General features: G+C 41.7%; 1 protein-coding gene across 1 annotated transcript; it reads left to right on the forward strand.

Moving 5' to 3' along the window:
* The first annotated feature begins 4558 nt into the window (after window positions 1–4558).
* UMAD1 (UBAP1-MVB12-associated (UMA) domain containing 1) lies at window positions 4559–83155 on the forward strand. The gene is made up of 3 exons (XM_054385133.1): window positions 4559–4640; window positions 63348–63433; window positions 82898–83155. Exons 1-3 carry the CDS (start codon window positions 4559–4561, stop codon window positions 83153–83155), a joined length of 426 nt encoding a protein of 141 aa, XP_054241108.1.
* Window positions 83156–107350: the final 24195 nt, after the last annotated feature.

Consider the following 107350-nt stretch of genomic DNA (forward strand, 5'->3'; position numbering starts at 1 on the left):
TTAATAATAAATTGCCTTTCTCGTCCTGTCACTTGTAAACATGCAGGGGAAAACTGAAAAGTAAAGCTAAATATGCTGGGATCTTCATTGTATAGAAAATGTCTATTGGATTTAGCATACTGGTTTGGCTCAAAGGTCATCCATACTTCTTGTCAAAGGAGACTGACATAATGCACGAGGAATAAATTAACCCCTTTGTGCAGCTCTGTAACTCATCTTTGTCCAATCCTACCTATGCTCTCCGAGCCTCAGGAAAGGCAAACTGTTTTTTGCAGCCTCACAGAACTGCTGTAGTTCACAGTTGATTACTTGCTAATGACTGAAGTGCTGCCAAAAGCCTTATTTTTAACTATCAGTGACCAAGAGTGGAGAAAGAAAAAATTGTGTTCACTTTTTGGTGAGAAGGAAACATGAGGAAAAGGGAATTGCTATCCCTACCAAGGGAGATTTTTATCTTTAGGCAGTGAATTCAATTTCAGGTCTCCTATAGAAATAAAATCAATCCCATCTGGAAGGGAAAAGTGTTGTGCTATATGAGAGAAATTCCTGCAGGAACGTGGTGCTGTGTCTGAATGGAGGGTGTATTTTCAGTGATTTTTGTGCTGACAGCTTTTGGGAAAAAAAACCCCACAACTAAGTTTTGTTTTTTCTGGGGTTTTTTTTTTTTTCCTTTCTCCAGTCTGTTAACCATGCATCAAGGTCCACAAACTTCAAATGTAATTTTTATTGTGAAATAAAGCTTGTGTGGAAACTGGGTGTTCTCATCTTTCATTTACTGAGACCTCATCTTATCTGCAAGTAGTAAAACTATAGCCTGATTCTGCAAGTGCTTAAACTGTGTTCTTATCTTCAAGAGCACGAGTGTTTCTATTCAGCTCTGTGTTTCTTTGTTGGACAGGGGCTTTGTTCTGTTTTTAACATGTAACTCAAGAAATTTAGGGGTTGCATTTCCTGTTACTGGAGAGATTTATGATTACTTTTGAAGTAACACACTTGATAAAATTCTTCAGAGAGGAAATATCACAAATATGCCAGCATTGCCTGTCTGCAGCTTTTTTTTTACTTGGCTGTATTGCATAAAGCTCTGCTTTTTTTTCCTGTGCTCCTCTTCTGTTTTCTTAGTCATTCTTTGTTATTTAATGAAAAGTTAATATTCTGTTCAGCAAAGGTACAGAAATACTGCAAGTAGTGGTTGGTGAGCTCCATCCCCAACATGAGCTATGTGGACCTGAGATCTACAAGCAGAAGTTTTGTTTCTAAGTGGTGAATACCCAGAGGAGGAAACAGCCTTACTAAACACCTTAGTCTTTTCAATATGTGGATTTCTTACCACTTCCCCAACGTTCCCAGTCACAAAACACAACATATGTTGTTTTCTTACTGCTGGAGCAGTGATTTTAACTGCATAAGAACTTTCAGGTCTGAGCTTAGGGGCTATTTTTGTTAGTTTGGTTTTTTTTTTTTTTGTTTTTTTTTGTTTTTTTTGTTTTGTTTGCTTTAAGCGAAGGATGTGTGGTTTTGTTTTGTTTTGTTTTCTGTTTGAGAAATACTGGCGGTAGAATTAAGTTAATGCTACTTCAGAAACTGAAAGCTACAAAGTAAAAATAAAAATTAACATACATGAATAAGATAATAATGTGGGTTTTAGAAAAAAATTGGGATACCAGGCTGCCTTCTGTCAATTAAAGGAAAAAAAATCTAGTGCTTGTAATATTAATTTGGCTATTGATTCTTAATTTCCTCTGAATAGAAATGTCTGCAGTGAAGTTTAGGTGTGTTAAATATGCAGGATTTAAATGCGTGGTTCCCTATATGACTCTACTGTGCCATGTATATACTGATTAAGATGCTTTGTGCAAGAAAGAAAGGCAGTGGAACACTATGTGATAGAGCTGAAAATTGCACAGTCGTGCTGATCTCAAAAGAGTAAAAAAGTGTAACTGGAGCAACTGCAGCTCTGGCACCTGAAGTGGTTGAGTGGAACCTGAGCCTTTACCAAAGCTATCTGTAAGATTTGACACATCAAGTTGATTTTGCTTCTTGTTGTTGCACACTTAGGATGAAGGTAAAATTGCATTTTAAACTGTTCCACAACTGCCTCTCCTTCATACATCATTGGAGCAGAAACCTGACTCTTGAGCATTACAGCACAGGTTTTTACCACTTGAGCTATGGGACTGACAACTCTAATTGGTAGCAGGAGAAGACTTATTCCCTGAGGGCTGAAAAAGGAATATGCTGCTGGCGCCATGTGTTGAGCCTGGGTGTGGGGGAAGGTAAGGAAGAAATGAGATAATTAGGAGTTTCTACTGTGTAATCTCCACGGAACTGGAAATACCAGTATTTCACATGGTAAAGTAGGAAGGCAAGCAAAAAAGGAATAAAGTGCAGACAAGTAACTTTTCTTTTTTTAATTACTGCATACCTGACATTGGATGACTAGGCCTCTTCTTGTGTGCATTAGTGTAGTTTCTTTGGTTGCTAGAAATTGAACTGTGTCACCATAAGCAAGCAGTAGCTGGGCAGCCTGCTGGATACTCAGTCTTTAAGTCTCAGGTGTCAGACCAGGGTTTGAATCTTTGCTGCCTTTGCCATGTTCTATTTATATTCTGTTCCTGAAAGCCAGTGCTTACACTTCACATGGGACTGTCTGTGATCTGGAGTAGAGAAGGGTTTGCAATCACTTGTAAGAGCAGAGTGTGAGGCACTTAATATCTGGTGAATAGTCAGTGCTGATTATGCAGTTAGTTGCTACAGGTCCCTGACTAGAGCAAAAAAAGTCTTGGTTATGGTGCCATGAATACTTGGATGAGAAGTAAGGAATTTTGGCAAATAACGAATCCAGGATTGTTATCTTTCTTTTTTTATATATATATATATTTTTTTTTTTTAATCCAAACACTGCATGACAAGACTCTTCTCTCTTTCCCACTTTCTAAAGCTTCTTTGTTAAATTTGGTGTGAAATAATGTCATTGAAACTTGAGACTGTCCCACCTCTTCTCTTTAGACTGGACTCCTTTCCTCTGATGGCTATTAGATGTTGCTATTGTTTTGTCAGTCCCTTCTTTAAATGTTGGTGTCTGCAAAGTAAATCAGGATTCTGCTCCTCAAACTCTACATTATTTCACTTTCCCCAGTTTTATATTGATACTTTAGCAGAGAAGATCATTGCATACCTTTCTTTAAACCATCCTCTCTGCATTTGGCACACAGCCTGTTTAGGGCACAGGCTGCTCCATAAACTGGTGGTGTATGGTGGTCCAAGTTCAGCCCTCAAGGGCTGAAGGTGATGGCACCTTCAAAGGGTGACTGCTGCTAGGGTGCCTCCTTCCCTTTCTTACAATCCCAGTGCTAGGTTTGGAGCTGCTGTGGTGGGAAGAGGCTGAGGAGACTCTCAGTTACTGCATTCAGTGGTGTCATTAGATAGAAAACAGAAAGTAGGTGGTGGTAGGTTGGTAGTCCTCTCTCAGTGAGCTGAACCTGTGGAGATGTGCTCTGTATAGCTCTGTTGGCCATTCTTCACAAGAGTGGCACTTCCTTACAAAGCTTTTACTGAAATAAGAGAAACGTCCTTGAGTCTTAAAGTTCAGAATAATTAGAGAATTTGCTTCAAAGAATGTTTCATGGTGCATCCATGTTTATGGGATGGTTTGTGGGACTCAGTTTTGTAAAAGCTGGCCCAACTGCCTGTGTTCTGGTTTAATGCTCATGGGATTTTTAATATGAATTTGTCCCTTTAAAGCTATTCAGAATTGCTTCTGTGTAATCTGCCAGTCTTGAGATAGAACAGATACTGAGCATAGACTTTTGCAGCTGATGATTTTATCCCACTGGTTTCCTTGTTTTGTACTAGCTGTGGTAAATTGGTGAGTTCTTAGCTGCTTTGGAAAATTCTTTTGATTAATTATTGTTAGGAAAAAATGGCAGCGTAGGATTTTGTTGCAGTTTTTTTTAAGGGAATCAGTGGTAACTGTTACTGAAATACCCAAGTATGCTAAGATTGTTGGGTGGGTGCATTGGTCTTTTCAGTTGATGCACAGACACTGAAGACTAAAAATATCTAATGAAATTTGCTTCATTGAAGTATTCCTGTATTACAAACCTGCATTTTCTACAGGATCATATTTTAGACTTCAAGATTTAGATGCTTTACAACTAACTCTGATGAGAAAGTTTGTCTAGCAACAATTTGAAGAAGCAGAAAAGTATGGAAATATGCTGGGTAAATGCTGAAGGGAGTTTCCTTTTTCACTTCTATTTAGAAGGGTTGAAGTTTGTTGTTTTGTTTTTTTTTTAATGGTTCCATTCATAACTTTTATAGAAGAGGCTTTTATACTTCACTCTCTTTTGGCCTGTTGAGGTGTTACTGCTTCATCAATAAGGTGATCTATCTGCAATCAAATGCTTGGTGTTTCAAACCTAGTAGTAAAGAGTAAAATGCAATGTTATGCTTGTGGCTTTAGCATGGTATGAAATTCTTATGTTAAATGTAATATTTTAACATGTCTTGTCTTTATTTTAGGTAATAACTTAGAAGAAGTAGAAAAAAAGAGGCTATGTTCAGCTTCTTCCGAAAAAGTCAAGAGTCAAAGAAGGTTACAGTGCCAGAGAGAGAAGCAGATGGATTTGTTATTGTGGGTAAGTGGTGCCTCTGTATAAAATTATTATCATATTTGAAATGGAAACATTTCTTTGAGGTGCTTAGACCAAATGAAAGTTAAGAGAAGCCGTGATAAAAATGGTTCAGAATTCTTACTTTTCCTGAAGGATATTCCTGCTCTCATCATTTGGACTAAATAGCCTAAATTTTATTTATGTAGGCATGAACATTCAAGAGCATTGAAAAACATAGATTTCTTGTTTTCCTCTCATGTTCTGAGCAAGGAGAACTTTCCTCCTTACAAAACAAGAAAGCTTAAAGATGAGGCTTCTGGCTTTATGATTAGACTTGTGAGAAGAGAATACCTTACTGTAGTTGTTGCAGGACTGGGAGTTGTTTCAGATTCCTTCCTTTTAGTGTTACCCTCAAAGTCGTTTTTATATTAGAAGCTGAGAATCATCTGTGTATTTCTAGTTATGCTTTGGTTTATGAAAATTAAGGAATTTAGGATGTTCAAAGTTTTTTTGTAACTCAGAAACTAATCCAAAGTTTACTCACCTGTGAACTGGTTAAATTTGCATCTATAACCAAGCTCTTTCACAGTCTTGTCGGATGGCTCAAGTGCGCAGAAGATAAAAATTCATTGCTGTCATGCAGTGATTGATCCTTTCCTTTTTCCTCTTCTGAAAATTTGTGTTTTCCTCCTTGTAAATCTGTCATCATTGATACCAGTTTCTGCTGCTGTGATTTTTTTTGACTCGGTTTTAGCAGGAATCTTACAGTGTTTGTCCATTTAAGTTTTACTTCTTGAGCAGTTTCAAGTCACAAAAGCCTCTAGATTATCTAATAATATGAGACTACTGACACTCTTTCTGAGAGGAATGTATATTCTTTGTAGTACTTCTCCATTAAAACAAATCTGGTTTCACATCTGTGACTCTGTGGTGATGTTTAATGGTTGTCTTCCACTAGACTTTGTTCATCTGCGCTGGTTTTAATGGCTACTTCAAATCCCTTCAGCTCTTGCATCATGAAAGGGTCAGAGGAGACACACTGTCATCCTAAAAGAGGCTGGAGACCAGTTAGAGTTTCCAATTCTGTAAGTGGCAGAGAGTTCTGCACCCAAACGTTGCTTGTATCCCACAATTGCCATTCCTGGGTTTGGATTCAATTTGACTTTATTCTCTTTTCTTGAAGTGCTGCCAGGGACTATTTAAACTTGCTTCATAAAAATTCATATTAAATTAACCTGTTAAATACAAACTTAACAACTATCAGGTTTACTTGAATCTTCTTTATTTATATTTATTATTAGTTTTTGCTCAGACAAGTTAATTTAGCAAACTGTAATGAACTGGACTGTAATTGAATCTTCACTGACTTCTACTGGGCAAAAGAATTGCCATCAACTTTGCCTGTGGAGCTTATCAGCTGTCTTGCTAGAGGGATGTAGTTGCAGAATTGTAGGCAGGATGTAGTTGCAGAATTGTAGGTCAGGATGTAGTTGCAGAATTGTAGGTCAGAATTGTAGTTTGCGGAATTGTAGGCCAGCGCTTAAGGGCATACTTATCTAGAGGTTTTTTCTCAAGGAATGGAGGCAGTCCAACAAAGCCCACAACCCCCAAAACTTAGCTATTCTGCTAGTTGCCTTTTTATTACCCAGATGGGGGGGTTCTGAAGCTTTTTTAAAGGTAGGTGTAAAATATTCTGGCATACCAGCACTAAATGACTTCAACAAATCTCTGTAGGATTATAGGACCATTAGTGTGAATACTGCTGTGGGCAATGAACACTCTCGAAGGGAGTGAGAATTTAATTTCTTATGTTTTAATTTGGTTCTTAAGCCCAGTCTTTCATTCAGAGCATGAAAGAACAAAAAAGCCTATTTCACTGATAATCTGTGGATGTGGGCAGAAGTAATTTCCTTCTATTTCCTGGAGAAAGAAGAGGAAAAATACATCCTCAGGGGATGCTTGTTCTTGATGTCCACTGTTGTGGTCAGGAGAACTCGTCTGTCACAAATCCTTTGAAAGATTGATTACACCATGCACCACTGATAAGGGCAGCCAGGATTCTTACTGGAAGTCTGAGTGAGACTTATGGAGAAAGAATCAACTGCCATGTCCATTAAAGTATGAAAGAAGTCTATTCGGGAATGTAGTGAGAGTACGAAGCCTCACAATTAAATGTAGATAAGGATGTGAGATTTTCCTAACATCAAAATTATTTAACTGGTGTTTTAAAGTCCAGTCTGTTTCATAGGTTTAAGAGCTGTTGGTCTTTGTTTTGTTTTCTCTCAGGGATCTTTCTACGTCATAAACTGGAATGGAGTAAATGGCTTGGAACAGCAGCTTAGTTGCTGATGCTGATAAATCTGATATGTAAATTTCTTCCTTGACCTTAGGATAGCTTCCTGTTTTGTTTTAGATATTAATAAACATGGATTTTTCCATGCTGACCAATGGCTCTTATTGCAAAGCACTGTTTGCTGCCTCAGGTGCAGATCTCTAACAGGTAATAGCGGCCTGTTACTGCCTTCTAGAAAGTGCTTCATGGTCGCCTGAAAGTTGGTTTGTGAGATTCAGCAACTTTACTGCAGAGTTTGTCAAAGTTTCAAGAGTAAGTACCCATGAAAAATGGACAGGCATGGGATTCTCATAAAAGTAGAGTCTGTCACAGATGCAGAGAAACTGTGGCTGTGGTGAGAAGGATTGGCAGTAGTTTTATGTAGATACTATAGAATCTTAGAATGGCTTGAGTTGGAAAGGACCTTAAACATCATCTAGATCCAACCCTTCTGCCACGGGCAGGGACACTTCCCACTCAGGTTGCTCAAAGCCTCATCCAGCCTGGTTTTAAACACTTCCAGGGATTAGGCCTCCACAACTTCTCTGGGCAACACATTTTGTTCTCTTACCACCCTCACGGTAAAGAACTTCTTCCTAATGTTCAAACTAAATCCAGCCTGCTCTAGTTGAAAACCATTGCTCCTCATCCTATCACCACATGCCCCTAATAAATAGTCCCTCCAGCTTTCCTGTAGGCCCTCTTCAGGTACTGAAAGTACCTCAGGTACTCTTGCTCTTGCCCCTTTTCCCTACTGTGCTTTCCTAGATCCTTGGAAGCCATCTAGAACTAGTAAGCAAATTTTGTTATGCTTCTCACTATTGGAGCAAGCCTGATTTTTGCCTGTTGTTTCCTCTCAAGAGAATAGAAATAGTCACATATATGAGAAATTAAGTGCTTTGAAATCTCTTCCCAATAAGAAGAACTTGTGGCATTTAAGTCAGTCTTGGATCTGTGAAGTTAACCAACATGTACCTTCTGTTTCAGTGCTGATGTCTGAAGGAGCTATACAGTGCCAATGTGGTCAGGGTTGCACCAGCATTTAAAACCACAGAAAAGGAGCTGTTTTTCGTCCTGTGATGTGGAATGCAGCATAGGGCTAATATTTATTTCTTAATCAGAAAGTAGAAGAGAACTGGTGTTAGGTGAAAGGTGGAAAGTTCAGGAATTTTTTGGTGATAAGCAAGGTGTGGTAGAACATCTCTACTACATGCTGTGACAAAGCCAGGAACATAGCAGGATGCAAAAAGAGTATGCAATGAGTTTGTTGAGTTGTGGTGAATGACAGTAGAATTTTGGTGGTCAAGTGTGACTTACTGTTATAATCTTTGCAAGACATCCAAACTTTGCTGTCTCCCAAATGAGGGACCTGAACCACCTTCTGACATATTCAGTATTTATATAACTGGGTTAATTCACTATTATAATTCCTTCATGCAGAATCGTTCTCACCTGTAGGCAGGAGCATCCTCACTCAGATGTGGGACTGTGGAGAATATGATTTACAGCCAGCTGGATGTTTCCCTTTGGTAACTGCAGCAGCATTGCAAAAGGGCATCCTTAAATCAGAAAGTCTTCTGTACTGAAGATGTGGAAAAGTAAATTAATCAACATAGGTCAGTCTTTAGTTGTGGATATCTTGACTCTTCCTGCAGACCAATTTTGTCCATATTGTGCCCCTCCAACTCCCCATTTCTGTTTTTCCATGAATTTGTTCTGCATGCAGATTTATGGGGCACTTTTTGTTGTGGAAGGAAGAACTGGATACATTGCATACTACAATGAGATATGATTATTTCCATACTAATCTTAGTAATAGAGATCTCTACATAGCTATTAAAGAGTTTCTTAGATGTTTGCTTCTGAGAGGAATGTGCATTTTTGAAATCTTCAGGAGTGAGTCTGTTATGAAAAGGAAATTTAATACAGTAATCCTCCCAAATTAAAGGATTCTTCTGTACTAGTTTATTACTGCAACTCAAATAGTTCTTTAGTTCCCCCTTTGTGCACACACCTCAAAGATGAAAGCATCAAGAGCTTTGTAAAATCTTAGTGTTCTTGCTGCTGTTTGCTTTCAAGGAGTCAGTAGTAATGTGTAGTAGATTCCTGTGAATCTCCACACTGTTTTGTCATTAATTTTTAAAGAGCTTTTAGTGGTGCTAGTACGGAAGGCTGGGCTACTGCAGTGTTTTAAAATATACTATTACCTTAAAGAAATGCAGAAGGCTTTGTGCCAGTTGGAAGCAGGCAGTGTCTCAATGTCCTTTACCTTTTTGCATCAATGGCTTTATATTACCTGTTTTTTTTTATATGACACTAAGTGCCTGTGTAGCTATTTCTAGCCTTGCAGTTTCTGAAATAATCAAGCTATTATTTCATTGTGTTGTTTCAGGCTAAAAGCATTTCATGCAAGCTGAGATTTGCAGAACTCTTTTAATATTTTTATTTAAAGATTAGTTTATACATGTCAGCCTGTAAGTGAATACTTGTGATGCAAACCCAGAAGTTATTGTATTAAGTGTTTTGTTTTTAGAGGTGCTGCTTTATGGATTTTGTACTCATTTGGGCGTTGAATTTTAGAGAGTTGACTGAAAAAGGAGGAGGAATTCAGAAGAAACAGTCCTCTCTTGTTCCTGTTCTTTAGTTGCATACGGAGGTAATGGCTACCCTTCATTCAGTAATGAAGTCAAACTAATCCTCTTGGGTACTAATTTTGCACAAAAACAAACTGTGTTTTTCAGTAGTACCACTAGATGGGGATTTTTCTTGTGTTCAAGAGTTGTAGGGCTTTTCTCTTTCTCTTTCAAGCACACACACACAGAGGGTAGTAGTAATTATCAATACACTATTTTATTAGACTGTAGGTTTTCACCAGATTTATATAAAGCTTTTTAAAGCCTAATATCAAATCTAGAATGGCATTCCAACCTAATAAAAATAATGAAGCTTGAAATGTTGACAGCATGTATCTAGATGTTGGCTTGTAATTCCTTCCAAACAGATCTGTTGAGGCCCATGTGGGACCTAAATAACACAAAGAAGTAAATTTGCATATTTTACAGCAGGGGGAAAAACAGAATGCAAAAACATGAATAATTAGGAGCACAAGCTTCATGCTATATTAATACTGTTGAAAAGCATGTGTTGATTGTATTCTGAAAGCCAGTAGTGATTTGGTTGAGTGAACTCAGTCAGCATCTCTTATGCAGATTAAAGGAACTGGGTTACAGAACAACTGAAATTCATTGTTTTCCTGTATAAGGAGGTATATTTCTTAAAGGAATTTTTTTTTTTTGCTTGGATTCTGTATTGCACAGGGAATCTTTCTTTTTCATGCCTCATCAAAGCATGCTTTTGTTGACAAAGGACTGCGCAATCCTTCATTTTACTTGTACACCTCTAGATTTTAAAAACAGTTACTTCATGGCCACAAATCAGATGTTAGTATTTTCAGCACTTCAGTTTACATGACCTACTTTTCTTTTTGTAACATTTCTTTTTGTTTTTTGCTTTCTAAGATGTGAGCCCCTGAAACATATTCATGATGCTTCCAAACTCTAAATTTGCTGATTTTCAAATTGACAGAAATGCCCTTCTTTGGATGTTAGCAGATGAATAATATGAAACATTGTGTTGGCTTCTGTTGATTGCAATCTAAGGATATGTAACATACTTTTTAGGAAAAAAAACCAAACAACAACAAACAACTTTAAAATGGTAAATAGTATTAAAAGTTGTTTATTGATTACTTTGTCTTGCCCTCTTAACTCACAGCTTTCTCAAAAATTACCTGGTTTTGAACACTGTCTCAAGGGAGGAAAAGAAAGAGAGGATGGAGGCTTCTTATTTAACTTGTACAGCAGTTTTAATTCTGGAGAGACAGAAGAATTATGTGCTGCTGTATTAGAGGGCTTTATTTTAGGGCTGTAGGACAGACAAAATTACACACAACCAAACATTTTTTAATCTGTCTGTTAAGCACATCTTCCTAATTTGCATCACCAAAGAAGGAAAATGGTAAAATATCCCAGCCTTTTTAGAAGTTGATGTAATTGTAAGAGGTTAAAGAGGCATCTGGCAAAAGGTTGTTTTGAGGTCACACATGCATCTGACAGTTTGCTGCCAGCCCTCTAAGAAAATACTGGTTGGAGCTGTGTTCCTGTTTTTCATATTAACTGTCTTCTAACTTGACGTAGAGTAATCACTTTCTACATGTCCAGGTCTCCAAACTGCTGAGAGCTTCAGTCCTACTGATTGTAACTCTTGCAAATAATGGTGGGAATAGAATATGTTGAAGTAAGAAAATCCTTTTTTCTTTTTCACCCCCATATAAATTTATTCTTGGACATTAGTATTCTGCGATGATGTATTTACATAGTTGACATAGTATTCTTTAACCTTTGCTTATAGTGGGGTGTTTGCTTTTGACACCTGGATTCTGACAATTCCACTAGTCAACAGCCTTAGTCTGTTCGTCTATAGCATTCTTAAAGCAATTTGCAATTGGAGTATAAGAAACAAAAGTACTGATTGCTTATTTTGAAACAGAATAAAAACAGCAAAATGGAGTATAAAAGTAGGGATTTTTCAGGTGCTGGTTGTAAATTTTATTTCCCAGAATTTATTTCCCAGGTTGTTAAATGCCTTTTAGAATTAAAAGCTTCTTTGCTTTGTAATGCAAAGAAAATAGTCCTAGATGTGACAATATATTTTTGGCCCAAGTCTGAGTTTCCTATGTAAGGTGAACCTTACACCTAGGGCTAGCTGAAAAAGAGGAGGTCAAAAATGTGTTGCAGGAGTGCAAGTTGCTTACTCTGGCAAGTGATAAATTCAGATTGAAGTCCCTCTCACAGCAATTTACAGCATGGTTTGGGCAAAGACAGCCCTGGTCATTAGCCCATGCAATCACTGCCTGTCTGGCTGGAGTCGTTCAGACTTCCATAGATGTTAATCAATGTTGATTTTCTGTGAAGGAAATGTTACAGTGAGCTGATTTTACACACACACCTCTCTCTCTGGCAAATAAATGTTTTTCTATATCTTTCCAGTGGAAGAAGAAAAATTACTTTGCCAAAGAGGCATTGTCTTGTTTATTTTAAATTAGTGTAAAGGAACTCCAGAAGCTTATGTTGTGTTTCAGAAGTGTTTCAAGTCATGTCATAGTGACATATATGTAAGGCTTTTCTTTATAAAATGAAAGATGGCTTGTCACCTTGTGCATGAAGGTGGTTTTTTTTTCCTTTAGCTGCTCTTTCTTGATCTACTAGGTTAAGTACCTTTCAGTAAGGGCCAAAGAAATTAAAGGATGTAGGCGATTAATCCAGTCAGTTGTTTTGCACTTTGGTGCTATCTCATCTACTTCTGCCATAACACATCTTTAGTGGCTGCCAAAAATGTAATGTGCTTTCTGATCTCTGCTCACACAGCTAAATGATCTTCAGCTCTTTCCTGCCGCTTTTCTCCCACAAATAAGGGCTGTGTGGAGTCAGTTCTGAAATTGTTCTCTCTTCCTTCAAACAAAAATAAGCTCACAGAACTGACCACAGCTTGCTGGGGAAATTATACAGTAATCAGTTTTTGGTGACCATGATCACTTGACTGATTTTATACCTTTTGATAAATTATTCTTGTGCCATTTCTTTTGTTAAATTATTCTTGTGCGATTTTCTGCTTTATGGGGATGTCCTTCTTTGTCATAGTGAAAAATAAAGAGGAATGCAGTGACCCCTTAGAAATAGTGAGTTGTTTTGTTTGTGCAGTTTGTCTCTTTAGCAGTTAGCACACACTTTGCTCTTACTGCAGTTAACTGTGTACATCACAGGATGTAATCACATTCTTAATTCTCTATATTGAATCCTCTGTGAATGCTTATTTGCTGCAAAAACTCTATATGGGGCAGGAATTATAATGGACAGAAAATCATTCAAAAGCATAAGTGAGTTTAACTCAGGAATATTGATACAGTGTGAGTGTTTCTCTGTCTTTTCCCTTCCCAGCAGCTGAGATAAATGTGGGACTTCAAATACACTCAGCAGATGTTTACAGTCTCTTCATCCCTCTCTTGTTTTTGTCAGGGTGCCTGAGTGAAGTTAGGGGAATATGGATTAGGTGAATGTGGATTTTATGTTTTATCTACCAGAATACAAGTAGAAACTGTGGAGAGAGCTTTCACAATTGGTAGTTTGAAGTTGTGAGTGGTGAGGTTCATTTCTTTTGGAGATTGTGTTTGGGGTTTTGGTTTTTCTTTATTCCCCCTCTTTTAACTACCTTCAGATTAATGATGAGGTCTTAGAGCATGTGACTGCCATTGAACATGTACAATATACTCTTTTTTTCAGCTCAAATGCACATGTTTCCTTAAAATGATCTAAAGTCCCAGACCTCCCCTGAAACTAAGGAAAAAAGATGATTTTTGCCTTTAGACCATATAATTCTAATACCTCTTTCCACTGAGATCTGTCTACTCCAGCAATATTCTGCAGTTGGTCAGTTGTCAGGAGTTTAAGCTCCTAGCTTTCCTATTCCAGGGTGAATACTTGAGAGGAACAACTTAAAAGCCACAAGATTAATTTCTAGCCTTTCAGTTTGCTTGAAACTTCAGCTTGTTGAGAGGGAGGGAATGGGACTTTATGGCTATTTCTTTGCCATTTTATTTTTTTCAGTGGGAACTTGTCTCTGTAATTTTTCCTGAATGATTTCATTCTTAGGTCTTGCAGGAGGGGTAGGCTATGACTAAGGAAGATTTGATTTACAAAAGCATTAGCAAAGCTGCTATAGATGAAAGCAGCCAATATTATCTTTAAAACATGGATATTAAACACACATACCAATGTATCCTTTATTAGGAGAGAGAATTAGAGGGGAGTTTTTATTTTGCTAGAACTGTTTTACTAACCCACAAGTTATGTCAACACTGTTATAAAGAGATGCACAAAGAACTTTCCTTAGATGTAAACAAAATTTAATATACTGACTTCAGGTGAATATAAACTTCATTTGAATATACCAACTCTTAGGAGAATTTACTCCTGTTTTACCACTGAGTGAACCAGAGGTGAGATCTGGGAAAGACCTAGTAGTAGTTTCCAACTTGTTCATTGATTTGTTTAAAAAGTAGGAAAGAAGTAGAAATAAGTATCTCTGAAGTTTGGGTTACAAAATGTGATCTGAGCAAAGTTTCCTAAAATGACCCACTGGCAAAAGCTTGCAGACAGGCAGGAGGCTTCAACTCTTGGTATGCTCTAGGCTGAAGTATCTGAATCAAGGTGGTGTACATCAAGCACATCTGTCTGCTTGATTCAAAACCAAAAGCTGAAGTTAGTGCAAGTTCTTCTTGAAATATGTTTGGTGTGTAATGTGCTTGTTCAAGCATTCATCCAAGAAGCAGGAGACCTCTAACCTATTTCCACCTGGGCTTTGCACGTTTAGATGTGCATCTTCTAGCACTGAAGTCTAAAATAGTCCAACTGGGAGGACCTCCACTGTTTTTATTGGCTGCACAGTGGTTCTACTTCAATAATGCAAGCTGTAGGAGCTTCTCTGATACCACATTAATCATTGAACTTCAGTGACCTGGGAGTAAGGAGACTGGAATGCTGGTCTCTGCTCCCTAGCCCATATGTGTTGTGGGGTTGTGCTTTTTGTCCTTAAACTGAAATGACTAAAGGTTGAAAATCCTCAAAACACAAACCTCCAAAAGACAGTGTGAAGAGACAACAGTTTATTGCCAGCGCTTGGGCATTAGGTTGACTCTTTCTGATTTGTTTCACCCTTCTGTTCCAGGCTACCTTTCCTTTTTTGGATCAACCAGGTTTAGTTCCAAAGGAAGGGGAGAAAGCTGCCCCAAGCAAATTAAGTGTAGCTGACCTGGGGGGCTCCCTGTGGGAGGCAAGAGCTTGAATACCTTCAGGCTGCAGGGACCAGATCTCAGGTCCATTGCTTCTTGAGTGAGCCAGTCAGAGATTGAGGGGAAAAAACAGCAGCATCTCTTGTTTTAATTTCCAGGGAAAAGGTGCCTGTTATGCCTGGAACATGCTGTGGGGGATGCAGGAGTTAAAGCTGCTTCCCCATCAAATCCTGGACGCTTGGGTTTATGTGCAGAAGCGACAGCTAATGAATTTAGATCCTGAATGCATTTTGTGGCTTCTGAGACAGCTGCTTTTTTAATTATTGTTTCAAGGGTGCTTTTCCAGGCAGCATTCCCCTTCTGATCTTGTATATGGAGAGCTACCCCTACTGTGGGAAGAAGACGAGTCGTGGTTTTTTACAGTCTGCTTTTCAAGTAGCATTAAAAAACAAACAAATTATATACTTTCAAGCCTTTCCTCTTAGACTAAATTAACATTTTGGGAATATTAAGAAAGTATTAAAAGAAAGAAGTGGGAGAACTGTAAGAAAAATAAATTGAGGATCATACTTTTGGGTGCTCTACAACTTGTCACAGCCACAAATGCATTCATTATCCTTGAAAGTTGATGAAAAAAAGGCTCCACGTTGTTGCTGGGAGCAGCTGTTGAGTGGAAGAGGGTGCATTTTGTTTGTGCCCCCAGCCCTCCTGGGGGGCAGGGGCTGACTGTGCCAGCTGGTAAAAGAATGACATCTTCTCCTCTTAAAAAATAATAGTAAAACCTAACCAGCACATTCTGACTCCAGGTGTGATCATAAGAAGTTACTGAGAACTTCAGATTAGGAAATGTACTAGAAATTTTAGTTGCCTACATATTGCCTTTGTTTTAAACCCAAAGCACACAGTGCTGCTGTACAAGTTAGTTTAAAGTTGATTAGGGCCCTAGATGTGGTGCTTAGGGCCATAGATGTGGTGTTTAGGGCTGTAGATGTGGTGCTAAGGGCCACATTTTGCACCAGACTTGTTAGAGTTTGGTAATGCTTGGACTCGATGATCTTAAAGGTCTTTTCCAGCTGAAACAATTCTGTGATTCTGTAATGCAATAGTGTTGGTCTACTCTTTATGCTTATGCTCCTGAGCTAATTTATATTGAGTGTTTGGGGCTTTTTTGCAGTCTTCTGTTTTTAAACAAAAGGGGAAGCATTTTTATTTTATTTTGGCTTTTTAAGACATCCTACCCCAATTCCTTGTGCTGTCTTGTACTGGTTAAGCAATAGAGGCTTATACCTGCTTTGTGTCAGCAAGTCTCTTTCAATTGCACATCACACACCAACCTTTAGCTACTCTTTTCTAACCTCTCTTCTCTATGTTTATTTTCTAACCTCTATTGGATGACTCAGATGTAAAGCTAAGGATGTCTGTGTTGCTCTTTTGTGTTCTTATTTTAGAAGGTGTGATATGTGTAGGTGATTTTTCTCTACTACTTCCCTTCTTTTTTTTTTCTGCCCTCTCTCTTGGGTTCAGAGAAATTTCTGAATCCTTTGGATTTATATTTCTTGACGTCTTCAGCACATTCCTGGCAGTATAAGCCATCTGTTTGCTTACATTCTGGAGCTAAAGTCAATGAACTTCTTGTGCAGAGAATGAATTATGAAGTTAAGACATTTCTGGTGAGAACATGTCTAGGCACTTTTGATCTTGACTCTGGAGATCAGGCTTAATGCGGGGTGCAAATGAACACACTCTCAGAGGCATTAAAACTTCTATTTGCATTCTACTAGTGATGAATTCCCTTGTGTATACCCTCTGTTACCTTTGCCAACTGTAGAGCAACCAATAGTTAATTTTTTGTCTGTGTGACTTAAGTAGCATAAGTGCTCTGATGTGTTACCTGGAGCATTAAGGACCAGTCTCTTGATGAAGTGTTCCAGGATTCCCCTGTATCCTGCCCCTTTTGAGAGGACTGAACCATGTGCCATGCTAGGTGCTGCAAGCAGAAGGTGATAGCTGGTATAATGGGAGGATATTGTTTGACTTTTGCTTTTTTGCTACTGTTAAACCACCCAGAAAAACAGAACTGGTGTTGAAATGAAAAAAGCAGATGGTTTTTCAGAGGCTGGGATATCTGAGTGTATTCTTTAAGATAACGACATAGATAAAAGCTGTATAAAGTGCCTCTATCCGAAAGTCAGAACATGATCTAACATGCTTCTTGTCCTTCTTGCTATATTCCAAAACAGCAGCTTCTAACTGGAAACTCATATTCTCAATTGTAAGTTGAATGATGTATTGGAAATGGAGTTGTGAAGTACAGTGTGCAGGTAATCAGGGTAAGAAATGTGCCCACCACTGCTTTAGAAACACAATGAAATGCTAACCAAGCAGAGGCAGAAATATCCTGAAGTGCATTTACTCTTGCTTGTTGTGAAAATTCTATCTACTTTTAGATTTTCCTGGATTTTCCTGATGTATTTATTAACAAAAGACAGAAGACTCCTGGCTTGTGCACTTGATGAACAAAAAGATATCTAAAGAGCTTTCTATATTCTTAGAGTTCCCACATTCTAGTGGAGCGCTAATGCAAAATAATTTTCCTTCTTGAATGGAAACATCTTATCTATACATATTGTTATTATACACCCTGAAGTGATGGACTTCGTGATGGACTCTTTCTAGGAGATATGGTGAGGAAGCTCAGGAATAGTTTGCAGATTCCCTTGAAACTTTAAAGATGTGGGGGTTTTGGGGTTGTGTCAGTGGCCTTCCTACTTTCCCAAGATAGAATTCTGTACAATTGTTATTTTTTTTGGTTAAAACTGAGGTTCTCTTGCCAGTGAACATCATTCATGCTGTAGTCATGATGGAAGTATCTGGATGTTTTACATATTAATGTAAACTTGGTAGATAGTCAAATAAATACAGTATGAAAAGACAGCACTGTGGATCAGGAGGGCTTTGTTCTATTTAGTTTATTGTAAACTGGGTATGTGGTTACCTTTTTCCACCCCCCTTAAGTTCTATTTTCCCTTGCTTACACAGTGTGATGGAAATACTAGGCTATGGAATTACTCCTTGTGGAACACTACTACAACTTTACCTCATGTGCACCACCTGCTTCTGAATGTGCTCCTAGCCAGCTACATGTCTGTGCTTTTCTATTGCCAGTGAATTATTTTCTGGACAGTGAATTGAAGGAATAGCCTCAATTAAAATAAGAGTGTGCACTGGAGATAAATTTGATAGAGTATTCAAAGCTAAATATGGAGTGAATCAAGTCAAGCAGAGCTCCACAGTTCTTGGCTTTTTGCTGTGAGATCTTCTGGTTAGATCCTTCACACAGTGAAATAACAGGTAGGCAGAGTAGCAAAGGGTTGAGAAAATACTGATTATCTGGTCCAGCCTCATAACACCAGTTCATTCTTGAGGGCTGGTATTGTTCTTCAGTGGGAGTGATAGTCAGGTGTGTTAGTGTCTTCCATGATCATGCCCTCTTCACAAAGGCAAGTTTCAGGACGTTAAGCATTGTGTATGATGGAACTACTGCAACTCAATCCTCTGTTAATGCCTTGGACCATGAGAGGAAATGGGAGAGGGAACAAATATGTCTTTAATTTACCTTTGCACTAACTGATTTCAGGTGGCCTGTCGAGTAGGTTCATTTGTCCATGTAAATTAGAGTGCCCTTTTGACCCCAAAGCTAACAAATTTTAAAACGGATAGATAGAAAGAAAAAAGCAGAACTTCCCAAAGACATGATACAAACTATTAACTATCCCAGTTCAGAACTCAGCTTCTGTTGTTCATAAGAGTTATACCTTACACAAAGAAATAGCTTTTGGCCAGTTTCCAGACACTTGGGGAAAACTTTAGGTTATAATTATGCTTTACAGCTTCTTTTATTTAAAAAACAAAACAACTTCATATTGCCCACAATTTATCTGTGTCTGAAGGTTTTCATTAAAATAAACACTGTACCAATGTGAAAATTATAATTCTTAAGATAATGAACCTAATCTTTAGGTGTTTATATTTCATAGAGATACATGATTATCTATACAAATTATTGGTTTCAAGATTTGACCACAGTAAAGTTTTCTTTCCCTCTGCAAACTGAAAGCAATTTTAGCCTCCCAAGAAGTGTGTTTACCTGTTATTTATTCCATTGGATATAAGTTGAAAGTTGATGACATCTATTTTGTATGCAGCTGTCTGTGCGTTTTCAATATAGGAGGAAATACAATCAGTTCAGCATGACTGGATTACTATAAATAGTTCTAGAAAATACCTTCATTTCCTTTCCACATTTATTTTTGTCATATGCCTTACTGACTCTTTACAAGATCTGTATGATGTAATCAATGTTGAGTTTTAGATTTCTGTTCTGAAAATTCAAAGCTATGACACAGAGTGGTGCCTGTATTGGAGAAAAAAAATAGCAATAAAGTAGACCTCATCTCATCCAAAACTTTCAGGCATGTTTTGCTCATTGTTTTTAGGGTGGTAAAGAATTTCATTATTGTAGGTAACAGTGGTGAAAGCAGGAGTGCAAGATACTCTTCTGCTAAAAGCATGGAACTAACTACTATGTTGCTGTGTGAGGAAAAAATACAGATTTCAGTCCTTTTTCCTTCTTCTAGCAGAATCTCATTAGATAAAAATTGTTTTGCAGTTTTTCTAACTTAATTTACGGATCAAAAAGTTTCAGTTTTAAATAGTATAGTGATGCTTTTAAAATGTATCATCACCTGCTAAACTACTGTGACTTGCCTGCTTCTTGCTAGGCTAGAGTATGGAAATCATGCATTTTGTGGTTTGGGTCAGAGGGGACCTGAAAGATCATCGAGTTCCAAGGCCCTTGCCATGGACAGTGACACCTCCTGCTAGACCAGCTTGCTCAAGGTTCCATCCAGCCTGCCTTTGAACTCTTCAATGCTTCATGCTTCCACAACTTCTCTGGGCAACCTGTTCCAGTGCTTCACCACCCTCATGGGGAAGAATTTCTTTCTAATGTCTAATCTCAGTTGAGCTGCTTCCAGTTTGAAGCTATTGCCCTCATCCTGTCACTTCATGCTTTGTCAAAAGTCTCTTTCCAGCTCTCTCGGAGGCTCCCTTAGAATCCTATTCAGCCTGGACAACCCTAACCCTCTCATCCTGTCTTCACAGCAGAGGAGTTCCAGCCCTCTGATATCTTTGTGGCCCTCCTCTGGTCTTGCTCTAAGATTTCCATTCCTTCCTGTGTTGGGGTGCTCCAGGTGAGGTCCTGTGACTGTGTAGTAGAGGGGGAGAATCCACTCCCTCAACCTGCTGCCCATGATGCTTTGGACAGGGCTGGCTTTCTAGGCTTCGAGTACACATTGCTGGCCCATGCTGAGTTTCTCATCACCCAGCATCCCCAAGTCCTTCTCCTTGGCACTGCTCTCTATCCATTTCTACCCAGCCTGTATTTGTGCTTGGGATTGCTTCAACTTAGGTGCAGGACCTTGCACTTCGCTTTGACCTTCATGAGGTTGGCATTGGCCTACCTCTTTAGGCTGTCAAGCTTTAGATCTTCAGGCTGAGATGCTGTTATTTTTGCTTTCAGAACTGAGTGGTTCAGCAATGTGTTGTTTTATTGGTCTAACAGCATGGTTTATATGTACAAGGCTTGATAGATTAGCTTGACATTTACAAAAACTCAAGTAGCTGCAGCTTTGTTCCACAAACACAACTGAAATGTTGTGATACTGGATTGATACTAATTCTTTTGGTTTGCTTTTTAAATGTATTCTATTTTTATCCTTTGTTTGGAATTATTTCATTTAGCTGCTTAAACTCTGGTGGGTTTTACTGCAAGCTTTAGCTTGTTGGGTTTTGTTTGTTTGTTTTTTTTTTTTTTAACTAAAATGTAGCCAAGTCTGCGCTTGACTTACCTTACTGAGAAAGTAACTTTCAGGAGACTTGGAAGAAGGTCATATGTTTGAGTTGATAAAAACATTAGCACTGATTGTTCCCAGGGACTTGTTTCTCACTGTTCTACATGGCAAGTAAATTTTCCATTAATTGTGCCCATGCCAGGGGAAGATGACAAGCCATCTAGTCATACAAAAGCTGGATGTTAAGGGGTGTGCCTTCCTGTTATGAAACTTGCTGCAATCCCCAAATTCAAAGGAGATGAGAATGTGTGCAAGACATGAAGAGCAGTGGAACAAGGGAGTGTGCAATGAAATAAATGTGCTGGAATGTAGATTGATCAGGCTTCCTGTGCAGAAATAAAACTGTGAACTTCAGCTGTTCCTCAAGGCATCATAGTTTCACAGAATCATAGAATGGGTTAAGTTGGAAAGGATGTTGAAGATCATCTAGTTCCAGCCCCCCTGCCACTAGCCCAGCTTGCTTGAGCCCTCATCCAGCCTGACCCTGAACACTTCCAGGGAGGGGGCATCCATGACCTCCCTGTGCAGCCTGTTCCAGTGTCTCACCATCCTCACTGTAAAGAATTTCTTCTTAATATGAAGTCTAAATCTCCCCTCCTCAAGCTTCAATCCGTTTTCTCATGTCCTGTTGCTACAAGCCCACCATATTAGGTGAGTTCAAAGCCTATTACTGGTGAGCTTGTTAGAGCAGAAACAACTGTAGGCAACCTGAGAGCAGTCTTATGCCAGAAGCTGACTTTAAGAGTACAATAAGCCAATGATGTTCCATACATGCATCTTTCCATGAAAGAAAGTTGCTTGCTTCTGCAAATCTCTATGCTGACTGGATGCCTGGATGACTCCATATTTCAATTTGAGGCCTTGAAAAGGGAGGAAAGGCATAGAGACAAGAGAAACATTTAAAAAAAAAGCAGGGCTGGGGGGGGGGGAATGGCATGAATTTTTAGAAATCTCATGAACTGAGAGCAGATTGCCCCTGCTTTGTTCCTGGCAACACAAGCTGCCACCTGGAACTGTGATGAGTGTTTGCCAGTTCTATAGACACATATATGGTCTCCAGAGCAAGTGTTAATCATTTTTGTCTGGAAAATGATTGGCTTAAAAGAGTATTGAGATGACGTGGTTCTTTAGGTTCAACAGATCAATAGAACTTAACTCCTCCCCCTTATTTTATGACTAGTGGCTGCTACAGGATTTATACTGTAACTTCACAGTATCGGTTCAGTGTAACTGGGAGGCTATATTTGAACTAAAGGTCAGAAGTCTCACGATCTTTTGGGCATGTTCAAGGAAAGGAAATCTTATTAAATGCCTTTTTTGGGCATCAGTCTTGTTCCAAACCTGTTAGTTTAATAAATTCACTGAAATCTCTTGTTAAGTGGTATCATTTTCCCAGAAGTGATTATTTTCAGCCAAGCATTTTAACTGAAATTAGGAGCCTTTCCTTAAAGTTTTAGTATTTACCTCAAACAATGTTAACAGTTTTACATATGTTATGGTAAACTTTATTCTTTCTGCTATATGTCCAATCTTTAGAAATTTCAAGCAGAGTTGTGCTCTTTGAAGGTTATTTTTGGATTGTGTTGCATCTTACCATTGACCAAGTGATCAGAGGCAGATAATTTGATTTTTAGCACATACCATTTCTTTTCCTAAGCATTAACAGAGAGAGTGGAGAACAACATTTACATGTAGATTATACTTCATTTTAGATCTCTGTTTTTAATGACATATCCAACACATTATTCAGGCACACTATTGTGTCTTCCACAGCAGTCTATCTCTATGTATTTTCCTCTTCTTCATATTTGCTTACCTGAAATCTGCTGTTTTTATAGTAAAAATCTCAACATTTCTAGCCCACCACTGTTCTTCTAGAAACATGGGTTTTCTGGAATAGAATGGAAATAAACATCTGGGGACATTTAGACTGTGCCAATAAAATGAATTATTGACTTCTCAAGGATATGGTTAGCACTTAAAAAACAAAGTCACAGAATCACAGAATGCCAGGTTGAAAGGGACCCCACAGATAATCTGGTCCAACCTTTCCAGGTAATAATGTAGTTGAAATGAGATGGTCCAGCAGGTTTTATATCTGCATATGCTGGATATGAGAGAAGTAGAAAGAACTGGGCTTCTCCTGCTGGTGTGATTCTGATACCAGGGTACAACTGTGCTCTGACTTGTCTATGGTCTTCAAAATACACTCTCATTGGGGATACCTAGGAATATTTAGCCACAGATGCTGTCATGTTCTTTAAAGATTTACTTTTAACATGGTTAATATTTAGGACTACAGCTATTTCTATTTTCTCTTGATCTAAAAGTGTTTTGTATTAGTTGCTAACAAATAAATAAATAAATTCGTTGGAGGGAGGACAGTGCTTTCTCCACCCATTGTGTTTAACAGAACACAGCAAAATTAGCCAGCTTGGCAGGGCTTGATGTGGAAGTCTTATGAGAAGTTTTCCATTCACTGGAAGGTCCTGTAGATGTCAACTATAAAGGTAACATAGCTCAAGCTGTATACAACATATCATAAATAGTTCTCAGGTATATTTACATTTGATTTTACCATAGGATATCTGGACAGCTGCTGATTTTAGAGAGCCACTAACACTGCAGATGTGGAATATTTTGAAAAACTCTGGTTTGGGTTTGGGTTTTTTGGGGGGTCTTTGTTTGCTCAGGAGATTTGTTCTTTGACAAATAGCACAGGTTGGACTGGGTGATCTCAGAGGTCTCTTCCAGTCAGATACATTCTGTAATTCTGTGAACGGTCCAACAGTTAATCTGTAATAGTCAGTCTGTGTTTAGCATGCTAAAGATCTTGTCTGATGCTTTACTGCTTGCTTGCTATTAAGGGCTGCATTCATCAGCTTGGAAGATTTGGGGGAACGCAGGCTCTTGCCATTTGTTCCCTCTTAGACTTTTATCTTGATCAGTGAGTTTTATGTTTTGGCTTTTTTATTGTAATTTTATATGGTTAACCACCTTAGTTTTCCACTACCTCCTGTGATAAGCATGTTCAGCTAGCAAAGAATCTCATCCTTGATGTTTTATTTCACTTTTGTGCTCAGCTGAATAACATACTAAAAATAAACTAACTTTTGCTGAGATCTCTTGTTGACATTTGTGTTGAGTGAGTCATTGTAGTGTGTTGCTATATGATTAAGATCTATTTTGGCTTTTAATCATACATCCATGTGGTGTACTCTTGAAAACAAGTAATTGATTGTGGAAAAATCTGATTTTTGCCTTACCAATTAATTGAAGTCTAAATCTCTGTATAATATTAGACTCAATAGTTGTCTGTTTTCTGAATGCATTAGGACTCAGCTACAGTGCTTTTTTTTGGCAGTAAGTGCTCAAAACTTACATCAGCAATATCTTGGATAGTTTCAGTCACCCAATACAGGAATGTTTATTGAAATGTACTGATTGAGGACACTCCTGGTGCTTTGTGAGACGAGGACATGCAGAACCTAGACTTCAGCTCATTAATTTCAAGCCAAGAAAATGAGGAACCTGTAGGGTTTTTTTAGGTAAGATTTTTATGCCTGCCATGTTAAACTTTCTGCAAAAGGATTGTAGAAAAAGAGATTGGCTGATACAGAGCATATGCAAAGAAACTCAGATTCCATGTATCACAACTGATATAAATTTATATATAGCATTTACTGTCATCCATGGCATTTGCCACCTTGCACATTGTCAGCATAAACTGGCAGATAGTTTTTGTTAGTCCATGGTTCCATGCTTTTTTTTCTCAAGCCTGTGTGTGTATCCCCTGAAAAGTGGCAGCCACATACATTCCATGTACCAACACTGCTGGAGTGCCTGGTTCAGAGAACTGATCAACTGATCATCAGGTACACATTGAGAGTCTCGCCTGAGGGTGTTGATACTGGGATAGGGATGCAGGTGGAGAGAGAGGAGATTTCAGCACAGCTGATTTCAGCTACAGCTTGCACTTAAGTGATTGTGAAACCAGCCCTTGAGGTAAACCTGTAGAGCATACATGTACTTGCTACATTTTTGTACATAAGCATGCAAAGAGGAGAGTCTAGAGCTTCTTATAAAATTGTTATTACAGTTGTCTGGATTTTTATAGTAAGTGTTGCTCTTTTTTTTTTCCCCCACAAGTATGAATCAGAAAACGTGTGGGCAGTGCACGGGAGGCTTGTTTTTAGTAGAAGTTCTTTTTCTGAAAACTGGTCATTTCTAAAACTCAAGACAGGAAAAAGTAATTGGAAGTGTATCTCAGAATGAAGTGAACAATCTATTCAACATAAATGAAAAATCCATTTAAGTTAGGGTATCATGGTTGTATTGATTCCTCTAAGATAGTTATTCAGTAGTTAGCACTCTGAATGCTTGCTGCTGTTGCAGAATGTCCTTGTTTTTGCATTACTCAGCTAGATTCATAGATTCATAGAATGGTTTGGAAGGGATTTTAAAGATCACCTAGTTTAAACCCCTGCCCCCTATCAGGGGCAGGTACACCATCTTTCTAAGGCTTCATCTAACCTGGCCTTGAACACCTCCAGGGAGGGGGCATCCATGACCTCCCTGGGCAACTTCTTCCAGTGTCTCACCACCCTCACTGTAAAGAATTTCTTCCTAAACTCCAGTCTAAATCTCCTCTCCATCAGTTGGATCCATCAGGTTTAACTCAGTGAGGAGGTAGAGACCATGATACCTCTGTATACACATTTGCAGGGGGTTTAAGTCTGTTAGAGGCTTGGTCAGTATTTTCTGTAGGTACAAAATTATATCCTGGCACAGTTTAAAGCAAATCTGAATCTTGGTTTCTTAGTAAGGAACATATTTTAAGCAGCTGCAAAATTCTTGGTATGAAAAGAATTTGTTTTTTCCATAAAAAATCATGTCAGCTGAAAAGTCCAGAGCTGTTGTGGAGACTTCAAGCCTGGAAGTGTTGAAAGGCAGTTTGGATGGACCCCTGTGGAAGCTAATCTAGTAGAAGGCATCCCTGCCCATAGCAGCAGGTTGGAACTAGGTGATCTTTAAGGTGCCTTCCAACACAAACCATTCTTATGATTATTTTATGATTCAGTTTGCCAGTTTATGTATGACTAAGTAATGGTGGGGGTTGTGAGTATCTTTTCTTAGTTTTTTTCTTCTTCTTTTATTCTTGCAGTAGACTATCACCGAATGGGGTAAAGTACTTTTAGAATTAATCAGTACCTTCAGAACTCTTTCTTTCCTAAACTGGTTTACTGTCAAGATTTCCAGAGGTTGCACTTAATAGTTTATAACCAGAATGCACTGCTTCATAGAAAGCCTTGCAAAATTGGGGAGCTCTTTGTAGGAAAGCACTAGTAAAATACCTGCTTCCTTACCCTATGCATCAGTGCTGTGCAGCATATTTCAAGGTAGCTGTAGTGCAGATGTAAGCTTTGTGTGTGTATGTGGAGGGTCCTCCTCCTCTCAGCTATAGAACAGTTGCTGCTCTCTTGTAGTAGTGGAGTTATTTAATTATCATTTTAATTTCCTGCTTATAAAACTCAGTGCATGGAATCAGCTTTGTGCATGTCTCTTCAGAACAGCTTTTGATCACATATTCGTATTTTGTAGTTTTGCTTTAAATCACAGAAATGAAGCAGGTAGCTGAATGTCAGTAAGGATATATGTAGTCCTACATATACCATATGCACAGTATTATATCTCTGTTTGCAGTGACAATAGAGATGTTTTAAAGAATAAAACAATCAGTATTTTAGGACTTTTTAAACAGAAAAAGATTGTCTGATTTGTCTAATTTCTTGATTGCAACTTCCTGTTAAATGACAGCTTGCTTCAAAATCCTTTTTTTACCAGAAAATTCTCTTAAACACACAGCAAAAATACTTTATTCCTTGCAACTGAAAAAAGTAGATTTAATTTTTGGTTTTCAATATCTAATTGACACATACAGAATGTACAGTTTTAACTGACTTTGTTCTAGTCTTAGATATTAATTTCCAGCACTCACAAAGCTCTGAGCACAGACATGGGACTAGGTGCATAGCAGAGAGAAGTTTTCTTCTGTTGTCACTGCTCACTAACAAAAGAAACCATGCAGATACAGACACCACAATTTTCATCTTGATCAGACATGCTTTAATAGACTGGTTTAATCAAGAATGAAATCTCACTTTGACAAACACATGTACACTACAAATCTGTAACCAGATTGGCTTTTAAACCAGTGTGCAAATAGCAACTGAAGAAAACTAGAGAATGAAAGAAAAATCACCTCCACTTTGCAGTATAAACAGTGTTCTCAGAGACCATTGCTCAAGTCATCAATCTTCATATTTACCAAACTTTCATGGAATAGAAGTAGATGTCCAGCTGATAAAGAGTTTGTTTTTTATAGCTTCATTTATGACCCTATCACTGTCCACAGACCTCAGAATGTTATAAATGACTCCCAGAAGTAGATCAACTAAATTCTAGTTTAGTGCAACAGTGCTGGGTGTAGCGGGGGAGTGATTACACTGTGCCTGAACATTCCTGCTGGCTAGTCATTAGAGGAAGGGACATTGGATCATTTTCTGAGCATCTAGCCCTTGCTGAAGCAAAACACTTTTGTGTATGTGTGAAGATTTTATTGTGTTAGTACAGGGACTGTAGCTTTGAAAGAAACAGTCCATTAGAGGGAAAAACCAGGTAATAAACTGGCTTAATTTCTCCTTTGGACATGGATATATTTAAGGCCAAAGGAAGACATTTTTCACTTGAGGGACGGAATAAAAAATGCTGTCCATGGCTTTTGGAACATGGCAGCTGCAGTTACTGATTCTCTTTTTCATCCCATGCCTTTAGTCTTTAGAATAAAAGCTCTATTTCTGCTCTGATATAAACAAAAACATTTGCAGAGCAACAATTCCTGTTGGGTAATAACTTTGTCTTGTCTAGTAGCCAACTTTATGATGCGGTGTTAAGAGTCCCTGTCCTCAAGAATTTGTCATCTGAAAGGTAGATAAGAGTTGCACAAATCAAGGAAAAACTGTGGAGGTTTTTTATCCCTTTTAAAAATGAAGTTAGGGTGGTTGTGGCTAAATGGCAACCTGGTGTACATGATCTAGGGAGCAGAATTTTGGGAGTTGTCTGGAAAACTTAAAAGTTTTGTTGTGTAATTTTTCCCACACATGGTTGATGGCATCTGGGAGTTCATCAGAGAACACAGATGATGTCTTCAGGAGTACACAGGAAAAGAAAAATAGCAGCAGTACAAGTGGTGAAGGCTTGTTCTGAGTAAGGAGCTGATGTGGAAGTGAGGTGAAGCCAGAAAAAATGCTCAGGATGATTTTGGCATCAGCAGTACGTGGGGAATTGAATTATCTGGCACAAATTTTCATCAAATTTTCATGCTTGAGCTAAAATGATGCTCATGACATGCATAAGGACAACCTGTAGAGACTGATGGAGACCACAGAGTTTTGTGCATTACAGAGAGATTTTTACTGGCAGAGTTACTTTATTAATGGATGCAGTGAGTTGCCAGCTGTCACTGATTTAAAACACATTTTGTCAACCTGACTGTCATCTCTGCAGAAAATTTTGAGACCTGTCTGGTGTGTGGGTTTTGGATATCATACCCCACACTAACCTATGCTTGAGCTTTCACAGAATCACAGAATAGTAGGGTTTGGAAGGGACCTCTGGATATCATCAAGTCCAACCCCCCTGCCACAGCAAGATCACCTAAAGCAGATCACATAGGAACATGTCCAGCTGGGCTTTGAAAGTCTCCAGAGAAGGAGACTCCACTACCTCTCTGGGCAGCCTGTTGCAGTGCTCTGCCTCCCTCAAAGGAAGTTCGTTCCTCCTTGTGTTTAGATAGAACTTCCTATGTTCAAGTTTATGCCCATTGTCTCTTGCCCTGTTTGAATGAAACCTGTGAATGTTTTTTCTAATCAGGCATTTTATTGAGGCCATTGCTACCTTTTAAAGTAGGGGAAACTCAATTAGTTACACTAATTGTTGTAAGTTTTTCTCCAAGTCATAGTCAAAGTATTTTCCAGGGTGAACAGGCCTAGTGCTTTGTTTTGAAAAGAGATGAAGAACCATCAGAATTGTCTGTTCTGCTGGCTGTTCTGTAGGGTTGGTGACCAGCAGCTGTGGGGCTGGGAACTGCTTGAGCTGCTCCAACTGGTGTCAGATATCCCTGCTGTGATTACGTGTGAAGCTGTATTTGAGGGTTTGGCCAGATGGTGTCAGTTATGGAACCGAGAACCAAACTCAGGAAATGCAGAAGTTAAGGCTTGATTGCACAGTGTTGACTGTTTGTCCACACACATCATCTTAACGGCTCTCATTAATGACAGCAGGCTATTTGAAAAGAGAAATGTTGGAGATGTGACTGTGCTTTGCTTTCCGTGCTTCAAAATGATCTTTGCCTTCTGCTATGGATTCTTTGCTTTAGTACCTTTGAACTTAAAAAATGCAGAAATTTAATTGAATTTGCCTTGTGCTTCAAAAGCAGATTAGGCTTTGAATTTTTCGTTCAGATTTTTCTCTCCCTAAATCACAGTAGATGAGGATATAATTACAAGTTCTATTGAAAGCTTCTGTATTTCTCCACTTCTTCTCAAAGGAAATGCTGCACAGTTTAACTCTGAGGTAACCTGAGCTCAGTCACTGGTAGAGAGTTTGTCTTTCAGAATTAGTGTTTGATTCATTTAAGTTTTCTTTTACATACTTTGTATGTTTGGTTGGTAAAATGCCTTTAGGCAGGACAGCTTTTCTAGGCAGAGTTAATATCTCTCCTGTGAACTATGAGTGTTGGTAGGCAAACAAGACTAGCGTTACGGAGGCACCAGCCCTTCTTTAGCTGTGAAAATGAAAGCTGCTGCTGCTGCTCCTCAGCCAGATAGCATCTGAGACAGTCACTCAAAATGTAGGTGAATTAAATCATCCTGGGAAGAAAAGAGAGTTGGTGCTTTTGAAAGAGGAGGAAGAGCAGGCAGGGTGGGAATAAAGGGGATAGGCACCCAGATTTTTGTGTGAGGGGAGGGTTAGTAGGGGTTGGGGGTGTAGAATTGCTGTAAAACAAAGATCTTTCTTGAGGCCACGATTTTTAATGTCCATTAGAGCAAATACTACTTACAAACTATGTGCAAACCTGTAGTTAAATCCTTACAGTCATTCTGCACTCATATTCCATTTTCAAAGCTTAATTGCTTCTGCTTGTAGGCTTAAATGACTTCTGCAACCCAAAGCCTAATATTTTTGTTTAACTGATCTAGCAACATATCTTACCTTTACTTATAGTCTTTTTTCCTACCTGAGTTCTTAGACCTTTCCAACTACAAACCACTGCTACAGCTATTTTTTAAAGTCACTTGTTATTTGTCAGTACTCTGACAGAGATTTATTTTATCTAGTAGTCATCTAAGACCATGTTTGGGAATATTGAGAAGTCATTTTGGACATTTCCCTCTTCCTAAACCACCATTTTACCTTTAACATATTCCACTCTTTGGATTCTCCAGCAGGTTGGGATTGTTTTTCAATGAGATAAGTAGACATAAGTGCTTTTATCCCAAAGATAGGTCCATTGTATGGTTACTGGGCCCAAAGCAAAGCATGCACTTAAAGTGACAAGACGAGCTTATTTAAAGTGCCATCCCAGTTTAACTTTTCTAGCATTCCTAGTAACTGCAGCACTTGGATTTGTGCCTCATTTCCAAGCCAATTACTCGCATACGTTTAAAAAGCAATCAGATCTGGTCTGTTAGGTCAAGATAATATGAGCATAAATGCACATTCTTACAAATAAGCTGCTCTAAAATATAAAGTAGAGAAGCAAATGTAGTGTGAAATGCTATGTAAAACGCAGGCATGGCATAATTAGGGAAGGACGTAGCAATGCTGTTTGTTAGGACTTGGATGGCAACAGTCAATTAATTTCTCACAACAGGAAACAGCAAAGCATTTAACAAAGAACCATCATTGCTCTCTGCAGCAGGAAGACTATACAAAGAATCACAAAACTGAGACAATTAATAGGTCATAAATCATGAATTAAAAAACCAGAAGGGACTGACTTCGTATTGCTTTGGAAAGAAATCTCTCCCTGTACATTTTAATCACTGATAGATGTATTTTTTTTAATAGTATATGAGTGATGCTCATTTCCATAAAGCAAGCACAGCCGGGTTTGTACGTTGTGCTAAATAACGTGTACAATGTAACTGTAGACTTGATAACCTAGGCATAGCCATCATTATTCAGAATAACTGTAAGAAACTCAGATTATCAGTTCAAAGTTACTTAGTAAGGATATGATTAATGTTTTTTTTCCTTCCTTTTCCTCAGTACCAGAATAATGGAAGTGATCTAAGTTGGATAAACAGAGAGGCAAAGCAGCATTGTGTTAGATGCAGAGAGAAGGCAGTTATAAACAAATCAAGAGCTCAAGCTATTGTAATAAAGTCAAATCTTATGGTAGAACATCTAACTCAGAAAGGCTCAGTGCCCATGTAACTCCCATTTAGCTGCCTTCATTGAATTCCTTGTATGGCATCATGAGGGTATCTGTGAGTAGCTTATTTTCAGTAGCCAGTAGAACCTTGCTCCTCCTGTGGTAGTAGGCTTGATCTTGACTCACCAAAGTGAATTACTTCTCACAGAACCAGGATCAAACCCCATGGGAGGATACAAGGATATTTTAAGGGTAACACAATTAAGGGAAGAAATAACATTATCTGGAAGTGTTATCTGGAATTTCTCTCTTGCTTTTCCAAACATCACATGCCAAGGCCTGTTGGGAAAGGTACAATTTTCTGTTTTGTTCCCCAGAACATGGGGGCATCTGCTTAGCAATTTTTTGAATTGGGATTATGTTGGGAGAGGCTGATGCCAAAAAGATACTCAGTAGGTTTTTAATAACTGTGCTAAGATGAGTAGTGATACCTTGGGTTTTGGTGGTGCTGTTTTTTACTCTTGTTTGCTTAGTATTTTGAAAGCATACATAACTTGGTATTAATTCTGTAGTTATGTGGGGGAAAAACCCCATCCTTCCCTCCAATCTTTCTCCACCCAACAACAACAACAAAATACAAAAAATCTGACCTCATTTAAAACAGAGAGATGAAGGCTAATGTAAATTGATTCCAGAAACAGTGGATGAAGAGGGAACAGGGAGAGGAAGGAAAACAACTTAGCTCTGTGTCTCAGACTCCTTTACCCACAGAGGAATGCTGCCAACAGGAATATGGACTAGCTGGAAATTAAGTAAAGTAATCCTTCTCAGAGCACAACAAAAGTCAAATAATGTCTGAGTTGCTGGGGAGGGAGGGGTGGTTGAAGGTTTTTATATCTGCTTCTGGGCCAGTGCAGCAACACAGAATTCGTTGGTCACCACAAGCTAGTCCGACAGTCATACACAGAGTCTAATGAGCTTGGTCTAGTGGTGCTGCAGTCAGATATGTGCATACAAATGTTGTCCAACAGTTAATGTTTAACTTTGCTGGTTTGCTTCATTTGCAATTGGGTATTTTTTGTTCTTCTTCTGCACTGTTTTAAGACTTTTCTCCATGGTAGAAGTACTTCAAGTGTAACATGGAGGAGCAGTAGCAACATGTTGGAACAGAAGTTGCCCCAAACCCCTTGGTAATAATAGGTGGTTGAAAATGTACCGAAGTCTTGAGGACTTATGGAGTCTAATGCAAATGAAGCTTAGGGTATAGACAAAGTGACATTTTGTACTAAATCCCAGGCTGCTATTTAAAAAAGTAATTTGGATTCTACTGGACATGCATAAAGTGTTTTTCTTTTAAATTCCCCTATTTTATTTTCAGCAGAGCTCTAATGGCTTGTTGTTGATGTCGTTTTGTGGGGTTTTTTTCTCTGTGGGGATACTCCCCTGCCATTGCAACTTTAAAATGCCAGCAGCTTCTGCTGCAAGGAATTTAAAGGAAACATTTTACTTAGCAATGATTTCAAAGCAAAAGGAAGAGTTTGCAAATAGCCCTGGAGGAAGATACTCACTGAAAATGTTTAATAAAAATTGGCTGCCTTGAAGTGCCAAGGACATGATGCTTTTTGATTGCTATATTTGCTATATTAAAACTTCATGCAACAAACAGTGTTGCTTTATGTGTGATAAGTGGTGAAACTTCAGAACTCAGTGAATTGCTGATTCTTAGCTGGTCTGCAATAAATGTCCCTCAGTGTTCACACCCGCCCTGTTCTGAGGCACAGCCTAGCACTAGCTTCAAGTGTCATACTTGCAACCTCTTTCTGTTTTAAAAAAAAGAGGAGAAATGATTTATGAATAATGGGAGAATAATCTCATGGGGCTGTGCCCAAGAGGCTTCCACTTAAGGTGCAGATAGGACTGATGAGTTCATTTAGCATATCTCTGCCACTGAGAGGGGCTGACTGCTCCCCTGCACCTGAGTCAGTCTAGCCATTTGTCTGATTTCTTGGGTGATTTGATTTGTTTCACTAAGCTGGTGAAAAACAAGTCACCCACACATGCACACACACATGCTTTGAGGTTTCCTGCCTGCTTAATAAACTGAACTGTCTTGCTGAAGCATCAGAATAACTGTGGAGACAGTCTGAAGGACTAGCTCCTGTAGCTGTTTTAAAACTACAGGCTAGGAGTGACTGCATAGTGCCTAACTTATAAGATGAACAATCATCTTACTTCAGGTAAATATCTAAGATCATCTTGAAGTACCATTCACATGTTTGGATTTGCATTAAAAATGCAAAGATGTTCTGATACTGTTGAACAGCTGTTTGAGCAAAGATGGGAAGCAGGAAGGAGAGCACAGAAATGAAGTGGCCTAACTGGGAGATAAAAAGGCATAGAAGAGCTTAATTAAGAACAAAAGGAGACAGAAGGGGTGGCTTTTTTGTTCTGCTAACAATAAACTGCAAAGACAAATATTGCCATCAAGATAAGCTGATCAAAGCTGTGTCTGATAGTCCAAAGGAACATGCTCTTCCCAAATGGTGATTCCCATTTGCTTTAAATTTTCCATGAAGCCAGGCAGCAATATTATCCATTTTGCTGCTGTTATATTAATATATCCATATTAAAAAAAATCCCTTTTAAATCTAGTAGGTTCATGCTTGCATTGCTTCATTAGACTGAAGAGACTTAAAACATGATCACTTAAAAAGTGTTTCATTAGTTAAATGGGAGCTTGCAAGCACTACTTTGCTGATTCTGTGTACTAGTTACTTCACTTCTCTACTCTCTAAAATGTGTGTGATAAAATCAGTCCTCACCTGTTTTCTGAACCACTGCAGATTTAGTGAGAAGAATGAACAAAAGTGTGCAGAAGCCACTTGGCCACCAATCTAATGCTGGAGGAAGGAGGGCACTCAGCAAACTGGGTGATGAGTGTCTCTGAAATTTGAAAGTGGTAACTTGTCCAGGATGGCAACTTGCATAACATAGACTGAAGTCTTCACCCACAAGCTGTATGACAAAGGCATTGTGCTTTTGCTTTCCTCTACTGCCCTATATAGCAGCGAGTTCACCCTCTTAGTCTTGTCTTCCAGCTCTTTATCTTGCCACTACATAGTGCCTATTTCTAGACTTACCTTTTCAGACCAATCTTGTTTCAGTAAATGCTGTGAAGTAAAAACCTCAAGTCTACCACCTTACTGTTATCAATAAAAAAATATAAGCCAGAAAACATGTCTTGCTTTTTTACACAGCCCTTGTTCTAAGTTACTTCCCATGTCCTGAATGTTGCAGTCCCTGGTAGATCGATAGTGAGGAAATAAATTCTGTGTAATATGGAAAATGTTGCATTTCAGTAAAAAGAAACTGGGGATGCTTTGCCATATAAATCCTTGGTACTACTGTGGTAGTACTGAAGCTAATCTGTTGCCACTTGAAAATTTTCTTTCTTTCAGTTGTTCACACTGAAGACGACTTTTTTTTTTTTTTAAGGTGTGGGGATTTTGTTTTGGTTTGGTTTTTTTAGTGAAAAACATCTTGTAGCTTTTGAATCTGGTGCTGTTACATTCTTTCAAATGTCAATGACGGCTCTCCAGTTTCAGGTTAATGGAAGTGCAGATGATTGAGAACAAAGGGTTCATGTGATTTAAATGGGTTTAATCCTGGATTATTTCAGTCAGAACTCAACTTCAAAATACAGTAACACTAAGTGAGAGGGCAAGCTTGAATTTTTGCTGCTTTTCATAGTAAATTACAATGTATCTGGCTTGTTTAAAATGTATAATCAAGATTGGCTTCCTAACAAAGGTTGTGATAGATTTACAGATTCATAGAATGGTTTAGGTTGGAAGGGAACTTGAAGATATCTAGTTCCAACCCTCATGCCATGGGCAGGGACACCTTCCACCTGACCAGCTTGCTCAAGGCCTCATCCAACATCACCTTGAACAACATCAGGGTGGGGTCATCCTCAACCTTCCTGGGCAACCTGTTCCAGTGTCTGACCACCCTCAATGTAAAGAATTTCTTCTTAATACCCAGCCTAAATCTGTCCTCCTCAAGCTTCAATCCATTCCCTCTCATCCTGTCACAACAAGCCATTGTAAAAAGACCCTCCCCAGCTTTCCTGTAGGTCCCCTTCAGGTACTGGAAGGTTGCTCTAAGATGTCCCAAGAGCCTTTTTTGTCAAGGTAGAACAGCCCTAACTCTTGCAGCCTGTCCCCATAGGGATCGCGTAGTATCCAGCTGATTCCATTGCTCCCAGGGTATTTTATCAAAGTGGGAATTAAATCCAAACACTGCTTCTTGGCCTTGAAATACTGATGGGTCTGCTTATTTCTGATTCTGATATTATTTTTGATCTTGAGGTTGTGCCTTGCTCTTTGCCACAAAATCCATGTCAATCTTACATGGTTGGGATTTCAGGAAAGGTACATTTTAGCCTTGTGACACCCAGTCCAAACCTCCAGGCCTGCTAAATGACAAGCACAATGACTGCTGTGGATGCCTAGTGCATTTTGGTGCTTGTGAACGTGGATTGATTGTGACTACTTTTTATTTTACACAGTGTCTAGTGTCTAAGTGTCTAACTCAAGCTTCCTTTTGAAGTAGCTATGTATGAAGAACTATGTATGAAGAATATATATTTGAAAATGTTGATTCAATCAAGTTTTGAGGTCTTACTTACATTTTTTACCCTAGTTTACATGTTCCTTACCAGCTTTTTTTGAGTGCTGTCCTGCTTTTAGCTGGGTGGAGTTAATTTTCTTCCTTAGTAGCTGGTACAGTGCTGTGCTTTGGACTGAGTATGAGAATCATGTTGATAACACACTGATGTTTTGAGTTGCTGCTAAGTAGTGCTTATGCTAAGTCAAGGACTTTTCAACTCATGCCCTGCCAGCTAGAAGGGTGGAGGGGGCACAACCATGACAGCTGACCCAAACTGACCAAGGAACAATGGGTTCAAACTAGAACATAGAAAATTTCACCTCAACATGAGGAGAAATTTCTTTACAGTGAGGGTGATGGAGCACTGGAACAGGCTCCCCACGGTGGTTGTGGAGTCTCCTTCTCCGGAGACTTTCAAAACCCACCTGGATGTGTTCCTGTGCAGACTACCCTAAGTGATCCTGCTCTGGCAGGAAGATTGGACCTGATGATGTCTTGAGGTCCCTTCCAACCTCTGATATACTGTGATACTGTGATACCATATGACCTCATGACCATATATAAACCATCATATGACCAGTATATAAACTGGGGGCAAAGGTGGCCAGGGGTCCACTGCTCAGAAACTGGCTGGGCTTCGGTGAGCAATTGCATTCTGCATCACTTCTTTTGTATATTCTAATTCTACTGTTATTTTTGTTATTATCCCTTCCTTTTTTGTCCTATTAAACTGTCTTTATCTCAAGCCATCAGTTTTACTTTGTCCCCAATTCTCTCCCCATCCCACTGCAGGGGCAGTGAGCAAGCAGCTGCTTGGTGCTTAGTTGCTGGCTGGGGTTAAACCACACCAAGCCCTTAAGGAATGTCACCTGATTTATCTTACTAACATTGCTATAGTAGCAGGTCTTCCATCTGACTGAATTGGAAAGTATTAGCAAAAGTAACAGCTCCAAAATGAGTTTCAGAATGCTCTGTTATGGTTAAAACAACTTTCTTTAATTTGCATCCTGAAGCTGATTCTTCGTTTCTTTTAATTCAAAACTTCCAGACTTGATAATGTTCTTGGTGAAACATTTCTTAGATTATTTAAGATTCAGTTTCTCATTCTCCCCACCTAGAAATATTCAGTTGCCATGAGAAAGTGGTGATGTGATGATATGCACAGATAATGGACAGCAAATGGGGTTTTCATTAAAAACCTGTAATGGTTTTCTTCCCTGAGGAATTCAAGTGAGACATTGGGTGTATTGACTTGGATTCAGCAGGTACCATAACAGATTGAAGTCTTTCCTTGCCACTTTGTGTGGCCTCCAGATAGCCTGCATCTTCCTGTTTTCTAAAGTGACAGAGTCGAGTATGAAAAGTAGGGCAGGATTCTTGCTTTGGGTGCACGTGAATACTTGAGTAAAAACCAAATGTAGATTCTTGAGTAAAAGGGTGTAGATACTTGAGTAAAAATCAAACACAGATTCAAACTGTTACCTTTTGCTCCCAGAAATATAAATTTTCAGTATATGCTATCTTCCCAAAGGGAACTAAGGAGTAATTGTCTAAAATGAAACTAGTAGTTTTGCTTCAGGGAGTTCAAAAGTGTTGCTGAATTGAACTGCCTCAAAGATATTTTAAAAACAAACAACCAACAAAATGCAGCCTGGAAATGGCACAAGAACTTTATGACAGGAGCTGCAAGAAGACTGTTATAAATCCTTATTTTTCTTAAGGTCAGAACTTATCTATAGAAAACAAAGCCAAACAAACAAACAAACAAACAAGCAAAAAGCCAAGCAAATCACTTCTGTACTAAGAAATACAAGAGTTTCAAAGCAGCATTTCCACTGAAACTGGGAATTACAATTTGCAGATAAATATTGACCATTCTTTTGTCTTTCACGGTGTCTTTTTTTATTGTTGTTTACAGAACTGGCTAGAATTAACTTTAAAACCAATTCACAATTCTGTTCATTTTCATGTGGAGTCTGTTGACCTAGGATGCCAAATCCACCAGCAAGTTCTTGAAGTACTGATATTTTTTAAAAGAAATACTCAAAAGATACTCAGTGCTTTTAGTTTCTTGTCTTACTACTTTCAGACTGCCTTAAAAAAGGCAACAAATATGTAAAATTTGCATTTAATAATGCTAATGAAGTGATACATGTAGCCTAAACCCAGTCCTCATTAACTGGCAATGTAAAATCACACCTTTTCCATCTTCTAAACATAGAATGAAGAGGTAGACTAAGTTTGGAGGATTTCCTGATTTTGGATGTTGAAAATTGTAATATTCTTAATCCTTGTGTAATTTTTTGTCTGTACTTAACCTGGCATTTCTAATCTAGCTCAGTAGGGAAAAAGGCAAGAAAGAAATGAAATCACAGCATCAGAGAATGTTAGGGGTTAGAAGGGACCTCCAACCCCCCTGCCAAGGCAGGATCACCTAGGGCAGGCCACGCAGGAATGAAACTATAGACAGTATTTTAAAGAAAAATCCTTAATACAGCTCAGCTTTTCTCCTTTTTTCCTTATTATTATTATTATTTATTTTTTAGTTACTGGGAAATGAATAAATTTAAACACCTTGAAGGAGCTTGTTCTCATTTATGCACCAGTCAAAAATAGCTTAGGGAAAACTCCTGAATATTTTCATTTGAATAAAATGGGAAGTGGTTTCAGCTATGTTCAGTTTATTTCTGACATCAAATGAATTTCGTGTAGCCGAATCACTAAAAATGAAAACACAAATCTGTCTAACCCCTCATTATTTTTAAAGTATGAAAGTTAACTTACACATACTAGCCTGACCACCAAGAGAGTGTTACTAGAATAGTGTAGCAAACCTATGTAATTGTTTTGGGTCTGATATGTTCATGAAATCAGTTTCAGCAAAGGAAAACAAATTCTTTTTCAGCATTTTTGTGGGTACATTTTGGGTGTCTTTATGAGTTTTATTATTCTGCAGACATATTTTGGTGTGGTTACCTAAGGAAAAAAAGAGAAACAAATACAAAAGTTGTGCAGTACAACTGCACGTTGTACTAAACATGACTTGTATCCAAATGACATATTATGGCCTTCACTATAATGAGATTGTTTTATGTCTATGTTGGAGAGAAATTGATTTTCTCAGAGAGCAAGGGCTCAGGACTTGATTGTTTTTTTGTCTTGATGAAGGAAGTGACAATTTTTTTAGAATTGTGTTAACATATATCAATAATAAAACTAACAATTATTTTTCATGAGTTATCCTGTCACAGACTATGAAATTTAAGAGTCTAGCTGCACTAGTGATCAGCTGAGTAGCAGCATCTGGATTTGCTGTGCTTTAAGCGTTGCAGTTCCTTTTTCATGCACCTACAAGCTTGCTGTAGAAGGTCATTAAAATATCTACAGGAACCCATGTGGTGTGTGCATGCTTGGGGGAGGGGTTGGGTTTGGGTTTGTGTTTTGGTGTTCTTTTTTTTTTTGTTGTTCATAGAGGAATACTAATGCAGAAATCAAAAGCTTGGAGTAAAAAGAAAACACTTGTTTCCAGAAGAGTGAAGACTTTTTTGGTTTGTTTTTTTTTCTTAAAGTCTTTGAAAATTTGGAAGTAGTGTGGTTTGTTTTTATTGTGAAAACTCTCAGGAAGAACAATTCTGAGTCGGTGCCATTCTTCCCAGCTGAATGGTGCTTGGTTTGTGAAACGGAGCAGCTGCAGTAGTTTGAGCTTGGCTCACAAAACCATTTGCTTTTTAATCAAGAACTTCAGATTCTGGGGTGGTTGTTCATGATGGAGATGGCCAGCCATGCCCTGTGAGACAGCTGTAGTATAATTGAGACAGACTGTGTGAAGCAAATGGAAATGCTGGATGGATGTCTTAAAAGCAGAATATTCACTAAACTGTAAGTGAAGGTTTTAAAAGCATGAGAAGCCTTTGTACAGCCAAGAATTTACTACACAATGAAACATTTTGTGTAGTGATGTTCTTACACAGATTGCATAAAACAGGCTTTGAGTCTTCAGCATTAGCATTCAAGTTCTACAGTGATATAATCCAGGTTTTGGTGAAGTGTCTGTGTAAATGCATAATGAGGAATGCCACTGGTCCAGAAACAAGGTCTCTTCCTTAAATTGTCTGGGGTGTATTGTTTGAATGGACAGTATATGCATCACACAGTCATACATGAACTTCTTCTAAGGAATAAAGATGCTTGTGTTTTATCAGATGGAACAGAAGGCACCGAGAGGAGTCATTCATCTTTGGCAGCAGTTAGACATTGAGGCAAACTTTTTAAAGCAGATAAGTTTGGGGAAATAAGTGCCTGGTCTTGTAAAACCTCAGACTAACAGTTTGCTTTGGAAGGGATTTTTCAAGGCAGCAGTTTGATTAAACCAAACCCATCATTTCACATCACAGATCAGTAAGTGCTGCCCATATATTACAAGAAGAAAGGGAAATGTTGAATTTTAATATTTTCTATTAATTTTATAGTCCCAGTTAATAACTATTTTGAACTTGGAGGAGGTAGTTGTGTGTTTTGTGCTGACTTATGCATTCTTCATATATGTGACGAGTTTGTTATGGATTAATTGTACAGATCAGAATGTTTTCCTCTCTCCACACAGGCTGTCTCATTCTCTTGCTTCCTTTTGCATAAAGTTTAGGTTAACTTGTCAAAAAAAAAACACTATTCCCAAGTAATATGAAGATAACAGTCCTTGGGGCATAAAATGATGTTGTTCCTAGATGTCCTCCTTTGTTTTCAAACACTTTGTCCCATTTTATGTTTCCAGAGTGTGCAGTCTCAAACCTCTGATGCTAACTAATTGGGGGGGCTAGAAAGACAATGTAAGAGGGTTAATCCGTTACACTGGTATTAATGAGTCAGCTGGATCCCTGCCATTCTCTGCTTTCTGGTTCACTTAGCACCAATTAGCACAAATGACACTTAGTTTTGTGGGGAGCAAGCTAGGGTAGTGGTAGGTAATGCAGGCATGAGATGAGAACAGCCTGGTCTCACGTTAATACAGGTAAATAAAGCCATGCCATGTGGGTTGAGATAAGAAAATAATCCTGTTTTCCTGCTGGACCCCTGGGAACGCTGACAGTGTTGGTAGGGCTGGGATATTTTAAGCTGACACGTGACAGATCAAAAGGTGGTCAGGTTGTTTTCTGAACTCCATTCTCTGATGTGCTGCTCGGGACTCAAGCTTTGGATATACTCACCTGACAACCACACATTAAAAGTAAGGTGGTGAAAGAAAGTCATTATATGTGTGTCTGTGCCACTGAGAGCCCCTTTCTGAAATCTGAGAGCTCTTGTGATGAAGTTTTGGAAGGGTTTCATTTGGTATTAATGCAGCAGTAATGCTTCTGTGGTCTGTCCTGAGCTTTTGGGTTGAGATTATAGACAGTAATGGAGACACTCATTCTGAGATGAATTTTCATTAGTTTTGATTGTAACCATAGCTGTAAATTGATCATAGAAGCAGTTGTGGAGAAGGAAATCATGCTTCAGAACACACTTCTCATCCAGTTACTTTTTGCATTCTTTTAAAATTAATTTAGAAACAAATTCAAACTCAGAATCCATCTCTTACACCTTCATTCAACATATATACTGATGTCCAGGAGAAACTTTGTGCTTCTGATTTTGGTCTTCCCATTACTAAAGCAGCAAGCCCTATTCTCACCTTATTCCTTCACTGCAGGCATCATTTCACCTGATGCCTAAAAGGAAAGGCATGCAGGGTGTCTGTAATATGGGGAAGACATCAGGTAAGCAGAGTGGGGTTGGAGTGTTTCTGTGCCAGAGCATTTCCTTCCTCCCCAGATCTCGTTGGTTGCTGGGATGCTCACATCCCATAGCTGAAACTCTTCTTGCTGTACCAGAGCTTTTCTTCTGATCATAGAATCATAGGAGGCTTGGGGTTGGAACTGACATTTAAAGGTTATCTTGTCCAACACCCCTGCAGTGAGCAGGGACATCTTTAATTGTATCACGTTGTTCAAAGCCTGCCTTGTCCAATCTGACCTTGATTATTTCCAGGGATGGGGCATCTACCACCTCTCTGGGCAACCTGTTCCAATATTTTACCACCTTCATCATAAAAAATGCCTTCTTTCTGTCTAATCTAAGTCTCCCCTTTTTTAGTTCAATACCATTACCCCTGGTCTTCTCGCAAAGGGCCTTGCTAAAAGGATTGTCCCCATCTTTTTTATAGGCCCCCTTTAAGTACTGAAAGGCCACAATAAGGTCTCCTCAGAGCCTTCTTTTCTCCAGGCTGAACAACTCCGAATCTCTCAGCCTGTCTTCACAGGAGTTCCAGCCCCCTGATCATTTCTATGGCCTTTTCTGGACCTGCTGCAACAGGTCCATGTTCTTCTTGTGTGGAGGCTCCAGAGATAGACACAGTACTCCGGGTGAAGTCCCACCTTTTCCCAGTAAATTAGCCCCTACATCTTAACAAAGTCCTAACAGGCACGGTCTTCTGACCTCCAAGTTGGTTAGATACTTTGAGAGTGGTTGTTTTTGATGCCTTATTATTCCTTTTCTTATTAATCCCACATTCCTAATTAATCCCTTTGGGGCAGGACAGGAAAACAAAGACTTTTTTTCTGACCACAAAAGCTTTAAAGGTAAGTAGAGTGGGATATCTCAAAGGCAAAATCCTGTATGCCCTTTTCTCCCATGTCTGATCTTGGATCTGTCTTTGGAGAACATATCTTATGAGGAGCAGCTGAGGGAGATGAGATTCTTCAGTCTGGAGAAGAGAAGGCTGTGGGGAGACCTCACTGCTCTGTAAAAGAGCCTGGAAGGAGGGTTGAGCCAGATGGGTGTTGGCCCTTTCTCCCCAGCATGAGGTGATAGAATGAGAGGAAATGGCCTGAAATCGTGCCAGGAGAGATTTAGGTTGGATGCTAGGAAAAATTTCCTTCCTGCAAGAGTGCACAGGTATTGGAACAGGCTGTCCAGGGAGGTGGTGGAGTCACCATCCCTGGAGGTGTTCAAAAACTGTGTAAACATTGCACTTTGGGACATGGTTTAGTGGTCATGGTAGTTTGATGGTTGGACTTGATCTCTTGCTGAGGTCTTTTCCAGCCTTAATGATTCTATTCTAGACTCTGATCTTTCTCATTTAAGAGTTGTTTGGCCAGCAGAGGTTTTGTGAGTCAGGCTAATCCAAGTTTATCAGCTTGCTGCCACCTAAAAAGCAAAGGTGCTATTTTCTCCACTTCGGTGAACCTTACTTTGCTCCAGCTCTGGTGTTAGCTGGACTTGGTCAGTTAGCTCAGTTCCCAGAAAAGGGTGAGTTAGTAAGTGGAAAGTCTGATGTTTGTCAGAGTCAGTGCCAGGGCAGGACCTTTGAGTGAGTGGAACAGGTAATCCCCTCCTTCGTGGTGGTGAGCAATTAGATCAGCTCGTGTGGTCTCACACAACGTCACCTTTATCCAGGCAACAATGAAAGGTGACTGATCATGTTGCATGCAGGAGTTGCTCTGCTGAGAAAATCCCTCCATCTTAGGCTCTCCCATGAAGGAGAACCAGCTCCTTCAACCCTCTTCAGACTCTGTGTTCCTGCCATTTAGTTTTTCTGCAGTTTTGTGGACTTCCTTCTGGATTAGTGTTGTGCTCTTCTAGCAAGGTGAAGATTGTTTTGAAGGGCTTGAGTGATGAAGGCAGGTAGTTTGAGGGAAGACAGAAATGGAGGTTATGAATGGAGGTGCATTCTTGGACATCAGTGAGCTGCTGTGTTGCCTCTTAATGTCTCATCACTCAGTACTATTCAGATACCTGATAAGGAGCCAGGTCTGCTTGCTGAGGTTAGAGCAAATTCAGCCATCTGAAACAGTTCTTCTGGATCAGAGAGCTGAGTGGACATCCTGAGGAGCCGGATAAGCCTCAGAGGGCAGAAGGGGAATGGGAGGAGCAGACAGCTTAAAACAGAGAGGAGAGGCTGATTGGCACATTTTGGCAGCATTGAGTTGTTCTGAGGGCTACTATAGACAGTGTCCATCCTGCTGCCATGCTTGTGTAAACCTCAAGGCACCAAGTCTGTCATACTCTTCTCAATGTTGAGGTTGGAAGAGACCTTTGAGATCATCGAGTCCAACTGCTTTTCTAGAGTTTGCAGTCCCACCACTACTGCTAAGCTACTACTGCTAAACCATGTCCCCCAGCACCACATCCATGCGTCTTTTAAATAACCTCCTGGAACAGTGACTCCACCACCTCCCTGAGCAGCCTGTTCCAATGCCTGAGAACCCTTTCTGTGAAGGAATTTTTTCTGTATCCGACCTGGACCTCCCTAAGCACAACTTGAGGCCCACCACTTGCTGAATGTGAGAAGAGACCGACACCCACCTTGTTCCATCCTCCTTTTCAGGGAGCTGTAGAGGGTGATGAGGTCTCCCCTCAGCCTCCTCTTCTGAAGACCAGCCCCAGTTCCCTCAGTCATTCCTCATAAGACTTGTGTTCAAGGCAATTCACCAGCTTAGTTGCTCTTCTTTGAACATGCTTCAGCACCTCAATGTCCTTCTTGTAGGGAGGGGCCCAAAACTGAACCCGGTATTTGATACAAAATCAGTTGCCTTCCAGACAGAGGTCATATCTTTGGGGGGCAAAAAACCAACTTGTGTTCATGGTGCTGGAGTTTTTCACCTTCTGTTTTTGTCTGCACCTGCATAATGACTGTGGGCAGATCGTGGTGTGAGGATTTCAGGTACTCCAGAGCACATGTTCAAGAAGGGTGCACGTGAAGCAGTAACTGCATCATGGAAACTGGATTCTCTCTTGTTCTGTGAAGATCATTAATCTGCTGCAGCCTCTGCCTATCAGATACAGGAGTCCAGGTCATTGTGACCTAGAATTTTCTGCTGCCAATTTTCAACCACTTGAATAGGTATCTGGTAACACAGCCCTTTGTGCTTGGGATGTGTTGGTTCCTTAGCTCGTTTTATAGGGAGACAGTGGGCTGACATTGTTGGTCTGTGCTCTTCTCCAAGTACTGAGTACAAAATGGAGGTGGGAAGCAGGATGGCTAGAAATGGGAAAAATAGCAAAAAAAAACCCAGTATGACTGCTCTGGGTCTCATCTGTGATTGGGATCAAGGCATTAGTTCTGTTTGGTTTCCATTGGAGAAGACTAATTGCCAACTTTTCCACCCTCTGAACCACAGAGGGCTGGCTTTATTTATTTTCAGCAGCCTCCAGGAAATGAGGCTTTTAGATTTCTAACTGCAGCTAGAAGGCTTGATCAGGTTGGGTTTTTTTTCACTAGGTGTATGGATGTGGTTACTAAATTTGCTGTGGTTTTCCAAAGGGTTGATCTTGAGAGCAAGTCTCTTCTCACTAATTACCTGATGCCCCAGCGTGTCTTTGGCTGAAACCTACCAGGTTGAATGGAGACCTTTGGTTGAAACCTGCCAGGTTGAATTGAGACCTTCCATCATGAGCAAAGACCTTACACAGGCAGCAGCCTTTAGTTAGCTCTGGTAAAAGAGAAATCCTAAGAGCTGTGTAGAAATGTGTCTATTTCCACAAGTCTCTGTAGCATGGTGAGACATTGGAACAGGTGGCACGGGGAGGTTGTGGAAGCCCGTTCCTGGAGGTGCTCAAGGCCAGATTAGACAAGGCCTTAAGCAATCTGGTCTAGTGGAGGGTATCCCTGCCAATGGCAGAAGGGTTGGAACTAGCTGATCTTCAAGGTCCTTTCCAACCCAAACCATTCTATGGATCTTTGAATCTCTAGTTTCCCACAGCCCACTGATGCTAACAAAGAGAATAATTTCCTAATATGAGGAGTGTTTGAGTGTTTTGGTGTGTTGAAGAATTTCACCATGGGTTTCATCTGTGAGTGCCAGCACACCTTTAAAACTTTCCGTGTTGATTTGTGTCGTGTCTAGAGCAAAGGCTGCATTTAGATCAGCAAGGCTGCCTTCTGTTTTTCTCGTGGTGAAAAGCAAGCCTGGTGCTGTAGGGTGTTTGCACAGACAGCTGAGCCACTTACCTGTTTGAAGAATGGCTCATCCTGTTTCCTGCTCCTGGAAGCAGGATTACTTTCCATCACCCGTGTGCCAGCTCTGCCAGCTCATTTATGTCTCCGATCTAGCTCACTAACCTGGCAGCAACCTAAGCAGCAAGCAAGGCAATATGCATTTACCTTTTTTAACCAGCTCAGTGGGCTCAGGTGGCTTGCAAGAGCTCAGGAGACTTTGGGAACCACCACAAAAAAAACAAGAGAAGCACAGAGGCCGGAGGGAGAGGCAGGACCACTCCTTTTGGCAGCACTGAGCTGTTAGCCTGACTCAGCCTTGTTGTGAAAACTTACCCTTGGGTAATAATGTTCACACTGCAGGTTGACTGACAGTTCTTCAAATAGTAGCCAGAAGGGAGTTACCAGCTGTGTGCAACTTTTGTAGGGTGACCTTGTCTGTTTGTGGTGTGTTGTGTTTTGAAATAGATACTCTATTCTGATCATGTTATTGCATGAAAGTGTTCTGCAGAATAATGAGGTGTGCAGGGCAGACCAGTCTGGGAACTTGACATTGAGCAAGTGGGTAAGGAACCGTGTTTTTTTTTCCTGATAAATTTTCCTAGTGATGTCCTGCTTAAATCTTATTACACTGCATCATAACTGAATGCATCCTCAGCAGATTTGCAGCTGATAGGTGTGAAGGACAGGATGCCATCCAGAGGGACCTGGACAGGTTGCCAGAAGTGGGTTGAGGGGAATCTGATGAGGTTCAATAAGGAAAAGCCTAAGGAAAGGCACCTAGGCTGGGGCAGTCCTAGATATCAATACAGGCTGGGGGATGATGAAATTGAGAGCAGCCTTGCAGAAAAGGACTTTGGGGTGCTGGTGGGTGAGAAGCTGGGCATGAGCCAACAGTGTGTGCCTGCAGCCCAGAAGGCCAATGGCATCCTGGGCTGCATCAAAAGAGGTGTGGCCAGAGATGGAGAGAGGGGATCCTGCCACTCTGCTCTGGTGAGACCCTGTATAAAGGAGTCAGGTGAACAAAAGAAAATTATATCTGGGGAGTTGCAGCTGCAACATGATAGTAGAAACCATGTGGTGATGTGCCTGGTACCATCTTGAATATGCACTATATTGGTACCACCTTGAATACTGTGTCCAGTTCTGGTGTCCTCAACATAAGGAAGACACAGAGCTGTTGGAGTGAGTCCAGAGGGGGGCCAAAAACATGATCCAAGGGCTGGAGCACCTCTGCTATGAGAACAGGCTGAGGGAGCTGGGGTTGTTCAGCCTGGAGAGGAGACCGCTTCAGGGGGACCTTAGAGCTGCCTGCCAATACCTGAAGGGATCCTACAGGAAGGCTGTAGAAGGACTTTTAATACAGTTGTCCAGAGACAGGACAAGGGGGAATGGTTTGAAGCTGAGGGAGAATAAGGTTAGACTGGAGCTTAGGAAGAAGTTCTTTAGTGGTGAGACCCTGGAAAAGGTTGCCCAAGGAGGCTGTAGCTGTCTCCTCCCTGGGGGTGTTCAAGGCCAGGTTGAATGAGGCCTCGAGCAACCAAGTTTGGTTGAGAGGTGTCTCTGCCCCATGGCAGGGGTGTTGGAGTAGATGATCTGTGAGGTCCCTTCCAACCTAAGCCATTCTAAGATGTTACATGAGTAGAGGCACTCCTGTATCATTCAGTCCTATAAAGAGGGGAAAGATGGCTACAGCAGGTTAAGGTAAAGGTGGTAAACCAAGCACTCCCAAAAATACTTTTCTGAATGAATAGAAGCTCAATACAAAACTTGTGGAGACAGAGTCTGAAACTGGGAGGGGGGCAACATTGCAGAGCTTTTCTGCTAACAGAGTCAGAAATGCTACAGAGCCCAAGGTGCATGAGATGGTGTTGAGGGAGTGGATTTGAGAGGCTACAAAGGAACTTGTGACAATTCCAAACTATTAATACCATGCTTTCCTATCAGCCCATTCTTCATCTTCCTCCACTGACACTCATCTCTAATAGGTTTCGTTCAACAGCTTACATCTGTAGTGTACTTCAAGTACCATGGAGCTGTGCTCAGCACTGGTGAGGCCACACCTTGAGTCTTGGGTTCAGTTCTGGGCCCCTCACTCGAGGAAGGACATTGAGGGACTGGAGAGGATCCAGAGAAGGTCAATGAAGCTGATGAAGGGTCTGGAGAAGAGGACTGGTGAGGAGCAGTTGTGGGATGTGGGGTGGTTTAGTCTGGAGAAGAGGAGGCTGAGGGGAGACCTCATTGCTCTCTAAAACTCCCTGTAAGGAGGTTGGAACAAGGTGGGTGTTGGTCTCTTTAGTAACAAGAACGAGAGGAAATGGCCTCAAGTTGCACCAGGGGAGGTTTAGGTTGGATCTTAGAAGAAACTTCTTCACTGAAAGGGTTCTCAGCCACTGGAACAGGCTCCTTAGAGAGGTGGTTGAATCCCCATCCGTGGAGGTGTTTGAATGAGGCAGAGATGTGTAAAAATCATAGAATCATTTCAGTTGGAAAAGACCTCCAAGATCATCCAGTACAACCATCATCAACCCAGCACCACCATGGCCATTAAACCATGTCCTCAAGTGCTATGGCCACACCTTTATTGAACACCTCCAGGGACGAGGACTCCACCACCTACCCACCATTGGAAGGGCAGCCTCTTCCAATGCCTGACCATTCTTCCAGCAAAGAATTTTTTCCTAATCTCCAACCCAAACCTCCCCTGGCACAATTTCAGACCATTTCCTCTCTTCAATCACCTGAAACGAGAGAGAAGAGACCAACCCCCACCTCACTCCAATCTGCTTTCAGGGAGCTGTCCCCTGAACCTCCTTTTCTCCAGGCTAAACAACCCCAATTCCCTCAGCTGCTCCTCAGTTGCTCCTCACCAGTCCTGTTTTTCAGACCCTTCAGCAGCTTTTCTGCCCTTCTCTGGACACACTCGAGCACCTCAATGCCCTTTTTGGATATTGAGGAGCCCAAAACTGAACCAAATATTCAAGGTGCAGCCTTGAATTGTGCTTTATTTAATGAAGTATTGATGGGTTTGTTCTTTTTGCATGGAGGCAAAGCAAACCATGAACTGCAGTTGTGCATTATGAAAGATTCATGGAAAACAAAGTTATTTTAAAATCCCCTCCTTTCACCACCACCTCCCCTTTCCCACCATATCTGCCCCTTTTCCACCCCAACCATCCCATTTTTCCCCCTTTTTCCTTTCAAATCCCAGAGCACCTGGGCTCTATTGGAGTCTCCTCCCACCCCAGGTGTGGCCACTTTGCCCTCCACACCCACTGCCCTTTTTATTCCATCCAGGAAAGACAGAAGCCCCAAGCTGAGCCTATTTGGGCTGAGGAGTCCTCCTCTCATCCCTGGTGAGTACTCATGGTGCACATTGGGTGATGGTGGACTAAAGGCTGGGGGGCCTGGTGGCCCCCTGGCTAGTTAGGATTAGGGTCAATGACTATTCCAAAATCATCCATGTGTGCTGGCTGGACCTCCTTACTGGGGCTGAGCTCCCCTGGGTGGTATCTTGGGTGGTTGAGGGTCTTGACCCTGGCTCTGGGATGGGTGCAAAAATGGTGGTGGTGGAGGATGGTGTAGAGAGAGTAGGGTCTGCTTTGGGAAGATGAATCATAGAAACATTCAGGTTGGAAAAGACCCTCAGGATCACCAAGTCCAACTGCTAACCCTATTCTACAAAGTTCACCACTAAAGCATATCCCCAAGCACCACATCCAAACCACCTTTAAACACATCCAGGACTGGTGACTCTACTACCTCCCTGGGCAGCACATTCCAATGCCTGACCACTCTTGCTGTGAAAGTTTTTTTTTTTTTTTTTTTTGTACTGTCCAGTTTAAATTTAGCCAGTCACAGCTTGAGGACATTCCCTCTTGTTCTATCACTAATTACCTGGGAGAAAGGACTAACACCAACATCTCCACAACCTCTTTTCAGGTAGTTGTAGGTGGCTGAGGTCTCCCATCAGCCTCCTCTTTTTCCAACTAACCAGCTCCTTCAATTGCTCTTCATAAGACTTATTTTCCAGGCCTTTCACAGCTTCCTAGCCCTCTGCTGTACTGGCTTCAGCACTTCCACATCTCTTCTGTATTGAGATCCCCAGAACTGGACACAATACTTGAGGTGTGGCCTCACCAGAGCTGAGTACCAGGAGACAATCACCTCCCTGCTCCGGCGTTTCTAATCCCAGCCAGGATGCCATTGGCTTTCTTGGCCACCTGGGCACGCTGCTGGCTTCTGTTCAGCCACTTGTCCATTAGCACCCCCAGGTCCCTTTCTGCCAGGCAGTTTCCAGCCACACTGCCCCAAGCCTGGAACGTTGCTTGGGGTTATTGTGCCCCAAGTGCAGGACCTGGCACTTGGCCTTGTTGAAGCTCATCCCATTAACATTGGCCATGGATCCAATCTATCCAAATCCCTCTGTAGAGCCTCCCTACCCTGGTGCAGATCAACATTCCACCTAACTTGGTGTCATCTGTGAACTTACTGCTGACACACTCTATGTCTTCATCAAGGTCATCAATGAAGATGTGAAACAGAAGTGGTCCCAACACAGCCCTGAGGAACACCACTTGTGACTGGCTGCCAGCTGGATTTAACTCCAATGACCGCCATTCTTTGGGCCCTTTCATCCAGGCAGTGTGCATGTTCAACCAAGCCATGAGCAGCAGTTTGCCCACAAGAATTCTGTTGGAAATGGTGTCAAGGGATTTTTGGATGTCTAGGTAGACAATATCCACAGCCTTTTCCTCTTCCAGCAGTTGAGTCATCCTGTCATAAAAGGAGCTCAGGTTGGTCCCAGGCAACCAGTGATAAAAGAAGAGGACAGTCTCAAGCTGCGCCAGGGGAAGTTTAGACTCGAGGTGAGGAGGAAGTTCCTCACAGAGTAATTGGACAGTGGAATGGGCTGCCTGGGGAGGTGGTGGAGGCCCTGTCCCTGGAGGTGTTCAAAAAAAGGTTGGATGTAGCACTTGGAGCCATAGTTTAGTTGTCAGGAGGCGCTAGGTAATAGGTTGGACTTGATGATCTCTGAGGTCTTTTCCAACCTGGTTGATTCTGTGATTCAGATGGTTCCACACCATTAACAGCTGATGAGAAAAGTTCTGGGTGGCTGTGACTTTCCTTCATTTTCTCCATGTATGTGAATAATGTGGTACAAAGTACCTGCCACACGAGGAAAGGCTGAGAGACCTTATTACCATGGACCAGTGCATCAAGGGTGCCATCCAGGAGGATGGGGTCCTATGGAAAAGACAAGGGATAATGGGCCCAAGTTACTCCTGGGGAGATTCCGATTGGAATCCAGGATGAAATATTTCCCCATGAGAACAGTTGGACGTCAGAATCATCTCCCGGGGGAAGCAGTGGACAGTTTCAAGACTCAGTTTAACAGACTGCTGCACCGCTTCTTTTCAGCTATACTGTTGCCTAGGAAAGTTGGATCAGATAATCCTTGGAGGTCCCTTCCAACCTGGAATTCAGTGATTCTGTGGAAGTCCTGGGAGAGTTTTTAACGAATTATTGAAGTCCTGCACAATTACATTGTTTTCCTCTTTGCTTTGTGGGCAGTGTCAATGTCACTTTGTGCTGTCCACACAAACACTTTGATATTTCAGTGAAAGATGCAGCCAAAAACACATCAGCTGGACTTTTGCATCTGTTGCCCCTTGTTTCTTTCTAAATGGCCTATTTTAAGGTGATGTGGCTTGGGTTAGACTTTGTAAATTAAATTTCTCTACTCATAAATTCTCATTCCCAACTTCTACCCTGCTCTTCAGAAACTTTTAAGGAATTCTGCTGGTGCTTGTTTGTGCTGACGCTTGGATTTTAATTGCTTTTCTGACAGATCTCTGCTGTAACATGAAAGTGCAATTGATGATCCAAAAAGTGGTTAGAGAAGTTTTACTGGACTGAAGCTGGAAATGCTAAAAATCTATGAATCTTTAATGCCATTTACCTCATTGTCTTTAAAATCAAGCTGATTTTACTGATATGTTGAAATGAATGTTCCCATGTTTACACACAAGTCAAAAGTAACCAAGAAGTCCCATAGTGTGGTTTCTTCTACAAAGCTGGCTTTAAAATGAAGTTCCTAGAAATACTAAACCAGCTTAGAGCACAAAAGTAAGTGGAAAATAACACTTTAATCCTAGTTAATCCACAGTATTGACCTATGTGCTCTCAAAAATAAATAAATAACAAAAATTGTGTAGTCCTTTAATCATCTCTGTGGAGCTGGCTATTCATGAGAGAGGTCTGTTCCAAAGATTAGCTGTTGTGCCAGTTTGTGCCATTTCTGAGGGCAGGTTGAAAGGATTTATGTTTTCTTTTGTGAGGAGGCTGCCAGTTTCTTAACCTGGTTTGGTTGGTTGTTTTTGGATCCCTTTCCTGAATTGGAGGTAGATCAGAAGGTGGTGGTAGCAATACAATGGAATTAGCAGCCTAAACCGAAATGAATACTTGAAGGAGTTATGGCAGTGGAGATGTTGTGTTTGTTTTTATTTAATTGCTTGTTGAGTTTGCTTTCAGATGTAGGTTTTATCTTTTTTTAATATTTAGAACCTTCATGTAACAATTTGGAGGGTGTTTATAAGCTTGTTACCACACAAAATCCAAACACAGAGTTTAGACTTCTTTGTAGAGGAAAACAAAATCTGCTGTGTTTAGAAATACTCTGCAAGCATGTGTCAGAAAAGCAAAAGCAGCAGTGGATGTACCATAAGGTTTCCTGCTCAGAATTGACATCATATAATCACAGTGACATGAGATTGCCAGGCTGCCATCTAGAAAAATGTGGAGGGGGAAGCTCTTTGAGCAACAAGACTTGTAAACCTTCTGGTGGAAGCTTAGGTACTGTGATTGAACTTACTGCATCAGGGGGATTGGTGCCACACAGAAGCTGTATTTCAGCATAGCTATATAAACTTGGTATGTGGTGGTTTATGTTTTAAATTAGTTCTGCTCAGCTTTGTTTCAGAATTGACTGAGGACTCCCATGCCTCTGAGAGGATGGTGGCACTTTAAGTATAAAAAAAGCTTATAGCTTTGGAGAAGATTTCTTACGTTATGTAAAAGTGACCTTAAGTGAGTGTTCTGTCTTATACCTTAATTCATGGAATGGTTTGTGTTCGAAGGGATCTTAAAGACCACCTAGTTCAAATCCCCTGCCATGGGCCGGGACACCTCCTGCTAGACCAGTTTGCTCAAGGCTTTGTCCAACCTGCTGTTGAACTCTACAAGGCTTGCAGCCTCCACAACTTCTCTGGGCAACTTGTTCCAGTCTCTCACCACCCTCATGGGGAAGAATTTCTTCCTAATGTCTAATCTCAGTCCAGTTTCTTCCAGTTTGAAGCTGTTACCCTTTGTTCTGTCACTCCATGTCTTTGTAAAAAGTCCCTCTCCAGCTCTCCTGGAGGCAACCTTCAAATCCTGGAAGGCTGCTTTAAGGTCTCCTTGGAACTTTCCCTTCTCCAGGATGAACAACCTGAACTCAGCTTGTCCTCACAGGAGAGGTGCTCCAGTCTGTCATCATCTTTGTGGCCTCCTCTGGTCCTCCTCTAACAGTTCCATGTCCTTCCTGTGTTTGGGACTCCAGAGCTGAACACAGTATTCCAGGTGGGGTCTCAGCAGAGCAGAGGAGAGCAGGAGAATCACCTCCCACAGCTTGCAAGCTACAGTTCTTCTCCCATGAAGTATTAGCTTTGCTTTTTGTACTTCCAGAGCTGCTAGAAGATGTGACTAAACCAGTTCTTAGTAACTTCTATGAATGTTGCAGGCAGCTGCTGACATGAGAAGGCTGGTTGTTGGGAATGAGGTTGCATGTGTGTTCATTTGCTTATCATGGTGCATCCCACAGCAGCTAGTGGGACAAAGATGGAAGTGGCCCTAATATGGGTTGACTGAGTGACTGATAGACAAATTTCTCTCTGGGATTTTCCCCTCTCGTTCATTATGTAAAAAATATTTCATGTTTAAACATACCTGAAATGCTTTCAAGAGAATAAAAAACTCTCCCTGGAATAGGAGAAATTATGAAGTTCAGTTTCTCAAAGACCTCCTTCAAGATCTCCTAATCCTTCTACCTCTTTACAATAGCCCTGACTATTTTGCTGTGTTGTTATAGTGACCTCCCTTTGTTCCCAGTGACCACCTTCAGCAGTATTTGCCAGTTGACCTTCTAGCAGGCTCAGAAGAACAGAGAGCAATGGGGTTTTCTGTCAGCAGGGTCATTACTCCTGTTCTCTCCGTACCTCCCATCCACAGATGATTATATTCTGTAAAAATTACCGAGTCTTTTATGTCTGTGCCAGTTTCAACTCCATTTCATGATGTTTTTCTGCATTATCAGGGACAGAAGATTGATCATGTAAATCTTATTCCTTAGGAGACCAAAACCAGCTTGAATTTCCATTTATTGTTTTGGGGTTTTTTTGATAACACAATTTGTGTTGATGTAGCAAGCCTGTATGCAGATATTAGGTTATCAGCACTTCAGGTTTTGATAAGCAAGTAATTGTAATGGGTGCTGGACCTACTGATGTGCAAGTTAGAGTGTAACTGAGAGCTGAGCAGGCAGACCTCTCTTCAGGCAAATCTCTGTCCTCATCACGGTGGCCTTCAATGTGCTAGTTTCACTCTGGCCATGGTTGCCTTTGGTACCACATCACAAATCAAACAGGAGCAGGAGACTCCTCATCTTGTAGTTGAATGAGGCTAAGGAAATAATCTTAATTTCATAGGGAAGAGTTGACTGTTACAATAAATCTCTACCTTTTGAACAACACCTGTAATCTGAGGTAGGTTTTAGAGGCTGGTTTAACTAGTGACAAGAATATGCTGAAACTAAAATGTGCTTCAGGGGAGGTTGCTTGCCAGCAGGACGCTGTGAGCTGTACTATTGTCTTCAGCTGAGTTTGTTGTTGTTACTAATGTTTCCCCGTAGCCTTTTACCACTCATCAGTGAGAGGTAAAGACTTTTATTGTTTTGAGATTAAGCTTTTATCAGCCTTCCAAGCAAAATATGAAAAACAGGAAGTATTGTGAAGGTCATGACTGTCATTTTCTCATCAAAGGTAAAGACGACAAAGTTAGGCAAGAGAAACAGGCAAATAATACAATAATATTGTCCTATCATGCAAACTGCTGCTGCTTTTGCACTTGCTGCATACCAGTCCATCCATATAGCAAAGCTGGATTATGCTAAATGTAGACATCTGTTACTACCCAGGAAACAGATCTGAGGGTGAATTGGAAAGAGATGATATAAATTAAAACTAAACTTCTCCAAACATCCTAAAAATTAAGGTACTTCTTGTTTTATTCTTAACCTTAAAACAATATACTTAATCTGGAGGGTGACTGAAGTGATCTAGATGACCCCGACAATAAGCTAACACTCAGTGATTATGTAAATACTAGATTTTTGAACAAGGAGATAATCATTTTAGGAAACTTTGCTGTTTTTAAAAAACTAGATTAAATGATTTACATCCCAAGAAAAGTGATTGACTTGGGCTTGGGAAGTTGCATTTGTTTTGACATGAAGAAGGGAAGTGCTTAACTGATGGGAGCATTAAAAGTTCTCTGGAAATGTCAAAAACTGAGACCTAGTGAATGTAGAGACTGGCCTGTGACATCTGATCTGTGCCTTCCAGACAGTTTTGGAGACACTCTTTAAGAACAATGTTCATGATAAATGCTAATGTATGATAGATATCCCCAGAATAATATCAGTTGAGGAAAGGAAGAGCAATGAATAGTTCTGAGGTCCTCCCTAAGGCATGGGCACACACCTAAGTGGGATTGTTGGCTCAGAAGACTTAGAGGACATGCACCTCTTTGTGTAGCTTTTGTTTTCAATTCTTGCTTATAAAATGATGGAATATCAAGAGCCCTCAACACAGGAAGGACGTGGACCTGATCAATCAGGTCCAGAGGAGGGCCACAAAAATGATCAGCACCTCTGCTATGAGGACAGACTGAGAGAGCTGGGGTTGTTTAGCCTGGAGAAGAGAAGGCTCCAGGGAGACCTAATAGTGGCCTTCCTGAAGGGGGCTACGAGAAGGCTGGAGAGGGACTGTTTCCAAAGGCCTGCAGTGATAGGATGAGGGGCAATGGCTTAAAATTAGAGAAGAGCAGATTTAGGTTGGATATTGAGAACAAGTTCTACACTATGAGGGTGGTAGAACACTGCAGCAGGTTGCCCAGGGAGTGGTTGAGGCCTCATGCCTGGAGATGCTCAGTGAGGCTCAACAGGGCTCTGAACAGCCTAACCTAGTGGAGGATGTGCCTACTTACTGCAGAGGGGGTTGGACTAACTGACTTTTGGAGGTCCCTTCCAACCTAGACCATTCTATGATCCTGTAAACCCTTACTTGGACCTGTGTTTCATTGGTTGCTTCAGTACTAAGGATGCATGGAGTAGCTGTTAACTCTACTGCCTGCTCATTCTGATAGCAACTAGGTAAGTAGAGTGCAGCAGCATCTAGGGTAACGAACTCTAGAATGAGATTTCTGAAGAGCAAAATGGAAAATTGAGATCTGTTGAAAGATAATGCTGTGGTGAAGGGGTTGAGTGTTTCTGTGGGCTGCTTAGAAAGGCTGGTTTGCACACACAATGGAGGAGAAAGTACTTGGGTGGATGCATCACAGCAGTAAATCAGAATGGGACTGATCCTCAGCATTTCTTGGTGCTTGACATGAAAGTATCATGAGTTAAAACCAAAGTTAAAAAGAATTTCATCACAGAGGATCATGGCTCCTGGATGAACGGATTCTACATTGAGCATGACTGTGGACCTGGAGGTAACAAATAGCAGAGGCATGGAAAAAAACAGCTGAGAAGCAGGAGAGGCTGTGAAGTCATCTTTGGAAACTCGAAATTCAGCTGGACAAGCACCTTAGAAACATAGTTTCACTTTGAAGTTAGTCCTGCACTGAACTGAAGGTTGGATTAGTGTGGCCTCCAGGGATTCCTTCCAATCAGAATTTTGCTCTGAAACTTTGGCTTTTGATTTATCAGCTTTCTAAAATAGTTGAGCACCCCTTTAAAGAAAGCGATATCAAGGGTGGGGGGGGGGGTGGGGTGGGTCAGGAGAGCTGGAATAACTTAGCCTCAGTGAAGTGCCTAGAGATGGATTTGGATTTAAACTTTATGGGTCCCTTGTTTTAGGATCTAGGAAGGCTTTGAAAGAAGTAAAACTTTTAAGAAATTGGAAATAAACCCATAGAAATAAAGAGCTTTTTGCAAATTTAAAAGTATGTAGACCTGAGACCAAAACTGTACAGGAGCCTCTCTCCCTTTCAAGTTCTTTCTGTTGCCAACTGCCTAAAAGTTTTCCTTTGGTTAAAAAAAAAAAGTGTCTGTAGGGGAGTTTTTTATATCTGGTTTTGCTGGGATCTTGATAGAGGGAGGCAGGTAGAAAAGGCTGGCAGAATTATTTAGGAAAATGAAAATTCTTCATTAAAATCACTTGCAGAAAGTGGGGATACCAAAATGAATCTGGGTGGCAATTTGGTGTGCCACTCCCATAATCTTTAGTGGCATGTACATAGTTAGATTTGCTGTCCCTCTTCACTGGGAAAGGACTGAAGCGTGTTGCTCCATGCCTATAAATGCAAGAACAGGATAATGTTTGCCCTGTGACAGTTTCCCTCCTCACTTTTACAACTTTGAAGAAATCAGACTTTCAGGCTTCTTGTGCTGCAGGGTTTATCTAGATTTTTATCATCCTTCATCAGGATTATTAGAGAGGGTACTGGTAAGATCTAGTCCCATTCAAAGCTTTATTTGTAGGACTTCTTACTAGCCAGCTATAAAACCGCTTTTTGAAACTCATTATAAGGTTGCCAGAGACTTACCATGTGCATGTTTAGGCTAACACAGACTTCTGTCTTAGCATGGGCTTGCACAGACTTCCTTCTCATTCCCCCTTATGCAGCTTAAACTCTTGTTTTTGCTGAGAGTTGCAGCTGTGGAGAATCTTTTTTTTTTTTTTTGCTGATATGGTGGATTTTTAGGGTGTATTATTAGCTTGTTGAAATGAAACTGCTGTTGATATGAATATGAAACCAGGATGAGGTGACCTGAAACTAGGATGACTTCATTGTTTTGCCATCTATACATACTCTTCTAAGGCTATTATGTCTTGGCCATGTGCACATGGAATCTAATGAGGATTAATATGTAGGTTTTATAGCACTAATGCTGGCCAGAGTGGTAGTTCCACTTCTAAGAGGAGAAAAACCACCTATCCATCAATGTCTCATCTCTCCCTGTGAAGAGGACAGCAACTGCTGTGTCATATTTGATTCAGATGTCTCATTGAGTGGTGTGTTAATCACCAGTGGGAACTGCCAAATTGCATACAGTTTATTATATTTAGCTATAGTTGTGTACAGTCCATTCAAGAGGGTTGAACTTGATCAGGACAAGAGGCAGTGGACACACACTGGAACACGGGAGGTTCCACATAAACATAGAGGAAAAGAACTTGTTCCCTTTGAGGTTTGCAGAGCACTGGACCAGGCTGTGCAGGGAGGTTGTGGAGTCTCCATCTCTGGAAGCATTCAAAACCCACATGGATGTGTTCCTGTGTGATTTACTCAGGGGGATTGGACTAGATGATCTTCAGAGGTCCATTCCAACCCCTACCATTCTCTGATTCTCTAATCATTAAAGATGCTTTCCATCCCAAACCATTTTATCATTCTATGCATGTTAGCCAAGATTTCTAAAGTTCTTCCCTCTGTCTTCTGTTAATTGTCTTGATCTCAAAACCAGCAAAGTGTTGTGTTCTGGGACCTGCCAGCAGTATTCCCTGGTAACACCCCACTGCAGTCCCCAGCTCACTCATGGGGTAGGAATTGGCTGGTGAATATATTTGACTCCTATTGTGAATTGCCACCCTGGTGCTCTTCTTTGGTACTAAATAAACCTGTGGATTCTTCTGGAAAGAAACAAGGGCAGCTAAGATGAGGCTTGAGGATGGGAAAGGCAGTGAGGAGAACAGCAGCTACTTGACATCTGTTGCTGATTGTCCATCTGCTGTATGGGGAAAGAAAGGAAAAACTTTTCACTAATAAGCTTGCAGTGGTGTTGGAAGGAAATGGAAGCTGTGAGACCTTGGCAGTGGGTACTGGAGAAACAAGTAAGGCAGGGAAGAGACTGAGCAGAAACATTTGATCTCTGCTGAAAGAGCTAGAGGCTATTTAAAGAGGCTGTGAGAAGTGAAGGACTTGGAAAAGTGATAATATCAAATCCCTTTGCAGATAATTGCCATTGCAGGTACTCTTGAGATTTGAAAGGGAGGGGAAATTCCATTGCTTCTTCAGTACCTCCCTAGACCAAAAGCACTACCACTATTGATGGACTGAAGCCTCAAGTTCAGTTTATTCTGGTATGTCTGGCCTGTCTTCCTCACCTCAGGGAGAGGGGGAGGATTAGTAAGAAAGACAGGCAAGAAACAGCAGTAAAACTTTGATGCTCCCAGAGAGTCAGCCTCCCTGTTTCAGAGCCTACTAATCCTCTCTTAGAACTTCTTGTCTTTTTGCTTCCAAGTAGAAGCCAGAATCCTCTGTCCTTGCCATTTCTGTGCAAGGTAAAGAACATCATGACAGGCAACAAAGAGTTAAGTGTAATGGAAAATAGTTTGTCTTCCTTTCCAAGCTGATATTTGGTAGGTGGTTATTACTTGTTGTGGTGCATATGCTTCAGTCTCACAGGAGTCTTGCACAGCCCAGGACAAATGGCACTCTGAGTTATAGAAGACTCTAAAATGTATTTACACTTGGTTTGAATTTTGTAAACCAAGGGTGGGCTAGACTTTTACATGCTGTTGATCAGGACTACACAGCTTGAGGATAACAAAATGCTGGAAGAGGAAAGAGTATAAATAGAAATGCCACTTCCTTGTTGAGTAGAAGACAGACTTGTGGTCAAACCTTTTTAGATGAGAGTTTGCTGAGGTCCAGATAGGCAGATGAAGGCAGAGTTCTGAAGAAATCAAAAATCCTGAGGTTGAAAGAGGGTGGTGCTGAAGCCTGGCCTGGGGATTTCTTTTCCTGTGTAACACCTGGACGCAGTTCTTGGAAAAAGCTGCCAGTGGAACTTGGAAAATGTAGGTGTAAATCCAGCACCAGCTCAGAGGAAGGAGGAACATATATCTGACCAAGGTTTGAATTCAATGCTATTTATTTGAGCCTGGAAGAGGCTTAATGTAACTTAGTCTCCAAGGCTGAGGATTTGAAACAAGAGTTTATCTGGACAGTAGGATAAATATGTCAACTGCTTTCTTGTCAAACTTGAAAATATTTTTCCATTGATAAGTAAAGGAATAATTCACAACAAGAAGCATGGTTTTTTTTCTTTTTCCTGATAAATTTTCCGAGTGATGTCCTGCTTAAACCTTATTACATTCAGTTACAATGCAGTGTATCCTCAGCAGATTTGCAGATGATACCAAACTGACTGGTGCAGCTGATAGGTGTGAAGGACAGGATGCCATCCAGAGGGACCTGGACAGGTTGCAGAAGTGGGTTGAGGGGAATCTGATGAGATTCGATAAGGAAAAGGTTAAGGTCCTGCACTTAGGCTGGAGCAATCCTAGATACCAACACAGGCTGGGGGATGATGAAATTGAGAGCAACCTTGCAGAAAAGGACTTTGGGGTGCTGGTGGGTGAGAAGCTGGACATGAGCCAACAGTGTGTGCCTGCAGCCCAGAAGGCCAATGGCATCCTGGGCTGCATCAAAAGAGGTGTGGCCAGAGATGGAGAGAGGGGATCCTGCCACTCTGCTCTGGTGAGACCTCACCTGCAGTGCTGTGTCCAGCTCTGGAGCCCTCAACACAGGAACGATATGGAGCTGATGGAGTGGGTCCAGAGGAAGGCTGAAAAAGTGATCAGGGGGCTGGAGCACCTCTGCTATGAGGACAGGCTGAGGGAGCTGGGGTTGTTCAGCCTGGAGAAGAGAAGGCTCTGGGGAGACCTAATAGAGGCCTTCCAGTACAAGGCTACAAGAAGGCTGGAGAGGGACTGTTTGCAAAGGCCTGCAGTGATAGGATCAGGGGCAATGGTTTGAAATGAGAGGAGATTTAGATTGGATGTTAGGAACAAGCTCTTTAATATGAGGGTGATGGAACACTGGAACAGGTTGCCCAGGGAGGTGGTTGAGGTCCCATTCCTGGAGATGTTCAAGGTGTAACTCTTTCACTTACGTCTGCACCCAACTTTACCCAACATGAGCCATCTCACTGTCTTCAATTAGCTGTCCCTTTGCTGCTGACTGGCCACAGGTCTTCCCTTCCACACTTGATGAGTCTTTATCCAGCTCACTTCAGATGGCTTGCATCTTCACAAGTCTCCATGCTGCCAGCACTAAGTTCCCTTGACAAAGCCTCATTTTAGGGAGGAGTATCCTGCTGGAGTCTTTCCTTCTGCATCTTTCATGGAATGTAGGACTAGAAGGGAACACAAAAGGTTGTTCATCTTCCTTGTCAGATGACAGATGTTTCTTCAACCAACCTCTGAAACCTTTTGGAGGTGGACCCCTGTTTAGAGTGACCATTTCCTTAGGTTGTTTCAAGTGCCTTAAGTAGCCTTACTTCTGGAGAAACTGCTGTAGCCTAAATTTGGTACAATTTAAATGTATTTGCATCCTCACCCACAGCAAAGGTACCAAAAACATGTCTTAGTATCCTTTTCATATATCTGTTAACCATTTTCTCACCTCCCAAAGCTTTGCAGTTTTTCACTGCAGAGTTTGTTTACAAGACCTCTGATACATTTTCCATGCAGGTCTCTATTTTATTACAAATATACACTAATGGTTTGGCATAATTTATTTTCGTGGCTGTTACTTAACTCATTCTCTTGCAGAGCTTACAGAGTTTGGTTTTCATGCTGTTGGGGAGGGGGAATTGAAGATTAATTGACTCCCCATCTCCTTTAGTCTCCACCTCCCCATTTTTTCTCAAGAGATGATGTGAATACAGGTGCTTTGGGTTATTTTGCATGGAGAATTTCTATTTTTATAAGGAAAGATCTTGAGAAGTGTAGACCTTAATGGAATTAATGGCATGAATGGCCTACAAGAAATATAGTTTATTGATCATTCTTAAAAGACACTATTAGAAATAACTCTTGGGTATTAAAAGCATGCCCCATGATTAAGTATTGCTGCTGGTTTTCATAAGATACTTTACCAAATCTTGTGTTGTACCCAGGGCCCTGACTGTACCCAGTCCATGGGGGCCAATGACAGCATGGAGCAGGCATGCACAGACCTGGGTGTCATTGGCTTCCAGGCTAACTGGGCACAGGCAGAAGCTGGCTGCTGTTTCCCCACAGCTCCTGCCAGGTGTGCCTGTTCTAACTAAAGCTCTGGAGAAAATGGAACAGGACAGCCAAAACCACAGGCTTAGCAGAGGAGTTAACTATGGTAACTTGAACCCTTTCATTTAGAATGGCTGCTGCAGGACTCTTTAAGGATACAGGCTTTCAAAAGACTCCATTGCAGAAAGCAGTCAGTTCAAATAAAAATAAAACTGGAATTATGTGACTAAATCCTTCACCTTTCTGCACTGGCTCCTCTCACATGCTGTTTACTGAGTAATACCAACAGCAGAAGGTGACAATCCACAAAATCTTTATGACTTCTTGTGCACTCTCCCACCAACAGAGAAGATTGGAGAAACTAAGCTGGGTGGATACTTGTCCCACACCTGAGACAAACGCTGAGCTTTCTGTTTTGCTGTCTGTCTCTGCCTTTTAACAAAATTAATGATGTATCTTTCCCCTTTGCAATCAATTTAAACATTCTTATCTCTAGTTTATTGCTGTGATCTGCTTGTCTTAGACTGGTACCAGCTGCAGCTTTTGGGATACACCAAATCACATCTTTCCAGGAAAATCCTGGGAAGAGTTAGCCACACTCTGCAGTGGAGGAGGTCGGTTGCTCAGCTTGCCCAGTACTCATTGTCCTGGCACAGTCAAAATCGGACCCTTTCTCTCAGTAAGCTGCATTTCTCTTGCAGAACTCTGCACAGATACACTCTGTGTGGAGAGGAGGTTACAAATGGGGATAGAGAACCAGTGCACACGTCCTCCCAGTCTGATGTGGGACTGGGATGTGATGGATGTGTGCACCTCATATCACCCTTGCACCAGATTTTCACTCCTACTGCTATATTTCCTTTGTTTGACACTTTGACAGTATTAGGGCTTAGTAGTCCTAAAGTGTGCAAAAATAGGGGCCTATTCTTTTTTTCCTCTCTTTTTTTTTTTTTTTTTTTTCCCTTTAACTAATTGACACAGATTTGTTCCTGGATTTTGCAGACCACTTCTCAATGTGGTCTGGTTTTGTTCTGGTTTTTTTTTTTTTTTCCCCTGGTGTTCAAAATAGTAAAATGCAAAAGTGGCAACAGAGTTCCCCATTTCCAAGGATGTTGTATAATTTGATTTTAGGAAGACTCAAGACTTGATTTTTTTTTTTTCTTCTTCTATGTAAAATATGAAGGCTTTCAGTGATTTAATATGTAATTTTTCACTTTGCTAGGTGACACAATTGATGATCATAACAGAGAATCAAAGGATAAAATTTCATTTCCAGAGACCAGACCAATGTACAACCAACCTCCACAGGTAAGAGACTGTTTTCTTATACACAAGTGATGAAACTTCTATAGCAGCCCTTTTTAGAAGCATTAATGTCCTACAGAGAAGATTCATCATGCTCACACTTTCCTTGTGATCTATCATACAGGAAGCATTGCTAATTAGATGGTGATACTATCAAGGTCACCAATATTGATTTGAAAAAGAAACAGTTAGAGGGCTGCTTGTATGATATTGCTGAGTATCTTATTTTTATATTTGGGATAGGCAAGCATGAAATTGTAGCTAGAATGTTAATGAATTGCATAGAGTAATTAGCATAGTGAGTAGTGATGGAAAATGCAAACATTTACATAAGTCATTTATTTCCACAGCTACCATTGTAAGTTGCATGTTATAAATGTGTGAGTATAATAGACTGTCTTTGTGTGTTTGCTTTCTGTTTCTCTGCTGTGTGCCTGGAGATCTGGACATCTTGTTGTTCATCTGGTTTGTGTAAATATTTAATTCATGTGTACCGAAGAGGGCTTTTCAGAGTGTTTCTCCAGAAGTAGTATGCTTATTTTAGAATCATAGAACTGTCAGGGTTGGAAGGGACCTCAAGGATCATCTAGTTCCAACCTGCCTGCATGGGCAGGGACACTTTCCACTAGATCAGGTTGCCCAGAGCCACATCCAGCCTGGCCTTAAAAACATCCAGGGATGGGGCTTACACCACTTCCCTGGGCAACCTGCTCCAGTATCTCACCACCCTCATGGGGAAGAACTTCTTCCTAACATCTAATCTAAATCTCCCCTCCTCTAGCTTGGATCCATTCCCACTAGTCCTGTCATTACCTGATACTGAGCCCTCAGCCCTGTGTCAGAGCTTGTTGTGCAGAACTCAGCATCACACACAACTGCTCTTTTCTGCTGTCTGTGCTCACCATGAGTAGAGGAACCATGAGCCTCTTATGCACCTGAAATGCCAGGAGGTTTCCAGTTTCAAAAACACTTGAAAGGACGCAAAGCACAAAGGATATAATTGCAAACAGGATTTTATTTTATGCTATTTTATATTCTTTTATGTTATTTTTCAAACCTGTTTCAGAGCCAGTTAGTCATATAATCACTAACACAGTGCCCAGGCAAGGCAAGAGCAGAGCTTGCTCCAATGCAAGGCTGGGCTGTGCAAGAGAGCCTGAGGGAGCCAGGGCATGAGTGGTGTCTTGGAGGTGTGAGAGCAGCAGCAAGAACCAAGCCAAAAGGATCCAGAGAAGGCCTGACAAGAGGCTGTGCTAAGTGCTAGAGAGGAAAAGAAGCAACTCCTGGGGAACCCAAGAAGCTTCCCTGTCCTGAAAGCATAGAAAGATTCCTCTCCCCTGATGTGGGACACAAGAGCCAGCTTCATGGAGCACAAGCAACAGAAATCTGGCCAGAATGGCCTGGAGAAGTCCTGCCAAGGGGCTGTAAATTCTGCAGAGGAAAAGAAGCAACTCCCAGGGAACCCAAGAAGATTCCCTGTCCTGGGAGCATAGATTCCTTCCCCCACATGTGAGGCACAAGGGCCAGCTTCATGGAGCATGAGCAGCAGTTTCATCCTGAAGTGGACCCCAAAGAGGCCTGCCAAGGAGCTGTGCTCAGTGCTTCAGGGGAAGGCAAAACAACCCCAGGGACATCTCCTAGCACATCATGGGGGGAAAAAAGCCTTCCTCCCCCCACCTGCAGGGCATGAGAGGCCATCTTCGTGCTGCGTGGGCAAGTAACCAAGCCAAAAGGGAGCAGAGGAGCCCTGACAAGTGGTGATGCTCAGTGCTGCAGAGGAAGACAAAAAAACCCCAGGGACCAGTGCTAATCACCCCAAGGGAAAAAAATTACTTTCTAATTCCAGCAGTGATGGTCAGCTATTCCCTGAGCATGGGAGCAAGACCTGCTTCCTCCTCCCACAGGCTGGTTGGTCATGCTTCCCAAGAGATGGCCAAGCCCTAGCCCTGGTCTGATAACCACAAGCACCTCCAGGGTTGGTATTTTTTTTCTCATCTTCCAGTAGCTTTGTACAGCCTTTGGTCTTCTTTCCTCAGCCCTCACCAAGTCATTCCACTGGCTACTCGAGGGCCTTCTCTAGGATGTCTTTGGGCTGCTGCTGGGCCAGGTCTGCAACAGACACAGGAGGATGCTCCCTTTTATGCTGGCCTGAGGTGCTGTCACTGATGTTGTCAGGTGACAGCCCTGTGACATCAGGGTGCTGCCCCCCCCCTTACAGCCCTGCCCAGTATTCACCATCACTCCAGTCACTGCCCTCTGCCCAGCATTCTGCAGAGGATGTGCACCTTGGGCTGCTGGCCCAAGGCAGTCCCTGTGCCCAGGAGACCTGGGAGACTCATCCCTGCCTTTGGTGTTCATGTGCTGGGGCCCACTGCTGGGCATCCCTGATGTGTCCTCTGGCGCTCGGCTCCCAAGGACAAACCTTGTGCTGTTACCCTTCTCAAGCCATGACAGAAACCAACCCTGCAGGCTGGAGACTGCCCCTATGAGCTGGCCCTTCCCTGTGGAGCTTATGTCTGTAACCATTTTTCTCTTGTCCCGATTATCCATGAGGTTGAAGTAGTTGTGACTGTCAGTTCAAGTAAGCACCTGTAAAACATCTGAGTTTGGAAGCTCTCTTGTGGACCTCACTCAGTGTAGAGTCCTGCATCTGGAATAATAAACTGCACCAGTACAGGTTGGGAGGTGATCTGCTAGAGAGCAGTCCTGTGGAGAAGGACCTAGGAGTCATGGTGGACAAGTTCTCTGTGGGTCAGCAATGTGCCCTTGTGGCAAAGAAGGCCAACGGGATCCTGGTGTGCATTAAGAAGAGTGTGTCCAGCAGATCAAGTGAGGTTCTCTTCCCTGCTCTGCTCTGCCCTAGTGAGACCTCACCTGGAATATTGTATCCAGTTCTGGGCTGCCCAGTTCAAGAGGGACAGGGATCTACTTGAGAGAGTCCAATGGAGGGCTACAAGGATGGTTAAGGGACTGGAGCACTGCCTTAGGAGGAAAGGCTGAGAGACCTGGGGCTGTTTAATCTGGAGAGAAAACTGAGAGGGGATCTAATCAATGTCTATAAATATCTGAGGGCTGGGTGTCAGGAAGGAAGGGACAGCCTCTGCTCACTTGTGCCCTGTGATAGGACAAGGGCAATGGATGTGAACTGCAGCACATGAAGTTCTACCTCAACATGAAGAACAACTTCTTTCCTGTAAGGGTCACAGAGCACTGAAACAGGCTCCCCAGAGAGGTTGTGGAGTCTTCTTTTGTAGAGAATTTCAAGCTCAGGATGCTTTCCTGTGTGACCTGCTCTGGACTCTATGGTCCTGCTCTAGCAGGGGGGTTGGACTTGATGATCTCCAAAGGCACAGTGGTCCTTGGAAATGGATCTCCAAATAGCCCATCAGTGGAGTACTAGGTAGATTAGTTCCCCATCTTTGGGTGCTTGGATGGCTGCTGGGCAGGGATGATTACCATTTTACGGTGACAGGTTTTCTTTGAGAACAGCCTAGTGGAGTCTTCCACCAGACTGAATCAGCTCTAAGCCTGGTGTGTCAAGATTTCTCTACCAGCTGTAGCCTGGGACACACAAAGCACTGGAGGTGTTCGAGGCCAGGCTGGATAAGGCCTTGTCAAGCTGGTTTAGTGGAAGGTATCCCTGCTCATGGCATGGGGGGTTGGAACTTGACGATCTTCAAGGTCCCTTCCAGCCCAAACCAATCAATGAATCTTTCAGTTGCTGGAAACTTGCTTTCATTTGAAAATATAGTTTAGAAGATAGTAAATGCAGACTGTGGAACATAGCAGTGCTTTTAGAAGTGTGATTTGAAGAAGAATGAAGTAATACTTTGTCCACGGGTCACTTCTGTATTCAAAAGGGAAATGAGGTCGAGTCTGATTTTGGAAGCAAATGTCTTCTGGAGTGTTTTTGGTAACTGTCACTATCTTTGGAATTTCCCATTTACTTAGGAACTGTTGGATTTGTTTGTGCAATCACTGAATGTATTTTTGTATAATCTGGCATAAATTAACCTTGTGCACGAATGAAAGGTTACACTGAGACCATCTTGCTGCAACTAGCAACATGTAACAGAACTTCCTGTAACAACTGCCATACCTGCAGTCTGTATTGCTTGAAGAGGTTCTGATATTGCATGTGTTAGAGGGACTGCAGGTTCTGGAAACTTGTTGGAGGAAGAATGTTCTCAAAAGCCAACTTTAGTCCAGATAGAATCATAGAATTGCTTAGACTGGAAAAGACCTTTAAGATCATCAAGTTCAATCATTAGGCTAACACCGACAAGTCCTTCACTAAACCATATTCCTAAAGACTACACCTGTATGATTCTTAAACACCTCCAGGGACCAGGACTCCACCACCTCCCTGGGCAAACCTGTTCCAATGCCCGAGAGCCCTCTCAGTGAAGAAACTCTTTGTAATGTCCAACCTGAACCTCGCTTGGTGCAACTTGAGGCCCTTCTTGTTCTATCACTTATTTGGTTGAACAGACCAACCCCTACCTCTCTCAAACCTCCTTTCATGGAGTTATAAAGAGGAATGAAGTCTCTCCTCAGCCTCCTCTTCTCCAGACTAAACAACCCCAGTTCCTTAGCTGCTCCTCACCAGCCCTGTTCCCCAGGCCCTTCAGCAGCTGTGTTGTCTTTCTCTGGGCCTGCTACAGCACTTCAATGTCCATCTTCTACTGAGAGGCTCAAAATTGAGCACAGTATTTGAGATGCAGCCTCACCAGTGCTGATCACAGGGGCACAACCATGTCCCTGGTCCTGCTGGTCACACTATTCCTGATCCAGGCCAGGATGTCATTGGCTCTCTTGGCCATCTGGGCACACACTGCCCTGTGTTCAGCTGGCTGTCAACCGGTACCTTGAGGTTCCTCTCTGCTGAGTAGCTTTCCAGCCACTCTGCCCTGAGCCTGGAGCTCTGGCAGGGGGTGTTGTGGCCAAAGTGCAGAGCGTTTCATCATCTGCTACAGAGAGTGGGACCAGAAGCACCTGCTTTGCACAGCCCCATGTGGAGCACCCTCTCCATCTCTGTAAGTACGGATGGAGCTTTGGGAGGGTCATCTCCTGACTCTGAGGCAGTCCTAGGGAGATGCATTGTCCAGCAGGGTAATGAGTGCTCTGGGCCTAATCAAGCATGTATGATCCCACTGAAGTTGCTTCAGGCTCATGAACTAAAAGTCATAGGCACATTTTAAGTGCTCTTCTGGATTAGGGCCAAAACGCTTAGCGCACTGCAGGGCTGAGAACTTAAATTAGTCTCTCTGTGACTGTGAAATACAACAAAGCTTCTCATTTGAACTGCAACACCGTCATAACAGAAAGTGATTGTGGGTTTATTTTGTCATGCTTGAGAATTTTCCCTTTTTACAGTACACTTTCCAGATAATTCAGCCTCTCTCTGCTTTCACTGGGAATTTAAGGCTATAGACAATAACAGAATGGAAAGGTTGGGGTTTGGTATAGGAAGAGTGCTGGCAACCCCAGTAATGTGGTGGGGTTATTTTTGCTAATGAGCTGCAAAGCACATTAGTGCAACCGTGTGTTTCTGTCCTACTGTGAGAGCAATTATGTAGCATATCTATTAGGAGACATCACAAAATATTTTTGACAGATGGCATGGCTGTGAATTAGGATTTATCAAGATTATTGTATGACTGGTGGCCAGGACACCTGGGAGCATTAAACTGATGTAAGAAACAACATCCACAAAGAAATAACATTTCTGGTAATAGCTGCAGTGGTTTGATTCTCTCTGCTTTAAGAAGCAGCTCTTGTTTATTTTGTGTATGTTGTAACTTCCTGATAATCTGACATGTGCTCCTTAGCCGACAGACAGCAGCAGATTTAATGGGTGAAATCTCTACCAGTATTAAAACAAACTGCCAAAAAGGAGAGCTCTCTTTAGATTGTAAATTTAAGATTTTTTTCTCCTGCTGTGTGGGGTTTTTTTCTTCTTTATAGTCCTATTACTCCCTCAGATACTTAATAGCTACTGCCTTCTATCTAAGGAGCTTGTTATACGTTTTCTAGGGCAAGAGAGAATCCCCAGAGGGATTGCTTAATCCATAATTATCTAATTTATATGTTGTTGTTATGGCCACTCTTAATTATATACCTTGCTGTGATACTTATCATCATAGGACATCATTTTCTTTATGAATCGCAATCATTCTGCTGTGATCCTTGTGCCCTTGCTTTTCCCAATTTACTACTAAAAACTGAGAACACAGCAAGTAGAAAATCCTCATTTCCTGAAAGAGATGGAAAATTATCTGTGGTCTTCTGCATCTAAATACTGGTGTGCAGCATTTGGGGAAGTAGTGAAATAGAAGAGAATCAAATATTTTTTTGTATCTGAATTAGGAGATAGTATGCTCATTAAATTGATCTGCTATAAAATGATTCTGGAGAGATGCAAATAAGTGTTCTAGGCATCTGGTTCGGAGTCATATGAATCAATTGGAAAGACAGAAATACAAACTACCAAGGAAGAGGTAATAGGACCTGTGAGTGCACAGAGGAGGGGGGAAATTTAATTTTATTCTTGCTCTTCTAGAGAAATTAGGAAGCATTGCTCAAGTTGATCAACTTCTAAGGTACCCTAAGATACAATTCTAGGGGTTTTGGTTTTTTTTATTTTTAGAAAAATAATAAAATCAGTTGTTTCTTTCCAGACTTCTTATTGCCTTTTTTTTTTTTTTTTTTTTTTTACTAAAACCTGGCTGAATTATTTGGAAAAGGAGCTATTACAGATCATGGTCTCTTTTCACTCACCCAGCTCTTAAGTGATTGTTCAGAGGATCCTATATTTAATATCTCAAGGATGTTCTGGGCTATATTCACTGCATCATTTGGAACTTGCTACATTTGCTTTAGAGAAAGTGGGTTATATTTCAAAATAATTGACCAATATTTGTGATTGGTTTGCTCCTTTTTGGACAAAATACCGTGTCTATAGAAAATGCTGCTTACATTGGCTTTTATTTTAAGCTCTCATAAGATAGAATTCCAGTCATGGCCTGGTTAGATTAATTGTTTGTCATATGTCCTATTAACTCCAAGATCTTTCCTTTTTTTTTTTTTTAATATCTGAAGCCCTTAAAGCATATTGGTCCATATTTTCTCTCTTCTTAATTTGATATGGAAGTAATAATCAATGAAATTATCCACTCTTAGGAGGGACTGGAATAAGACTGCTGCAAGTCATGAAGCATGGACTTTTCTCTGAGTGCTGGAACCATCATAAGAAAGATCTGATGCTTTACTCAACTGTTGTATATGATCCTAATCTGTAGGAAGTGAAGTTTTAATATCTTTTAAGGAGGGTGACTGATTATCAGTGTCCCTGTCTCCAGTGGACATCTGTCTTAGCTCCCTCCATCCTTAGCTTGTAGGGTAAATCTCTGGTTGTTCTTCAAGGGGTCCATGTGCACTCACAGATTGAATGGGCATACAAAATAGAGCTGACATCTGAGAAGAAAGGCACAGTCTGTTTGTGAGCTTACTGAGAACAAAGTTAAATATCCCAGTCAGCTAGAAAAAAAAATTCAACTCTGTTACTGTGCAGTAGCACATAAACTTTATAAAGCTTCATTTTATTGTAATGTCCATCTCACTCTCTGAACTATTGAAGAGAGATTTTCATACTAGGAAGACCTCCAGAATGTGTGGACCAGGGCAATTCTGTCAGTCCTCGATAGCTAGACAGCTTAGCAGGGAAGGGAGGGTAAATGTAGATATTATATATAAATACAGCAATAAATATAACTAGAATCATAGAATTGTTTCTGTTGGAAATGACCTCCAAGATCACCAAGTCCAGCCATTGACCCAACACCACCATGGCCACTAAATCATTTCCCTAGGTGCCATGTCATAGAATGGTTTAGGTTGGAAGGGGCCTTAGAGATCATCTACTCCAACCTCTCCATTTCTTGAACCTCTACCGAGACGGTGACCAGGCTGGCCAGCATGAATTCAAACCTGACTCCTGTTACCCCCAGTATCAGATTTGGGTGGTGCCAAGTCCCAGTCCATCATGATCATCCATAAAACAGTCTGTTTCTGCTTGTCACATTGCAATGGTCTCACAAGCAAGATTTTATAAACTCTGATTTGTGCATCTGATGATCCAGGGTTGACCAGTAAGACCTGGAGGTATCTTATAAGACTATCACCTTGAGTTTTTCTCCGTTCTAAAATGAATAGTTATACTTGTTGTGTGTGCCACATGATACCCAGCTGGGGTTATCTCAGGTGCTTGGTGATCATGGTTCACATCAAGAATGGTATGTCCATTGTATTTTTCTTAAAGGGAAGCATTATATTTTTAGATACAGAGGAGTGGAAATTGAGTGATGTGAATTACCATGGTTGTCACCAACTTCCTCTCTGAGGTCAGGTCTAAAAACCCAGTGCAGTGCTTCCCTGTAGCAATTTGGAAGTGTGCAGTGCTGTTGGACACTTTGTTTAACTTCGGTTGAGCTTTCATGGCAACAAGAACTGAGGAAGCCTTACTTGCAGTCTTTCAGGATGGGATTTGAATGTTCTATCTGTCCAGCCAATACATGGAAACACAGCAAATGGGTTGGAGCATCCCTCCCTCCCACAGCCCTCCCTGCCTGTGAAGTCCAGAGTCAGGGTAGTAAGATTTGAGCAACAGAAGGATAAAAATCACCTCCTGTAGGCAAAGAATGCCAGGCAAACATGATCTATTTTCATTGTTTAGGGCCTATAAATGGCAGTGCACATACTTACATGTAAAATGTTCATTAAACAGTGAAATTGGCCTCATTGGCAGCCACTTCATTTTGAGAACCAGGCTTTTGTAAAGGAACATACATTCCAAATAATGACCAAGGCACATGGATCCAGAAGCACAATTTGCATACCTCCCTATTTAGTTTAGGCAGACTCACTGTATGCTTGACTTAATTACAAGCCTATTCAGTTACACTGGGTGGTTATTTGTAGCAGGAGATGCTCAAATTGGATGCCCAGATGTTCCCATCACATTTTTTAGCCCTCCTGTAATTTTGGGATTTTCTGACTAGCTTAATCCCCAGATAAAACTCCTGATTATCCTATGTCTCTTGCTCAAACACATGTGCTTGGACTAAAAGCCAGTAATGATGGTTCACTTTGCTGCTGTCAACAAATTGATTGGTCAGTCACCCTGCCTCTGGGAGAGCAACCCTTCTGGGCTTTCCAAATATTAAAATTGATCTAAAATGCAATGTAGATCATACATCACTCGATGAGTCTCTGTTCTAATACAGCCTGATGGTACTATGATAGTTATGACGTGATGCATTAGCAAGAAATGGTAGCTGTAAGACTGTAGTAAAGGGCAGCTTATTAATGAATCTAAACTCCAAGTAGGGAAAATAACAATGGGTTTAGGTTAGTTTCAGTCCTACTTCCTGGGGTGGAGGAAAAAAAAAAAAACAAAACAAAACCAAACATAAAACCCACCACAAACATCAGTGAGCAATCCAATGGAAAGGAAATATGAAGTGAAAACGGTTTTATTTCAGTCCAAAATGCTAATATTGGTAAAAGAGGAATATGTTTCTGTACTTCCCATCAGTGTGGGTGGACCCTTTCACCACAACGTGCTACTGCTGTCATTTCTGCCTTGAAAGACTCCCCCAAACTTCACAACTCCTCAGTTGTATCAGAGTTGTGAAAGACTGTGCATTGGGTTGCAGATTTTATCTAAAGCACAAAACTGGAAATTATTTGCTTGTAAATTTCAGGGTTCTAGTGTGGAAATACAATTTGTAGACCTGCTTGGTAAAAACCAAATCTCTTTTAAAAGCCAAAAAAAGTACCTTTCTTCCTTTTCATTATGGTCAAATTATCTTCCTTCCATAGAGAACCAGGAGGCTGAAAGAGGCCACTTTACTTGAAAGAGATCGTACTATCACAGAATTGTTTTGTTGCAAAAGACCTCTAAGATCATGAAGTCCAACCTTCAACCTACGACCACCTTGGCCATTAAACCACATCCCAAAGTGCCATGTCCACACGTTTCTTGAACACCTCCATAGCAACCTAATAAGATGACCAAAACTGGTCTTTTACTGATTTGATTCCTGCATCTCAAAAGCCCAAGCAGTAGGTGCTGAGGGTAACTAAGTCTTGTTACTCTTTGTAGATAGGAGCTTTGCAAGCTCTTTGCTGTTTGCTGAAGGTGCTGTTGAGTAGTGCTGCAGACTGTGTATGGAGGAACTTGAAGTCAAATATCCGTCCTTCGTTTCTCTTACTGCCTTGATTGTCTATGGAGAGAGCAGGGGGAAACTTGTGTTAGGAGATACTTGCCTAATGTTTTCAATAGGACACGTTGAGAGTCTTGCTTCATGAGTGGATTTTAAGCAGCACAATGAAAACCTCAGAACAAAGCACTTAGTGCAGCAGTTTTCATTCATGCATTGTGCATGCACCCTCCCCGGAGGTGTTCAAGGCCAGGTCGGATAAGGCTTTGAGTAGCTTGGTCTAGTGGAGGTGTCCATGCCTATGGTGGGGAGGTTGGTACTAGATGATCTTTAAGGACCCTTCCAACACAAGCCATTCCATGAATCTGTCTGAGAATCCATTTATGTTCCAGACTGAAGAGAGAGACTGTTAGGAAGATCTAGGGGTTTAGTTACATCACAAAACTTCTGAAAGCATGGTTGAAGATGTTGGCAGGTATTGCTGAAGGAAGCTTCACTTAGGTTCAGACTAGTAATTCTGTTTTGTACACTCTAATTAACTTTTTCCTGAAAATCAAATCCAAGATAATTTGCTTTTTCTTCCTTCTTATTGTGGATGGAAATTGTTATCCCTCTGTTTTTTTCCTCTTGTTGCTACTAATGTTCGGGGGAGACACTTCATGGATGTTCCTGACTATGTCAATTATTCAAGGAGTACTGCTTCCAGCTCTGGAGCTGTCAGCCCAGGAAGGAGCAAGTCTCCAGAGGAGAGCTACAAAAATGATCAGGGAGCTGGAGCACCTCTGCTACAAGGACAGACTGAGGAAGCTGGGGTTGTTCAGCCTGGAGAGAAGGCGGCTCCAGGGACAACTTAGAGCTGCCTTCCAGTACCTGAAGGGGGCCTATGAGAAGGCTGCAGAAGGACTGTTTGCAAAGGCTTGCAGTGATAGCATGAGAGAAAATGAAGTTAGAGAAGAGGAGATTTAGTATTGGATGTTAAGAACAAGTTCTTTACCATGAGGCTGGTGGAACATTGGAACAGGTTGCCCAGAGTGGTAGTTGAGGTCCCATCCCTGGAGATATTCAAGCTCAGGCTCGGGGCAGCTCTGAGCAACCTGATCTAGTTGGGGATGACCCTGCTCACTGCAGGGTGGTTGGACTAGATGCCCTTTGGAGCTCTCTTACTACCCAGACCGTTTTACGATTCTCCGATAAATCCCACCATGTTGAAAAGTTACGTGGGGTTTGTATTGCATCAAGAATTAAGATAACAGCAAAATAAATGTGAGTAGTTTGTGCTCGTGGATGACACTGAAGTTAAAGAACAAATCCATTATCAGCATTAGATTTCTCTGTTCATTTTGCAATATATTGACTTGTCCTTCACTTGTGATTTGTGGCTGTGGAATGCACTGCTGGGTATCTGTCGCTGCCTGCATTTTCAATTACGGTTCTTCTGGCTTGCAGTTTACTGACTAGAGTCATTTTCATGAACTTTTTAATCTTTCAGCATACATAGTGCAGAAAAATAAAGAGAAAAAACCAACACATCTGGCCTTGATAGGAACATTCCTTGGCACTGGCAGAAGCACAACGTTCTGAACACTCTTCGTGTTGCTTATTATGCTATGTGAGATCTTTGCTATGAATAGCTTCCTTAGTGCTTTGAAGGAACAGAGGAACCAGATAAACTGTTCCTTACTAAACCAACACCTCTCTTTCTTCTAAGATAATTCTTACCACACTGTTCATGTTGCAGAGGGGAATGTTGTCCAAAATTCACCTGTTAGGACAGTGCCCTAAGCTTAGGGGCCTCCAAATAGGCACAGAGAGGCCACAAAAAAGATCAAGAGAGGTTCTCCTCTTCTACTCTGCTGTGGTGAGGCCTCGTCTGGAATATTGTGTCCAGTTCTGGGCCCCTCAGCTCAAGAACGGCCTCAGGGAACTGCTTGAAAGAGTCCATTGCAGAATGTCTCCCTTGTGAGGAAAGGCTGAGGGAGCTGGGGCTCTTTAGCTTAAAGAAGAGGGGACTGTGGGATAACCTCATTCATGTTTATAAAGATGTGCAGGGCAGTGTTGGAGGATGGAGCCAGGCTCTGCTCAGTGATGCCCAATAATAGGACAAGGGGCAATGGGCGCAAGCTGGAGCAGAGGAGGTTCCACGTGAACATCAGAAAAAAATTTTCACTGTGGGGGTGACAGAGGCCTGGAACAGGCTGCCCAGAGAGGTCATGGAGTCTCCTCTGTAGACATTCCCCTCCTGGTTGCGTTCCTGTGTGGTCTGGCATAGGTGACCCTGCTCCAGCAGAGGGGTTGGACTGGATGATCTTTTAAGGTCCCTTCTAACCCCTAACATTCTGTGACTCTGCGAACCCTGCTGCTGGGAGGGCATAAATGCTGAGACAGCTCTTCAAATATCACATTCTAAAGTGCTACAATTGGTTGGGATATCAGGAAAGGTAGAAGTGTAATTATTTTAATTCTGGTGGCAAATGAAGGTGGCTTAATAAAGATTTAGAATTCTGTTCTCCTCCTTTGTGCTTTCTCTTAGTTCTCCGTATCTGTCTGCATGTTGGACCTTATCCCTGTTTTTTCAGTTTTATGGTTTGCCATGGCAGATGCCGACCTTTGAGATGTTCAGGTCTCTCTTTGGACAGTTACTGAATGGAACAATTAAATGCTAGAAATTAGGAATAAGTGAATAAAAGGATAAATTAAGAATAGAAATATCATTACAGAATTTTGGCTCTACTAAGTTCAGTATATTTGCTAACTTTGTTATCAAACCTCCTCCAAGTATTTCTTGTGCCCAATTGTTGTGAAAGCAAAAACAGAACCTTAATTTTGTTCTGATTTGTGAAATTGTTAACAAAAAAAAAAATTTGTTCTTCCAGGGTGAGCAGAAGAGGTAACTGGTTTAGATGGTAGATCTGCAGTCTTTTGTGGTACTGAAGAATACTTTTAGGGTAGAATTACATTTGTGTTTCATAAATAAATCTGACAGGCACCTCTAGTATCTGCTAGGATAGTAAAACTAACACATTTTAACTGTGGAACGTTTGGAGTACGCAGAGTTCAAATGGCAGCCTCACAGTTCTTCCCCTCTGCAGAGATTAACATGTTTAGGTTTAGCTCTTGGAGAGGGCACAGAGCTTGTACCAATCACAGAAAGTCTGTCCTGCATTTGAAATACTGAATTGTTAGAGAAGGAGCTAGTTCTAAATAATTACGCTTTCCTAATTTCCTAATGTGCTTTGATGCCAGTAAGGATGTGCAAATGTCCATCGTTATTGGCACTCAGAGTGTGCTTTAGCAAAGATTCCCCTGCTGTTCTCTTCAGGCCAGGATAACGCTGTAGGGAGCTTTGCTGCAACAAAGCAGAACTGTAGATTGTTAGGGGTACTTTTCACTCTTTCTTTAGAATTTTTTTCTTTAATATTTCAGCAATGTTAACCTCACCTTGACTCCTTTCTAGTCCAAGGAGCAGCTGAAAAGCATACTTTGAGGAAGAAAATGAAAAAGAAATAGTGAAAAGGAAAATTAAGAAGAAAAATGCTCGAAATGTATGTCACAAATCAGTAAAACTATTCTTAAATGCTTATTTTTCAATCTGGTTCTGTTTTACCCTGAGCAGCAATATTGATAAATGGGGAGGAACCATGCTACCTACTAATCACATAACATTTGTACAAGGAGCAGGAGCTCTTTAAGAAAGACAAATCACTGCTGTATTACAGAATGAGAAGCATAACAAGCAGGGAAACAAGAGCCCAAAGCAAATGGAAAAGCTGATTTCCATTGACAGCCATTCTTGCTCCTAAAAGCCTCTCCAAGGACTCGCTCTTAGCCTGAAGCTTTCAGCGTGGAAGCGTGCCCTGCTGCAACCACTGACACCACCAGTCTTAGGCTAGTGTTACAATCCCACTCACTGACTGACTGCTGAGAAAGAAAGCAAGCCACTAGAAGCCATTTGGATGTGGCAACAAGCTACTGCAAGGTCTCCAGCACTGCTTCTTCCATTTACTTTTGTTCTTCCCAGATAGAAATAACTTTTTTTTTTTCTCAAGTCCCTGGAGGGGATGCTGGCTAAGCTTTTGAGTGAGCATTAGAAGAATAGCAGCTCTTAGGATTCACATGAAGTTTTCTAAACCACCTCAGGCATATGTATTGTGCTTATCTGGGTGGGTTTCTTCCCTTCTTACACAGAATCACAGACTGTTAGGGGTAGGAAGAGACCTCCAGAGATAATCAAGTCCAACCCCATTGCCAAAGCAGGATCACCTAGGGCAGGCCATGTAGGAACGCATCCAAGTGGGTTTTGAAAGTCTCCAGAGAAGGAGGCTCCACAATCTCTCTGGGCAGTCTGCTCCAGGGCTCCAGGACCCTTACAGTAAAGAAGTTTGTCCTCATGTTGAGGTGGAACTTCCCATGTTCCAGTTTATTCCTTGTATTACTGAGCACCATGGTAAAGAGCCTGGCACCTTCATCTTCATACCCGCTCCTCAGATATTCATAGACATTAATAAGATCCCTTCTCAGCCTTCTCTTCTCAAGATGGAACAGCCCCAGGTCTCTCAGTCTTCATAGGAGAGATTTTCAAGTCCTTTCATCATCCTTGTAGCTTCTGTTAGACTCTCTCCAGTAGACTCTTGTCTCAAGAAGGTGGTGCATACTTATTGTAGTCTTGGGTATGGAGGTGTTTTGTTGTTGATATTTTGGGTTGTTTTTTTGGTGACATTTAAAAACTATCCTGTCACATACCATTTTCCCTCCTCCAGCAAGGTTTTGCTGATCCTTTCCTCCTAGCTTAAAGCTTTGCATACAAAGTGCTAAACATTCAGAGCACCTTGCGAACACTTTTTCTTCTTCCTTCTGTTCCTCTTTGCCATTGCTGTTTGTTTTTGAAAAGTGAATCATTGTCCTCAATGGAGATGCTCACTCTGGAATTTCTACACGTTTTCTAAAAAGGCCATAAAAACCATCACTGAAACACAATTGGAAGAGCAATCCCCTAAGACAAGTTCTGTTTCTAGATACATCACAAGTAACTGCACAATGCTCCCTAAATCCTGAGTTACATTGTGCTGCACTATTGGTGCAATACCACAAAATTGCCTGAAATCATATTTCTGTATAGAATCATAGGATGGGATTGGAAGGGACCTCAAAAGGTCATCTAGTCCAACCCCCTCTGCGGTCAGCAGGGACACCCTCCACTAGATTAGGTTGCTCAGAGTCCTGTCCAGCCTGACCTTGAGTATCTCCAGGCATGGGGCCTCAATCATCTACTTGGGCAACCTATTGCAGTGTTCCACTACCCTCATGGTAAAAAAACCTGTTGCAAACATCTAATCTGAATCTGCTCTTCTCTAATCTCAAACCATTGCTCCTCATCCTATCACTGCAGGCCTTTGGAAAGATCCCTCTGCAGCCTTCTTGTAGCCCCCTTCAGGTACTGCAAAGCTGCTATTAGGTCTCCCCAGAGCCTCCTCTTCTCCGGGCTGAACAACGCCAGCTCCCTCAGCCTGTCCTCATAGCAGAGCTGCTCCAGTCCCCTGTTCATCTTCATGGCTCTCTTCTGGACCCTCTTCTGAAGCACACTCCATGAGGACTATGTCTTGTGTATTGTCATTCAGACCTTTGACCACGGAGGAATCATTATAGAATGGATTGGGTTAGAAGAGACCTTAAAGACCATCTAGTTCCAACCTCCCTGCCATGGACAGGGACACCTCCCACTAGACCAAATTGCTTAAATATATATCTTTAGATACTTTTTGTTTCATCCCTGTTCATTTGGATGGCAAACCAAGAATGAAGAGGGCACCTTCCTTATTTGAATTAAATTTTATTACTATATCTTCTGTAATTTTAACTGATTTTTTTGGTTGTTTGGGTTTTGGTTTTTATTCTGTGATGTTTGGCAGAATGTAAATTGTTTGGCAATCATCTAAGTGCATCCAATTAATATTTCTCATAGCAGGATTGTGTGTCATAGCATTTGGCAGTGCTTTGTTTAGGTAATGTCCAGAGAATATGCTGTGAATAGATTGTGTTCTGGATAAATAAGTTAGGCATTTAAGTCAAAAGCAGTGTGACTAATGTGGGATATCAAATTCTCTAAGACTTGCAGTTCTATAAATGCTTGGAGAATGCATGCAGGAAAATATAAGCCATTTCCTAACCTTGGCTTTGATTGCACCACATAGCTTAATTCTGGTGTTTGCATTGCAACCAGCTTGGGCGATCTCCACACTGATGGGGGACTGATGTTCTCCACTAGCATCCAGTTCTTCATTACCACAGTCAGTATAAAAGCCTGCTGGTCAGGTTGGCTTCATCAAGATCTTTTCACTGGTGTAGATTCTCTGGCCTATGAGTAAAATATGTTTTAGCCTATTTAATGGATATTTTTATGATTTGGAAGCATAAAAATATGTCCAGCTTGGTAAGATCTTGCACATTAGGCCAATATGGCTCTGCTTACTGTAGAGGGGGTTGGACTAGATGACCTTTGGAGGTCCCTTCCAACTGAGACCATTCTATGATCTGAATATCACAGCAGGAGTGCTTAGGAGCAGTTCTGCAATAGCAAAGTGCCATTGCAAGGACTGTGCTAGGCAAGGCTGAAAATTTACTGTTTGAAACCAGAATTGGTCTGGTGTGTAGATACCTAATAGATACTAAGATGAGCCACTAAGATGCTAAGGGGACTGGAACTTGGAAGGAAAGGCTAAGAGAGCTGGATCTGCTCAGCCTGGAGAAGAAGAGACTGAGCAGAGATCTCATTAATACTTACCAAAATTTAAAGGAGTGTCAGGAGGGTGGAACCAGACTCTTCTCAGTAGTGTCCAGTGACAGGACAAGGGGCAATGGACATAAACTGGAACACAGGAGGTTCCACCTAAACATAGGGAAAAAATTTATCCCTTTGAGGATGGCAGAGCGCTAAAGCCAGGTTGCCCAGAGAGGCTGTGGAGTTTCCAGCCCTGGAGGCATTCAAAACCTGCCTGGGTGTCTTCCTGTGGGATTTATTCTGGGTGACCCTGCTCTGGCAAGGGAGTTGGACTTGATGATCTTCAGAGGCTTGCTCTGATTTATTTCTTTTTCCGTCTTTCAAGTGAGTTTTGCCACATGCTAGTCTAATTTGCATTGTAAATTGAGTTCATCCAGCTTGTGGGACAAATAAGACCTAAACAGGTGCTCATAAAAGTATAATTTGCCAGACAAAATAAACAGTAGATTCTAGGGATTTCTGCTTATCATCTGAATAGGACAGTGACAGAGGGATCATTTTTCCCTGGAATGTGGGAGTGGGAGGAGGCCAGAAGGGTCTTTGAAGACCGAATTTAATTGATTCCTAGATGTAACCTTTTCCTATTTTTCATTTGGAGCTTTTTGGCTCTGCTTTCCTCTTCAGAATGTGGGCAAATGTAATACAAACAAATCACCACCACCTCAAAAAAAAACGCACCACAACTTATTTCTTTGAAGAGGACGTGGAACAAATTGTACAGAGTGGGAATTAAAGGAAGTTTTTAAGTGTATAGCAGCTACAAATTTCAGTACGTACTTGAAGTATTGGGGTGGGGGGTGTTAAATATAAATACCATTACCATAAATTATTGTTCTGTGTGTTCTAAAGTGTTCTTAGCAAGAGAATATGTCTGTAGCAGAAGATTATTTATTCATTTTGTTATGATATTTACCTTGAGCCTACTTGTCCATGATGAGAAGGAAGATCATAAAAATCATAGAATGCTCTGGGTTGGAAGGGACCTCCAAAGGGCATCTAGTCCAACCCTCTCTACAGTAAGTAGGGGCATCCTCAACTAGATCAGGTTGCCCAGAGTCTTGTTGAGCCTCACCTTCAATATCTCCAAGGATAGGGCCTCAACTACCTCCCTGGGCAACTTGTTCCAGTGTTCCACCACCCTCACAGTAAAGAACTTGTTCCTAACAGCCAATCTAAATCTCCTCACATTTCAAACCATTTCCCCTCATCATATTGCTGCAGGCCTTTGCAAACAGTCCCTCTCCAGCCTTTTTGTAGCCCCTTCAGGTACCTGGAGGCCGCTGTTAGGTCCCCTTGAGTCTTCTCTTCTCCAGGCTGAACAACCCCAGCTTCCTCAGCCTGTCCTCATAGCAGAGGTCCAGCTTCCTGATCATCTTGGTGGCCCTCCTCTGGTTCCACTTCATTAGGTCCACGTCTTTCCTGTGTTGAGGTCTCCAGAGCTGGCTGTTGGCTTTAGTTCAGAGGTTTTGGGGTTTTTTTGAAGTTTTGTTAACTGTGGGTTTCTGTAAAGCAGATTCTTGGCATTGTATGTATGGGCATATATATAACAGACCTCACCACTCATGGAGGTCCATTTTCAATTGGAAAGCAACAATCATTAATATTTTTGAAATAACTGGGGTGGGAGTGGGTTTAACCATCAAAATCATGCCTTTGTTGGATAACATGTGAAAAAGCACAGGAGGAACAAAGGATGGAGCTTCTTCAGTTTATGAAAGGAATTATATGAAGTAATTTGATGAAATAAACTGGGTTTGTTGAGCCTTGAGAACAGAAGGCTTAGGGGAGACCTTATTACCATGGACTGGTACATAAAGGGTGGCTACCAGGAGGATGAAGACTCCTTTTTCACATGCGTCCCATCGAAAAATCCCATGAAAAAGACTTGTCCCCATGGGGACAAGTCACTCCTGGGGCAATTCTCATTGGAATCCAGGAGAAAATTTTCCCCCATGAGAACAGTCAGACATTGCAATCACCTCCCAGGAGAAGCAGTGGGTTCCCCTCCATTGGACAGTTTTAAGACTGAGTTTGACAGGCTGCTGGGTCACCTCATTTGAACTATAGTGTTATCTGGAGAGGTTGGACCAGATGATCTTTGGAGTCCCTTCTAACCTGGCATTCTGTGTGAGTTCCCCTAAACAGGACAGGACATAATAACAAAAAATCTTAGCAGCCTTAGGGGTTTCATAAATGCAGAGTGGCATTAGGTGCAGAAATCTCATTAATCGTTCCAAAAACCCTCTTGTTTTAGCCTTAATGCAAGGCAGCCTGAGCTAGAGAACTCTATCAAGGTGTATGAAGATCAGTGTGTGGTTTATATCTACCTGAAGCACACTCTGAAACTGAATTTATTTCTGGTTTTATTTATTTTGGTTTTATTTGTTAGTAGGTTAAGATGGTTCTAAGCACAAAGCCTTAGCTGCCCCATGTGTGGTGTCTAAATTTCTTTCTTTCTCTTCATTTTAGCTAAACACAGGGCACAGATCACAGCTGACTACATCAAGTACAGAGGTGGGAAATGAAAGGAGTCAAAATTTGGAAAGCAGCTCTTTGATGTCAGATCTTCTGAGTGATGTCCCCTTTGCCCTGGCACCACATGTGTTAGCAGTGCAGGGCAGCCGTAACGATGTTCCTGACCGGCTGCTCACCTGCGACATCAGTGAGAATTTATCAAGGTTTTGGTATGACTTTACGCTTGAAAATTCAGTGCTTTGTGACCCATAATGCTTGCTTGATTTTTTTTTTTCTGTCTGTTGTCAAGGAACAAGTCTTAAGGTGAAGATAAAGACTGGTTTAATCAAATTAATATTTTGGGGGCCTGTTACTGGTGTTGCATCAACAGGATTGTTATTCACAGCTGTGTTATGCTTCTTAGCTTTAAGTGAGCTATAACGTAACCATGCTAAATATATCTGTTTATTGCCAAAGAAATTGGACAAAACTGGGTCAGCCTGAGCAGGAGACTGGCTGTTGGTGTGTACTTGCAGTGGGTAGGCTGCAGATACAAACATTTCATAACTTCAAGATGAAGTCTATTCATGTCTGTGCTGTTTTGTTGTTTCACTCAGAGATCCTTTTACATGTGTTAAGATAATTTTCTCATTTTCTACCACTAGAAACCAGTATTGACACTGAAGCAATGCTGCTTTGCACAACTGGGCAGACAGCTTTTTGAGTTAAACCAAGCTTTAAGGCTTCAGAGTTAATTATGAGCAATTAAATAATAATGAAGGCTTACCAGAATTGGTAAAACTTATCCATTTCAAAGTGCAAATCAGTTGCTCTGCTCCCTTCCCAGTAGATGGTATTTTTGTCCATCCCATTTTGTGCCTGGAGAAGTCCTCCCTGCCTGCTTGTTGGCTGCTGTTTGTTCTCAGCACCACATGTGTTCCTGATTTATACACAGATCAGCTTTTCCACTTTAACCTCTTTGCCCCCTGGAGAAGGAAATCTCAGGACACACAATTTTAATGGTCACACCCTTCTTTTTTTAATTTGTGTGCCAGAGATACAGATGGCAATGTTTAACAACAGGAAAACATTACATTGTTTCTTATCCAGCTAAATTAAATGGCTAAGTACCTAAACATGCCTTCTGACAGACCACTGTGTCCCCTGCTCACAAGCTTGAAGCCTGGTTTTCCCCAACTAAAACCAGAGCTGCTGTTGCATGACCAAAAGTTCTCTGATGTCCCATCATCATTTGTGATGAATAATGATCTGTGTCACACAAAAGACTGCACTTGTTTTCTCTTCAGGGTAGAATATTTATATCCTACCAAATGTGAGTAGCTATTTTCATCTATTTTTTGTGTTTAAAATACAAACTTGCATCTTCTTGCAACGTTTGAGATAAATGCCATAAACGATGGAGAAATGAACATTGTGAATATGTCTTAGGTTGTTTTCATGGTTTAGATTTTTTTTTTAAATGTGTGTATTTAATATTTTTGAAGTTTCAGGGAAGGTATCTGTGGTGCACTGCAATAAATAATTGCTAAATAAAAGTGAGTTATTTGTCACTTCTAAGAGTCAATACTGAGCTTCACCTATATTGGTTACTGTAGCTGTGACCATTCAGACTTCAGGGGAGCTTGAAGCTGGAAATTCAGTTTGGAAATCTTTTCTGTGTCATTTAAAAATGGGGGCCCTTCTGATTTAATACGTCCCACTTTCATCTGATCTACTCTGGGTGCTGTGTTGATGACATGCCATGGTTTAGGTGGCATCCATGACACTGCTCTGAGGACAGTGTGGCTGTGAACTGGGAAGTATCGTAGAATCAGGTTGCTCCAGGCCTCATCTAACCTGGCCTTGAACAGGGAGGGGGCATCCACAACCTCCCTGGGCAACCTGTTCCAGTGCCTCTCCACCCTCACTGTAAAGAATTTCTTCCTAATCTCCAGTGTAAATCTGCCCTCCTCAAGCTTCAACCCATTCCCCCTTGTCCTATCACTACAAGCCCTCGTAAACAGTCTCTCTCCAGCTTCCGTGTAGATCTCCTTCAGGTACTGGTCTAGTGGAAGGTGTTCCTGCTGATGGCAAGGAGGTTGGAACTAGATGATCTTTTATGGGGTTGGAACTAGAACCCAAACCATTCTATGAATTTATTAATAATTAGACCTTGGACAGAGCTGTTTGCTTTGTGTTACCTATATATATATACACATATGTGTGTGTAAATTGTATTGACAGGACTGAAAGAGATGTCATCCCTGATGTCATTAATGTTGAGATTAAGACAGGTGGTCAACTCCAGAACTAACAATGAAAGCCTGAGGTGTGATCCTGGGCTAGTGAAGTGCTGTGAATGGGAGCTTTGTCACAGCAGTTTATTTAGAGATACTTTCGTTTAGGGCAGATTTTGAGTTTTGTTTGCAGTCCTCCCCATTTTTTCCCCTCTGCTTTGTGTGATAGCTTCCTTACGAAATTTTCTAATAAATCAAACATAACACTTCTTATTTCCTCTGGAAAAGATTTCAGTACAGGCTCTGGAAAAATCTAATTTTAAATGTGGGGAAAAAAAAGGGGGATTGAGACCCACATGTTCAAAGGTAAATCAAAGAATAATTGCATCCAGAGCAGCCCAACAGAAAGCTGTCTGGGAGCTGGTCCCTCCAGACAATTCCCTGGTGACAAAGGCAGAAATGGAACCAGAAAAGGCCATGTCCAGCAGGTCAGTCAAAGGAGTGGTTACAGATCCAGTTTCTGATGTTTTCTGTGAAGTGTGATCCAAATGTACTGCAGCTGACAGAGACACTTGTGTGGTCAAAGAGGAGAGGCTTTGACCTGGAGCAAATGAAGGCAAAGTGCAGAGAGCACACTGACCATGGGAATTACAGCATCTCAAAATAACACACAGATCAGGGCACTTTTAGCTGGAGAACCTCTTGTGTTCACAACAGCACGAAACCAACCTCCTGGGCAAGGCCAGTGGATTGTTCTGAACAACAACATAACACTTGTGCTTGAAAAACTGCTCTGCTCTCCTCCCTCCAACCACCCTTTTGGCATGGCATGACAATTCATCCTGCTTTGGGTTCTCTCTGCTCAGCCTAGTGAGTGAGGACGAGAACCAGAAGCACAGATCCTAGCGGTAAACTCTTCCCTTCTTGGGTAACTGCAGCTCTTCTATTGATGATGGGGCGATTCCAGATTAACCAGATTTCCTTTCAAAGCCAGAGAATGTCTTTTATAGAAACCAAGAGGAAAAAATTCCTCCTTAAATTCCAAAGGTAGGCTCCCATTTGGTGCAGTCGAAAGAAGCAGCCCATTTGCTGTGCTGCAGCTCTTCGTCAGCACTGGCATTCTGTAATGAGCTCACAAAGTTAGAAAGCTGTGTTAGGCCTGGTTAAGGTCCCTTCCAACCCAAACCATTCTATGATTCTGTGATTATGCTCCATAGTCCTTTTTAGTGTATGTGTAGTGGATAGCACAACGGTCCTTCATGCCCCTGTACATTAGTGTAAACAAGCAGTCTGTAGCAATGTTTCTAGGCTGTGTTTTACTCCAGGGACTGTCAGTGAATGCTTACTGGAAGTTTCTGTTCTGATGAGGTATCAATCAGAGTAGCTCAATGAGCTTTGCTGTATTGCAGCTCAGTGCTTCATTGAAAAATCCCTTCTACAGAAGCAAACCAGCCTGAGCATGCTGTATGGTTTGTGTAAAGCTGGAAAGCTTTCAGCCTTGTACTGCAGGTTATGAGGAGATAGATGCTGGAGAAGCCTTTTTGTTATTTCTGTAGCAAAAGAGAATATCTAGCAGTGGAAGTTAGGATGACCCCAGAAAGATGCAGCAGCTGTAGAACAGAGACAAGAAAAGGCTTAGTTCTTCCAGCCAATTCAATTCAATTTTCCTTGCTGCAAAGATAAAATAAACCCTTAAAAAAAAGATCTCATTTACAGGGCTGTCCTCTTAAGTCAGTCAACACATGTACTTCAATAAGAGAACACAAAAGAAACTGCTTACAAGCAAGCAAAGAAAAAAAGATGAGCCTCAGTTACAAACATCCCTCACCCACCTGATGGTGAGCATCAGCGTTATGGTTAGGGCAGCTATGCATGGCCAAAGCTTCATGGAACTCTTCTGGCAGGTCAGCTTTGGGCTAAATCTCACTTGGAAAGAAATCTGAAGGAGATAGGCCCAGAAAACAAAAGACTTAGGTGAAATGGACCTTCACAGTGAGAAGGGAAGTCTTTATTTATAGCAACTGATACTTGTTAGCACTGAAAAAAGACCTTGGGCCTTTAGCCTGACCACTGTGTCGCCATTTTTATGAAGAGATCTGCTGTTTGTCTCCTTTCCTTGAGAAAATTAAGGAGTGTGTGGTGTTTTGGAAACTGTAATTTCTTTTTTTTTTTTTTTCCTCTCCTCCTCAGCTGTTTTTAGAAAATCCTGGTGCATCTGCTTGGCTTATTCTGCTCTTAAAGACATTTTTACATTCCCATAACTCAGATTTTGTCTTTTTACATGTTTATACAGGGCTTTATCTTGCCAATTGATTCAAAGGCTTTTTACTTTGTGCTGTTATTGGACTTTAATGTCTTTTGTAGTTTGGTTAGTTCTTCAGTTGTCTCCCAAATAAAATAATAATAATAATAATAATAATAATAATTTAAAAACATTGAGAGTCTACCTTGCAGAAATGTTTTTGAGAGCACAGTAACTTAGCAACTCTGTTTACTTTCCCTCTGTACATATTGATCTTCAACTCCTCTTGTACAGTGATTATTACATTAAGGTGATGAAATTTGGGATAAACAGAGAAGAAAGGTGATTCTTATCTGAGCATTTCCTCCCTCAAACCTTTTGTCCCAGATAGATCCAACGTGGACTTGTAGGCGCCTTTCGTTGAGTGCCTGATGGTGTGCTGGCTCAGGCCAGGCCAAAAGGTCCAAGTAGGGAATTTCTCAGATACAAATCTCTCTTCTGGGCTTCCTCCATGCTTGATGTGCTTAATTACAATCCCAGTCAGCCTAGTTTCCATCCACTAGCTCTTTGGCCAGTCTTAAGATGAGACTCACCCTCTGACTTGTCCTCCTTTCCTCTGGCCATCTATGCCACTGCCAGAGATGGCTCCAGTATTGTCCCTGGAAACAGGATGAATTTATCCATCTCAGCCTGTTCGTCCTGCTCTTCTCCTGATGAATTATTTCTGCAGAGATCAGACCTGGTGTAACCAAATAGGAATTCATTTACTTTTCAATAAGTATTTTGATTTGTTTGAAGTGGTTTAAGTTGTGACAGTGTGGTCTGGGGAGGGTTCAGTGAGCTCTTTCTTTGCTCCAAATACAATGAAAGAGCTGGTCTGTTGCCAGCCATGGAGGGAGGAGGAGGAGAAAATTAGAATATGAAGCATTTAAGGCAAAAGCCAGACAAAAATAAAACTTCATTCTGTAGATAAAGTTTTAGTTATGAAGTCAACAGCAGTTCAAAGTAGAGAGCTGTAGAGGAAGTTCATTTATAATGACCACTTCCCAAAATGGGCTGAGGTAGAATTCAGACTCTACTGTCTAGCTGTAGCCAGCAGCCAGTGGTTTTCTATCTGCTGTGTGCTTCAACTCTGTGACAAAACAGCCTGGGAATGGCCTTGCATGAAGCTTAGTTGCCAGATGATGCCTACATTTGTCTTCAGCATAGTGATATTTTATGCAATCACTAAAAAAAAGGCAGTTCTGAAAGGAAAAAGAGATTTTTGCACAAATGTGGATTTCAGCAAAGTTATTATAATGTACAGCTTCATAACTGAGAACAGGATTTGTCCTCAATTTTACTGCAAATTAAGGTTTATGAATATCTATAGGGTGGAGGTCATGAGGATGGGGCTGGGCTCTTTGCAGTGGTGCCCAGTGATAGCACAAGGGGCAGTGGGTACAAACTAAAATACAGGAGGTTTCACTTGAACTTGAGGAGAAACTTCTTTCCTGTGAGGGTGCCAGAGCACTGGACCTGGCTGCCCAGTGAGGTTGTGGAGTCTCCTGTGGAGACTTTCAAAACCCACCTCACTGTATTCCTGTGCAACCTGATCTAGGTTGTTGGCCTTGCTTTAAGCAGGAGGGTTGAACTAGATGGTCTCCAGTGGTCCTTCCAACTTCCACCATTCTGTGATTCTATGTAAAAGTTAGGGCAACAGAAACCTGTGTAAATCCAGGTACATCCACAGGGAATGTAGGTACATATTATGTATGTTTGTATAGATGCGGGGTGGGGGGGGGGGGGGGGGTGAGACAGAGATATAGAGATAGAGAGAGAGAGAGAGAGAGAGAGAGAGAGAGATATGATACATACATAGATACATAAACAGATACATAGAGATGGGGAGAGAGAGAGAGAATCATAGAATCATAAAATGGTCTGAGCTGGAAGGGGCCTTCACAAGTCATCTAGTCCAACGCCTTCTGCTGTAAGCAGAGACATCCTCCACTAGATCAGGTTGCTCAGAGCCCTGTCAAGCCTTACTGTGAGTATCTCCAGGGATGTGGCCTCAACTACCTCCCTGGGCAACCTGTTCCAGTGTTCCACTACCCTCATGCAAAGAAATTGTTACTAACATCCAATCTAAATCTACTTTTTTCTACTTTGAACCATTGCTCCTCATCCTATCACTGCAGGCCTTTGTAAGCAGTCTCTCTCCATCCTTCTTGTAGCCCCCTTCAGGTACTGAAGGCCTCTATTAGGTCTCCCTGGAGCCTTCTCTTCTCCAGGCTGAACAACCCAGCTCCTTCAGCCTGTCCTCATAGGTAGGTAGGTAGGTAGATAGATAGATAGATAGATAGATAGATAGATAGATAGATAGATAGATAGATAGATAGGTAGATATGCAAGTTGATTATTCACAAAGAGCTATCTCATGTGCCATTAGTCTTCAGTTTCTCCAGAAGGATTTTCTTACGTCCTTCAAATATCAGATGCTTCATGACTACTGGCTGGACACCTGTGTTGTTTTGCCATATCTGCTGTTAATAATGCACTTACCTGTGAGTCCATATGGAGGAAAAACACATAGTTTTTTTTTTAAATGCCCCATAAAAAAATAGTCCTTGAACTTTTGCCAGTTGTGTAACTTGTGTGAAGGAACAAAGCGGCTATGTACATAGAATCACAGAATAACAGACTGGTTTGGTTTGGAAGGGGCCTTAAAGATCATCTAATTCCAACCCCCTTGCCATAGGGCAAGGTCCTACTAGACCAGCTAGCTCAAGGCTCCAAGCCTCTGAACACTTCTAGGCTTGGAACCTCCACAACTTCTCTGGGCAACCTGTTCTAGTGCCTCACCACCCTCATGGGGAAGAATTTCTTCCTAATGTCTAATCTCAATCCAGCTTCATCCACTTTGAAACCATCATCCCTCATCCTGTCACTCCATGCCTTTGTCAAAAGTCCCTCTCCCAACTTTCAGGTCTCTCCCCAGCTATCATCCATAGATGAAGATGCACTTTCTGGACCTGGATCTTTGCTGCTTTCGTGTGAACCGTGTGCCTTTAAGAACCGCTCTCTACCCTCATAATTCCTTATTATAGGAAATTGCAGTTGGCAGCAATCAGGTTTAAGTATTTAAACATTTTGCATTTAATTGAGGGGGATTAAATTCACATTGCCAATTGAAAATGTTTTTCCATCTTAACTACAAACCATGCTTGTATGTTTTAAAGCTTTTTTAAGGCGTTGATACTGGCTTAGTGTGAAAATACTCCAGTTCATAAACACAAACTAAAACACATCATTATCTTGTCATTTAAAGAAGGACACATTCCCTAGCAGGTACCAAATTGTTTATTACTTTCATCACTGCCTTCCCTTCACTCCCCTTCTCCATCCCTCTCCCAGTGATCAATTTTAAGTGTCACATGTGGAAAAAAGTCCTCATAATGAAAGAACTGGCAGAATCTAGTCAAGAACAGTGATCCCTCTTGGTAGAGGATCACATCCAGCTCATTTTTTGCACTTTCTTGTAATCTAAATGACTTCAATATTTCCAAGAATGAGGCTCAGAGACAAGGAATTGTGATGACCTTTCCTTTGAAGTAAAATTTTAAAAACCACAGGGAGAAAGTCTATGAAAATGTGGCTGCCTTCCATGCTTTTTAGAAACATGCTTTGTTACTGCTCAGAGTAGTAAAATGTTTTTCATTAACCATGGACATCCTACAGTGGAGCTCAAGAGGAGCAACCTGGTCTAGTGGAAGGTGTCCCTGCACATGGCAGGGGGATTTGAACTAGATGATCTTTAAGGTCCCTTCCAACCTAAACCAATCTATGAATCTGCACCCCTCGTGTTTAACCAGGACTTGACTGCAGGAGCTCAGCAGGCACAGACTGAAGCTTGGAGAGGTGCTGAATGTTCTGGAGAAGGCAGAGATTTGTTATGGCAATTATATAATTATTATGTAATTGCTACAAAAGTGGGATTTGCCACCAAAAAATCATTCATCCTCTTATCTTCTCGATGCAGATCAGATAACACTATTTTTAATCAGGAATGTAATCCAGTTTCCTACGTCCTCTCACCCTCTGGATACACTGAAGCACCACGATAAAACTGTTTTGAAATGGATCTTAATTCTCCATGCTTTGCCTTTTAGACTTGTAAAGTGTTGAGGAGACAGGTTTTATATGTCTCTGGAAGATGTTTAAGAATCATTAACCCAAATTGAAAGCAAACAGACATCAAAAAGTTCAAATCTGTGTTTCAAGTATTTAAAACTGTAAAATAATACATAAAAATCTTTTCCGCTTCTAATAGAATCACAGAATAGTTTTGTTTGGAAAAGATATTTAAGATCATAGAATGGTTTGGGTTGGAAGGCACCTCCAGAGGTCAACTAGTCCAACCCCCCTGCAGTCAGCATGGACATCCTCAACTAGATCAGATTGCTCAGAGCCTTGTCAAGCCTGATCTTGAGTATCTCCAGGGATGCCACCTCAACTACCTCCCTGGGCAACCTGTTCCAGTGTTCCACCACCCTCATGGTGCAGAGCTTGCTCCTAACACCCAATCTAAATTTCCTGTTCTCTAATTTCAAACCATTGCCCCTGGTCCTAGCACTGCAGACCTTTGGAAACAGTCTCTCTGCAGCCTTCAGGTACTGGCAGGCTGCTATTAGGTCTCCCTGGAACCTTCTCTTCTCCAGGCTGAGCAACCCCAGCTCCCTCAGCCTGTCCTCGTAGCAGAGCTGTTCCAGCCCCCTGATCATTTTCGTGGCCCTCCTCCATCAGGTCCATGTCTTTCCTGTGTTGAGATCTGCAGAGCTGGATGCAGTACTCTGGGTGAGGTCTTACCAGAACAAAGTGGCAGAATCACCTCTCTCTGTCTGCTGGCCACCATTTTCTAGCATTCTCTAATTCTATCAAGTCTGGTGATAAACCATGTCCCTCAGCACCATATCTCTGTGTCTTAATATTCATTTTCTGGCAGAATAAATTGGAATAAAACATTGAAATAGATCTTAATGGAAAATTCTTCCTTTCCTTCCAAGCCAAAAGCTGCAAGAATTACTGTTCTAAGAAACAATTGGGTTCCTTTGAAGTGAAACTAAAACACAAGATGATGGAGAGCAGGTCTTCTGAGGAGCAGCTGAGGGAACTGGGGTTGTTTAGCCTGGAGAAGAGGAAGCTGAGGGGAGACCTCATTGCTCTCTGCAACTCCCTGAAAGGAGGTTGGAGCCAGATGGGTTTGTTCTGTTCTCAGTAGTTTCAAGTGATAGGAGAGGAAATAGCCTCAAGTTGCACCAGGGGAGCTTTACATTGGATGTTGAAAAAATAAAGCACGTGGAGAGTTTAAACTTTGATGGGTATTGACTTTCCAGTGGAAAATGGTTAAAGTGATTAGTTGCTTCTTTAAGGAGGAAGACAAAGAATACTTTATCTCAGCTATCCAAATGGAAAAGCAGCCATAAGATTTGGAAACCTCCTCCCTGTTTTTCATCAAATGTCAAATGAAGCAGCACTTTTCACTATCCAGCCTTCAGGTTTACCTTTACTTGACTCCTCTATTGATATCTGTAGCTTCTTATGACCCCTATATTTATCTGACTCCTTTACCTGACTCCTCTATTGAATAGCTTTCTGTTTCTCCTCCAAGCACAGTCATCTCCCCTAATCCATACTGTATTGAGCAATTGGTAAGCAACATTATTAATGGGAAGGCAGCCACCCCCAGAAAGCATCCTCACATTGGATTTTGGAAGATAAGGATAAATTGAGCATTCTGCCTGGACCTCACTTGCCTCTTTGCCTCACACAAAAGAATATATGGGCTATGGATAATTTATAAACAAATAGTATTATGTTATTGATTGCCAATCTCCATGGTTACTGGGCTCCTCCAATTTCATCTTGGCTTCTGTGTGATTAAACCTTGTGGATTAAGCTGGAAGGGCAGGAATTGTTACAAAGGAGGAAATATCCTTTAGTTTGCATCATGGCTTAAGTGGCAAAGCTTGTTTGTCTCTGTGTATGGAGTTGGTAAGAAACAAGCAGCATTGTTCTCAAGCACCTGAAAGTGAGTTCTTTGAGTAATGGAGCACTGATGTGTTGGTGGGATTGGTCTGGGCTGGAAGGGACCTTCAAAGGTCATCTGTTCCAACCCCCTCTGCAGTAAGCAGGAGCATCCTCAACTAGATCAGGTCACCCCGAGTCCTGTTGAGCCTGACCTTGAATACCTCCAGGATTGGAGCCTCAACTACCTCCCTGGGCAACCTGTTCCAGTGTTCCACTACCCTCATGGTAAAGAATTTGTTCCTAACATCCAATCTAAATCTACTCTTCTCTAACTTCAAACCATTGCCCCTGCTCCTATCACTGCATGCCTTTGGGAACAGTCCCTCTCCATCCTTCTTGTAGGCCCCCTTCAGGCTGCTATTAGTTCCTAGGCTTTGTTACACACCATCTGGGTGCTTTCTGCCTGTTGTTATACTGGGATCTGTAAGAATCACAGAATGCATCACGTTGGAAGGGACCCTCAAAAGACATCTTGTCCAACCCCCCTGCAGTCAGCAGGGACATCTTGAACTAGATCAGGCTGCCTTTGTTTGACCTTGAATGTCTCCAGGGATGGGTCCTCAAACATATCTCTGGGCAGCCTTTTCCAGCATTTCACCACTCTCATTGCAAAGAACTTTTTCCTTATATCCACCCTAAATCTCCCCTGCTCCAGTTTCTGTCCTGTCCTGTCACTGTCCTGCCCGTTGTCCTGTCACTATAAGCCCTTCTAAACAAGCCCTTCAGATGCTGAAAAGTAGCTGTAAGGTCTCTATGGAACCTTCTCTTCTCCAGGCTGAACAAACCCAACTCTTTCAGCCTGTCCTCATAGGAGAGGTGCTGCAGCCCTCTGATCATCTTCATGGCCTCACTCTGGACCTGCTCCAGCAGGTCTATGTCCTTCTTGTGCTGGACACAGTACTGCAGGTGAGATCACACCAGAGCAGAGCAGAGGGGCAGAATCTCCTCTCCCAATCCGCTAGCCGTGCTGCTTTTGGTGCAGCCCAGGATGTGGATACCCCAGGCTTTAGAGCTGCTATGTTCTAACGTAACTTCAATGTAGCAGCAAGTACTCAGGCTTGTACAGTTAATTTTTGTTAATGTTCTTTTTCTTCCTTCCTGCTGTAGGACAGACCCAGACAATCAACGGGAGCATTATTAATACTAAAAAAATAATAACAGCAATATAAAAATAACCACACACACAATATTAAGTGCCATCAAACTGTGCTTTCTACCCCCTCCCTCTATTCTGCAGTTATAATAATCTCAGACAGCTCTTGGAACAACAGTATGGGAAAGTTTAAAGCAAACTTCAGTGAAGTTGACTTTTCTTCCAAGCATGTTTTGAATACTTCTCTATGTCACCTTTGAACTGACCCAAAGCAGGTTAGTCCTCTTCTGAATACCTCAAGTCCAAGCTATCAAACTACATTCAAATGCAAATAGGAAACAGTGGAGGAGGAGTTTGCATCTTGAAATAACTTTTTTTAAAAAGTAATCTTTTAGGTTTCGTGTCCTGATTATTCTTTCACTTTTCCTTATCAGGCTGTTTTACATTTAATTTTAGTTTTCCTCTTTCTGGATTCAATTTCCCCTAGCTTCATCTTTGTGGCATATTTATCCTGCTGCAAGCTATTCCCTGAGCTTGTGGATATCTGCTTTCCAATCTAACTGCAGAGGTAACAGCTTTGAAGGGCATGGTCACTTTCACCATGGGCTCACTGACTGCTCCTTCTCCTTGCCAGTTTTGAACAATAAAGTACTGCCTTGTCAATATTTTCATTCTCTCCTCCTTTTCTCTTTCTTAAAGGCCATAGATTCCTTCCCAAATAAAGCATGTTGATGATTTTTATTTTTTTTTCTTTTCTTCTTGTTGGTTCACTCCAAATATGGAACTTTTGGCATCTATCTTGTCTCTGGAGGCTCCCAAAGGAGTGGATACTCACAGCAAGTAGCAGATATTTAAATAAGTAAAAACAAAAATAGGGTTTACAAAGAGTCATAGAATTATAGAATCATACAATGGTAGAAATTTGGAAAGGACCTCCAGAGATCATCAAATGCAACCTCCCTGCCAAAGCTGGATCACCTAGGGCAGGTCACACAGGAACACATCCAGGCAGGTCTTGGAAGTCTCCAGAGAAGGAGACTTCACAGCCTCTCTGAGGAGCCTGTTCCAGTGCTCTGTTATCCTTAAAGAAGTTTTTCCTCATGTTGAAGTGGAATTTTTTGTGTTCCAGTTTGTATCCATTGCCCCTTGTCCTACCACAAGACACCACTGAAAAGAGCCTGGCTCCTTCTTGACACCCACCCTTCAGATACTTATGAATAAGTTTTATAGAATGTTCTTTCACATAACCCACTGCTGAAATGAAAGGGTTTAAGTACATAAAAGCCATAAGATCATTAAACCAAGATGCTTAGGTCCTACTGTAGTCACAGAAGGACCAGAAGCAACAAAGAAACCCCCTTTGAAAAAACAAAGTGTCTGCAAGACTATAGAAAACAAAACATGTCTGGAAAGAGGATTTCTGGGTGGTTTTGGCTAGATTAAATCCCAGAAATTGACAGTAGAAGCCATTCCAGAACTGCATTCAGATTACTCTTCCATAAGAACCGGTGAAGTAACAATATAATTCTACATTTCTGCACAGTTCCATCATCTCCTCCTTAGATGTCTAATTCCCTGAAACTTTTCCCTGCCTTCCAAAGAAAAACACTGGCCAAGAAGTGAGCCCAACTGAGCCCACTAGTGAGGACTGAAAATAGGGGTTTGCAAAGTGGAAAATTATCCTGAGATGTATATCACAGAATCACTATGATTAGATAAGACCTTGAAGATCATCAACTCTAACCATTATTCAACCCTTCCAGGGCCACCACTACACCATATCCTTGAGCACCACATCTAGACAGCTTTCAAATGCATCCAGGGATGGGGATTCAGCTACTTGGCCGGGCAGCCTGTTCCAGTCTTTGAGAACCCTTTCACATAGAATTTTTTTCCTAATGCCTAACCTAAACCTCCCCTGGCATAACTTGCCATTTCCTCTTGTCCTATTGTGACTTGTGACAAGAAACCAGCTCTCATCTCACTCCAACCTCCTTTCAGGGAGTTGTGGAGAGCAAGAAGGTTCTCTCCTCAGCCTCTTTTTCTGCAGACTAAACAACCCCAGTTCCCGCAGCTGCTCCTCACAGGACTTGTTCTCCTGACCCTTCACCAGCTTTGTTGCCCTTCTCAAATGGGCAACGTTAAATGGTGAAAAGTGGTTTAAGGTATCAGAGGTTGTTTGGTCTTCGCTCCTTTCCACACAAGAACAATAAACTGAAAAATACACAAAGCTGGATCAGATTGGAGAATTCTCATAAATTCTGTATTGCATCATTGGGCATGAAACTCTTAATTCAGGAATGCTTCAGAGTATGGTTTCAGATTTCTATTTCATGAATCTGTGCCAGCACAGCTTCCTGTGATCAGATGACATGTCCTGTCACTTCCAGGCTTCTTTTTCCCCAAAATACTGAGTTAAATTTCTCTGACACGCAGAAACTTGCACACAGGTGTTTGGTTGACAGGCAGGGCAAGAGGCCACTCTGATTTTCCTCTCCTGATTGTACCTTTGTGATCACAGAATCATAGAATGGTTTGGGTTGGAAAAGACCTCTAGGATCATTGAGTCCAACCATCAGCCTAAGAGCACCATGGCTATTAAACCACATCCCAAGGTGCCATGTCCACAACGTTTCTTGAACACCTCCAGGGGTGGTGACTCCACCACCTCCCTCAGCAACCCACTCCACTCACAGTATTAATTATTATATTTCTCACTGCATTAATCCTTGTAAGCACTTCTCACTTTCTCAGTGAAGACTTATTAATTAGACATGTGAGGAGTCGTGGAACAATTAAAGTGGGTCTTCATCATGAAGAAGTGGTCTGCAGGGAAGAGGAGCTGTACAGTAAATGTGCTATCTGCCAGCCCTTTATTGACAGAGCCCATGCTGAGAAAACCCAAGATCAAATCAATAACCTTTTGCCTAAAGAAGAAACTATCATGCCTCATAGATTGAGACACTAAAGTCTTCTTCTCTATTATTCATAATACACAGCCCCTGTCATGGAGCTTAATCAGAATTCACAAAGCTGCTAAAGCTGAGAAAAATTACTGATTTTACTAAAGAAGAAGAGAAGATGGGGCCTTCAGGGGAAGTCTTAGCAGCTATATTTCACTCCGTGTTAGCTGGCAGGTTCACTGCTGTGAGAAACCAGAGGCATTTTTCTTCCTCAGAAAACCTGAGCACAACTGCCCCACGCTAAGCACCTAAATACCATAAAATCATAGAATTGTTTTGGTTGGAAAAGACCTCTAAGATCATCAAATCCAACCATCAGCCTAACACCACCATGGCCACTAAGCCATGTCCCTAAGTGCCATGTGTACACGTTTTTTGAACACCTCCAGGGATGGTGACTCCACCACTTCCCTGGGCAGCCTGTTCCAATGCCTGACCACTCTTACAGCAAAGAAAGAGAAAGTTTTCCTAATATCCAGCCTAAACCTTCCCTGGTAGAACTTGAGGCCTTTTCCCCTCTTCCTACCACTTGTTACTTGGAAGAACCTCCAACCTCCTTTCAGGTAGGCAGTTGTGTGTTCAGCCTGCTGACCAGCAGCATGGTCATGCTGTTTCTCTGGAGGAATCCTCCAGCCTTAGGAGACAGGATGTTTGGAGCCGAATCTCCCTCTGTTTCTCCTGCTGCAACTCTTCCATCCTACTTTTATACAAAATATAATTAATATTAGGTCAGTTGGAGCCCATCCCTGCAAGACACAAGCTCCTTGCTCTTGGCCCTCACATTTTTTTTCACTCTGCCAAAGAAGCAAAGAGATGGAAAGAAAGATGGGAGAGAAGGAGAGGCAATGGCTCTTGTCTGCCTTCCAAGGATGACAGAAGGGCCTGCAGCTTGACACCCTTAGGGTGATGATCTTGAGCTCCTCCTAACCTTTCCCCTGCCCTGCTCCTAGAGGTGCTGCTCCACCCTGGATATTTAATTACACACACAAAATCCCTACCAGCAAGCTAACAACATGATAATCTGAGGACTAATTTAGGTGGGAAATTAAAAATCTGAATTCAAATAATCTCATGAAGAGGAAGGTCTCAGCTATATAGCTTCCATCTTCTGCACCATTCCAGTGCCAGGTGTTGCATCAAAGGAGGCACAAGCTTTTCCTTTTCCTCTTCTGGCTTTATTCATCTAGGGAAATCTGATCCAGATTACGTTTGGGGGTGGGGAACAACTAAACCCACTGCTTCTGATAATCACTGCAGCCATCTAGAACACTCCCTCAGCTGCACACCACCATGGATGTCAGCAGCACACCTGTGCAGCAGGATCCCCCAGCTAAACTGGAACTCAGTTTATCTCTCCACAGCAGGTGAAAATCAAACCCAGAAAGGAGTAGCACAAGTCTCCTGGCCAGTAACCATTTTCTTGGTAACAGGTGACATGCAGCTGCTCTTATCAAGGTAAAAGCTACTGATACTAGAGGTAGGAAAGAATTTTTGAGGTGGTGTCACAGATGATTTTGTCACCTACAACGAAGATACTCTGTATTTACAACCTATCTGTTTGAGAGATGAGTAGTTGTGAAAAGGAGATAGAACTTCATTAAAAGAGTGATTAGGAAAAGGCCATCTCAATCTTCACAAGTGTTTATGGAGTACCCCTTTGCAAAGATAAATTATGTTCTGACTTCCCCTCACTAGACAAGCCAGCTTTTGCCTCTTTCAAGAGTCCTTTGAAATCAACCTTGTTGGTTTCTGTGGAGTGAGGGCTGATCTCAGCTTGCAGCTGTGGATCCAAGCATGTCAACCCCACATATGCCATATATTATACAGAGCAAATGTTTCATGCATAATGTCATCTACCTTCCATGGCAATCTGAATAGGTAAAAACTTTAAATTCTGAGGTATTGCATAGCCACTGGGCTGATAAAGTAATTTGCAGCATGAAATCTACTATAAAAACAGCCAACACTTGACATGAAGACAGAGGATGCTGCCCAAACCCAAGCTATGCTTCTGCAGGTTTTTGTGCATCATGCAATTCTTCAAAGTACTAAACATGAACATAACTACAAGTGGTTTTTATTTCTGAGACTGGAAAGCCATTCCAGGACAGGAAGTGAGGCCAGCAGGGTGGACCTCTGAAGGATGTTTTCCTAGGCAAGAAAGGGACTGTGATAAAGCTCTCTCTGATCCTCTGCATGTGGTTGGGAAAAGGTCAATGAAGAAAGAGGTGGCTTACTCTGAGGTGCAGCAGACACTGTGTTTCCACTGACAATCTCTGCAAGTCCACTGTGTGTAGAGGAGTGTGTGAGAGTTTAGAGAGTACTGTATGAGACTGAGTCTCACACAAGAAATGAAAGATGATCTCTGGATTCTGAAAGATTTCTCTGGAAATACAAGAAGGACATGGATCTGATGGACAGGGTCCAGAGGAGGACCACAAAGATGATCAGAGGGCTGCTGCACCTCTCCTATGAGGACAGAGTGAATGAGTTGGGTCTGTTCAGCCTGGAGAAGAGAAGGCTCCAGTGAGACCTTATAGCAGCCTTCTAGTGCCTGATGTGGGCCTCCAGGAGAGCTGCAGAGGAACTGTTATAAGGGCCTGTGGTGAGAAGACAAGGAGCAATGTGTTTAAACTACAGCAGGATAGATTTAAATTGGACATTAGGAAGAAGTTCTTTACTATGATGGTGGTGAGACGCTGGAACAGAGAAGTTGTGGGCACCTTATCCCTGGAAGTGTTTAAGACCAGGCTGGATGAGGCTTTGAACAACCTGGTCTAGTGTGAGATGTCCCTGAGCATGGCACAGAGGTTGGAATTGATGACCTCTAAGGTCTCTTCCAGCTCAAGCCATTCTATGATTCTGTGTTCTCAATGTAGACTGGGAGACAGAAAATATCCATTCATCAAAAAAAAAATTTAAAATTTTAAGTAAGAGGACAACTACATGGTCCCAGCAACAAGGACACTCACAAATAAACACTTCAAAGGTGCAGAACAACCTCAGGGAGGAGTTCTTTGCCTTCCCAGAGCAAATGGGCACTGTTCTAAGAAATCCCATCTAATTAGAACCATTTAGGATTGATTTGGTAAAGCATGAAAAAGCAGCTCATAGGAAATCCATTGGCAGGTTTTATTGGTGCAAATAGGTGCATGTTTTCTCTAAATGTATCTGGTATGTTCCGTGTCTACAGGAGGAAAATAAGATAGGTGGAACTGATTGTTCTGACTCTCATCATCCCATTAATTTCTTGTAGAAGTTTCTTCCTTTAAATAAGCCATGGAATATATCAGATCACATTTTTGATGTTGTTATTCTATTGATGTGCCATTGTTATTTAGAGGTAAGGATAATAGTAGATTAAAATCAAGGTTTCTCTTTCCAAACTGCTGATACAACACAGAATTTGGCACACCAACTAACTTAATAACAATAAGCACTTCCTTTCCTCTCTTGAGTCCACACAAATTCCTAACAGTCTGCTTTCAAAATCAATGTTTTGCTCCTAAAGATTCATGTTTCCTTGTTCTGCAGAACGCTTTTAATTAAAGCATGCCCATAAAAATCTGTGATGCTGGAGGATGAGGTTTTCTTGGAGCTGCTGCTGTGTTTGAGAGTATGCTGCACATCTTGAAAGAAAAAAAATGGTGCTTTCAAGACAACCCAAAAATGTCTGAAAACAGCTTGTGCTGTACTTTTCATTTAGGCTGCTTTTGGAAGATGTCAAATTTTAGTTTGTACGTAGGCTCAGCCCAGCACTTTTGTACCAAGTGTGTAAAGCTGAGGTGGGGAGTAAAGGACTTACAAACTGTAATTTAGGGACAGGTGGGAACTTCAGAAGTTACTGCTGAACTGCTATTACTACCTGAAATCTCTAGTTTGGGCTCCAAATATTCTTTCTTTCCTTCTGCAGTGGGGTAGAAAGGTGGTGGGAGGGAAGCGAAGTTATTTTTTCTCTCTGCGGCTGTGGAGATGTTATCGCTGCCAGGGGCTCCAGGAGCCCACGTGAGCTCAGGGGTATGTCTGGGCTGCCAAGGACTCTTTACTCTGCTCTTGTGAGACCCCACCTCGAATACTGGGGTCGCTACAGTGTCCCCATCATAAGGACACAGAGCTCTTGCAGAGAGTACAGAGGAGGACGACAAAGATGATCCAAGGGCTGGAACACCTCTGCTATGAGGATAGGTTAAGGTTGTTCAATCTGGAGAAGAGAAGGCTCAGGGGGGGACCTTAGCACTGCCTTCCAATATCTGAAGGCAGGCTGGAGAGGGTCATTTCCTAAGGGTGTCTAGCAATAGGACAAGGGGGAAGGTTTTGAAGCTGAGGGAGAGTAGGGTTAGGCTGAATCTTAGGAATAAGTTCTTCAGTATAAAGGTGGTGAGACTCTAGAATAGGTTGCCCAGAGTGGTTGTGGATGCCCCCTCCTTGGAGGTGTTTTAGGCCAGGTTGGATGAGGCTGTGAGAAGATGAGTCTAGTTGAAAGGTGTCCCTGCCCATGGCAGGGAGGTTGGAGTAGGTGATCTTTGAGGTCCTAAGCCATTCTGTGAATCCATGATTCTGTAACTCTGCTAGTGGGTCCAGAGAAGGGCAACAAAGCTGGTGAGGGGCCTGGAGAATAGGTCTGGTGAGGAGCAGCTGAGGGACCTGGGGTTGTTTAGTCTGGAGAAGAGGAGGCTGAGGGGAGACCTCATTGCTCTATACAACTCTCTGAAAGCAGGTTGTAGTGAAGTGAGTGTTGGACTCTTCTCCCAAGTAACTAGCAGTAGAATGAGAGGAGGAAATGCCCTCAAGGTGAACCAGGGGAGGCTTAGATTGGATATCAGGAAAACTTTCTTTCCTGAAAGAGTGGTCAGTGATTGGAACAGGCTGCCCAGGGAGGTGGTGGAGTCACCATCCCTGGAGGTGTTCAAAAAATGTGTGGATATGGCACTTTGGGACATGGTTTAGTGGGCATGGTAACGGTGGGTTGACAGCCGGACTCGATGATCTTGGAGGTCTTTTCCAACCTTGATGATTCTGTGATTCTCTCCTCAGAGAGAAGGTGCTGGACTGCAGACACAGTAACTGAAGCTGATACACAAATACAGAAGCCTACTGTACAGATTTAAAGAGGGGGGGAGGGGTTGTTAATGTGGGGCTCAGATGTCACAGCACTGTCCACTCAATGCATCCCAATGGCTGGATCAAAGGACCAGAGTGCTCACACCAGTGGGTGCACCACAGCTTCCAAACACATTGTGCAATGCTGTGTTTTAAGCAATCTAAAGCAATGGGACCTTTGTTCTCCTAAACTTTATAGTTGTTCTTCACACAGTGGCTCGTCTGGAAGACTTGTGCAGCTATTCAAGTTCTTGAGTGTTTCTAGGAAACCACTGCCAATTAAAATTCTTCGCTTGCATAGAATAAAGTGGGCTATTTTTAGTGTTATTTAGCACAGCTAGCTTGTAATATATGGAAAACAGCAGTAAAATACTGAAAATGTCATCTTGTTTTCATCTGCACAGACACATTTTGCTCGAGTGGCAGAAGACCAAAATGGGCTCTCTGACAGCTGCTTGAAAAGAAAAAAAAACAACCACCCCAATTCCCACACAAATTCCTGATAATGTTTTTTCTTTCCACAATCATCTGAGGATCTGGCTGTTATTTATGCTTCTAGACATGAGATTGAAAAGTTATTTTTACTTTTTACCTTTTGCTCACTTTGGTTCAAAGTAATGACTTCTCCATGTTTATAACCAAAAATAGATTTGCTTGGAAAAATGCACATATTTGATTTAAACCATGCTCTCCTGAAATCAACTTCACTCACCTTGGCCATCTTAGCAGTTCTTTCTTATTCAAGAGAAGATTTAATCAACAAATTCACGTTCTTTCTCTTTTCATCCACTCTCCCACTTTTTCCTCTCTCTCCCCCAGTCCCCTATTCTGGCAATTCATAGAATGGCTTACGTTTGAAAGGACCTCAAAGGTCATCTACTCCATCTACTACATGCTTGGACCCACAGCTGCAAGCTGAGAGGTCTCTCAACAAGACCTGGTTGGAAGGGACCCTTAAAGGTCATCTTGTCCAATCCCCTGCAGTCAGCTGGGACACCTCCAACCAGGGCCCAGAGCCACATCAAGTCTGATCTTGAATGGCTCCAAGGATGAGGCCTCGACCACATCTATTGACAGCCTGTTCCAGTGTTTCACCAGTCTCACTGTAAAGAACTTCCTCCTTAAGTCAAACCTAAATCTACTCTGCTCCCGTTTCAAATCACCACCCCTCGTCCTATCACTACAAGCCTCTCAAGCTACATTTGGCTGCTCAAGACCTCATCCAACCTGGCCTCGAACACCTCCGGGGAGGAGGCATGCACAACCTCCCTGGGCAGCCTGTTCCAGAGTCTCACCACTCTTGTACTGAAGAACTTCTTCCTAAGATCCAGTCTAACCCTACTCCCCCTCAGCTTCAAACTATTCCCCCTTGTCCTATTGCTAGACACCCTTATGAAAAGTCCCTTTGCAGCCTTCCTGTAGGATCCCTTTAGGTATTGGAAGCTTTCATTTTACCCCTCCTCCTTTACCAGTAATTTTGTAATTTTCTTCTTGTTGGAGATATTTTTGCCTTGTTCTTTGTTTTTCTTAGCTCTTTGTGGACCTAGGAGTCCTGGTGGACAAAAGTTGTCCATGGGTCAGCAATGTGTCCTTGTGGCCAAGAAGGCCAATGGGATCCTGGGGTGCATTAAGAAGAGTGTGTCCAGCAGATCGAGGGAGGTTCTCCTCCCCCTCTACTCTGCCCTAGTGAGGCCCCACCTGGAATATTGCATCCAGTTCTGGGCTCCCCAGTTCAAGAGGGACAGGGATCTACTTGAGAGAGTCCAACGGAGGGCTACAAGGATGGTTAAGAGACTGGAGCATTGCCTTATGAGGAAGCCACTTTCCTCGTTGCAGGCTGCATAAAGGCAGGATCAGAGGCAGCTGAACCACCTCAACTTCACCAATGGGGTTTCCAGTGGTCAATCCTGCAAGAAAGCATCTGGCCAGCCTTAGCCAAAGGTGTTTTCTAGAATCTTCCCCAAGCTCTGCTGGCAGGAGATATCTGCCTTATAAGGGAGAACATAAGGAGGCAGTTCTTAAACACCACATGGTCTGACTTTAAAAAAAAAGAAGCTTTTCTTAAGGGCAGAATTAATTCTCTATCATACAGATCTACTCCAGATTCTGTTTACACAATTATAAAGCATTATGGTTAATTAGTTGTGGTGCAGACTCCTGGAGCAGAATCTGGTTAGAGAATAAACAAAGCTCTCAGGCAGCTGCCACGGCGGTTACCAACTTGTGCTTTTATGTCACCTTTCACACTCTCTGGAAGTGATTTATAAGTTATGCATTCCAGTGGGCTTCAGGTTGATATCTTGGGGGGGGATCTGTGTGTGGTTGGTTGTTTTAGAATGTTAGCAATTAGAAAATGTTGATCTGAAATGGCCTGAGATTCTCACACCCTTAAGAAATTAAATAAAGAAATTAAAAAAAAAAAAACAAAACCTGAGCTCTTCAGTTGAAGAAGGACAGGGAACTGCCTGAGAGAGTACATCAAAGGGCTACAAAGATGGGTAGGGGACTGGAACATCTCTCTGATGAAGAAAGGCTGAGGCACTTGGGGCTTTTTAGCCTGGAGAGGACTGAGGGGAGATCTTATCAGTGCTTATCAATTCTTCAAGGGTGGGTGTCAGGAAGGTGGGGCCAATCTTTTTTTTCAGTGATGCTCAGTGACGGGACAAGAGGTAACAGGCACAACTTTGAACATAGGAAGTTACATGTAAACATGAGGAGAAACTTCTTTGAGAGTGGAAGAGACTGCCCAGAGAGGTGGAGTCTGTCTCTGAAGTCATTCAAATCCGACCTGGACATGTTCCTGTGTGATTTGCTCTGCTCTGTCAGGGGGGTTGGATGAGATGATTTCCAGAGGTCCCTTCCAACACCCCAAAATAGGGATGAAGTCCTGCTTGTGAAAGGATTTGATTGGACCACAGTGTGCAATACTGCACAGGTTTGCTTGTCCAACAATATTTTTACATTCTTTTTAAGTGGTGAAATGGACACAGTGTTAATCCCTAAAACCATCTGACATCTTTGACCTTAATTACTTTTCTGCCATCACGTTATTTAGTGCTGAGTCATATTGCTGGGTCTATGCTGCTACAAGTGTCTGGGGAGAGTCCAGTGGTTTGGGAAATCTCATGTGAGCAGAGCTAAAAATAATAATGAATTGGTATTATTTGTAAAACTCATAATAAATTGGTATTATTTGCTGTTTCATGGGATATTGTACTAGTTACTGTGCACACGCAAAAAGGCAGTGCTTAAAGCAAGAGAGCCTCAGGCCAGCATAAAAGGGAGCATCCTCCTGTGTCTTGTTGCAGACCTGGCCCAACAGCAGCCTAAAGGCAGCCCAGAGAAGGTCTGGAGCCAGTGGAATGACTTGGTGAGGGCCCAGGACAGGGAAGCTTCTTGGGTTCCCTGGGAGTTGCTTCTTTTCCTCTGCAGAATTTACAGCCCCTTGGCAGGACTTCTCCAGGCCATTCTGGCCAGATTTCTGTTGCTTGTGCTCCATGAAGCTGGCTCTTGTGTCCCACATCAGGGGAGAGGAATCTTTCTATGCTTTCAGGACAGGGAAGCTTCTTGGGTTCCCCAGGAGTTGCTTCTTTTCCTCTCTAGCACTTAGCACAGCCTCTTGTCAGGCCTTCTCTGGATCCTTTTGGCTTGGTTCTTGCTGCTGCTCTCACACCTCCAAGGCACCACTCATGCCCTGGCTCCCTCAGGCTCTCTTGCACAGCCCAGCCTTGCATTGGAGCAAGCTCTGCTCTTGCCTTGCCTGGGCACTGTGTTAGTGATTATATGACTAACTGGCTCTGAAACAGGTTTGAAAAATAACATAAAAGAATATAAAATAGCATAAAATAAAATCCTGTTTGCACTTATATCCTTTGTGCTTTGTGTCCATTCAAGTGTTTTTGAAACTGGAAACCTCCTGGCATTTCAGGTGCATAAGAGGCTCATGGTTCCTCTACTCATGGTGAGCACAGACAGCAGAAAAGAGCAGTTGTGTGTGATGCTGAGTTCTGCACAACAAGCTCTGACACAGAGCTGAGGGCTCCATCCAGGAGAGCAGCTCTGTGCCTTGAATATCTTAAATGTAGATGATAAAAGAAGTTAATATGAATATAGTTTGCTTGCTGAATGAAAGGAAGTAAAAGGAAACAGAAGAAAGAATGAGTGAACAAAGAGCAAAGCCTACTTGATCTAGCCACCACTTGGCTGAACAGGAGGCACAGGCTCACGTTACACTCCTCTGGAATGATAATCACACCCTTCCCCAAGCCTGACACACCACAGGGAGGATTATCCTCACATGGCAGCCTAGATCCTTCTCTCTGATAAAGCTGCTGATCTGGGAAGTATTTGGCAGAACTGTCGCCATATACACAAACAGAGGAGCTGACTCTCCTAACTCAGAGGCTTGGTATGAGGAGGAGTCTCTATCAGTGCTTGTGCCCTCCAGATCAACTCCACAGATCACCTAGGTAGCTTGCAGAACAAAGCCCATGCTTGCTTTGGGGAGCTTTGAGGTGGTTTTATTCCTTGGTTTCCAAACCATTTGGAGTAACATTTTTAAGGTAACAAGCTGTTCTTCTCCCATTGCTTCCCCACCCACATCCACTTCTGAATTCAGAGCTGTCTTCTGATGCCTTAGATTCATAGAATCATAGAATAGCAGGGGTTGGAAGGGCCCTCTGCACATCATGTAATTCAACCCATGTGAGCTAAGAAGTCACAAAAAATTCTTTTCCTTTCTACTTATTTCCAAACTTAAGAGAA

The sequence above is a fragment of the Indicator indicator genome, chromosome 11, assembly GCF_027791375.1.
Source record: "Indicator indicator isolate 239-I01 chromosome 11, UM_Iind_1.1, whole genome shotgun sequence".
NCBI lineage: Eukaryota > Metazoa > Chordata > Aves > Piciformes > Indicatoridae > Indicator > Indicator indicator.

What these genes read in the sequence shown, in the direction of transcription:
- UMAD1 (XM_054385133.1), top strand. Translation starts at nt 4,559, where the DNA reads ATGTTCAGCTTCTTCCGAAAAAGTCAAGAGTCAAAGAAGGTTACAGTG. An exon ending in AGATGGATTTGTTATTGTGG is followed by an intron (nt 4,641 to 63,347) that starts GTAAGTGGTGCC and finishes TCACTTTGCTAG; the next exon opens with GTGACACAATTGATGATCAT. An exon ending in TGTACAACCAACCTCCACAG is followed by an intron (nt 63,434 to 82,897) that starts GTAAGAGACTGT and finishes TCTTCATTTTAG; the next exon opens with CTAAACACAGGGCACAGATC.